The sequence below is a fragment of the Bubalus bubalis genome, chromosome 14 (genome assembly GCF_019923935.1).
Source record: "Bubalus bubalis isolate 160015118507 breed Murrah chromosome 14, NDDB_SH_1, whole genome shotgun sequence".
Classification (NCBI taxonomy): Eukaryota; Metazoa; Chordata; class Mammalia; order Artiodactyla; family Bovidae; genus Bubalus; species Bubalus bubalis.
In genome coordinates this window covers 41,057,458-41,198,074 of record NC_059170.1, presented here as the reverse complement: position 1 = coordinate 41,198,074, position 140,617 = coordinate 41,057,458, and the positions used below count along the sequence as shown (strand labels likewise).

Genomic DNA, 140,617 nt, shown 5'->3' with positions numbered 1-140,617 from the left:
AGCAGGTTCTTTACCACTAGCACCACCTGGGAAGCCCAATTTAGCCATATGGATCCAATATTTAAAAGGATAAAAAAGGCAAAAGACACATCCTCTACCATTGCAATTTCTCTTCTGGGCATTTTCCCCACAGATATACCCACACATGTACACAGAGATAGTCGTTGGGATCCTGTAGCATTAATCACGACAGCAAACTGGTGGAACAAGGGACAGTGCTGATTAAGTGTTGCCTGAACAACCAGATCTCCTGGCTTGGCCTGTGTTGGGTGGCTAAGACAGTGAGTAGTATTTTCTGACCTGAGAAGGAACCATGAGACTGAAAGAGAAAGCAGCAATTTTATAGAGCAATGACGAAGTTTATTGTGGGTAACATACACAGGCATTCGAAACTGCACTCTTTGCTGCCGAATGGGTACAGGGGAACTGAAAGGGACCAAAGCTAAAAATAGAATCTGACTGTGGGGAGAGGAGGGTCTCAGTGACCTTTAACCATCTACACAAAAGGTGCTCTTCCAGTGTTCACAGCAGTTGAAGGCCTGGCAAAACGATGAGAACGTTATCTGGCTGGCGTTCATTCCTTGTGAGCAGGCTAAAGTTCAGTCACCCAGAACAGGGAAGTGGTAGCACTGTGAACCCAAGGTGGAGCTGATCAAACAGAGTCCGTGTTCAGCCACACAACCTGGTAAATGAGGCCAGTGTCCCACCAGATGCTGGCAGTGAGCAAACGCGCCCCCCTGCCCAGGCCTGGCCTTAGTACTTTTGCCCCTACATCCCACCTGTCAGCACCTACTCTCTCCCAACTGCCCATGTCTCACAACAAACTCAGGAAGACCCCGGGATTCAGGAACCACCAAGGTTCTCCCAGGGCCAGGTCTGCAAGGGGCGCACTGACACCCCATTGGCCCGGTGCCGTCTGTCACATGTGCACATCCACAGTAAGAGATGCTGGAAGGCCGGCCGCACTGTGGCCAGGAGAGAAGACTGGCCGAGGGGACACGTGGGCAGCCCTGCCAGCAGGGCCCTGAGGAAACAGGGCTGCGTGAACGACTGCCTTGCCCAGGAGCAGGGAACCCGGGCCGCTTCCAGAAAGAGACAAGAACATGGGGGTCCACTGCCTGGCCTGTTGTGGTGACATTTTCTACTATAAATTACCTTAAGGGAAAAGAGTGACTTTAGATGTCGTGGGGGGGAACCCGAGAAAAATCAAAACTTCCACAGCTGGTCAAGGTTGTGAGACTCCAGGGCTGACTCTGGCCAAGTACCACGCAAGCCTGCTCCGCCGTGCCGCGGAAAAGAGCCAGGAGCTGGAGCCACGCAACCTAGACCCCACCACCCAGGAGTACACCAGACGGACCACGGCGCCTGCGCAATGGGCCGCCCCGCCGCCTCCCCCCCCCACCCCGGGCCTCTACGCTGCGCCTGCGCATTGGGCCGCCCCCGCCCCCGCCTCCACGCTGCGCCTGCGCACTGGGCTGACGCGGGGCACACGTGGGCGGGGCCGAGGCTCCCGGGTCCACCGCCCGCGGACCAGGGGGGTAGAGGCCACGCTGACACCGGTGGGGCAGGACGGAGGGCAAGCGGCCTTGGAGGCCTGCGAGCTCCCCGGGGACCGGCACTCCGCTCCGCGGGTGGGGCGCAGGGCGCTGAAGGGTAAGCGGCGGGTCCCGCTCGCCCCGGGGTGCGGATGCACGTGCGCCCCTCCTCCCCGGGCACTGTGCGCTTCGGCCCCGGGGACGGGGCCGATCGGGGGCCTCCGGGGCGCAGACCCGGCGCCCGGCAACTCCCGTCTCCGGGCGGCAGCTCCTGGAGGTGGCCTCAGGGTCACTGGCACCCCGGGCTCTGCTGATGTCTGGGGGGCGCAGTCTGTGTTCTGGCACGGAGGTGGACAAGACCGCCCGGGTGTCCACCCGGGGGAGCCCGGAGCCTGCCGCCTCATTCATTAAGCCGGCGTCGCAGACCCGCTCCCAGCCCGGGCGCAGAAGACCCGACAGGGGCCTGATCAGCAGGGGAGGAAAGCCCGTTGACACCTACAAGGAGGATTCGTGTTCGGTTATGCGCTTTAATTTTTGGATGGGTTTTCAGTATCTGCGGCAGTCATTTTCACGCACGGTCCTTTGAGGGGACTTTACCCTTGGAGAAACTGGCCTACAGATCTAAATCGGATAAAGCTCGTATTCCTACCTCCCTGTCCCCAGCTCCTAGAAAGCTTGCCCGGGGGATGGGGCGGGACATCACTGCCGCTGCTTCACACCGACACTCTCCTCTCTGACCCAGGACAGGGGGATGCAGCCCCACCCAACTCCCGTAGCCAACTGGGAGCCAGGTTAGCTCAGCCAAACCTCTGTTTACCTTTGTGCAGCTAGATCCTGCCGCACCACCAGCGAGTCCTCATTCCCCACCGCCTTGCCTTAACAGCTGTTGTTCTAGACTCTCCTTTAAAGAGCAAAACTGAACGAAAATTATTTTCTTTGGTGATCCTCTGAGGTGTTGGTAGTGTCACCGAAATGTGACCCGCTCCTCCTGCGGCTGTCTTACCTCTGGACAAGCCCCTACCCCAAGGAATGAAACTGACTTTTAAGCTCAGGCCTCGGGGACATGGCTGTTCCTGGCTCAGGCCCCCTCAGAGTTACGTTCTGTTTGACTGCTGTTTATGCCACCCTGAACTTGGTGTGTAACTTGAATGATTGTGCTCAGTCATGTCTGACCCTTTGTGACCTCATGGCCTGCAACCCACCAGGCTCCTCTGTCCATGGGATTTTTCCAGGCAAGAACATTGGAGTAGGTTACCATTTCCTCCTCCAGAGGATCTTCCCCACCCAGAGATCATCGAACCCGGTCTCGGGGCATTGGCAGGTGGATTCTTTACCAATGAGCCACCTGGGAGGCCCCCTGTAACTTTAATGATTATGTGTATGTAATTTCACGTGTTTTCTGGTTGTCTGAAGTAGTCTTGTATTCACAGGGACAGGGAAGTGATGAATGAAGCACGTTTGATTTGGATTCAGAAGCCTGAAACTCCTCGGCTTTGCCGTGTGCCAACCGAGTGATCCCAGGCAAGTCCGTTTACAGACATCCCTGGGCATTGGTTCTGTTGTGTGGAAGTCAGTCATCATGTGGTATATAGGTGCCTGCACTGTGGGCTCTGGTAACAGGATATATTCATAGCGTGTGTAAAGTGGTGTTTCTTAAATGGGTAGACAAATTAAGAGCAGCCTTTGCCTCAAAATGTAATATTCTACCTGTTAATCTAATTATGTGTATTATGGCTCTCAGACTAACATAGGACATGATGAAATTTGCTCATAAACAGTAAAACAGTAAAATTTGCTCATAAATAATAAAACAGTGAGCTCAGTGAGTTAATTATCCCTAGGACATGCTCTCTACACACAGAGAAAAACAATAATTTCTGGACCTAGCCTGACCGTGTAGGGACAAGACAGCTCCCCTGCCCAACCTGAAGGAGGAACTGATGATGGAAGCATCACATCTACTCAAGAAAGACCAGGAAGTTCTCCGCCTTCCCACTTTTCCTCTGATTAGAAACTGTAGCCCAGTAAGTTCTCAGGGTATGGCATTTCTCGCCCTCCAGCTTATAAGCTTCACAAATTGCATTCTAATAAGTCCCTTCTTATCTTAAAAAAAAAACAAAACTGATTATGTAAAAGGATTCTATAAAACACTTTCAGAGTTGTAAGATGTTAGTTTTGCTTTTGTGTCCTTGCTAACCATCCTTGGAAATAGCTGCTTTAGAGCTTTCTCTATAAGTACTTTTTTTCAGAGATCACTTAGCCATAGGAAACTTTGGGTTACTGTAACCTAAAAACAGGAAGCCTCTGAAAGGGCCTGTTCCTGAGTGGAGCTGGCTGCCCGGGGATGGCTGCTCAAGCACCAACCGCAAACCTGGCATCTCTCACAAGGCTCAGTTCTGTGTCCAACTGAAGTCCTGCCATCATTTCAAACTCCACATGTGGAAAACCTGGTCACTGCCATCTCCTGCCCAAACATTCCCAATCTCAGATGGCCATCACCTGGGTCCTGAAGCATCCTTCATGCCTCCCGGTGAATTGCTGCATCATCAGCTAGCCTTCTTCACCTGCAGGTGTTGGCTGAGCAGCTGCTGGTTTCTGGCCTTGTGTTGTGGTCGGGAAATCAGGATGAGTGGGCTGGTGCCTGTTTGCAGAGAGGCCTCTTCTCACCAGAGGGCAGGGAAGCACAAAGGAACCGCAGCTTGCTCGAGAGTGGGAGGGGAGAGCACCGAGGACCCCGGAACCCAGCTGCAGAAGCTCAGGGAGGGGGTATGCTGTCTCCCCTCCATCCCCAGGCCTCCGGGCAGCTGCCCCCCCCCGACAGGGGCCCCTAAGGGGCCCCTAAGGTTTGGGCCATGCTCCAGGGGCCGCAGCCATCCAGGTGTGGCTGAAGGACTGGATCCCCTACTGTTCTGTCTGTCCTCCCCCAGACAGCCTAGGGGTGTCATGAGTCCACCCAAGACTGCCCCCTGCTGTCCAGGCCTGGCTTCCCCCGCCTCCCTGGCCAGCGCAGTCATGCTGTTCTCCAGCCCTCCTCCCCCACTGTCTTTTGTGTCCTGAGCACCGAGCCCCACCACTTACAAGTGAGACCAGCTCCCCGACCAGGGGCTTGCCCACGGGCACACATCCTGCTTCCCACCCAGCCAGCACTGCTGTCTTCCCTCTCCTGGGGTGTCCACTCCACCTCCAACTGGCAGTGAAGGTGGACAGATGGTGGACATCCCTGAGGACAGGGGCAGCCTAGACAACCAGGCGCCTCCCTTCTCATCCTCTGAGCCTCTGGTTCCCGCCTGGTGCCTCCATTGAGCAAAGGCCTCCATTTTGAGGTATGCTGAACCGAAAATAGTGGGGCCAAAGCAATTTATTTTGTCAGGGGCTTTGAAAGCACATGGGCGTGATTCCCTTCTCAGCAGGAATGTGCGTGTGAATGAAAGGGGGTATCTGCTATGAAACTCCCAGAACGAGCTGTTTCTCTGATCTTGTATGGCTCTGTAGTCCCCAAGGGACCAGAGTTTAAACCTTTGGAAAGTAAATTACCAACGTGGGAGGAAAAGTGAGACTGGGGAGAATGAACTGGATATATGTCTGTTCCCTATATGAAAGGTCCAGGGACACTGTGTACACTTGGCTTCTAAAATAGAACCAAGTCCAGAGCCATCTGCCTGGACCAGCCCCTGGAGGGCACCATGGGGCTGGGGTCTGTGGCCCTGGTCAGCACCAGCAGGACCATCGGTCTTGGACAGGTTATCTAGTCTCTACATATCTCAGTTCCTCTTCTCTTCCATGGGGATTCCACCTTCCAGAATCATTCTGAGAAGCAAATGAAGCTTCTGATTCCACAGGAAAAATGCAGATCTGCGGGATGGTTATTAATATTTATTGATTATTATTTATTTGGCTGCACCAGCTCCTAGTTGCAGCATGTGGGATCTAGTCCCCTGACCAGGGATCGAACCTGGGCCCCCCACATTGGAAGCGCAAAGTCTTAGCCACTGGACCACGAGGGAAGTCCCTGTGGAAAGAATTGTGGTTGAACAGATTTTGTCTCAACACAGGAATGTCCCACTGGCCCTGGAACCTCAGAGCCTAGCGTGTTTTTCCTGCCCTCTCCCTCCCACCAGCTGCTCTTGTACCATCTTCCACACACGAGGAAATGAGAAAAATACCAAACAATGGGAACCTGAGGATGACGAAGGTGGCGTACCCACTGGGGCTGTTCGTGTGCCTGTTCATCTACATTGCCTACATCAAGTGGCACTGGGCCTCCGCCACCCAGGCCTTTCTAGGCATCCCCGAGGCGGCCACGGGGGCCCGGAGAGGCCAGCAGGCCCACAGTCCCCCGGGGCTGGCCGCCCACGGACCTGAGGTCTCCTACGGCATCATGTTTGACGCGGGCAGCACCGGCACCCGTGTGCACGTCTTCCAGTTCAGCCGGCAGCCTGGAGGTACTGAGCAGAAAGCCCCGACCACACCCCCTGCCCTCCACCTCACTGCAGAGCACAGCCCTCGGGGTGGACAGGACCTCCTGCCCGAGACTCCCCGGGGAGCTTGTCGACAGGGCTGGTTCTCAGGAGTCCCCGATGTCCTCACTCACATTGGCGTCTGGTGACCAGCTAAGGGCAGCTGAGATCTCAGAGGGTATGGGGGTGTCCTGTCCTCTCCTGGCGTCTCCGGTGGGTTGGGTGCCTGGGACCATGACTTGGGCCAGAAGTCACATGGGATGAGTTCAAGGCAGCTGGTAGCCCCAGGTTCAGGCCAGTGGGAGCCGCGAGTTCAGGAAAGTCAGGTACATGAGCAATGACATGGAGCTGCTCGCTGGGGCCAGGCAGCGACAGGGTGCCCAATGGCCATGGCTTCAGTGAAAGGGGAACTGGCCATCGCCTGTGGGCCTGCTTCCCAGGTAGGGGCTGGGGAGGGATGAGGGTGGAACTGGGCATCTTCACCCCTTGACTTCTCCCATGGGGAGACCCCCAGTGTTGCCCAGTCCCCCTCTACCGCTTGGGGAGTCAGTTCCCACATCTGGGGGTCCCTCTTCTCTGCTGACCCTTCTGCGTGTTTAGCTGAGCTGAAGGCACTGGGGCACCTTCAGGAGGCCCCTCCAAGGCTCTTGTGGCACATTTTTCCACTTTTCATCTGCTTTATTTTTAAACTTGTTAACAGTAGTTAAATGTTTATATGCTGGACTTTGCCTACCTCCAGAGTTGATTTGAAGCTAAGTTTAAGGCAACACATGTCAGCAGACAACCCTTTAGTAGCCATGTTCCAGTGTAGTTTCTTTTTTTTTTTTTTTTTTTTTTTTTTTAAATTTTATTTTATTTTTAAACTTAACAGTGTAGTTTCTTTGGAGAGATGTCCTTACAAAAAGTTTGTCCCTGACCTTTCCTCATGTCTGTATTTTGACAACATTGCTCTGCCTCAGTGTGCCTAGGAATACTCTCCCCTGGTGTAAGCACATAAGCCAAGACCCTGAATAATTTAAGACACTGAATTTTTTTTAAAAAGAAGAATGAAATATTCTTTAGAACCTGTAATGTGTCCATGCTAGAATCAGAAAATTATTTTACATTTCTCATTTAAAATCATTTGCCCTGCTCCTCTGCTTGTTGAATCAGCAAGAAATAACTGTTAAACTTTAACCACTTTAAATGGATAGGCTTTTTGTATGTAAATTATATGTCAGAAAAATTGATTTGGTGGATTCCCTGGCTGTCCAGTGGTTAAGCATGCATTGGACTCCATGCTTCCAATGCAGGGGACAGGGGTTCAATCCCTGGTTGGGGAACTAAGATCCCACATGCCTCATAGTGTGGCCTAAGTAAATAAATAAGGTTCATTTTTCTTTTAAGAGGAAAAGTTCTAGCCAAAACATTAAGTATGATATTCCTCATTTAGCCAGACTAAAGAGGCAGAGTTTAGACAAGAAACAGTGAATGTCTGTTTTCAGGTGTCTGCCTTAAAAGTGTGGCTCATCATAGTTGTAGAGATTCCTGCATTTGTGTTTATATTCACACTTGTACCTTGTATAAAATATGATTTTCCCTTAGAAACTCCCACCTTGACCCATGAAACCTTCAAAGCACTGAAGCCAGGTCTTTCTGCTTATGCTGATGATGTTGAAAAGGTAACAGTTTTCTCTCATGTCTGTTTGCTCATCACATTTGTCTTCTGTAGCCTTATTAAAGTGATTCCCTCTCGGATGCAGTGTGGTTCTCCCAGGGCAGCATCTCTGCTGTGCTGACCTGGGATGCTCCACAGCGTAGGGGGTCTATGGAGGACACTGGTACCCATGAGAGGCCCCCCCATATATACACCACACATGTGTACACAACCACATACATATCACATACACACACCCCATATACACACACCACACATATATATATACACACACACGACACCACACGTACATCACACCATATATACAGCCATACACACCATATGTATATACACATAACCACACACTACCCCACACGTGTATACACGCGCCACATACACACACCACACATGTATACATACATGCACACAACACCATACATATATACATATACACACAACCACACACCACCCCACACGTGTATATACACAGACACACACACACACACACACAATGGTCCCTGGTCCACTCACGTGCACACACACACACACACGGGCCCTGGTCCAGTGTGTGGCACTCAGCATACCAGCAGGTGCAGGTGAATCTCTGGTGTCGCTCTTCATGGGTTTTAGGGCCCTAAGGGACCCTAGAATTCTCTCATGGTGCCAAGGCCTGGCAGCTCACTTGACACTGCCTGAGGCGGCCAGGCCAGTTGTGTAGAACCCAGTCCACTCCGCTGCCACACGTCCACCCCATGCCCCCGCCAGCACCACTTGAGTCACTGTTTCTGCCAATTTGTAAAATCAGGAAAAAAATACATTTACAGATGTATAAAACCTAAAGGGTGGGGAGCAACAGTGACCACGCTGTGAGTGGACCAACCCTGCTTTAACCACCATGTCCACAGAGTGCCCCGGGGATCCAGGAGCTACTGGACGTGGCCAAACAGGACATCCCCTTTGACTTCTGGAAGGCCACCCCCTTGGTCCTCAAGGCCACAGCTGGTCTGCGCCTGTTGCCAGGAGAAAAGGCTCAGAAGTTGCTGCGGAAGGTGAGCGCGTCCATTTCCCCCGAGGGTTGGCCGATGATAACTGAGACCATGGAGCATCCGTCCACGTCCGAGCAGGCCCCTGGAGAAGGTCTCACAGGAAGGAAACATGTCAGCGTGTTTGCAGCGTCACCTTAGGTGGAGGGCTTGTGGATGAATGATGCTTTCTTCCTCAAGATGTTTAAAGCCATTCATGTTTTCTAGAATGAACCTGTGTTATAAAAAGAACAAATTTGTGTGAAAAATAATATGTTTGAAGGGCTTCCTTCCATCCAAGGACTTGCTGTGTGTCTGAGGCAATGGGACCTGAATTCTTGAAATTTCAGCCCAAGCTGGTCACCCTCGCAGGAAGAACAGGTCCTTCTCTTGATGTGATGCTCAGATGGGACAGCTCAGGAGGCCGTTGGCCTGTGCCCAGGCGCTACACCTCCTGAAGGTGGCCCTGGAAACTGTCTTTGACAGGTGCTTGTAGGAGTCTTAACCATCAGGAATCAGGGAAAGTGTTCTCAGCAAAATGGTCCTGCTCTGAGCTGTTTCTGCACCTGCCAGCTGCTAAATGACGTTGTTGCAGGCCTGTCAAGGTCCCTTTATAGAAACTATCTTCATGCGCTCAAGTCAGATTGTGGAACACAAGTGCAGATGTACTGAGGTCTGTGTATCTATCATGGCTAAAACATGAAGAAGGAGCCAGCTGCTCCCGGCCTCCGCCTCCCTGAGCCAGGCCATCCCCTGGGCATGTGCCCACCAGTCTGCCTGGGGGCCCAGAGCTGGAATCTGCCCCATGGGGCTTCCCACCCTTCCTGTCCTATCTTAACACCAGGGTAGTGACTGGGGACTAGGAGTTTAGATTCTTAAGGTTAAAGACGCGTCTCTCTTTACATTTAGGTGAAAGAAGTGTTTGAGGCGTCGCCATTCCTCGTGGGGGACGACTGTGTTTCCATCATGAACGGGACTGACGAGGGTAATTACCGAAAGTGCCGCGAGGCCATCCCTCAGGGCAGGCTGCATGCAGCGCTGCCGTCAGCATCTTGCTGGAGCTTTCCCTGGCCGGAGGCGCAGACACCCAAGTGACAGCCCTGCGCCACCCACTGCCCACAGTCTGACTGTCTCAGAGCCTCCTTCTTGGGGCCAGTGTTAGATTCTCCTCGTGACTGGCTGCCAGCCTGGCACAGATCACAGTCCTGAAAACAAATGCTCTCTTCTAAGAACATTTAGAGAGAATCCCCAGTTGCTGTGTGAGTACATTGCTGTTGCCTTAATTCCAAGAGCATCGCTTAATAAGGTTCCTTACCAGCCTCGACTCTAAATGTGACCTTAAGAGTTTGTGTGGGTGGAAGGAAAGAACATTTGGTTCTCGTCCCTCCCCTTCTGAAAAGAGGCAGTCGATAAAGAGTGGGAGCGTAGGATGGGACATTTGGCCAAGCATTCCGGCTTTTAGTGTGGTGTCTTCTAGAGCAGTCTGCCAGAAGCCGCTGTTGGCTCTGAGTGACGCCCGTTCCTGTAGCCGATCCAGAGGCTGAGAGTAGTGGGGAAGTGGTCTCCTCGTGCCCCTGAAATCCGAAAGTCGCCATGAGCCCCTGGTGCTGTAATTACAGCCTCTCAGGTGATTCAGATGCCCTTTGTGACCCTGTCCTGCAGGTGTTTCCGCATGGATCACCGTGAACTTCTTAACAGGTGGGTTCCCTTCATCACAGAGCCCACTGTTCACATACCTTGGTCTTGAGAGCAGGAGCCTCATTTCTGCTCTTTAAAATAACCCCCCAGGGTTTTGCAGTGTTCCTGACCCCAGCATGTGGCGGGCCCCGAGTTTGTGGCTGCAGGTACCAGGGGTGGTTGTGGCCTGCAGCAGCACCATCCTCATTCCTAGAGAAGCCCTCAGTCACCGCAGTCAATGTTGAACGTGAGGCAAGTGCTGATTGCCTTATAATTGAAGTCCCGCTGGAGGAAGACCAGGGACCAGGAACATAGGTCCTTGGAATCAGGAGTCATTTTTCTCAGATAACTCTCCGGATGTGGGTTTTTGTCCCTCTGTTGTAATTATGGACAAGCCCAGAATCTCTGACACTGGACAAGAGGGAAGTTGCCTACAGGCTCTGCCACCGGGAGTAGAGAGCCATGCCAGGGGAGAGGTCCGGAGCCCAGGTGAAAGCTCAGATGAAGGCCCCACCAGGCAGCTGCTCTTTGTGCACTCCCCCAAACATGTGGAGATTTTTAAGTGGCTGCAGCCTCTGTTGTCTTGTTCTTCTTTCCATGGAAGGGCCCAGCTTCTGACCTCCCTGCCCCACCCTTTTTTTTTGCTATTCTGTTTAACTGTCATTACCATGTGGATTTTACTTCCGGTGCTGCAGGCAGCCTGAAGACCCCCGGGAGGGGCAGCGTGGGCATGCTGGACCTAGGCGGGGGGTCGACCCAGATCACCTTCCTCCCAAGACTCGAGGTAACCAGCCCCCACCCCCAAGGCCACCTGCCCTGTTGGGGAGCCGCAGCCCCCTGGAGGCCCATGAGCTCAACTTCCCTCCTGAAGGTCATCACACACAGTGAATCCTGCTTAGTTTGATTTTAACTCTGCCTAGAAAACCTAGGAATTTGCTCTTCGCTGGGGTGATAAACTATTAGCAGATACTACCTGGAGCCCTTTGGGCAGAGAGCGTGGGGTGGGTTCCTCCCTGCCCCTCAAGGGCTTCCAGGGAGGGGCCATCAGTCTGACTCACATGGGACAGGGTCACAGTCCTTTTTAGGATGGACACATCTCCAGTTAAGATCGCATCGCATGGTGTTTTTAAAAAGCACTTTCCTCATCCACCACTTTTTAATTTTTTTTTTTTTTTTTAGTTTTAATGGAAGAGCCTTAAGTATACTCAGAACTGTTCTGGTTGGGCCATACTTCTCAGAATGGATAAATATTACTCAAAAAGAGGGGAGACACGGGACTTCCCTAGCGGTCCAGTGGTTAAGACTCCATGCTTCCGCTGCAGGGGACACGGTTCCATCCCTGGTCAGGGAGCTGAGATCCCATGTACCATGCAGTGCACCCCTGCCCCCAACCCCCCCAAAAAAGGAAAAATCCAAGTGCTTCATTGCTTGGTCTAAGCTGTTTCATGGCTTGTGAGTTGATGAAAAGCCAAATGAATACATCTGTGCATATCCCTGTTTCAAATGAATTGAGGGAGGTGGGGGCCGGTTTTCTAAAAAGGCCAGCAGGAAAGGAGCACTAATCCCGTGTTCTTCCCAGGGCACCCTTCAAACCTCGCCGCCCAGCTTCCTCACGTCTCTCCAGGTGTTTAACAGGACCTACAGGCTCTACTCCTACAGGTGCGTCCTCAGGACTAAGGGTGGACAGGGGCTCAGCTTACCACTGCAGGCCTCCCCCGGGAAGTGACCAGAGCGCTGTGCACAGATTCAGTCCCCGGACCCTGCCGTGGACCCCACTGTGGGCTCCCCCTCCCCCTGCCATCCCCCTCCCCCTGCCCTCCCCCTCCCCCTGTGGCTACCCCCTCCCCCCTCCTCGTCCCTTTTCCTCCTTTTAAAATTCTGCTGCAGTATTTCTTCTTTTGTATGTATTCTGTTCTGCTTTGGAAGACGCTTTTGGGGAAGTGGGGAAGAGCCTGTGGATTGTGCAGGGGTTTTCTGGGTCATCTTCTTGCCACTGACACCTTGAGTAGCTTCTTTCCACAAGGCCTGTCTGCACCGTGAAGGTGGAGGCCTGCTTGTCACTCTCCGCAGTGTCCACAGCTCCTGATTGAGCTCCGCCAAGGAAGGGTCTTGGCTTGTTGAGCCGAGGAGCTCCTGGGAGAAGCAGGAGGCCGCTGCCCCGCCTAGCCCCAGCCCCCCCGCCCCCTTGGGTCCAGTGGACACGCCCACTGGACGTGTGCAAGACAGCACCTGGGCCTCCGGGTGGCCTCTCCTCACCAGGGCACTCTCTCCACAGCTACCTGGGGCTTGGCTTGATGTCGGCGAGACTGGCGGTCCTGGGAGGCGAGGAGGGGAAGCCTGGTGAGTAGGGTGCAGTGTCCAGAGCCCTTCTGGCCAACAGGATTTGGGAGCCTCCAAGAGTGTGCCCGTAGACCTTGTTGGGGGCCCCTGAGGACCTCCCCAGTTACTTTTAAAGAAAGATGGCTAGTGAAGTGGTTGCTGAATCACTAAGGGAGAGTGTCTTAGGAACCTAAGAAACACACACTATCAGCATCGGCTTGTTTATAAGGATTTACCATGGGGCGGCTCCTGAGAACATGCCCTGCATTCTCCTGCACTGGAGGGAACTTGGAACGGGCTTGACCTTCCTGCAGGTGTGGCGTTTGGTGACAAAGCCTGTGTCTGTTCCCAGGCCCTCTCCATGTCATCCCATCCTGACGCACTTGGCTCAGACAAGCCAGACATTGCCAGCAGGCACTTGAGCTCCTGGGATATTGAGGGAACCGTGTACCCAAGGCGGGCCAGGGCCCTGCTCTGAGGCCACCTCAGCCTGTCCCCCCAGAGGCCTTGGTCAGACGTGCACAAGCCCACACGTGTTCCCCTGGAATCCTCTTCCACACACGTCCCACTTCAGCTCCTTTATTTCAGATCCTGCCGTTTAAACTTCTAACAGTGTCCCCTTTGTTGCAAACCTAAACTGTGTCCGTGTCTCGCAAACACCTGCAGCCTTGTTCTGGTCTAGAAAACATCCGTTAGTCAGCGGAGGACGGCAGGCACCCGATTGCCCGTCTGCACCAGCCTCAGGGTCCTGTCCCTCCTGCACCCTTCAGAGCAGCAGGGGACCATGTTTCTCCCCAAAGTGTGATGGCAGCTCCTGCCTTGTGAGCTGTCGTCACTCAGCAGACCACACACCGGGCTGAGCACTTGCAGACAGCAGTCTTTTTCATCTCCTGCCTTCACAGGCAGTGGCACCCCTGCTGGGGTCCCTGGGGTCCCATGGGGCCGTTCCGCTGGTGCGGGAGGGCTCAGACCAGAATCAGCCAAGGACGGGGGCGTGCTCAGCGAGAGGCCAGCAGGTGTGTCCCCGAGGGCTGGGGCCCTGGAGGCCAGCCACCACCCTTCCTCTGCCAGTCATGGGCCCAGTGGCACAGGCTCCTGGTGAGCAGGCACCCGCCATGGCTCCTGACCCCACCCCCTGCTCCATCACCTGGAACCTCGGAGCCCCTTCTTGGCGGTGAGCTGGGAGTGGCTCTGCTGGGGTTGTGGCTCTGCCCCGCTGCCGCTGACCTGGGGTGCTCCCAGAGGTTCAGCCTCACGGCAGGAAGGAAGCATGTTCCCTTGACCCTCTGAGGCCCTCGGTGCCATGGGCCGCCCTCCATGGGACTCGTCTTGGCTCCGCCGCAGCCAGTGCTCTTCACCTCCTCTCTTCTTTCAGCTAAGGATGGACAGGAGTTGGTCAGCCCCTGTCTGTCTGCTGGTTTCAGAGGAGAGTGGGAGCATGCTGAAGTGACGTACAGGATTGCAGGACAGGAGGCAGGTATGGCATGGAGGCGGGTGGCTTGGGAGGGTCGATGGCAGCCCCTTACCCCCCAGCACCTGAGAGAAGCAGGGAGCCTGTCAAGCCTCCTTCACAGACTGGCCTGTACTAGCCTGTGAGATAAGACTCAGCTCTGGAGCTCCTGCCTCCCGCGGGCTCCCTGCACGGGCCTCCCTGTCTGCTGCCAGATGCTCCTCCAGAGGCCAGGTTTCCCAGCAGGCCTCCAGTGAGGAAGGGCCTGGACATCCCCCAGCCTCAAGCTGACAGCCAGGCCCGGCTGTGGACCATGCCACCCTGGCCCGTGCTCCAGCAAGGACGGGAGAGGTCAAGGAGCCCCCGGCCTGTCTCACCACAGCGCCCATTGCTTTGTGTTCTGAGTTTCTTCTGAAAGGGTTACTGAGATACTGTGTCCAACCTGGACATGCCACTGATGGGACTGTTTCCACAGACAGCACTTCTGACCTCACCACCCAGCTTTCTGCCACCAGTGGGTATCCTGTGATTCAGCTCAGTTCTAACACTGACTTACAGAGTCAGGGCAGAGACCCTGAGCCCCCCTCCTTGACACCCCTTGCAAGTGCTGGGCCCCCGTTCCTCTGACCGACCTGTTACAAATCAGGGGTTCCCACAACCCCGTTCTCAAATCCAGTAATTTACTGGGAGGGATCACAGAACTCTGGGAAACACGTTCCTGTCTCTGGTTCCTTCTAAAGGACAGCTGGGAAACAGATGGGAGAGAGGCACAAGGCGGGCGTGCGGGGGGGGGGCACCTGGAGCCCCCCAGGGTACTCCCCAACACACACACGTCTCCAACCCAGAAGTTCTCTGAGCCCCTTCCTGAAGGTGTTTTACAAGGCTTCTTGCAGAGGGACTAATCAACTCAGTGGCCGGTGGTGACTGACTCAGTCCCCAGCCCTCTGCCCATGCCCTCCAGGGGGCACTGAACGTCCCAATCCTCTAACCACCAGCCCCCATCCTGAAGCCCTTGAGGGTCCCACTAGGAGTCACCTCATTAGCATAAAATTAGGGCTTATTGAGAATAACAGGACACCTCTCTCACCCTCACCACTCAGGGCCTTACAAGTCTTTACAAGCTGTGTTAAGGACCAAGGACGGAGAGCAAATTCTATTTTTTATTATCCGGCAATAAACAGGAGGGGACTGGGAAGGGGGGTTGTGGTTTAAGGACAAGCAGGGAAGGCCTCATAGCATGAAGAGACGAGACGTGATGAACTGGGCAATGAGCTCCAAGCTGAGGGGGCAGCTCACCAAAGGCCCTGAGCTGGCTGCTGCATTTAAGGAGCAAGGAGGAGGCGGTGTGAGGGTCAGAGCAGGGAGAGGACAGGGGGACAGGAGGAGGAGGTCTCAGGGTCAGAGCAGGGAGAAGGCAGGGAAATGAGATCCAAAGGGCGACGGGGAGGCTTCGGGGGCCACTGGGAAGCTGGACAGAGCTGCCGTCAGATGTGGAGCAGGGCTGGGACAAGATCAGAAACGGGTCTGGGCATGGGCTGTGGGCCATCCACGTCCATTAACTCAGTCTGTGTTTGTCGCACTCCTGAGCAAGTGTCATGACCAGTCTCATGAGCTTGGCAAGCTGCCTCTGAGGCCCAGCCCCCTCCTCTGTGACAGGAGGGGGTGCAGGCCCCACCCAAATGGCTGGTGAGATGGGTGAGATGCTGCACACTCAAGCTGAGCCCAGGGCAGGCAGGGCGAGCGTGGGGTGGACCCACTGGGCTGTGTCAGGGCAGTACCAGGCGCCCAGCCTGAGGCTGCTGGCCTTCAGGATCAGGGCCACCCTCCGGCCACCTTTGTGCTCGCAGTTTCTCCCCTTGACCTGCCCACAGCGCGTGGCCCCTGAAAGGTTGCTGGTGAGCACCCCCAGGTCGTGGCCACCTTGGGCCATGTGGTCAGGCGCCCAGAGTCCCCTGACTGCTGAGTCTGCTTTCCCTTCGCCCCAGCGGGGAGCCTCTACCAGCTGTGCGCTCGCCGAGTGTCCGAGATCCTCCGAAACAAAGTGCACAGGACAGAGGAAGTGAAGGACGTGGAATTCTATGCCTTTTCCTACTATTACGACCTTGCCGCAAATGTGGGCCTCATAGGTAAGGGTGGGGCCGGGTTTGCTATGTGGGGGCCTGGGGTGTGGGACCTCCGGCAGAGGGCCCACCAGTCACATCAGGGTGGTGGGAGGGCAGGGACCTGTCGTGAGTAGAGAGTACTAGGCCCCTTTTATAAATAATTCAGTTCTCTGAGCCGCTTAATGCAGGAAGGCTTCCTGGCTGTTGGTTCATTCTCCTCTCACCTGTTGTAATTCTCAAACCCTCAGCTGCTGGCACCCAGGCTGGCACCCAGTCCTCAGACCACCCTCAGGAGCTTATATGTGTCACCCTGACCCCTTCCTGACCTGCGAGTGCCATCAGGGCAGAAGACAGCATTGGGAGTCTGGGACCGATGCTCATCAGAGCCACTAGAAAGTCTCGAGAGGGTCATGAAGTCATTTCACTGGGTCAGGACTGGAAATGTCTTTTGATAAGATAGATTAAGGGTGTCAGAATGTTGTCCATGGCGAGGATGAAACATTAGTGTGCATAGAAAATCGCCCTGGAGAGACAGAGGCCAGCAGGTTGGCTATGCTGCCGGGTCTTCCGTGGATGACGGCCAGCAGGACAAGGCTGGAATGGGGGAAGGTGACCCCTCACCTGGGCCCAGGTCCCTCTCTCTGGGGCATCCTAGCAGCTGCCCTTCCAGCGGGCTCCCCTCAGCGGAGCCAGGGCACCTCATCCTTATTCTCTGATGCCCAGACATGCAGCCGTCCACCTCTGGACCTCTCCCCTAGAGTGCGTGGGCCCCAGGGCCTCAGTGCCGTCTCTGCTCCGCAGCCCTGGTGCCAACGGGGCACTTGGTCTCATCTACAGATGCGGAGAAGGGAGGCAGCCTTGTCGTTGAAGACTTTGAGATAGCGGCCAAGTATGGTGAGTGGCCTGGAGGCAGGACACCATCCCAGGCTCGAGGCAGGCCCTGGCCTCGGAATTTCTCTTCAGCTCCTGCCTGTCGCCCAGACAAGCCTTCAGGGGTGTGAGCATGTGAGGGGCCACCGAGCCAGCTGGACCCCAGCCCACCACGCCTTGTGTGGCCTGAGCGGTAGGGGCGAGGGTTTTAGTCCTGGGGTGTGAGGCGTGGACTCCCCTGATTTCACTTTTTCTGACTCTGTTTGGCTAGGGTAACCTCAAGCCCCCAATGTGTCCCAGCAGATTCATAGTTGCCAGGGACCCCTGCACAGCAGAGCCCAGAGAGGGGGACCAAGATCCGTCCCCCTGGGGTGTGGCCGGGGGCAGGTTGCCCACCCTTCCCTTCTCACTCCCCACCAGCAGGTGTGCAGGCCGCTTGTAGCAGTTCCGCCCTGAGTCCCTTTCCCAGTTGCAGGTCCAAGGAGTTAACTCTGTATTTCTCCATCGAACGACCTCCTTCCCCTCTCCCTGCCCCCAGAAAGTCTTCTTTTCCATCGTTCTCCTCACTTCTGGGTTTGTCTCCTGGACACCAGCGGGAGAAGGCTCTGAGCAGAGGCTGTGGGTGGTTTGTCTGTCCTCCTCGCGAAGAGGGATGGGTTGCTCTCTCTCATCAGCTTTGAGGGTGTTTCCAGTCCTCAGGAGGCTGGGGTCCACACCCAGGAGAGGTGGCTGGGGTCACCGGGTGGAGACAGAGCTGGGGTGGGTAGTGGACCCTGGGTTGACCTCAAGTCCCTGCTGGTCCTGGGCTCTGACCAGCAGGGAGGCCCTGGGCGGCACAGGGCCTGGGGGGTGGTGCCTGCGTGGGTGGAACTGGGCAGCCTGGGCCCGTGCCCACACCCAGGAGCCGTGTCCCCCGCAGTGTGCCGGACGGCAGAGACCCGGCAGCCACCCAGCCCCTTCCTGTGCCTGGACCTCACCTACGTCAGCTCACTGCTCCAGGAGCTCGGCTTCCCGGGGGACAAAGTGCTGAAGGTAGGGATCCTGGGGTGCCCCCTCCCTGCCCCTCAAGAGCACGTGCCCGCCTTCCCTACACACGTGCTCCTCTCCCCGCTTGTCTCTTCAAGCTGACCCGGAAGATTGACAACGTGGAGACCAGCTGGGCTCTGGGCGCCACTTTTCATTACATCGATTCCCTGAGCCAACACAAGAGCCCCGCCTCGTAGCCACTGAGTTGCCAGCCGTTCCCGCAGAAGCACAGGCTCTGTGAGAACAGGCCCCTTTGGGACCCCCGACTTGCAGTATGAGGGCCACGGTGCCAGCCGGGACCTTCCTCACCATGGCCGCACACACCAGCCCCTGGGTGCGCTGGAACGCAGCCCAGGCTTTGGCTCCAGGTGGACGGTGTCCAGACGGGGCAGGGGGCACAGGCTGAGGCCAGGGCGGCCCCGCTGCCATCCACACTGTCCCGTCTCAGGCCTGGGGTGGCTGTGACATGCATCCTTTGACAGGAGTCTTGTTCTGTGCTGCTCTCCAGCGGGCGTCCCCCCGGGCCAGTGGGCCTGGCGTCCCCGGGGGTGTGGACTGTGACGTCATCCAGAAGCCGCATCCTCAGGGGGCTCAGGCTCAGCTGCCGGGTTGGCACTGAGCATGGGGCGGGGGTGCTGGAGGGGATGCCTCTCCATGGCCCACCTGCCCGGGCTCCTCAAGGGTCCTGAATGTGAGTGTGCGCTGCTGTGAATAGTGTGTGTGTCTGTGTGGTGCCAAGCGCTCACACAGAAGCTGTGTCCTGAGTCGTGTGTGTGTGTGTCTGTGTGGTGCCAAGCGCTCACGCAGAAGCTGTGTCCTGAGCCGTGTGTGTGTGTGTCTGAATGTGAGTGTGCACTGCTGTGAAGAGTGTGTGTGTGTCTTGTGTGTGACATCTGTGTGGTGCCAAGCACTCATGCAGAAGCTGTGTCGTGCGCTGTGTGTGTGTGACATCTGTGTGGTGCCAAGCGCTCGCACAGAATCTGTGTCCTGAGCCGCACGCGTGTGTGTGAGTGACATCTATGTGGTGCCGAGTGCTCACACAGAAGCTCTGTGCTGAGCCCACTGGATGTATCGCTGCCTGAGCCGTTGGCCGCCAAGCAGTGTCCACCCGGCCACAGCCCTGGATCCAGCCTCTGGTGGCCCAGCTCCCACCGGCTCCCCCTGAGCCCGGCACAGGGCTCTGTGGGCCCAGGCCCACAGCTGCTCCTGTGGTGAATGTACAGTTCTCGAAATAAGCCGAACCTCATGTGTTCCACTTGAAATAAAGGGTTTTCCAGGGTTTCAGCTCCTCTGATTCTTCTTGGTGAGCATCAGCTCTGTCCCTCCACCCCCAGCGCCCACATTGGGCACCTGACGTTCCCGTTCACCAAAGGTGAAACAAAAACCTGCCCCCGTGATTGGTGCGTGATGGCAGGATTAAAGTCCTGTCAGTGCCTCTTGGGGAGACAGCAGCAGCAGGACACACAGAGGCCCCGCTGGGCACTCCTGGTGTCCCCTGTCCGGGGTAGGCCTGTGGAGGTCCAGGCTTTTCTGGGGTCCAGCAGAGCAGAGCCCCCTCTGGACTGTGACATCTGTGGGCTCATCACTTCCAGGGCCGAGTGGTCTGGAGCGGGTACTGACCTCCAGCTGCAGTGTGTCTGGTGAGGATCTGGTTTTAATCAAGGACCAGGAGAAGGGCCCGGACAAAGACCAGACCGACCCCTCCTAGGGCTGCAGGGGTCCAGAGTGGCGTGACTGCTGCATAAGCCCACTTGTCAGGCATACAGGGATGGAGCCCTGACCTCTGAGTGGGAAGGACCAGGAGAGAGAGACAGGTGTGAAACCTGAGAAGACCTGAGCCTGCAGGACAGATACGGGGAGTCTGCATCCTCGGTGGGGGGTCAGCACATCCCCAACTCCAGAGGGCTGTGGGCAGGCCATCAGGACACAGACGCTGAAAACCGGAGCCAACTGCCCTCTGCCCAGTGGGTTCACCAAAGTGTCAACTTTGAGGTGGGGGACAGAGGTCTGTGTTCGGACACGGCAGGAAAAGACAGTGGGGAGATGCTATCCCCAGACAAAAAGCCACCTCAGGACTGAAGCCTGAGGATCTGCTTGACAAAGAAATGAAAACCTGCTCCCCCCATCCTGCACCCCCACCTTGGCGGGCCTCCCAGCCCCTTCCTTCCACGATAGCAGCTTAGCTACTGTGCGGATTCCAGAGGCCAGGGATCAAAAATGCACGAAGGCCAAAGTGAAAATTGATTTGGTCCATTTATAGGTCGGTGATCTCACGTCTGAAAAAGTAAACAACTGGCCGTCTCCCAAGAGAGTCCCAAATAAGTCATGGAACGTTTTTGAGCTGAGCAGACTATGCAAGTCATTCACTGTCTTTGTGATAATAAAGCAGGCTCTTGCGTTTTCAAAAATAGCCACACAATGCACATCCCAGCAGGTTGTGGGTGATGCACACAGGTTAGAGGTTCCCACCCACGTGTCCTGCCCCGCGGGTCCCACACCCACTTTCCCGCACTCACTCAGAATAGCCACCCCATCTGCATGACAAGACCCCGTGGCATCCAGCTTGCACTCCTGCACACATGCGTGAACCAGCCTGACACTGCAGACCCAACGGCAGCAACATGTGAATGTGCTTCGTTTTAGGGTGCTTCTCAGAAGCGTATTTTAATAAGGAATTTAAGATAAATTGCTGCTTAAATTGAATGGTGGTGGAGAGGCTTGGATTGACAGAAATTAGGAAAAAAAATGGAATTAAGCTGAATCTTTTTCCCTAACATGAAATGTACCCTCTGAATACTCAGAATCATTCTACTTACTTCTCCTTCATCCTCACAGGGTTAAACATCGAGAAAATAGGAAATATGCCTTGAGCTCTGTGGTCTTAGGTGGCTCACTGAGGGGTTGCCCTCTGGGGTTGGGTTCTGAGAGGCTGTTGTGTGGAGTTGGGAATCTATCTTCTCCACCCTCCTGAAGAGCCGGGACGAGTCTTGAGAGAGAGAAACGGACTGGTTGAAGGGGCAGCCTTGCCAATCCAGAGAACTGCTCGAGTGACAAGCACCCGTGAAGATCAGGGCCCTGTTGGGAGACAAGTCCTTTAAGAAGCTACACTCTCCAGAAGACAGTTCTGAGAACCCCTAGAAGAGCTCTGGGAAGGACTTCACTCAAAATGCTTCCTAGGGCTTGCCTACTGCTCTTTCCCCACCTCACGTAGGAATGGGTTCTCCAGCCAAGACAGTCTTGAGCTGTTCTTTTCCTAATTGAGGTTCAGTTGATGTATAACTGGATTAGCTTCCCTCTACAACATAATGTATATGTTGTGGGATGATCACAGTAAGTCTAGTTAACATACATAGCATACATAAGTCTAGTTAACATGACAGTCACCATACACAGTTACAGAATACTTTTTCTTGTGATACCTACCCTCTTCAGTTCAGTTCAGTCGCTCAGTCGTGTCCCATTCTGTGACCCCATGAATTGCAGCACGCCAGGCCTCCTTGTCCATCACCAACTCCCAGAGTTCACCCAGACTCACGTCCATCGAGTCAGTGATGCCATCCAGCCATCTCATCCTGTGTCGTCCCCTTCTCCTCCTGCCCCAATCCCTCCCAGCATCAGGGTCTTTTCCAATGAGTCAACTCTTTGCATGAGGTGCCCAAAGTACTGGAGTTTCAGCCTCAGCATCAGTCCTTCCAATGAACACCCAGGACTGGTCTCCTTTAGGATGTACTGGTTGGATCTCCTTGCAGTCCAAGGGGCTCTCAAGAGTCTTCTCCAACACCAAGTTTCAAAAGCATCAATTCTTCAGTGCTCAGCTTTCTTCTTAGCAGCTTTCAAACAAGCAATGCGGTATTGTTAACTATGGTCACCGTTCTGTATACTACATCCCCAGGGCTTTTATAACTGGAAATCTACCTTCTGATCTATTTCATGCTCTCCACCACTCCTGACCTCTGGAAACCAGCAGTCTGATGTCTGTTTTGATGACCTCTGTTTTTTAGATTCCACGTGTGTGATACCTCAGTTGGTAAAGAATCTGCCTGTAATGCAGGAGACCCCGGTTCGATTCCTGGGTCAGGAAGATCCCCTGGAGAAGGGATAGGCTACCCACTCCAGTATTCTTGGGCTTCCTTTGGGGCTCAGCTGGTAAAGAATTGGCCTGTAATGCGGGAGACCTGGATTTGATCCCTGCGTTGGGAAGATCCCCTGGAGAAGGGAAAGGCTACCCACTCCAGTATTCTGGCCTGAAGAATTCCAGGGACTGTGTAGTCCATGGGGTCGCAAAGAGTCAGACACAGCTGAGCGACCTTCATTTTGTGTGATTTTACAATACTTGTCTTTCTCTGTCTGACTTATTTCACTTAGCATGATGTTCTTTAGGTTCATCCATGTTGAAAATGGCAAGATTTAATTCTTTCTTATGGCTGAGTCATATTCCATTACATACATAAACCACATCTTTATCCATTCATCTGTTGATGGACATCTAGGTTGCTTTCATATCTTGACTATTGTAAATAATGCTGCTATGAATGTCAGGGTGCATGTATCTTTTCTAATTAATGATTTCATTTCCTTTGGATATAGTCCCCGAAGTGGAATTTCTGCATCATATGGTAGTTCTGTTTTCCTTAAAAGGAAACTCCATATTATTTTCCATGGTGAATGCACCAATTTATATTCCCACCAATAGGGCCCAAAAGTTCCCCTTTTCCACATCCTCGCCAGTACTTAACTCTTGGCTTTCGATGATAGCCTTTCTGACAAGTGTGAGATAATATCTCATTGTAGTTTGGATTTGCATTTTCCTGATGGTGAGTGATATTGAGCATCTTTTTCTGTGTCAGTTGTGTTTCTGTATCTCTTCTTTGGCAAAATGTCTATTCAGATCCTCTGCCCATTTTTAATCAGATTGCTTGGTTTTTTGCTATATGAATGAATTCTTTATATAATTTGGATATTAGCCCCTTATCAGATATATGATTTGTAAATACTTCCTTCCCTTCAGTAGGCCGTTTTGTTTTGTGGATGGTTTGCTTTCCTCTGCAGGGCAAGAACGTTTTAAATTGTGACTATTCTGCCAAATTTCCCTACAACTCCACTGGCAGTCAGGTGCCAGCTTCCTGAGCTCTCACCAACACAGCGCTGGCCAGGCTGTTTGCTCTGCCATTCTAACAGGTAAAAATGATAACTGATGATTTCACTAGGCACCGATCTCATTCATCTTGTATGTGCATGTCTAGGAGTATTTCCTTTTCTGTGAAACATCTGTTCATGTCCCTTGACAATTTGTCTATCAGATTATGGTCATTTTCTTGCTGATTTTTAGGAAGCTTTTATATATCAAGGAAATTAGCTATTGTGACAGAATATGTTGCAAATTTCCCCCATTTTATCAATATTACTACATTTTTACTTTACAGTACTTTTTCAATACACAATTTTACTCTTTTAATGTATTCAGATGAATCCAATTTCTCTCTCTTTTTGTGGCCATACTGCATGGCTTGTAGGGTCTTAGTTCCTTGACCAGGGATTGAACCCAGGCCCTGGCAGTGAAAGCACCAAGTCTTAACCACTGGACCGCCAGGGAATTCCCTAAATTTGTCTAATTTATGACAGTTTTTGTACAATTTATCTTGCTTGTTGAATTCTGGGTTTTGTGTCATCGTTAGAAAGGGTCCCCCACTGAGAGAGTTTTAAAAGTTAACAGTTTTTTTTTTAAGATATAGTTTTCATTTTTATATTACTTTCAGTATCCCTGCACATGCTTTTGAATACTCTCAAGGAAAACAAATCATTGTTTTGGGGTGGATTTGATTTTTAGAACAATTTCATAATCATTGGAAAGCAAATGGATAATACCATTTTGGGGATAAAATCAAGGGTGGCAATAAAGTCATGAGGTGATTCCCTAAAGGAATTTTCAGAAAGTGTCCAGAATCATCACAGGTCAGTAATATAAATACCACATCTCCCAAGGTAAGCGCTGTGAGAAGCCACACTTCGGTGTGCAATTTCTGGTAAAGCTGTTTTTAAATGCCTTGTTTGGAGACCATGAACTGTGAAGAGGGTTCATCCTCATAGAGGAAACTCTGTTTTCTACCCCTCCACTCGCCCCTCGATCTGCTGTCAGCGCCTCATGCTGAAACCAGACGAGTGGGCCTTTTCCCACCGGACAGTTCTCTGAGCCCAGCTGGGTGTCCTGCAATTCAACTCCATCTGACACCATCCGTCCAGAGATGGAGCCGGCGCCAGACCTCGCAGCTAAGAGTTCAGTCCTACATGATCGCCCGCCCTCCAGAGGCCCTTCTCAAGTCCAGGTACTTGGGATTGGACCTGTGCTTCCGATCGACCAGCTCTAAGTCTGAGGTCCCCACAACACCCCACTCAGATTCTGTAATTCGCTAGAGAGGCTCACAGAATTCAGGAGAACAGTTTACTCCTTATTGCCAGTTCATCACACAGGATACAAACCAACAGGCAGATGGAAGGGACAGGAGGGGAGAGCATAGGGGAGGGTGTGGAGCACCCACACTCCCCGGGCACACCACCCTCCTGGCACCTCATCACCCTGGGAGCTCTCCAAACCCTGTACTCTGCAGATTTTTATGGAGGCCTCATTATATAGGTTTGGTTGACTAAGTCACTGATTTCCAGCCCCCATCGCCACCCCAGAGGTTGGGCCTAAAAGAGGCAGACTCCCTGAGCACTCTAATCACTTGGTTGGTTGCCCCAGCAACCAGCCACCACCCCAGTGGTTACCTGGAGGCTTGCCAAAAATCACCTCATTAACCCAAGTTCAAGTATGATTGAAGGGGCTAACAGGACTGAGGATAAGAGACCAAATACAACAAAAGATGCTCCCGCTGCTCTTATGCTTACAAACTCCCCAGAGTTTGGGGACCTATGAGCCAGGAACAGGACGAAGACCAGACATATATTTTGTTCTATAAATCATGACATCACAGTCCTAGAAAGAAGCTTTAGATGGGCAGGGGTCCAAGAGCCCTGTCTTCAATACTGTAAGTGTTGGGACTTCCCTGGTGGTTCAGTGGTTGGGACTCCATGCTTTCATTGCCCAGGGCGCAAGTTCAATCCCTGGGTAGGGAACTAGGAGCCGGCAAGCCAAATGGCACAGTCTAAAAAAAGTAAATAAAACAACTTGAAAGGTTTATCAGAGCCTGGCCCTGCCTTCGTGGCTTCAGAGGCCAGAATTCAGACTCACAGGGAAGCTGGTAATGGGGAAAGATGTCCTGAAAGAAGATGGCTCTTGATTCAAGGGTCAGCATTCAAGGGTACCCGAAAAGGCCTCCCTGCTGTGGGGTGAGAGGTCAGCATTGGTTGCCTCCCTGGCTGTTTCATACTTCCCACTTCCTTGGATTCACCTTGAAAATTATGTTGAGTGTGTGGCCAGATAAGCAAACCACATGCTGCATCCCTCAGTTCTGAGCTACAATAACAACCATGGCCTGTGTTGATGGAGGGCTTACTGGGTGTCAGGCATGAAGTCAACAGTCCATCATGTAGCTCAGAGGCTGGGATGTCTGAGCTGAAGGTCAGTGACAGGAGATGAAGGGGGTCCCTTGCACCCAGGTCCGCAGGTTTCCAAACCCCAAACTGGTGTGCCTCCCGAGTTAAGAGTGTCTCCAGATGAATTTTTCATCACATTGAAAGGTTGTTGTTGAATCACGCGAATACACCAGGATTCTTGGCCCCCGGAGGAGAAGAATTCAATCCGGGGCCAGAGACGAGGCTTGATCGCTCAGAGCTTTTGTGTAATAAAGTTTTATTAAAGTATAAAGGAGATAGAGAAAGCGTCTGACATAGGCATCAGAAGGGGGCAGAAAGAGTACCCCCTTGCTAGTCTTCAGCTGGATGTTATATAGTCACTAGCAGTCTGTTAATGAAAGAAAGGAATGTCTTATAATTCAGAATGGCACCAAATGGTTTATCCTGGGCCATAAAATAATTAACTTGAATCTTAAAGAAGGGCAGACCACCATACAAATAGTTTCATTTACATAGATTAGGGGAACAATATCTGAGTATAACATACTGGTTTGTCAAGAAGGTTTTGGGCCAAGAGGCGGAACCGACTTGGAGACAGAGTTTGGGGTAAAGGCGTAGTACATTAGCATAGCTTAAGACAAACATTTCCATAAGAAAAAGGCATTGGTTATCTCTAGGCTCAAGAATAGCTAACTTCAGGTGAAACCAGGTGTCATTATGGCAACACAGTATTTTAAGAGAAACCTCTCTTTAAATTTGTATAGAGAAGGAAAAAAATATTGCTAGTTTGTTTCCTCCTGCCGCTTAAGACAGATAAAAATGTCTGACACTTGCAGGCTATTTCCTCCATTTGGAGACCCCTGGCCTTCCTGCCTGTTACCCTCTCAACATCAGGCCTTGAATGTAGCTATTTATCAAAAGTGGGTTTCCCTGCTGGAGAATCAATCATTACATATTCATGAGCATGGAATATTTAGAAAAATAATCAAGAGAAAATTTTAAAAATTAGCTCCAGGACTTCCTTGGTGGTCCAATGGTTAAGAATCCACTTGCCAATGCAGGGGACTCGGGTTCAATCCCTGGTCTGGGAAGATTCCACATGCAGTGGAGCAACTAAGCATGTGAGCCACAACTGCTAAGCCCTCACTCTGCAACTACCGAGTCTGAGCCACAACGAGAGGAGCCACGGCAATAAGAGGCCCATACACCACAAGTGGAGATGGGCCCCCATTCCACAGTTAGAGAAAGCCCGCACACAGCAGTGACGACCCAGGTCTGCCAAATAAAAAATATTTCTAAAGAATCACATTTTTAAAAAAAAGAAAAAAACCAGCTCCAGGCTTGACTGCCTCTGTCACTTTGATAGTCCAGATGTCTTGCTTTGCCGCATTATTGACTAGTGGATACAAGCTTCTCTTTAAGAGCCTGAGTGCAGCCTGTAAACCTTAGTGTCTGCCCCGGGTGGATGTGGCTAAGAAGCAGACATCTCCAGTTCGGCACCCTCTCCGGAAGCCTCTCTGAAGATCAGGAGGGCGCCAGAGTGGTGCGTTTGTGGCACAGAACACAGGCAGTGGGATGGCTCCAAACATACCTTCCAGGACGTGAGGTGATCAACATATGTAGCTGATGGTTCTCCAGACCCACTGGAAAGTAGCTCCAGATTGAACGGGTTTGCACAGGAAAATGCTGGAGTTCAGGGCCTGCAGATACTTGATCTAAAGCAACAAGGGGAGAGGGGAATGTAAACCAGGGTTTTCAGCTTTCTCTTCCCTTTAGAGAAGAGATTTCAAAGAATTATTTTAAATGACTCTCCATGCATTTGGAATATTATTTGGCAGTAAAAATGGCATAATCTATAACATGGATGACCCTTGAAAACATGAGGCCGAGTGAAAGAAGCTAGACACAAGAGATCACATATTGCATGATTCTGTTTACACAAAACGTCCAGAATAAGCAAATCCACAGAGACGGCAAGCAGACTGGGGGTTGCCTAGGGCTCTGGGTGGGGGTGGGGAGAACTGGGAGTAGCTCCTAACTGGGGGGTACAGGGTTTTGCGGGGTTGATGAGAAGGTTCTAAATTTAGATTATGGTGATGGTGATGGTTGCATGACTCTATAATATTAAACGCTATTAAACACTACTGAATCAGCCTCTTTAAGGGGGTAACTTATGGAATATAATTATAAAATGGTATTTAATATACCATATATAAAATCTCAATAGTTCAGCGTGTTGAGTGCCCAGTTGCTCAATCATGTACAACTCTTTGTGACCCCATGGACTATAGCCCACCAGGCTCCTCGGTCCATGGAATTTTCCAGGCAAGACCACTGGAGTGAGTTGCCATTTCCTTCTCCAGGGGATCTTCCTGACCCAGGGATAGAATTTTAGTCTCTCACATCTCCTGCATTAGCAGGAGGGTTCTTTACCACTGCGCCAAAATAAAGCAGTTTGAAAAATGAAGACTGGAACTCTGGGAAGGCAGCTACCTAGAACAGCACATTTCCCCTAGAAAGTTCCCTTTGTGCTTAACCACATCTTATCATTTTGTTCCAGTGTGAAAGCACAAGGTCCTTTCTTCCATTTTCAGCTCCTAGGCATTTAAGAAAAAATTGATTTCTCTTAAGTTTACTTACTTTTAATTTAATAGACATATAACACTGTATTAGTTCAGTGTGTACAACATGGGCTTCCCCAGTGGCTCAGATGGTAAAGAATCTGCCTACAATGCAGGACACCTGGGTTTAATCCCTGAGTCAGGAAGACCCCCTGGAGAAGGAAATGGCACTCACTCCAGTATTCTTGCCCGGAGAATCCCATGGACAGAGGAGTCTGACGGACTACAGATCACACAGAGTCGGACACGACTAAGCGACTAAACAGCAGTAAAACAGCAGTACAAGTAATGATTCAATACTTGAATATATTGCAAAATGATCACCACATCTCTAGTTACCAGCCACCACCTCACATAGTTACAAGATTTTACCCTGGGGTTTCCCTGGTGGTCCAGTGGTTAAGAATCTGCCTTTCAATTCAGGGGACACGGGTTCAGTCCCTGGTCCGGGAAGATCCCACATGCCCCAGAGCAACTAAGCTGGTGAGCTGCAGCTACTGAAGCCTGCAAGCCTAGAGCCTGTGTTCAGCAACAAGAGAAGCTACCACACGGAGAAGCCCCCACATGATGACAAAAGAGTAGCCGTGCTCTCTGCAGCTAGAGAAAGCCCTCCACAAAGACAAAGACCCACCACAGCCAAAAGATAATAAATCTTTTTAAAAACTTATCCTTTTTTTCTTGTGATGACAACTTTAAGATCTACTCTCTTGCGTGGGTGCATGCTCAGTTACTCAGTCGTATCCAACTCTTTGCAACCCTGTGGACAGTAGCCCACCAGGCTTCTCTGTCTGTGGGATTCTCCAGGCAAGAATACTAGAGTGGGTTGCCATGCCCTCCTCCAGGGGATCTTTCTAGCAGGGATGGAACCTGAATCTCTGTGTCTCCTGTACTGGCAGGCAGATTCTTTACCACTGAGCTACTTGGGGGAGAAGGGAATGGCAACCCACTCCAGTATTCTTGCCTGGAGAATCCTAAGGACAGAGGAACCTGGTGGGCCACAGTCCATGGGGTCACAGAGAGTTGGACACAACTATAGTGACTTTGCACACATGCATGAACCTGGGAAGAGCCAAGATCTATTCTCTTAGCCACTTTCAAATATGCAATGCAACATTAGTAGCTATAGTCCTACTGTGTGTTACATTCTCAGGACTTTTTTTTTTTTAATTTCTTTCTTTATTTATGGCTGTATCAGGTCTTCATTGCAGCCTGCAGGCTTCTCTCTAGTTTAGACTTGTGGGTTTGGTTGCCTTGCGGCATGTGGGAGCTTGTGCAGCCCCGCAGCATTGGAAGGTGGACTCTTAACCACTGGGGAAGTCCAGAAGTTTGCACCTCTTCACCCATCTCACCCACCCTCAATCCCCTACCTCTGGCAGCCACCAAATCTGTATCTATGAGATTGGGTTTTTTTGTTAGTTTGCTTTGTTGTTTAGATTTCACATGTAAGTGAATTCATGCAGTACTTATCGTTCTCTGTCTGAGTTATTTCACTTAGCATAACATCCTCTAGGTCCTTCCATGTGGTCGCAAGTGGAAAGAAGATATTTTCTTTTTTCTTGCTGAGTAGTATTCCATTGTATACATATACATCTTTATCCATTCATCCATCAGTGGACACTTAGGCTGTTTCCATATCTTGGCTATTGTGAATAATGCTGCAATAAACATAGAGGTGCATATATCTTTGAATTAGTGTTTTTGTCTTTCTGGATAAATACTCAGGAGTGGAATTGCTGGCTCAAACAGTAGCTCTATTTTTATTTTTTAAGGAAACTCCATACTGTTTCCCATAGTGGCTGCACATTCCCAGCAACAATACTCAGGTTTTCCCTTTCTTCACATCCTCACCAACATTTTTCTTTTCACGCACTTGGCCATCCGCATGTCTTCCTTGGGAATCATTTATTCAGATTCTCCGCCCATTTTTTAATCAAGTTGTTTGCTTCATTTTTGTTTCTGTTTTTGCTTTGCTATTGAGTTGTACGAGTTCTTTATATATTTTTAATATTACCAGATATGTGATTTGCAAGTATTTTCTTCCATTCAGTAGGTTGCATTTTGTTGTTGATGGTTTCTTTTGCTGTGCAGAAGCTTTTCAAAATCTTGTACACTGGAAATTGTAAGACATTGATGAAAGAAATTGAAGAAGACACAAGTAAATGGAAAGGTATTTCATGTTTATGGATTGGAAGAATTAATATTGTTAAAATGTCCATACTACCCAAAGCAATCTAAAGATTCACTGCAATCCCTATCAAAATTCCAATGGTATTTTTCACAGAAATAGAAGAGTCCTAAACTTTGTATGGAGACACAAAAGACTCTGAATAGCCAAAGCAATCTTGAGAAAAAAGAACAAAGCTGGAGGTATCCTGAGCTATAATAACAATAACATAATGATCAAAATGTTGTGGAATGGGCATAAAAACAGATACATAGATCAATGGGCCAGAATAACAAGTCCAAAAATAAACACATGCATATGTGGCCAATTAATTTACAACTAAAGAGTCAAGAATATACAATGGAAAATGGACAGTCCTTTCAATAAATGGTGCTGGAAAAACTGGAGAGCCAAAAAAAAAAGAATAAAACTGAACCACAATCTTACACTACACACAAAAATTAACTCAAACTGGATTAAAGACCTGAACTTGAGACCTGAAACCATAAAACTCCTAGAAGAAAACATAGGTAGAAACTCACTGATGTCAGTCTTGGCAATGATTTTTTTTTTTTATCTGACTCCAAAAGCAAAGGTCATAAAAGCGAAAATAAACACTAAACAGGAAAAAGCTTCTGCGCAGCAAAGGGAACTGGCAATTATCTGAAAAGGCAACCCCTAGACTTTTTCAGTCTCCTCGTGGTCTGCCCTCAGGCTGAGAAGATCCCCTCCCAGTTGACGTGAGAGGTCAGGTCAGCTCCTTCCTGGTGAAGCCCTGGGTCCTGCGGGGCTGGACTCATAGGGAAGGGCACTCAGCTGCCCTCCTGAGTCATAAAAGATTGCCTAAAAGAAAGCAGGAGAATTGAAAATCCAGAGAAGAGAGACACTGACTTTACCTCCCCTCCCCACAGATTTCCTTGTGGAACCAAGGATTCTCTTGTTTCCCAGTGAGAGTGCCTGGTAGGACTCCACCCAAAGCAAACAGCAGGGCTAAAGGGTTAGCAAAGCAAATAAGGTTTCAGCAAGAAACCTTCCTTCGCTTCCCTGTTGGGTGGACTCTTCTCACTCAGAACCTCAGCTGGAATTTCTCTTCACTGAATGGATCTCAGGAGAAACTCAGTATCGCTTCCTAGAGGCCTGGATTTTCAAAAGCTGCCTGTTTGACATAGCCTGTTTTTGGTACTTAAGCTTTCTAGCTTTTACTGCTGACCTAGGGAATTTTTTTTTTTTTTTTAAAGAATATCTTTATTGAGGTAGTCTCCTGTAGTAAAATGTACCGGTCTTAAGTATAGAGTTCAAACAATTTTGACAAATACAACCTGTAGCCTACCTTAGTCTGTCACCCCAGAAAGTCCCCAGACAATCCCCCTACACTTGGCCCCTGGGGGACTGTTCTGAATTCCATCCCAACACATTCCTTTTGCCAATTCTGGAACTTTGTGTAAATGAAATGGTGCAGTTTGTGCTCTTTTGTCTGGGCTTCTGTTTGGCATCATGTTTGTAAGACTCACTGGTGTCGATTCATTCCTTTTTACGGTTGAGTTAATATTCCACTATTTCAATATCCTACACATTGTCTCTTCACTTTCCTATTGATAGTCACATAGGCTATTTCCACTTTGGGGTAGTAGTGATAAGGCTCCTGTGAACCTCCTTGCATTTTTTATAGACATACATTTTTTTATTTCTCTTGGATGAATACCTAAAAATGGAATGGTCGGGCCACATGCTAAGTGTCTATTTGACGATTTTATAAGAACCTGCCGGCACCCCACTCCAGTACTCTTGCCTGGAAAATTCCATGGACGGAGGAGCCTGGTAGGCTGCAGTCCATGGGGTCGCGAAGAGTCGGACACGACTGAGCGACTTCACTTCATTTTTCACTTTCACTTGCATGCATTGGAGCAGGAAATGGCAACCTACTCCAGTATTCTTGCCTGGAGAATCCTAGGGACAGAGGAGCCTGGTGGCTGCTGTCTATGGGGTCTCACAGAGTCGGACACGACTGAAGTGACTTAGCAGCAGCAGCCACACCGTTTCCAGTGTGGCTCTAAAGGTTACTCTCCCTTGAGCCGCATGCTTCAGTCTCTCCATGCTGTTGGTAATTTTCATGTTGAGCATTGTAACAGGTGAGTCCTGGGGCCTCCTGGGGTTTTTATGTGTGTCTCCCTGATGTGACCTAGTGAATTTTAAAGAGGCTTCAAGAATCCTGCCCAGGCCAGCCACCTCTCCCACTCAGTGCACCCTTGCCTGCATGCGGCAGATAGCACCACAGGGATTTGCTCTATTTGGAGTATAATCATGGAGCCTAGCATGGGAGGCCATGCTGGGGACATGGGGCGCTCTCAGAGGAGCACATGTTCTAGGCCAGGGGCAGCACCCTCTATAAAGGGCAGATTCAGGGCCCATAGCTGACATCAGTCATGATGCTCAGCTCTGTCATGGGCATGTGAAAGCAGTCTAGACAAAATGCAGAGGAATGAGTGTCACTTTATTTGTAGACAGTGAAGTTTGGATTTCATCTAACTTTCATATGTCATGAAAGTTATCCTTCTTTTGATTCGTTTCAATCATTTAAAAATGTAGAAAGTGTTCCTAACTTGAGGGCCAGACCAAAACAGGTGGTGGGCCAGCCCGGGCCGAGGGTAGGCAGAGGCAGCGCCCTGAGATGCAGCTTGAAGCCGGCCGGCAGCCTTCACAACAAATCTGCCCTGCCAGGAAGAGGCTCCCCAAGGGCGAGGGCTGTGGAGGGCGAGAACCAGACCAGGGAGCCTGCGGATGTCGGCTGTGTGTCCTTCACCGCCTCTCACAGCCCCACAGGCAGCCCCCAAGCTTCACCATTCTGGCACTGCTTCTCTCTCTCCACCCCCAGCTCTCTCACTGACCCTGGCTCTGACGGCTTCCCCTTCGGCCTAGTCACCTTAGAATGCCTGCCCATTAGCTACAGGGGGGCCTGCCCTCACCTGTCACCTCAACTCCCCCAGGTCAGCCTGGACCTGCTAGGGAAGGATTGAGACTGGTTTAGCAAGCTCACCTGGCCAGGGTTGTGGTTTGCAGAAGCTGTGCTGAGCTCAACCTTCTGCTGAGGGACTGGCCAGTCTGCCTTGTGGGGGGGATAGTTCTGGGGAATATCTGGGAGGCAGGAGAGCCCATGAGGGCTACCTAACTACCATGGGAATCCTGGCAAGAGGACCCAAAGGAGTAGCTGAGGATGGATAGATCAGATCAGATCAGATCAGATCAGTCGCTCAGTCGTGTCCGACTCTTTGCGACCCCATGAATTGCAGCACGCCAGGCCTCCCTGTCCATCACCAACTCCCAGAGTTCACCCAGACTCATGTCCATCGAGTCAGTGATGCCATCCAGCCATCTCATCCTCTGTTGTCCCCTTCTCCTCCTGCCCCCAATCCCTCCCAGCATCAGAGTCTTTTCCAATGAGTCAACTCTTCGCATAAGGTGGCCAAAGTACTGGAGTTTCAGCTTAGCATCATTCCTTCCAAAGAAATCCCAGGGCTGATCTCCTTCAGAATGGACTGGTTGGATCTCCTTGCAGTCCAAGGGACTCTCAAGAGTCTTCTCCAACACCACAGTTCAAAAACATCAATTCTTCAGTGCTCAACCTTCTTCACAGTCCAACTCTCACATCCATACATGACCACAGGAAAAACCATAGCCTTGACTAGACGAACCTTTGTTGGCAAAGTAATGTCTCTGCTTTTGAATATGCTATCTAGGTTGGTCATAACTTTCCTTCCAAGGAGTAAGCGTCTTTTAGTTTCATGGCTGCAGTCACCATCTGTAGTGATTTTGGAGCCCAGAAAAATAAAGTCTGACACTGTTTCCACTGTTTCCCCATTTATTTCCCATGAAGTGGTGGGACCAGATGCCATGATCTTCGTTTTCTGAATGTTGAGCTTTAAGCCAACTTTTTCACTCTCCACTTTCACTTTCATCAAGAGGCTTTTGAGTTCCTCTTCACTTTCTGCCATACGGGTGGTGTCATCTGCATATCTGAAGTTATTGATATTTCTCCTGGCAATCTTGATTCCAGCTTGTGTTTCTTCCAGTCCAGCGTTTCTCCTGATGTACTCTGCATAGAAGTTATATAAGCAGGGTGACAATATACAGCCTTGATGTACTCCTTTTCCTATTTGGAACCAGTCTGTTGTTCCATGTCCAGTTCTAACTGTTGCTTCCTGACCTGCATACAGATTTCTCAAGAGGCAGATCAGGTGGTCTGGTATTCCCATCTCTTTCAGAATTTTCCACAGTTTATTGTGATCCACACAGTCAAAGGCTTTGGCATAGTCAATAAAGCAGAAATAGATGTTTTTCTGGAACTCTCTTGCTTTTTCCATGATCCAGCGGATGTTGGCAATTTGATCTCTGGTTCCTCTGCCTTTTCTAAAACCAGCTTGAACATCAGCAAGTTCACGGTTCACATATTGCTGAAGCCTGGCTTGGAGAATTTTGAGCATTACTTTACTAATGTGTGAGATGAGTGCAATTGTGCGGTAGTTTGAGCATTCTTTGGCATTGCCTTTCTTTGGGATTGGAATGAAAACTGACCTTTTCCAGTCCTGTGGCCACTGCTGAGTTTTCCAAATTTGCTGGCATATTGCGTGCAGCACTTTCACAGCATCATCTTTCAGGATTTGGAATAGCTCAACTGGAATTCCATCACTTCCACTAGCTTTGTTCGTAGTGATGCTTTCTAAGGCCCACTTGATTTCACATTCCAGGATGTCTGGCTCTAGGCCAGTGATCACACCATCGTGATTATCTGGGTCGTGAAGATCTTTTTTGTACAGTTCTTCTGTGTATTCTTGCCATCTCTTCTTAATATCTTCTGCTTCTGTTAGGTCCATACCATTTCTGTCCTTTATCGAGCCCATCTTTGCATGAAATGTTCCTTTGGTATCTCTGATTTTCTTGAAGAGATCCCTAGTCTTTCCCATTCTGTTGTTTTCCTCTGTTTCTTTGCATTGATTGCTGAAGAAGGCTTTCTTATCTGTTCTTGCTATTCTTTGGAACTCTGCATTCAGATGTTTATATCTTTCCTTTTCTCCTTTGCTTTTCGCTTCTCTTCTTTTCACAGCTATTTGTAAGGCCTCCCCAGACAGCCATTTTGCTTTTTTGCATTTCTTTTCCATGGGAATGGTCTTGATCCCTGTTTCCTGTACAATGTCACGAACCTCATTCCATAGTTCATCAGGCACTCTATCTATCAGATCTAGTCCCTTAAATCTATTTCTCACTTCCACTGTACAATCATAAGGGATTTGATTTAGGTCATATCTGAATGGTCTAGTGGTTTTCCCTACTTTCTTCAATTTCAGTCTGAATTTGGCAATAAGGAGTTCATGGTCTGAGCCACAGTCAGCTCCTGGTCTTATTTTTGCTGACTGTATAGAGCTTCTCCATCTTTGGCTGCAAAGAATATAATCAACCTGATTTCGGTGTTGACCATCTGGTGATGTCCATGTATAGAGTCTTCTCTTGTGTTGTTGGAAGAGGGTGTTTGTTATGACCAGTGCATTTTCTTGGCAAAACTATCAGTCTTTGCCCTGCTTCATTCCGTATTCCAAGGCCAAGTTTGCCTGTTACTCCAGGTGTTTCTTGATTTCCTACTTTTGCATTCCAGTCCCCTATAATGAAAAGGACATCTTTTTTGGGTGTTAGTTCTAAAAGGTCTTGTAGGTCTTCATAGAACTGTTCAACTTCAGCTTCTTCAGTGTTACTGGTTGGGGCATAGACTTGGATTACTGTGATATTGAATGGTTTGCCTTGGAAATGAACAAAGATCATTCTGTCGTTTTTGAGATTGTATCCAAGTACTGCATTTCGGACTCTTTTGTTGACCATGATGGCTACTGCATTTCTTCTGAGGGATTCCTGCCCGCAGTAGTAGATATAATGGTCATCTGAGTTAAATTCACCCATTCCAGTCCATTTCAGTTCACTGATTCCTAGAATGTCGACATTCACTCTTGCCATCTCTTGTTTGACCACTTCCAATTTGCCATGATTCATGGACCTGACATTCCAGGTTCCTATGCAATATTGCTCTTTACAGCATCGGACCTTGCTTCTATCACCAGTCATATCCAGAGCTGGGTATTGTTTTTGCTTTGGCTCCATCCCTTCATTCTTTCTGGAATTATTTCTCCACTGATCTCCAGTAGCATATTGGGCACCTACTGACCTGGGGAGTTTCTCTTTCAGTATAAAGAGACTAGAAACACTGGGAACAAATGGCTAGAGGCACCAGACTTCCTTTTGGAGGACCAGCTCTAGAGAGAGAGAGTCTTCGAGAGCTCAGGAGAGAAGGTGCGTCCACCAGGCCTGATGTTATGGGGACCTGATTTGGGAACAGGCAGGAAGGAAGGCACTGGCCTAGAGTAGGATCTGGAGCCCTGTTGGATGTGCAGGGAGGGCGAGGAAACAGGATGAGGTGAAGAGAAAGATGGTGGAAGGCCCTGGGCTGCATACGTGACCCCCGCCCTGGCTCTGCCCAGGACTACACCGCTACACCCACACCAGGTGACTCCTATGTGTGCCGTAAGGAGATCGCACACCACGTGCGATAAAGAGCTTTCCAGAGGCCATGGAGACACCCCTCACCCAGCTATGTCTACCCCTAAGGCTCAGCACCAGCCTTAGATCTGCAGGCCTAGAGACTGGCCAGTCCTACACCCTCATGTGAGTGGAGTCCTGAAGTGCTGCCTTCTCTCACGCAGCATTGTTCCTGTATGCTGTTGGATGTGGGCCATCGTTTTCATGGCTCTGGGCTATGCAACCGTGGGAATATGCCACAATTTATTTAGCAGCCCAGCACTGGTGGGCATTTGCGTAGTTTCCAGTTTGGGACTGTTTCGAATATTTGAATGTTACGGGCATTTCTGTACATGCCTTTTGGTCGGTTTAAGCATTCATTTCTGTTAGGTATTTTCTTTGGAGTAATATTGCTGGGTCAGAGGTAGGTGTTTGTTTAGCTTTAGTGAATGCTACCAGTTTTTTCACGTTCCACCTACCTGTCAGGACTCCCGTTGATGCAGAAATCACAGAGGCTAAGATAGGATCGAGGAGGAGCTGCGGGAGCAAGACTGAAGCCAGGGACCGAAAGATGGCCCTGAGGCACAGCAGCAGGTAGTGCTTGCTGGTGAGAGTGAGTGAGGGGGTCCCAACCCAGGACCTGCAGGTAGGAACTAGCTGAGAGGCTTTGGAGAGGGTAAGGAGCAGGAGGAGACGCCGTCTCGGGGGCGTGGACAGGAGAGAGATGCTGGGAGGAATGGGCCGCAAGCCCAGGACCTCACGCTCAGCTTTGCGCGTGGAGAAACTCAACAGTACTCCTTCACTCAGGCGTAGGTACTCCGCCCCTTCTGCGGCCCCGCCCTCCAGCAGGCCCCGCCCCTCCTGCGGCCCGGCCCCTCCAGCAGGCCCCGCCCTGCCCGCGGCCCTGGCGCTGCGCGCAGTCGCGCCCGCGGCCCCTCCCCTCCTTGCAGCCGCGGCGCACTGCGCAGGCGCGGCCTGGCAGCTGGTGAAGCCGCAGCATCCCTAGCGCGGGCGTGTCCCAGCGGCTCGCCTTGTCCTCCTCCTGCTCGTCGTCCTCCTCGTCCTCGTCCTCCCGGGCGGCCGGCGCGATGGCAAAACCACTGACGGACGGCGAGAGGCGGAAGCAGATCAGCGTGCGCGGGCTGGCGGGGCTGGGCGACGTGGCAGAGGTGCGGAAGAGCTTCAACCGGCACCTGCACTTCACGCTTGTCAAGGACCGCAATGTCGCCACGCGCCGCGACTACTACCTGGCGCTGGCGCACACCGTGCGGGACCACCTGGTGGGCCGCTGGATCCGCACGCAGCAGCGCTACTACGAGCGCGACCCCAAGGTGAGGCGCGCCGGGGAAGAGGGCGCCCGGGGGAAGACGGCTGCCCGGTGGCTCGGACAGGGAAGCGTCCGCCTGCAATGCGGGAGATGCGGGCTCGGTCCCCGGGTGGGGAAGACCTTCTGGAGGAGGGCACAGCAGCCCAGTCCAGTGTTCCTGCCTGGAGAATCCCATGGACACACGAGCCTGACGGGCTGGGGTACGCGGGGTCGCAGAGAGTCGGGCATGACTGAGCGAATCTCTGTCTTTATGTCTGTCCCGGGTGGAGAGAGACCTTGGTGAGGAGGGACCTCCGGGGTGGGGAGAGACCCCCAGGTGAGGAGGGAACCCCCCCTGAGATGGGGAGAAACCCCGCACCCCCAGGTGAGGAGAGACCCCTGGGTAAGGAGAGATCCCTGAGATGGTGAGAGACTCACAGGGTGGAGAAGGACCTCTGGTGAGAGGAGACCGCTCCTACCCCAAGTGAGGAGAGACCCCAGTGAGGAGGGATGGACCACCCTTGAGATGGGGGGAGACCGCCCCCACCCCTTGCCCCGGGTAAGAGGGGACCCCTGGGTGAGGAGAGATCCCTGGTGAGAAGAGACTCTGGGTAAGGAGTGACCGCTGGGGTGAAGACACACATACACACACACACACACACACACACACACACCCGGGTGAGGCGGCCCTGCACACACACACACCTGGGTGAGGTGGCCCTGCACACACGCACACCTGGGTGAGGCGGCCCTGCACACACACGCGCACCCGGGTGAGGTGGCCCTGCACACACATGCACACACACACACGGGTGAGGTGGCCCTGCACACACACACACACAGACATGAGTGAGGTGGCCCTGCACACACACATACACGGGTGAGGTGGCCCTGCGCACAGGCGCGCGCACACACACACACACACACCTGCCCTGGGTGAGGCGGCCCTGCACACAGCTTCATCTACACCTGCACACCACACGCTGAGCGCCTGAAGCCGAGCGGGGGGCCTGCTATCCGGTGGTGGAGCTGGAGTCACTGGGAAGCCTCTGAGACTGAGGCCCTCAGGGATGGGCCCTGCCTTCCAGGAGCGCACACCTGCTCTGGAGAACTTCTCTTAGCTGAAGGTTGGCAGACAGTAAGGAACTGTTGATTCTTTTTACATTTTATACAAGCATAGGTTTATGGTAGATGAGTACAAGGTGCACAAGAGAGAACTTGTTCATCACGTCCATTACTAACTGTGTTAAGAATCCAGGTGTATTTGAGTGTACAGTTTTGTGGCTCTTCTGTTTCATTCATCAACATTTGTAACACTTGTAGTTTTTCAACAACTTTCCAAGTAAATATGATTCTTCAGTATCATTGATAGTTTTCAGTCTGATGCATGTGTCATAGGCTTGGCCAGGCCCCTGCTGCCAGTTTTGTTTGGTTTTTTGGTTTTGTTTCTTGCTTCTCGATCATGGAGCATTGTACCCTTTGTTTTATACTAATGTAGAGTGAAAACTGATGAGGGAAAGACACACCTGTAGACCTAACACCAGTTTGCAAAGTTTGATTTGCAGTAGACACCTGGGCACTGGGGCAGTTGCTTCGTTGATAGTGTTTTTGTAGGGTGTTAAGAAATGTTTAATAATTGCTAAGTCTGAGATCGGTTGCTTTTCCAAGCTTTTTCTGGGGCACTCCTTTTTCTAAAAGAGTAGTGGTAAAAAAGACAGATTTGTTAGAATACTAACCAGCCTCTTGATGTTTAGTATGCAAGACAGTGAAGTCACACCAAATGGCTAAAACAGGTTATTTCAACAAGGGCTTGGGTCGACTTTGCCAGGGAAGCTGGCCAAGAGGCAGGGCTCCCCCAGAATTCCCTGCTGGTGGCAGAGCTCCACTTTGCAATATCATTGTTATTCATACAGCAGGTGACAAGCTACATTTCTGCCTGCACACTCAAGGGCATTTCCCTGCAGCTGAACCAGAATGTACCACAGCACCCAAGGGACCCCTTAGAGTCTTTATTCTATGTTTAGATCCGAAAAAGACTGGTGATGGGCTCAGGGATTGCGGAAATAACCTTTCCTGAATAGGATTAAATTCCTCTAACAAAACAGGTTTGCTGATCCTCACTGATGGCTAGGGTGCTATAGGCATAAACATTCCTCTTTTAAGGAAACCACACAGCCTGTAAATGGAAGGTTGTTTGCCTCTCCTGGATAGGAAGGTCCTTTGAAAGTGGAAACTTTGAATTTAACTGCTTCGGTCTGTCTGATCCATGTTGAAAATAGGCTCATCATTTCCTTTTCCTGCAAAAGTTACATGCTTGCTTATCAAGCAGGGGTCACCAACCTCTTAGGGACCAGAGTCTGGTTTCATGGAAGACAGTTTCTCCATGGCCCCTGGTGGGGTGGGAGGGGATGGTTTCTGGATGATTCAAGCACGTTACATTTATTCTGCACTTTGTTTCTATTATTATTACATTAGCTCCACCTCAGACCATCAGGCACTAGATCTCGGAGGTTAGGGAACCCTGTTGGAGAGGACAAGAAACCCTGTTTTGTTAGAGGAATTTAATCCTGTTCAGGAAAGGTTATTTCTGCAGTCCCTGAGCCCACCACCAGTCTTTTACGGATCTAAACATAGAATAAAGACTCTTAACGGGTCCCTACGGTGCTGTGGTACATTCTGGTTCAGCTGCAGGGAAATGCCTTGAGTGTGCAGGCAGAGATGTAGCTTGTCACTGCTACACCTCTGATCCCGGGAGGATCAGAGCATGAGGGAAGGTGTGAGGGCTCCCAGAAATAATCCTGCAGAGCCACACCCCCACCCTAAGCACGGCCTCAAGGATCTGTACCATTACTTCAGACTTTGGCAGCCTGACGATCTAATCAATAATCAGACTGCTTTTATTTAATATTTTTATTTACTTAAAAACAGTTATCCAGTTCCTTGTGATTATTGGAGACAAAAATTTGAAAACACAGATAAGCCAAAAGGATACATTAACTGTAATCTCACCACCTAGTGATAACAATGTAAATGCTACAGATGTCTTGTGTTCCGCATCTCTTTTTCTGGGCAGGTAGAGACACTTGTTTTTATTACACAAAATAGTGCAGTGCCATGCTGCACCTATTGTTTCGTAACTCTTTCAAGCATTCTATTTTTGGTAATAGTAGAAACAATTGAAGCTCAGTGCTTAGAGGAAGAGTTTTCAAGTAAGCTGCCTGGCACAGCAGCAAGTCAAAATATCTGGCTAAAATTAAGAGGTCTGCACTTGGCAGGACTCAGCGCTTAATATTAAAGCGGCTCCAGGAGACTGAGGAGATGGGGAGGTCAGGACTCCACTCCAGACTCGAGAACGGAGAGGAGCTGGGTGGTAAGGGATGGCTCACACAGATCCAAGCCCCTCAAGGCCTGGCTTTACCACTCAGATTGTTCCACCTTGGGCTGGGGTAGATTTCTTTCTTGGTCTCAGTTTTTTTCATCTTTAAAATGAGGAAGGTCAAGTTAGGTAATCCATTTCTGAGTCCCTTTCCTTTCTAAAACATCATAGTTTTGTGTTTGCTGGTAAAATGTTTCCATTTTACATTGACATTCAGTCCAAAAAGAATTTGAGAATGCTTGAGGAAGACATGACACAGGGGCTTCCCTGGCAGTCCAGTGGTTAAGAATTTGCCTGCCAGTGCAAGGGACACAGATTTGATCCTTGGTCTAGGAAGATTTCACATGCCTCTGAGCAGCTAAGCCCATGTACCACAGCTGCTGAGCTCGTGTGCAGCAACTGCTGAAGCCCAAGGCCCCTAAAGCCTGTGCTCTACAAGAGAAGCAATGAGAAGCTCTGCAATGTGCAGAGCAATGTGCTCTGCAATGAGAAGCCCGAGCACCACAACAAAAAAGACCCAGCACAGCCAAGAATAACAAATAATTTTTTTTTAAAAGATACAATACAAAAGGTTCAACTTCATAGAAAACCTCAAAAAGAAAGTTGGGGCAAAAGACAGTAAGGGTAGGAAAGTGGATTAAGTTCAGGTGTAAAGTTAGGACACAAAATGCCAACCTAAGTTCCGGTAACAGAGCACATGGCAGGTCATGTGCAGTTATGGGAGTCCTCAGTCTCTACTAGAGATTCTAAAATGGGCAGGTGGGAGATTTCTTCCATGGATCTCTAGAGCAGATGTTGTATAAGGTGGACAGCTGGCCCGATGGGCACCCCTGCAGTGGATGGACTGGTCAGTTTACCATGGCTCTTCTCCATGAGCTCTTGGCAGAACCATCATGGTAGACTAAGAAAAGAAGCTCTACCACTGGGCCCAAGCTCCTGTCTTAAATGTTTCTAGTAAGATAATCATAAATAATACAGTCAGTCTTATGGTTTTACTGGATTTGGGAATTGAAGGAAGATAATCTGGAGCAGTGTTTTATACCCTTGGCTGCCCACAACCCCCACTTCTGAACTTCTGTTCTAATAAGGCAGGAGTGGGACCAGCACTGGGATCTTTTTGACCCAGGCAGCGGTCCTGATGTGTTTGCTGTGTTTGCACTCTGTGGTTCTGCTTGTGGCTGTGGTGTTCTGATGTGTTTGCACTCATCTGTGTGAACTTGATCTTGTATCCCGTGGACAAGCCTCCCTGATAGCAGAGAGCTCAGAATTACTTTCTGTGGCCAGAAGCTGGGGAGGGGCAGATGGTTCGTGTTGCTGATTACCCTGACAGCTTGCCGAGTGGAAGGTTGGGTGAAGCCACTGTCTATGAGATGGGGAAACTCTGCATGTGCGCCACAGTTTCTCATAGAAGACAGCCTAACCTCTGCTCCTTTAGGCTGTGATGGTTCATTTTCTGTGTCAGCTTGGCTGGGCTATGGAGCCCAGATATTTGGTCCGATATTAATGTGGATGTTTGTTTGAAGGTGTTTTCTGACTAAACGTGAGAGTAACGTTTAGTCAGTGGATTTTGAGGAAAGTAGTATCTTCTGTAACGTAGGTGGGCCTCTATTCAGTTGAAGGCCTGAACAGAGCAAAGACTGACACCCCATTTGGAGTCCAGATGCCACTCCTCCATGCCTTGCCTCACCAGATTTTGGTCTTGAACCTCTGTGATTACGTGACCCAGCTCCTTAAATAAATCTGTGTGTATGTCCTGGAGATTCTGTTTCTCTGAGGAGCCCTGACTTATCCAAGCTGCTGTGGATGGCAGGCCCTTTGTATCTTTATGAAATTTTGTAACCCATCTCACTTCTGTATCCCAGCCCTTTGTAGATGATTTTTTTTAATTTATTTTTTGTCTGCATCACATAACATATGGGATGTTAGACCCCCCACCAGGGATCGAACATTTGTGCCCTACATTGGGAAGGCAGAGTCTTCATCACTGGACAGCCAGAGAAATCCTTGATGATTTTTTAAATGTTTATTTTGCATGATTTCAGACTTTCAAAAGTTGCAAGAATGATGTAAGAATCCCCATATGTTCTTTATCCGAATTCCCCATTTTTAACTTGTTTGTTATATCCTTCTCTCTTTATAAATACAATTTTTTTTTCTGTGAACCATTTGAAAGTAAGTTTTAGACTTGATAACCAACACTTTCCATCTACAAACTCAAATATGTGATTGGAAAAAAATCAGGGAGATTCCCTTATACTAGCAGAGCACTTAGAAAAGACTTGGGGTGCTCACACCATCACAGTGTTGTCACCTGCAGATCTTACTCGGCTTTGTTGGTTGTCCCACGGATAAGAAATACAAGTAAGAAGACTGAGAGGACTTTATACATCTTTTCAGATATACCTCCTTCCCCACCCTACCCCCACCCCCTCATTAAGCAGAGCAGGCTCTAGCCCGTATGGAATCCCATACATTTTAAGACACGAAGCAGATAAACAGCAGGCAATAGATGGTTAGCTTTTTCTACCTTGTAGAGAAGGGGGTTCTTAGAATATGGCGAAAGGGCAGGAAAAATGAATACAGAAATTTAGAAAGGTGATTGGATGACAGAAAGGTTTCGCTAGATCTTCTGGAATGGGAATTACATATAATTTCAGTTTTAGCTGAGTGTCTTTTCTCAGCCTTGAAACATTACTTCAAGGTGAAAGTAGCTGTTTACCGGGCTTCCCAGGTGTCGCTAGTGGTATAGAACCTGCCTGCCAATGCGGGAGACATAAGAGACATGGGTTTGATTCCTGGGTCAGGAAGATTCCCTGGAGGAGGGCATTTCAACCCACTCCAGTATTCATGCCTGGAGAATCCTATGGACAGAGGAGCCATAGGGTTGCAAAGAGTTGGACACGACTGAAGTGACTTAGCAGGCACGCACAGCTCTATTCACAACACTGAGTCATAACACTGAGTCACAGGTGGAGCTTGACGTGGTCCAGATCACTTAATATAAATTGATCAGGCTCTGGCTATCAGTCAGTGACAAGGAGGCCTCCATGACTGTCTGGCTCTGGGATGGGTCAAGTAGACACTTCATAGGTAGGGCTTAGCAGCATGTGAGTTAAACAGCCCAGGACTATAAAATTGACGTCATGGAGCGCAAAGTCAATCTGTTCCCTGCAAAACTAAATGATCTCTAAGATCCCTGCAGGTTCTCAAATCCTGTAATTTTATCCTATTTTACGTTTCCCAGATTTACTTTGAACAAACATACCTGCATTCTAATCCTAGGTAATAGTACCTAAAGTAAAAAAAAAAAAACAAAGAAGTTTGTGGTCTTCATTGAGATACAGCCTGCCAGTTAGGGGAAACCAAGATTCCTTGGGATTTCACTCCAAAGGAACATGCTGAGTGTGACTTTGTAGGTTAGGCCCTAAGACGTGTGGTAGATACCACCCTTCCTCTTCATGTGAGCAGAGTTGTGGTTTTATATAGAAAGCCATTTCCTCCAAAAAGCCCCTTGGACGCAGTGGCATGGACGTGGAGATGTGCTCAGGACAGGAGTGAGCCTCAGCTCTCTGGCCAGTGGGGGCCATCCCCCCTCCACAGCAGTTCTCATCTTGCAGTGGGATAACAGACACGAGGGGGCCTCCATGGCTTTGGAGAGGCTGGGGGGGCCCACTGGAGCTGACCTCTGTTTTGGGTCAGTGATCAGTGTCCATGTGTCATGTCAGGGCCAGTTCTGTCTGGCAGGAGCCTCTCTGTGCTGGGAGGGCAGCTGGTGAGTTAAGATGACAGGAGACTGTGTGGCTGCATGTTCCTGGCACAGGTAGAATCCGGTTCTTGGTGGCGGGGAAGTGGATTGCCCCAGTCTGCACCGAGCTTCATTGCCCTGAGTGTTGAGAAAGTTCTTTGTTTCCTCTTCCTGCAGAGCGTTCAGACTTTGCTGTTAAACAAGGGCTCTAAACACACTTTTAGGAGAGGGAGAGTAAATGGAGATCTCAGAAAGCCCAGTTCTGTTATTATTAATCTCAGTTCTACAGAGAGATTGACAAATGAGGCTGTATCTATTTATATTAAACTCCATGTTCATAGAGTTCATTAACTCCTGAGACTCTTTGTGAAGTCGCTCCGTCGTGTCTGACTCTTTGCAACCCCATGGACTGTAGCCTATCAGGCTACTCCATCCATGGAATTTTCCAAGCAAGAGTACTGGAGTGGATTGCCATTTCCTTCTCCAGGGGCTCTTCCCAACCCAGGGATCGAACCTAGGTTTCCCGCATTGCAGGCAGATGCTTTACCATCTGAGCCACCAGGGAAGCCCTCTAAGACTCTTTAGGAGATTAATATGCTGTATAATATTTTCATTGATCATGTTTTCATCTGTTTTTGTCAAAGAGCTTTGTTGATGCTTTACTGTGATGTTACCTCTTGGGGTGGGCTCTGCATGTAATAAACAAACTCAATTGATAAAAAAAAATCAAGGCTGCCTCTAGGCCATATAACACTTGTTACAGCCATATTGCAAAGAAGGAACCCAGCCAAAAGGTTCAGTGACCTAGTTCAGCCCTGGAGATGGCCCCCTAGAGGTGTGTGGCAAGGTTAAGGGGGCCCTGCTGTTCTCAGGCTCCAGGAGATGAGTGTCTGGTCCTCAGTCAGAACCCCTGAGCCGGGAGGCCCTGTCCAGAGTTACAAAGATGGTGCCGGGACACAGGGCTGGGCCTGGCGGGCTGTGGGCCCACAGCAGCAGAGTTTGGGGCCAGCAAGTATTGGCCCTTTGCAGGTGAGCCCCCAGGCTTTTTCTTGGACCATGCCTGTGCCCTCAGCTGTTTTTGTTTGTTTTTTCCAGAATTACCACCCTGTTCTACAGGTTCCACACCCCTCCCCAAAAATCTGGCCTGGTGGGGGGCCCAGCATTGCTGAGTCCAGGGTGGACATGGTGCTCTCGGGGACATAGGTCACCCCATCTGCTGGGAAGGAGCCAGGATGGGACCCAGTCTGTATGGTTCAAAGGTCATCGGCCAGCTTCTCAAGAACTTTCAGTTTTGCTGGCTTCACACCAAATTATCTTAAGGAAACTGGGGAAAGCAAAATCAACATGTATGGTGAAGTTATAAAAGTACTCCCCACACAGGCAAAAACAGCAGCAGAAAACAAGGCACAGACCCTGAGACCAGAGCTCCGGCCAGGCAGGGCCTACAGAGGTGCCTGGCACAGGGCTGACCCTGCTCGGTCCCTTCTGAGTGGGGACAGTGCTTGGGGGTCCCCAGTGCCATGGCTGTCCCTGCTGTCCTCTTGTGCATGGAGCCATAGGAGACTCTCCCGGGCCTCTGTGCAGAACTAAGTACACTGCTGAACCCTGGACACCCGTGTTCAACTTGGGAGGAAAGTGAAAGAGATTCAAAGATTTTAAGGCCGATTGCAACATTTTATGCCTCAGCACCCATCTCTTAGGAAAAGAGATAATCAAGCTATTTTCCTAGTGCCGCTCAGTCGTGTCCAACTCTTTGCGACCCCATGGACTGTAGCCCACCAGGCTCCTCTGTCCATGGGATTCTTCAGGCAAGAATACTGGAGTGGGTTGCCGTTTCCTTCTCCAGGGGATCTTCCCGACCCAGGGATCAAACCCAGGTCTCATGCATTGCAGGCAGACGCTTTACCCTCTGAGCCACCAGGGGAAGCCCAAGTTAAAAGTTGGAAACATCAAACTACAGCTTTTAAAATACATATTTGTATGAATAGTTGCAGGCAAAAAGAAAACATCTCAACCATATCCCTGACCTGCCAACTTATAAAACCTCTCGGGAGAACCCCAGAAGGAGGCCGGTGGGGGAAAATGCCCCTTGTGTGTGCCTGGGAGAAGGGAATGTTCACAAGATGTTCACTCACTCAGACAGCTAGGCACTGTCATCTCGGTGTGTTTGCCCGTTGGTTACCAAGCCCCGTGGGAACCCCATATACTAATAAATCAGCTCAAGTGTAGGGTAAATACCATCCAGGACGATGAAAGGTCAGGAAGAGGCAATGGGCCGTGAGCAGCAGTGACAGCCGTGGTGGGTAGAGAGAAGTTAGTAACACTGTGATGAGTCTGTGACTTAAAGGACACTGGAACAGGGATGGGAATTTTGAAGCCAGGCATTCATATGATAAAAAAATGTGGAAGAAAGGCTATCTGAGACTGAAATCTGTACTTTTTTTTTGTATGCATACATGTTCTTTCGATTTGTAGATTTGATATGTATGGAAAGTTTTCTTAAATTATATTTTTTAAAAATACATTTCTTTATTTGGCTCCACTGGGTCTTAGTTGTGGCATTCAGGATCTTTAGTTGTGGCCTGTTAGGTCTGGTTCCCTAACCAGGGATCAAACCCAGGCCCCCTGCATTGGGAGCCTTAACCACTGGACCACCAGGGAAGTCCCCCCAAGGCCTTACTCTGGATGGCTGGAAGCAGCATGGAGGTCCCGTGTAGGAGCAGGACTCTGGGGGCCGGATCTCGACTCTGCTGCTGCCTTCCATGGCACATTGGGTGGTCGCAGGGGGCAGACGGCCCCAGGTGTGGGAAGCGTTGGAATCCTGCATGATCCCCAACAAGTCTCTTCTTTTATACAGAAGTTTATCTCTCAGTCCCCCAAAGCCAGCAAATAGGCAGCAGATGGAAACAGACAGACGTGTCCATCGATCTGTCCCATTGTGTTGACCGTGCCGTTGGCACTGAGTGCCCAGTGCATGTGTCAGGAGCTGTTCACCCTGCAGGGCTGGCTCACCCCCGCCAGGCGCAGACAGGGCTCCGTCTGTCCTCGGGGTCGGTTCCCCACCACTGCCCTGCCCCACCTCCCTGCCCTCAGGGGAGGTTCCTTTTTGTCCCCTTGGGGACTCCAGAAGGGCAGTGCACAGAATCTGCTTTTGAAGGACCCTCCCTGGGGGGCAGCCCCTGGAAAGGTGAGGTTGGCCGAGGCTGAAGGGAGGGAGCCCAATTTAGGGGTACGGGTAAGCGCAGTGTTGGCTGAGTGCATCCTCTCAGAAGGTCCGCTCTGCACTGGGATCTGCACGTACATGGGGCAGAACCAGCTGTTTCAGATGCCTCCTTTTGCTCCCTCAGCGCATTTACTATCTGTCCCTGGAATTCTACATGGGCCGCACCCTACAGAACACGATGGTGAACCTGGGCCTCCAGAATGCCTGCGATGAAGCCATCTATCAGGTGTGGTTCTTGGGGCCGGGCTGCTGGGGTGGTCTCCTGTGGGCACCGAGCCTTAATTTAGCCCTGCGGAGGCGAGTGCTGCTGTCTGGGACTGACCGCTCGGGCGTGGGGGGGATGGGTGGTGGGTGACGCGCCTTCTCAAGGAGAGAAAGTGAGGACTGGATGGGAGCTAATGCCTGGATGGCAGGGATGGGGGCAGGTTGTGATGCTGAAGCTCGAAGCTTCTCGACCATTGCGCGTCACATGCCCACCCCACGTGGCAGAAATGCCTGACATCGTTCCATTTCTCTTTACTTTATTGAACTGGTGGCCCACCTCCAGCTCCCCTCTCCCACCCTAAAGACACTTGTCCTGCACCTGCTTGTAAAATTGCCCTTCTCTCCTACTCGGAATTGTTGTCATTCAGTCGCTAAGTTGTTAACGACTCTTTGCGACTCCATGGGCTGCAGCACGCCAGGCTTCCGTGTCCATCACCAACTCCCGGAGCTCACTCAAACTCATGTTCATCGAGTCGGTGATGGCATCCAATCATCTCATCCCCTGTCGTCCCCTTTTCCTCCTGCCCTCAATCTTTCCCAGCATCAGGGTCTTTTCCAATGAGTTGACTCTTTGCATCAGGTGGCCAAAGTATTAGAGCTTCTGTGGACAGAGGGGCCTGGTGGGCTACAATCTATGGAGTTGCAAAGAATGAGACGTAACTGAATGACTAATACAAGCAATAGCAAATACAGAGAGGCATGTATATTGTTAACATTGTACATTTTTTCCCCCTAAAATTCTGTTTCCCACTTGCTATTTAGCTTTTAGTTAAGCTTGTGTTGGGAAGGTTTCCGTGATGACAGAACTTGAGAATCTCAGGCACATGTTGGCAGTGCCTGCCTTTCAGGCAGGACGTGGGTACCAGAGGCTGTGAGCTGGACTGTCGATGGTGCAGGGCTGGATGGCCTCCTCCCCAGGCTCCCCAGTTAAAATGCAGTGTGAAAATAAAACACGCAAGACTTCCCTGGTGGTCCACAGGTTAACGCTTGACCTTCCAAAACAGGAGGTACCGGGAGCTAAGAGCCCACATGCCTCATGGCCAAAAAACCATAAAACAGAAGCAATATTGTAACATGTTCAATAAAGACTTTTAAAAAAAATGTTTAAAAAAAGAAAAAAACATACCACTGCTGCATCACCCCAGGCTCCAGTTCCAGAGCGGGTTCCGCTAAAAACTAGAAATTCATAAGAAGCCACTCTCTCCTGAGTGTGCCATCAAGGACACACTTAAAATTACAGGAAAGTTAAAATATACATGGAAATTGTCTGCTGTGATGAACGTCTTCACACACCATCATCACCTGGCTTCTTTAGTCCTCAAGCCCAAGTCATGGCTGGTCTTATTTCCTGTATAGCCCCACCACTCCCAAGTTATTTAAGAGCCAATATCAAATGTCTTAATAGTTCACATGTAAATATTTCACTAGATATTTCTTTTCTTTTTCTTCGGCCAAGCTGCACAGCTTGCCAGACTCCTCTATCCTTCACTATCTCCCAGAGTTTGCGCAAACTCATGTCCATTGAGTTGGTGATGCCATCCAACCATCTCATCCTCTGTCGTCCCCTTTCTCCTCCTGCCTTCAGGCTTTCCCAGCATCAGGGTCTTTTCCAGTGAGTCAGCTCTTTGTCTCAAGTGGCCAGAGTTCCTATTTTATAAATAAGTTTATTTGCACTGTTTTTTGGTTTCCACATATAAGTAATATCACATAGTAATTATCTTTGTCTGGCTTATTTTGTTTGCTATGATAATCTCTAGTTGCATCTGTGTTGCTGCAAATGGCACTATTTCGTACTTTTTTATGGGTGAGTAATATTCCACATCTTCTTTATCATTCATCTTTCCATGGACATTTAGGTTGTTGTTTCCACGTCTTGGCTGTTGTGAAGGTGCTGCAACAAACATCGGGGTGCACATGTCTTTTCCAGTTAGAGTTTTCTTCTGACTGATATATGCCTAGGAGTAGGATTGCAAGATCATATGGTAGTTCTCTTTTTAATTTTTTGAGAAACCTCCATACTACTCTCCCAGTGGCTGTACCAATTTACATTCCCACCAGCAGGATAGGAGCATTCCGTTCTCCCCACATCCTAACACCAAATTTTAATGTTGGGTTCTCAAGTCTAAAAGAAAGCAGCCTCTATCCTCTGATTGCTACAAGCTCACAGGATTTAAATATCTTTCCACCTATTACTTGAGAGAAAATATGAAGTGCTATTAAAATGTTACCTCTGTTTCTGTTCACAGTTGGGGCTGGACTTGGAAGAACTGGAGGAAATAGAAGAGGACGCTGGCCTGGGGAACGGAGGCTTGGGGAGGCTGGCAGGTAACCCCGGCCCCGTCCAGGACAGGCCTTTCCTGACACAGCGCTTGGTCAGTGTGCTCACTTGCACATGGAGAGGCCAAGGTCAGCTGTGCTCCCGGCACTGGCCTGTCAGGGCAGATTTGTCTCTCAGAGTGGATGGGACAGTGTATCCTCCAGGTCGAAATCTTTGCTACCGGTAGGAAGAAAAAAATCAACTTATACTATTCTCTTTCATACAAGGGGCACTTCATAATTATGGAGACCAGATTTGCCAGTCCTGGGACCTGGTGCAGAGAGAGGTTTCCGACATACATACCTACCACCTTCCTGATTGGGAGGAGAACAGGGATAGAATCACACACACATTTATGAACATAGCCCAACTTAAAGCACCTGCTCCTGCCTTACTGCAGTGAGCTGACTGCCCCGAAGAGGCAGAGCTGTTCCTCTCGGAGCTGTCGCTCCCTTCTCACCCGATTGGAGAGCAGCCTCAGTTTGGTGTTTTTTAGTTTGGGGTATTTTTTCCCCTTCCTGTTTTAATTATTTTTGCCGGCCTTTATGGGGCGAAGGAGCTGGGTTAAGAACTCAGAAGCGGAAGCAGCAGTCCCAGTGAGACTGGATCAGGCTGTGTCCTGCTGGGCTCTTGGGCCCGGAGCTTCTGGAGCAGAGAGGATCGATTCTGTGCCTCCCTGGAGTGTGTGGGGCCTCAGAGTTTATAGTACCATGCGATGGCCCCACCTGCCCCTTCTGAGAGGCGTCCTCCTGTGAAGGGAGCAAATGCCCTAACATTGATCTGTGTGCGTGTGTGTGTGTTTATGCTTTCAGAATTCAAGTTAAATTCTGCAGACATTGTAAGTGCAGCATGTTTCTGGCAGATGAAACATCCCACAGATCTTCACCCTGGGCTGGGTCTGCCCCACATCCGGGGAAAGGCCCTGTGCACCCCACTTGAGGGCAGGGACGGTGTGTGGAGATGGGCCGAGTTTGGCCGTGTCCTTTGTGTTCGTCCCCCTTCCCACGCCCCCAGGTAGTCCCCATGTTGATGTTGTCTTAGCCGTAGGCTCTTAGGTGAAAGAGCCTCAGTGGTGGCCCAGCAGCCTCAGCCTTACCTTTTCATGAGACCTGAGGCCAACAGGTCCCCACGGAGCCACTGCCTGCCACCCTGGGAGCTGCCCCCCGACACGGGGTGTCTGCTTGCCTCAGTGTCCAGGCCTGGGCTCAGAGGCCTTGGATCTGCTGACTGTCCCTGTGTTTGGACTTCCAGCCTGCTTCCTTGACTCGATGGCCACCCTGGGCCTGGCGGCGTACGGCTACGGGATCCGCTATGAGTTTGGGATTTTCAACCAGAAGATTGTCAATGGCTGGCAGGTGGGTGTGGTTTTCTTCCTTCACTCACTTGCGGCCCTTGGGCACACAAGAAAGTCACCAGGCGTTGTCAGGTCTACTTCTGGACTTTCTGCTCCTCCAGGGAGGCTGCATTCCAGCCCTTGGCAGAGCGGAGGGGACGGGGGTGGGCGGTGCTGAGGGCCCCAGGTGCTCCGTGATCTGTGTGCCATCCCCTCACCCAGCAGGGCCTGTCGCCCATGTGTTCTCATTGCACATGGCTTCTGTGTGGCAACAGGACGTCTGGCGGGCTCAGGCCAGAGCCCAGCTGGGCCTCTTGTATTTGGGAAGATGCTGCTTCTGCAGACAGCTCGTGGTCCTGCTCCGCAGAGGGGACCAGGCTCTGACGTTGGAATCTCACTGACATACAGGGAAGGAACACCTTCCTGCCACCAGGAAGTCAAAGGCAGGACCAGTTCTGTGAGGAGTGTCTGCCTGCCCCAGGCAGAAGGGGCTCGTCTTCTGTAGAGTCCTGAGAGAGGGACTCGGGAAGCAATAACCTCAGCCACACCACTGTCCCCAAACGACTGCCCAAATGCTCCTTCTTGGGACTTGCCTCCTTTCTGTCTCTGTGACTTGGTTGTCCTGGACGTGTGGTGTAGCCAGAGCCGTCTTTCTTTCGTGCCCTGATTGTCCCGGTCACGTCATGTAGATGGAGTGGTGTGTGGACTCCAAGTGACATCTTGAGGTTTGTCAGTGCGCCTCAGGACTTCTCCCTTTTACTGCTGAATTCAAAGCATTCTTAATGTCTTTTTATTTTGATCAGTTTTTCTGCATTTTATATGAATTTTTTTAGTAGTCCAAAAGTGAAAGTGAACATTGCTTAGTCATGTCCGACTCTTTGCAACCCCATGGACTATACAGTCCATAGAATTCTCCAGGCCGGAATAGTGGAGTGGGTAGCCTTTCCCTTCTCCAGGGGATCTTCCCAACCCAGGGATCAAACCCAGGTCTCCCGCATTGCGGGCAGATTCTTTACCAGCTAAGCCACAAGGGAAGCCCAAAAATACTGGAGTGGGTAGCCTATCTCTTCTCCAGTGGATCTTCCCGACCCAGGGATTGAACCAAGGTCTCCTGCATTGCAGGCTGATTCTTTACCAGCTGAGCTACAGGGAAGCCCTAATAGTTCAAAGTGTTCACTTTTAAATCGAGAACCTTGACCAGAATTGGGAATCTTTACCTTGTAAATCAACTGCAGTTGTGTTTCCATGCTGGGGCTCATCATCTGGGTGGCGTGGTGGTGTGGGTGGGGGGCGGGGCCCATTGATGCCCAGGACCGCCACCCCTCTCACCTGCCACTCCCCCCACATGCCCCCCTCTCCTGCCACCCTCCCCTCACCTGCCGCCCCCCCCACCGCCCCCACTCTCACCTGCCGCCCCCCTGCCCTCACCTGCCACCCCCCTACCCTCACCTGCCCTCACCTGCCATCCCCCCTCACCTTCTGCCCTCCCTTCACCTGCCACCCCCCTCACCTGCCGCCCCCCTCACTACCCCCACCCTCACCTGCCACCCCTCTGCCCTCACCTGCTGCCCCCCCAACCTCACCTGCCACCTGCCCTCACCTGCCATGCCCCCCTCACCTGCTGCCCCCCTCATCTGCCGCCCTCCCTTTACCTGCCGCCCCCCACCTGCTGCCACCCCTCACCTGCCGCCCCCCTCACCTGCCCCCCTCACCTGCCATCCCCCTCACCTGCTGTCCCCCTCACCTGCTGCACCCCCTCACCTGCTGCCTCCCACCCTCACTTGCCTCCCCCCTTACCTGCTGCCCCCTCACCTGCTGCCCCCTCACCTGCCCCCCTCATCTGCCGCCCCCCCCTCACCTGCCCCCCTCACCTGCCCCCCTCACCTGCTGCCCCCCTCACCTGCCACCCCCCCTAACATGCCACCCCCCCTCACCTGCTGCCCCCCTCACCTGCTGTCCCCCCTCACCTGCCGCCCCCTCACCTGCCGCCCCTTCAGGTGGAGGAGGCCGATGACTGGCTGCGCTATGGGAACCCCTGGGAGAAGGCACGGCCGGAGTACATGCTGCCCGTGCACTTCTATGGGCGCGTGGAGCACAGCCCCGAAGGCGTGCGCTGGCTGGACACACAGGTACCACAGGCGCTTCCTGGGGTGGGGGGCTGAGCACAGGGACCCTCAACTTGCCTCATGTCAGGGGCTTCCCTTGGGGCTTCCCTGTGGGAGCTGCCTCCCCACACACTTGGTCGGGATGGTTCAGACCCCAACCATGAAGCTACCCCTGTAGTTTAACAGGAGCTGTGTCTCAGGGTGTTTTGTGGTGAGCAGGTTGGTGCCTGGAGGGGCAGGGTACGGGGGGGGCTGGTGAGAACAGCTCTGCATCCCGGGGCCCAGCGCTCACTCGCCGTGTGGCCCCGGCTCTCGGTAGGGTCTCCCGGCGCGGCTCACCGATTATCTGGAGCCATCAGTACCCTGGGCAGGGAGCCCTGGGCGGATGTCGCAGAATGGAGCGTCCCCACCCAGCTGGGCCCTGGTAGGGGGACCAGAGCAGGAATACCAGGTGCTGGAGGAGCATGGTGCTGGCCCCGACGGGCACACACGCAGAGTCCCCCCAGCTCAGAGATGGCGGGAGGGTCAGAGGAGGGCTTTGTAGGGGACGGCGAGGGGGGGATAGTTTGCAGTGAGTAAGAAAGAGTCCGCTGTCCAGTGATCTGGGCAGATGAGGAAAAATAGGGCAAGCCCGTGAGCCACAGCTGTTCTTGTGGGCTGTCCAGATTCAAGTCTGAACTGGGACTCAGGCCAGGCAGGCCGGCAGCCCAAGATGCCAGAATAAGTTGTATTTAATTTTAAAAAGTGGGGAAGGGGTCTGGTCTTCTAGGTGTGTGCGAGTGAATGAAGGCCTGGAGACCCCAGTGGGATGCAATGAGGGCCTTCCCATGGGGCTGGGTCGTGGAGAGGGCCAGAGCGGTTTGCAGATGCTTTGCAGGGCTGGTTGAGGCCAGGGTCAGGGACAGGGTTGTGGGGAGATGGAAAGGAAGGATGAGACTGGGGTATAGCCCCACACCCAGTCCTTTGTGGCTCTGGGAGCTGCCTTCACACCCTGAAGCCACCCTCGGAAGTGGACCTGAATGTGAGCAGCCCCACAGGAAGGCCCGAGGGCAGCGAGGACCCGAGGCGGGGGTGCCTCTGTCGGCTAGAGCACACTGATGCTTCCGGGTACACGGGGATGGGGAGCAGGGAGCACGCAGACCGCTTTGGTTTGCTGAAGTTCGAGGTCAAGGCCAAAGGAGGAGCCTCCACAGACATGGGGCATGGTCAGAAATAGCAGCTGTGTGCGGGGTGAGGCTAAGCGAGTCTCAAAATCAAAGTCGCCCACGCAGAGTTGAGGGACGAGAGGGCAGGTGTGGAGGGCGGAGGCCAAGGACGCGGGAGGAGGGGCTGCCCAGGGCCAGGTGACCATGGACACTGGTATGGAAGGTAGGAGCTGAAGGAGGCCTACCTTCTTCAGGTAGGCCTGAAGAAGTGAGAGCGGTCGGTGTTGTTCGAGGCGGGAGGAGAGAAGCCAGAGGAGGGCGGGTGGCAGCCACCAGCAGGAGGCTGCTTCTGTGAGGGAGCCACCCCAGCCTCGGGGGGCACGGCCCAGGTTGGGGACCACGCTTTCCCTTGGCAGGTGGTGCTGGCCATGCCGTACGACACCCCGGTGCCAGGCTACAAGAACGACACCGTCAACACCATGAGGCTGTGGTCCGCCAAGGCGCCCAACGACTTCAAGCTCCACGACTGTACGTCCCCTCCTGTCCCCACCTGGGGCCTGATCCCAGACTGACCCCAACTGTGCTCACAGCCCACAGGGCTCCCCAGCACGGGAGGGCTGAGGGCGGGTTCCCCGTGAGCCTTAGGCTTCCCAGGGATCCTACGTCCTCCAGAAAGAGTCAGGGCCTGGGGCTGGGAGGGGCTGGGCAGCAGAGCAACCGTGGGGCGCCTTCTGCTCAGGAGTGCTTGTCCTCAGACCCATCAGGGCGCTTGCGAGCCTGACAGGCTTGAGGGTCCTGACCCCGCTCTCTGCCCTCAGTCAACGTGGGCGGCTACATCGAGGCGGTCCTGGACCGGAACCTGGCTGAGAACATCTCCAGGGTCCTGTATCCCAATGACAACGTGAGCAGCTGCTGCAATACCAGGGGGAAAGGGGACTCTCATCTGTGCTGCCTCCTAGTGCAGGAAGCTGGGCTCCATCAGGGCCCCCCTGCACCTCACACTGGTCTCAGCTGACCTCCTGAGAGTGAGGACGGACATGGCATCCCCGACAGGGCCCAGGAGCCCCCGGCCTCACACCTCCAGTCCTCCCCGTAAAGACAGGGCCACAGAGCCCTCACCTCACCTGCCGCTGGAGTCTGCTCTTCGGCACCTGCTGTGGCTCCCTAAGAATCGGGGGGTGCACTTGTCGGGTGGGCCCGGCAGTGCCTATCCTGCAGTGACGCCTTGAGACCCACCCGGTTGTGGTTTGAAAAGCTTTGTAGGCGTTTCCCCACATGCGAGATGGGGGTCTCAGCCACATGCTCCACAGCCCCCAGATTCTTAGCAGACGAGCCCTTAGGTTCAGCTCGGTGGGTGTGGTTTCTGTTTTACCAGTGAAATAAATATGTGCACACAGCAGCACAAGACCCTGGGCTGAAGGGCTCACAGGAAAATGCCCCCCGTTCCCCATCCTACCCCACAAGATTGCAAGCAGAATCTCCCGCTTCAGGCGTGAGGCCTCCGGACGCCTGCACCCCAGAGGTTGTGTTCCTGGCCTTGACCCGTCGCAGGGCGCTGTGTGACCCCCTCCTGGCTGCACTCCTTCCCTGTCTGAGGGTCACCTGACCTTGGCCCCAGATCTGGGCTGGACCCCAGCCTGGCCCCTCCCTGGGTTGGGGGCCCCAGGGCCCAAGGCCAAGGCTGAGCCCAGACTTGCCCTCTGGGCGTGTCTGCAGTTCTTCGAGGGGAAGGAGCTGCGGCTGAAGCAGGAGTACTTCGTGGTGGCCGCCACCCTGCAGGACATCATACGGCGCTTCAAGTCATCCAAGTTCGGCTGCCGTGACCCCGTCAGAACCTCCTTCGAGACGTTCCCAGACAAGGTGCGCTTGCAGAGGGGCCGAGCAGGGAGCCGAAGCCGGCCGTTTCCGGGCGAGGCCTCCTCCTTCCGGCCATGGCGGGCTGGGCCGGGCCGGGCGGGCAGCGGCTCTGCAGCCTGGGTCTCCATGTCCTCCGAGGACCGGGCCTGCGATGCTCTGAAGGGCCCTGTCGGGCAGAGCAGCCAGGTTGCAGGCTCAGTGGAGAGGCCAGCCACCCACGTCTGCCAGGCGGGAGCAGCGTTCTGAGGTGACCTGCTCCTTGCTCTTCGGCCCGTGCTCCACACTGGGACCCAGAGCCCGTGCTGCGCCGTCCACTGCCCGCGGCCGGCCCCATGACCAGGCTCCGCGGGCAGGCAGCTGAGGACCCCAGTTCTGCACGACCGGTCGAGAGGACTGAAGGGGTCGCCCCGTGTCAACGCAGGTGGCCATCCAGCTGAACGACACCCACCCAGCGCTCGCCATTCCCGAGCTCATGCGGATCCTGGTGGACGTGGAGAAGGTGGACTGGGACAAGGTGAGCTCTGCGCCCCGCCCTGCTGCAGGGCCGAGCACTGGGCTGGTCCTGGGACACGGAGCGGGGCCTCCCTGGGGGCCTACGGGAAGAGAGGGACGCTGTCCCTGGGAAGACAGGGCCGGGGGAAGGAGGACGTACAGGAGCGGCTCTGGAGTTTCTCCCGAGGGCAGAGTGCTGAGTACAGGCAGCAGGGCGAAGGCCAGAGAAGAGCGGTTTTCTGGACAAGAAAAGGATTCTGACACCTGTTGGAGCTTTTCATGTATGTTTTGTCATCTTGGAACTGTGGCCAAAGACCCAGAGGTGTTCAGCTTACAGAAATACATCGTTTGTTTATAGGCTTGTTCTCCTCACCTCACTTATTTTGGTCCTGGACTCTTTAGAGGGGTTTTCTTGATATCACTAAATTAAATCAACATATAAAGCCATTTTGCCCCCTTTTTTAGTGCCAGAGCCCCTTTCTGATTTGGGGTGCACCTGTGGGTGGGGCTGAGCCGGTGCAGTTCACCTCTGGCCAGCAGAGGGCGGGGCCGCGCTCTCCTCCCCCTGTCCCTGGACCACGGGTGTGAAGTCAGTTTGGTGGAAATAAAGCTGCTTGGAGCTCTGTCGGGTTTGCAGAGGAAACGGGGGCGATTCCCAGGTAGCGAAGAGGTGCTTGGTTCCGTGTATGTCCCGGGTCACGACAGGAGAGTGAATCGGTTTGGTGTATGTGCTGGGTCACATCAGGAGAGTGAGGGGCGAAGCACTCACCACGGGTCTGGGAAGCTCCAGGCCCCAGAGCAGAGACACGCAGCTGGCAGGGCCCTTCCTGGTGGCATCTGAGCACCTGCCTCTGACCCTACACGTGCCCCTCAGCTTGGTGTCTGGCAGCTGGTCTTCTCTGTTCACTGTGGGGTTTCTGGAGTGTTGTGAGCTGGTCTCTGAACACTGTGGGGTTTCTGGAGTGTTGGGAGTTGGTCTTCTCTGAACACTGTGGAGTGTTCTGGAGTGTTGCTAGCTGGTCTCCTCTGTTCATTGTGGGGTGTTCTGGAGTGTTGCGAGCTGGTCTCTGAACACTGTGGGGTTTCTGGAGTGTTGGGAGCTGGTCTTCTCTGAACACTGTGGGGTTTCTGGAGTGTTGTGAGCTGGTCTTCTCTGTTCATTGTGGGGTTTCTGGAGTGTTGTGAACTGGTCTTCTCTGTTCATTGTGGGCTGTCTGGAGTGTTGCGAGCTGGTCTTCTCTGAACACTGTAGGGTTTCTGGAGTGTTGCGAGCTGGTCTACTCTGTTCATTGTGGGGTGTTATGGAGTGTTGCAAACTGGTCTTCTCTGAACACTGTGGGGTTTCTGGATTTTCACAGGCCTGGGAAATCACAAAGAAGACTTGTGCATACACCAACCACACGGTGCTGCCTGAGGCCTTGGAGCGCTGGCCAGTGTCCATGTTTGAGAAATTGCTGCCGCGGCACCTGGACATCATCTATGCCATCAATCAGAGGCACCTGGACGTGAGCATGGCGGGGCAGCGGGGGTGCACCTGCAGGGCCCACCCATCCTGTCGTGATGGGGGGAGGAGGGCCGCGCCTGCTCCCCTGAGCCCTCTTCTCCACTCCATATCGGACTGTCAGGCCTGAAACAGGTGCTTCTTGAACAGAATAGCCTCTGCTCACAGAGGACTTGGGGCCTGGGGGCTGGCCCTTGGCAGAGATGGTGGCTGTTCCCCACACTGGGAGCCCTGCTTTCGGGGTTAGGGGGAGCCCTTTTTCCCATATCTGAGGAGGTTCAGATGTAAGTGTCTGTTCCTGGCATGCCAGAGGCCTTTGTCCTGAGACGTCATTGCAGCATTTGGGTGATGGGGATAAAGTCACCCCTGAGACGTCACTGCAGCATTTGGGTGATGGGGAAAAGTCACCTGTGTCTTTTCTCTGTCATGCATAGAGAGGATGCTGGTACAGGAATGGGGGTACTTAGGGTTCAGGTGTGATGATTTTCCTCCTTTTGATCTTTTGGTGAAAGAGTGGTTGTTCTCACTGCTAGACTGTGGTTACATCCTGCCTGGGCCACCAGGCGCAGCATCTTCATCTCTTCCTGTGGGTCACACGGCACCTGCTCAGCTCCGCCAAGTCCACAGGCTAGGCCCGTGGCTCCCTGGGCCCAGGCAGCCCTGTGCTCAGGGCTAGCCAGCCTGGGTTCTAGCCGGCCTGGGGGAGCAGCCCCCGCCCTCCCGCTCACTGCTCTGTCCTTGTAGCACGTGGCCGCCCTGTTCCCTGGGGACGTGGACTGCCTGAGGAGGATGTCGGTGATCGAGGAAGGGGACTGCAAGCGGATCAACATGGCGCACCTGTGTGTCATTGGGTCCCACGCCGTGAACGGCGTGGCAAGGATCCACTCGGAGATCGTGAGGCAGTCAGTGTGAGTGGGGGGCGCCCTTCGGCTCCCACCCCATCCCTGCCACCTGCAGCGCAGTGGCTGAGGCTGGTAACCGCCCAGAGCTCAGTGGTGGGAGGGTGAGCCTCTGGCTCGATGGACGATGCTGGGGATGAGCCCTCTTGTCACTAGGAGCCCCTCCGGCTGTCAGTGTTCTCCATCTCTCCAGGCGGAAGATCTGCTCCTGGAGCACCTGCCTGGGGATGAGGGGCCCCGGGGCAGACAGGGGGAGGTCAGGGCTGAGGTCAGGGCAGAGGTCAGGGCTGGGGCTCATCCCCGAGAGGAACGAGGGATTCCGAGGGCAGGTTCCCTGCTCCAGCCCCTCTCCATGGGACAGGATCACAGAATTCCGTCTTTCAGTCCTCATCCCAGTCCTCAAGTGGAACACCTGCCATGAGTGCCCAGCGGCCTGCGTCCTCAGGGCTGGCCTGAGGCTTTGTGCGATGTACCGTTTTATCCCCACTGTCTGTCCATGGCCCGCTGTCAGGACCACTGGGAGGAGGCCAGGCTCCAGCCACCTGCCGGGGTGGTTGGGCTCCTGGGGAGACAGACAGCAAGGCTGGGTCCGGGGCCCTCCAGAGGGCCCTGTGCCCTTTGCCCACCTTGTTCCAACCAGCGTTTGCCGAGTCGCCTGTGGTCTGTGTGTTTAGCTTTAAGGACTTTTATGAGCTGGAGCCAGAGAAGTTCCAGAATAAGACGAACGGCATCACGCCCCGCCGCTGGCTGCTCCTGTGTAACCCGGGGCTGGCAGAGACCATTGCGGAGGTGAGGCTGGTGCCCCTGGGCCCGCCTGGGGCTGTGTGGGTGCGACCCACCCCCTTGTGTATGGAGAGTGGGGGCTCCTGGATCAGTGGGGGGTGGGCACTGCCGCCTACCTGTGTGACCAGCCTGGCGGTTGGTCGGCAGCCCTGGCGGTCCGTGCAGGAGTTCAGAGGGGGTCCTGGGCTTCAGGTCCAGCTTGTGAGTCCTGACGAGATGTGTGAGCTGGAAATGGGGTCATTGTTGTTCCCGTGTTCTTGAGCGGCCCCGGTGTACAAGATCTCCTGGGAGGGGGTGCGGTGGAGATGAGCGGCCAAAGGGGACGCAGAGCGCAGAAGCTGTGTATCCCTCACGGTTCTGCAGAGAATCGGGGAGGGTTTCCTGACAGACCTGAGCCAACTGAAGAAGCTGCTGCCACTGGTCGGGGACGAGGCACTCATCAGGGACGTGGCCCAGGTCAAGCAGGTAGGCCTGGCATGGGGCCAGGAGCCCAGCCCCCACTCGGCCTGTGGAGGGGCCCTGGGTCCTCTGGGAGAGCTTGTCTGCGGGGGAAGCACGTGGGAATAGACGCAGGCCCCGCATCTCCACTCGAGGTACTGTCTGCGCCCCCAGGCCCCCCACAGCCGCCTCATGGCCAGGCAGGCTGGCTCTCTGGGCGGCCTCTGAAGACCGAGACTGACCTCTGCTACGCCACCGGCCTGGCCCTGGGGGCCCAGAAATAGTGTTCACTTCAGGGTCTCCGTCCCTGTCTTCTCGTCTCCTTTTTCTGCTTTTCTCACCCTCGCTTCTCTCCCAGGGTTTGCTTGTTGGTCTGGTTTCTCGCTTAGCTCTGAGCTCTCGTGCAGATCCACTCTCGGGGTCACGTTTCCCCGCTTCTGCCCACGTGGACCCCCGTCCCTCCATGTCCTCCCTGGGGCGGCCCCTCCCTACTGCGTCTCAGATGGGCTCACAGGCTCAGCCCTGTGGACACCGCACTGTCCTCACCTCTGTTCTCCCAGGAAAACAAGGTCAAGTTCTCCGCCTTCCTGGAGAAGCAGTATGGGGTCAAGGTCAACCCCTCGTCCATGTTTGACGTGCACGTGAAGAGGATCCATGAGTACAAGCGGCAGCTGCTCAACTGCCTGCACGTGGTCACCTTGTACAACCGTGAGTGCCCTGCCTGCACCCCCAGCCGTGGACCAGGCCTTTTTCTCACGCGCTTGATCTGACGTGACACGTTCGCTTTAAGCGGCGACTTCTGGTTTCCTGTGTTCACAGCAGAGCAGCTACAAGGAGTGAGATGTGAGCTCAGAGGTTGGGGAGCTTGAGGACCAGGGGACGCCCTGCCTCTGGGGTGGGGCCTTGGGGTCCCTGGAGGCTGTGTCGTAGGTTCTCGGTGTAGCCTTTCTTTCACATTTAGTTATTATTGTTATTGGACTTGTTTAAAGTTACCTGGAGACACTTTACTCAGCAAGGGAGACATTTAAAGTGCACTCTTGGAAGATGAAATAGTATGTTACGTCTGTACGCCTTAAACTAGTAACGTTTAAGTGGCATTTAATTTTGAAGCAAATGTAAATCAAAGAGCTCCCTAACCACAAAGTTGCTATGAACATTTTCTAGTTCTATAAATGAGGTAATAAAGCCTCAAGGAAACCCACAAGGTTTTTAAAATTTTGTAACATAGTAACATAGCAGCAGCAGTAGTAACATAGTAATATTAATAGTAAAATAGTAAAGTGAATCCTAATTTTGAAAACAAAGGAACCGCAAATACAGCTCTTCTGGAGAATGTCAGCTCCCCAGTTCCCACGAGGGAGACTTGGTCCCCAGAGCCCCACCCGGTCACTCATGAGATAGTTCAGATGCTGGTTTCGGTTTAGCGGCTCTGACCCAGTGCTCAGAAAAGGCCCAGGGGAGCGCCCTCCCATGTGTGTGGCCCAGGCGTCTCCTGGGTCGGAGACGGCAGTTCCCGGAGACTGTGTTTTGTGCCAGGGTTTGCTTTCACAGTTGTGATTTCCTGCATTTCCTTTGTCATTGCCCCAGCAGTGCCCCCGAGTCCCCTGCTCCTGAGCAGCGGGGTGGGTCTCCCGGAGGCCTGCCCTCCCTCCCTGCCCCCTCTGGTGGCCAGGGCCACCTACTGCCCCCCGCACTGCCTCTGTTCGGGGCCTTGGCAGCATTCTGACGGGACTGACAGGGCGTGCGCCCCCCACCCACTCATCTGCCAGTGTGTGTGTGCACGGGGGTGTGCTTGTGGTCTCCCCTGGGCAGCCCCCCTCACCGTGCCCTGACTTGGGTCCCAGTCTGCTGTGAGGGCCATCTGGTCACCCCTCTGCTTGGTTCCTGCAACCCGGGGCCTTCTGTGTCCGCGGCGTCGGTGGCCTTTCCCAGGAAGGGTGGCTGGGCTGAGGCGATGTCCTCGGCCTCGCTCTCTTCTCAGGTAGCGCGGTCAGGAGGGTGGTCCTCGGGGGCAGCTCTCTTGGCCGGCGCTCGTCCAGCTCAGCTGTCGCTGGCCATCCGGTCAGTTCTCTCCATGCTCAAGGCCCTCTGAGCGTGTTGGTTGGTGTCTTCTCTCCCGTCTAAGGAGTGCCTTGAAATACGTGGAAACCCAGACCCAGCTTTCTCCTCCCGGGGCTCTGGTGCGGTGTGGGGTTGGGGTTTTCTCCCACCGTCGTTCCGCCCGTGGTGGGCTCGCTCCCCCCTTTTCTGCCCCATGCTGTCTGCTGGTCCTGTCTCCGTGCTCTTTGTCTGCTGTTCTCTGCCTGTTTCTCCTCCCCGTGCTTTCTGTGATTGGGTTGCACCTCATGGGGCTGTTCTGCCTTGTGGCCTGTGTTTTCCCCCACCTTGGTGTTGCATTTTGGGCTGTGGTCTTCCGTCTGTGTTGACCATCCTCATAGGCTGGAGACTTACGGGGGGCGGCTTCTACTTTCCTCATCTGTGGCGAAGCTGTGTGTTGGGGTTGGAGGAGCTGCATCAAGGCCCTGGCTGCAGCCTCGTAAGCTCAGGGCACTGCAGGCCTCCCAGCTCCAGATGCCTCTCTGAGGCCGTGTGCCTCTCTGTGGCAGTGTCCCCTCTCTGAGGCTGTGTCCCTCTCTGAGGTTGTGAACCTCTCTGAGGCCGTGTTCCCTCTCCAAGGCCGTGTCCCCTCTCCAAAGCCATGTCCTCTCTCTGTGGCAGTGTCCCTCTCTGAGGCCGTGTCCCCTCTCTGAGGCCGTGTCCCCTCTCCGTGGCCATGTCCCTCTCTGAGGTCGTGAACCTCTCCGAGGTTGTGTCCCTCTCCGAGGCCGTGTTCCCTCTCTGAGGCCGTGTCCCCTCTCTCTGACCGTGTCCCTCTCCGAGGCCGTGTTCCCTCTCCGAGGCCGTGTTCCCTCTCCGAGGCCGTGTCCCCTCTATGTGACCGTGTCCCTCTCCGAGGCCGTGTTCCCTCTCCGAGGCCGTGTTCCCTCTCCGAGGCCGTGTCTCCTCTCTGTGACCATGTCCCTCTCCGAGGCCATGTCCTCTGTCTGTGGCAGTGTCCGTCTCCGAGGCTGTGTCCCCTCTCCGAGGCCGTGTCCCCTCTCCGAGGCCATGTCCCCTCTCTGAGGCCGTGTCCCCTCTCTGTGACCGTGTCCCCTCTCCGAGGCCGTGTTCCCTCTCCGAGGCCGTGTCCCCTCTCTGTGACCGTGTCCCTCTCCAAGGCCATGTCTTCTGTCTGTGGCAGTGTCCCTCTCCGAGGCCGTGTCCCCTCTCCGAGGCCATGTCCGCTCTCTGTGGCAGTGTCCCTCTCCGAGGCTGTGTCCCCTCTCCGAGGCCATGTCCCCTTGCTGAGGCCGTGTCCCTCTCTGAGGCCATGAACCTCTCTGAGGCCGTGTCCCCTCTCTGTGACCGTGTCCCCTCTCTGAGGCTGTGTCCCCTCTCTGTGGCCGTGTCCCCCGCTCTGTGGCTCCAATTCCAGGCTGGCTCAGGAGGTATCGTGGCCTGTGGGCCTCTGCCCACCAGGTTGTCCAGGCCCCTCTCTGAGGTTTCCCTGTGGGAGAGGGGCTGACATAGTCCACCCGCCCAGCCCTCAGGGGCTCTTTGCCTGCCTCGTCCCCTCCCTCCCCAGGAGGCCGGGATTCCTGAGACCCTACGCTCACAGCCCCATCTCCCACCCATCTCGTGACCCGGCAGGACTTGCTCAGTGACCTGGAGTTTGCATATTTTTCTTCTTTACAATGTAGCTTGTAGATTTGGGTTTTTTTTTTTTTTTTCCTTGTTCTCTAGGTCACTTTGTCCACTATCTGGAAGCAGGAAGGTTCAAAACTCAGGGACTACAGGAACCTGAGGTCAGACGTTAAAGATCAGCCACGCCCATTAGCAGTTCCTGTAAATCTCCTGGGTGATTCCCGACCCTGGTGAATACTGTTCAGGGCAGCCCTGCACCTCTGTAGACACTACCACCCCGATGAAATCTGAAAACCCAGTGGCCTGGCAAGGACACCTCATTCTGCTGGGGCTGGAGGCGAGCTGTCTGTTCCTGTGCAGGAAAGCTCTGGGGGGCTTCTCACCCTCTGTCCCAGCAGGGAGGGGGCTCGGGGGTCTCACTGACACCCTGTGCAGGTTAATCACTGTCCCAAGGTCAACCCATTTTCGAGTGCCCATCACACACAAGGGCCTTCAGTCCTGGTCACCAGACCCAAAGGAGCTCCTGTCTCGGGCTGTTCTGGACACAAAGGCGCAGCTTTTCCACTGAACCTTCTGGAAGAATCTGCTTCTGGTTAGCCTTTGGCACCAACCTGGACGCAGTGCAGAGTTCTGTAAACAGAAGCTCCTGCGGTGCCGCTTGCATTGGGCTGGTCTCTGAGGATGCTCGTCTCTGTGGCAAGCACAAGGCTCAGGCGTGTCTGGCTCCAGTTGTCTCACTTGGCTGTCTTCTGTTTGTCTTGCAGGAATAAAGAAGGACCCGACCCAGGCCTTTGTGCCCAGGACTGTCATGATTGGGGGCAAGGTGAGGTGACGGCCTCTATGCTCTTGCTTGGCGTTGGGCAGGAACATACAGACCACCATGTTTTTCCGCAGTGTCCCTGTATCTGGGCTGGATGCTGAGGGTGGCTGGGCGCCGACCTACACACAAAGCCCGGAGGTCCCGGCCCCAGCTGTGCCTCTGGGCCAGGACGTTCAGGTGTCTCGTCAGCTTGGCCACAGGAAGGGAGCTGGATGGGGCCCCTGCCTGCCCAGGGCAGTAGGGTCCCCAGGGCCAGCCTCCAGTGGGGAAGCACCATTGCTCGGTGTGACTGCCAGAGTTCCACACGTCCCCTGCACTTTTGTGCTGAGTGGACACCAGTCACTGACTGCTTCATCAGCAAGATGTGGGCCTGCTCTCAGCCTGGCCTCACGCGTTTTATTTACTGTGGCACGTGCTTTAGGACACGTGATCATGGAGTCCCAGTGTGTCGCCAGGGGGTGTCGGCGGGTCCCACCACAGGTCTCTAGACTCTAGGCCCCATGTCCCCACCCTCTGCCACCTTTCCCAGGAGACTGGGCACAGCTGCTTCATGGGGGCTGCAAGCGGGCACAGGCTTGTTCTCTCTTCCGACTTGAGCAGCTGCACAGGTGGAGGCACCCCGTGGGCTCCCCCAGCTCAGGCAGCAGCTCACACCCGCTGTGTTCTGTCTCAGCCATCCCCCACCCCTGACTCCTGCTGTTCCTGAAACAGATTCTGCACAGCATCTGTTTCATTTGTCAGTATTTCCATATGCATTTCTCAGAGATGGGGACTGTCAAAAAGTTTTAAAATGTGTTTTAGAAACGAAAATCTAGAGGAAAAAAGAATCAAAGAACATCCACAAACCTGTTGCCTGACTTCTGCTGAAGTTTCTCAAAGTAGATTACAAACACTGTAACATTTCACCCCTAAGAACTTCATTAGTTGTCTTCCCAGTGATGTTTTCCTGCAAAACCACACAACGCCACCATCACATCTACAACACTTGACAAGATTCCTCCACATCATTAAATATCCAGCCAGGGCCACGTGCCTGGCTGTCTTATTAGAAATCTTGAGTTTGTTTGAATCAGGACCCAGTGAGATTCTCACATGGCCCCAGGCAGCTATGTCTCGTCCATAGGTTTTCGTCCACATCCCCCTTTTTTTCCCCTGCAGTTTTTTTACAGAAATCAGGTTGTGTGTCTCCCCTAGACCATGTCCCTCTGGAATCTCCCAGAACCCTCGTGGGTTCCCCGTGTTTCCTGGAGGTTGGTAGTCAGTCCTCAGGGATCCTTGTTCCCTCTCTCCATTTCTGAAAAACAAACTAGAATCAGGAACCCCAGTTTGAGACTGACAGATCTGTGCATGTGGGTAAGGGGCTGTCACGAGAGGTGCTTGGTCGGCACCAAGGGAGCGGCTGGGTGCCGCGCCTTGTGGGCCCGTCTGTCGGGTTGAAGGACACACAGATGCCATGACCTCAGCCCCCGTGGGGCCCCCTCCCAGCAGCCGAGCCGCTCAGCTGGGCGCATCGAAACCAGGCCGCAGTGACCCTGCCCCGAGCACAGGGTGTGTGCTGTGTGCCCCTTTCCCCGTTGCAGGCAGCGCCGGGCTACCACATGGCTAAGAAGATCATCAAGCTGGTCACGTCCATTGGCGACATCGTCAACCATGACCCGATTGTGGGCGACAGGCTCAAAGTGATCTTCCTGGAAAACTACCGGGTGTCCTTGGCTGAGAAAGGTGAGCCTGCCCTGCCCGATGCCACGGGCGGCCCTTGCTGGTCAGGGTCTGTCTTGCCTCCAGGCAGATTAATGGCTCTGACACCACGTTCCCCAGCCAGAGGCGCCCCGGTCTGGTAGCCAAGGCCCTGCCCTCCCCTCCTCGCGCCCCTGCCCCTGAGCTTGGTCTTCCTGCCCCTGGGCTCGCTCTTGGTGGCCCGTGCCCCCTGCTCTCCCCCTGCCCCAAGGATGCTTCTGCTTGTCCCCACCTGTTTATTTTGGCCTGCATCTGCTCTGGGGGTGTCTAGCTGGGGCCCCTCCACCGTAGGAGTCCTGGGTATGTGTTGCCACCCAGAGAACGGCCTGTGGCCACACGTGCCTCAGAGCAGGGCTCTCCTGAGCTGGACTGGCCTTTCTAAGGCAGCCGCTTCTGGAGACCTGGCAGGAAGTGCTAGGAAACCTGAGCCTGGAATCGTGGCCCGAGTCGCAGCCCCTCTGGTCCAGGGACTGTACACTGCCCTTCAGGCATCCAGTGGAGGGCAGGCTCTCACACTCCCTCCCCCTCCAGTACAGCCAGGTCATCAGCACCATCCCTGGCATCCCGCCACTGCCCTGTACCATCTGTGGCTCCGGGGTTGGATTGTGGTTCGTGCTTCACTGAGCTTCTCACACGTCTCAGGCCCTTTGCCGCCTGGAACTCCCAGGCTAGCTCTTGCACTTCCTAGAACTGGCCTCGGGGACAGGCCCCATGCTCTCCAGCTCTTGGACTTGCTGTGGTCATGTGTCCACCATCCCTTCTGCTCATGTCCTTCTGCCCGAGGGACCAGGGGTGCCTGTGTCTCCATCCTGGCACCTGGGCCTGACCATGAAGACAAGGCCGGACTCTGGACTTGGCTGACTCTGAGTGCCCATTGGTTGGGTCGGGGAAGCAGCATCCATCAGCCCTGAGGACCGGCTGAGGATGCGGGAGTAGGGACACCGAGGCAGGCAGGATGGAAGCCGCGCTCCTGCCGCCATGGCAAGACACTCACAGGAACCCGCGTGTGGGAGAAGCCACCCAGCTGCTGGGGGGTTGTGACTTAGCTGCCACGCCCAGTCTGTACAGAGGGGCTCCTGGGCATGAGGCCACGGGAAGACTGTCCCCGGTCCTCTGCTTCTGTGAGAGTCAATTCCTTTCGAAGTCATTTAAGGAGCCTATGGGCTGATGGACTAAGACAGCAGTGATGTCAGGATACAAGGGAAAGAATACCCCACCTAGTTTTGGTACGGCCCTGGTTTGCAGGTTCTAGAACAGAGGGCCTCTGCCACTGCAGGGCTTCTCGGCATCTCCACGTGGACCTGCTGCCTCGGGCTGCGGGTGGGGAAGGGGAGCTGTGTGGGATGGGGGCAGCACACGGTGTCCCCTTGCCGTTGCTGTTGCTCGTGTGCCTCCTGACTGACGGGTCTTGCCCGTGCCCCGCTCCCTGCAGTCATTCCCGCCGCCGACCTGTCACAGCAAATCTCCACCGCGGGCACCGAGGCCTCGGGCACAGGCAACATGAAGTTCATGCTCAACGGGGCCCTCACCATCGGCACCATGGACGGGGCCAACGTGGAGATGGCCGAGGAGGCCGGGGCTGAGAACCTCTTCATCTTTGGTCTGCGGGTGGAGGACGTGGAGGCCCTAGACCGGAAAGGGTGGGTCCCTCTCGAGGCCTCCGTCTCCTCTAAGTGTCCCCACACCCATGGATACCTTGAGGGGGTTCCGGCTTGGCCTAGTTGCCTGAAATCCCTCAGGGGACCCAGGGAGGCCACAGGCACCAGGTGCTGAACCCAAATGGTGGAACCTTTTCAGCCTGCGAGCACTACCCGCTTTGGGCCCTATCCCGTGTCTGCTGCACGCCTCCCTCTCCCCAGATTCCCTGATGGCTCTCAAGTCCGACTTAATGTGTTATTTTCTTCTGTAAGGTCCTGGCACAGACTGGGGGTGGGGGCTCTGCGGGAACCTTTGAGCAGCCCCTCCTGGAGGACCATCTCAGCCACCACGTGTCTGTACCAGGAGGAGGAGTTGGGGGTGATGTGCCCTCGGTGGCCAGCCCGACCTGGCTGGCCCCAGCCCCACCTGCTCACGAGTCCGCTGTCTCCTGCAGGTACAACGCCCACGAGTACTACAACCGCCTGCCCGAGCTGCGGCAGGCCGTGGACCAGATCAACGGCGGCTTCTTCTCCCCCAGAGAGCCCGACTGCTTTAAGGACGTCGTCAACATGCTGCTGAACCATGACAGGTGGGATAGGACCCACGTCCCTCCCCACCACTGGGTCAGACAGAGGGTGCCCAAGACTACACATCATTTGGGGCAAAGCCTGGGCTTCGGTGAGGCTCACCCCCACCTCAGCCCAAGGCCAGAGGCTCGGCCACATCCAGGCACTCGGGCCTGTGGGACCTCTGACCATGCTTGGCAAGCCTCGGAGCCTGGTGATGGGATTGCACGACAAGCAGGAGGTGATGTCACCTCTGTGGGTGGATGGAGGTGACATGCCTGGGCTACAGGGAGCCTGGGTGTTAACTACTGCTGGGAGTCCAGGAGTGGTTCAGGTAGAATGAACTTGTGAGGCTACAAGTCTCCACGTGGTTGGTGTTTTATGACAAGTACTAACATGGGGTGATGCTTCTCTGGGCACAGCCTTGCTCACTTGTGACAGGTCGACAGTGCCATCTACCTTGACCGTAGGCCTCTGCTCCACCCTGGTAAAAGGCAGGTCTGCTGAAGGTCGAGAATCGACCTTTATTCATTCCACTTTCAGTTCCTGTGGGTTAGTCTGTCATATTCCAATGAATATCGTCTGCTGGCTTCTGTCAGACCCGATCGTAACTCCACACATGCCTGGGGCTGGGCGCTCAGCCCTGCTGATTCTGGGATCCAGGAGGGACTTTACAGGGTTCAATGAATTGTGATCCCAATTCAGTTGTAAACAAAACATGTTTATGTGGCATAAATCCTGCATCACCAGTTGTCTACTTGTGAGACCTGAGAACAGGTGGTGGTGGAGCCTGCATCCCCTGGGCCCCCCCTGGAGGTGGAGGGGGACCTTAATCTGTGTTCCTGGAATCCACGGGCAGTTTCTTTCAACAGCATGGGGCTATAATAAGGTTTTTCTAGAGTAGTGTCTGCAGGACAGCAGTGTTGCTCAGAGCGCAGCCACTGTGGCCACCCCTTCCCGTGGAGCACAAAGAAGCAGCCAGCCAAACCTGGGGGCCCTTTTCCTGACCTCCCCTTCACCACCTGCCCAGCCCAGCTTCCTGTCTCCCATTTCAGATTCAAGGTGTTTGCGGATTATGAAGCGTACGTGGCATGCCAGGCCCGGGTGGACCAGCTGTACCGGGTGAGGTTCTTGGGCCCTGGCAGGGAAGTTGCAGGGTGGAACCATGTCCTGCTGTCTCAGGCCACTCCCGGGAGCTTGCGGCTGACCTAGTGGCCCAGAGCAGGTTGGGCTTCTTCCTCTCTTGCTCAGGGACCGCCTCAGCTGGGCATCTGCCTGGGCTACCTAGGACCCTTGGGGCCAGGCTGCTGTCCACACTAGCACGCATGCCCCTGCAGCCTGGGCACTGCCACGGAGCCGGTGGACGGGGTAGAGGTGATGCCTTCCAAAGGTGCTGCCACGCCCCGGCCCACGGTCTGATTGCCTACGTGCGGTGAGGAAGGCAGGGATGATGCAGGGCATGAGGCCCAAGGCAGGAGACGTGGCTTGTGGGCAGCGAAGACCTTTGTGCTTAAAGGGAGGTGAACGGTTTCTAGGGCAGTGGACACGTTGCCAGCTGCAGAGTGACCTGCAGCTCTAGAGTGGAGCTGGCTCTCCTGGCCCCGGGTCCCGCCTCTGTGTGACCTGCAGGAAGCGGGCACAGCCAGGGGGGCCTCTCGGGAAGACTCAGCTCCTGAGCTCGGGGAGGTGATGGGATGTCATAGTCCGTGCACCTGGCCAGGGATGGCCGCAGGAGGGGACGTTGGCGATGGGGGCGTGGCTGGGTAGTCACTGCCCAGATCTGTTAAAGCAGATTCTTGGACACGGCCCGAGGGGCTTGTATCTAACCATCCCCCTCAACTCAGGAAACAGCTCTTGAAGTCTCCTCCTGAGACAGGACAGGAGAGGGCCTGGGAGGCCAGGTGACCCTAGGCTCAAGGAGGTACCCTAGCTTCCCTTCCAGGAGTGCCCTCCTGGCGCTGGATGCAGTCTGGGGGTGAATCCCCTCCTGGCAGGGTGTCTGTGCATCGTGTGCACTCTGCCCTGGCGGGACCCCTCAGGCTCCAGACCCTGTCTGCTCACCTGGAAGCTTCCTGGTGGGTTGGCCCCCTTCCCAGTGAGCTCTGAGCTTTGAGGGCCTGCCTTCCGTCAGGCTGCCCAGGGCTAAGCGCATCTGGGAACAGACCAAGGTCACTAAGCGCCTGCCTCCCTCTGCAGAACCCCAAGGAGTGGACCAAGAAGGTCATCAGGAACATCGCCTGCTCGGGCAAGTTCTCCAGTGACCGGACCATCACGGAGTACGCCCGCGACATCTGGGGTGCGGAGCCCCCTGCCCTGCAGACCCCACCGCCCAGCCTCCCCACGGACTAGGCCCCAGTCTCAGGACCAGCTTTCATCCCCTTGCTGACTGACTCTGCCCGTTGTTTCCAAGCATTTTCCTAGTTCTCTGCTTCTTTCAGTGCCGCTTCCAGGAGGGCTAGGGGAATCGTGGTGGTGGCTTTGAGGGGCTGGGGTGTGGAGATGCCCCCTCATTGCCTGCCGGAGAGCAGGTCCCAAGCACTGACAGGGCTCGCCTCCCCCCCCCCCCACCCTCCAAGATGCCCACTCAGCTTCCCCACGGCCTCGTACAAACCTGTGTGAGCTCATATTCAGTTTTGACCCTTTGCATTCTGGGGTCCAATCAGGTAGCCGTGACAAAGCTTGGGCAAGTGTATTTCTGCAGCATGCGGGCTGGCCATCCAGTCTCTCCCAGCCCAGCTCTGCCTCCTGGCCATGCTGGCAGGGTCCAGTGTGCCAGGCCGAGTCCTTATAACTGCCATGTGGGCACCCGACCTGGGGTTTCCAGATTGAGCAGATAGCAGGGCCCCAGGGGAACCGAGGGTGATACTGGGGAGGACGCCTGTGTCCAGCACCAAGGGCTTCGGTTAGGACAGGCTGGCTGGTGCAGAATTGGTTTGATTTTTGCTTTTTCGAAGATTTTTCACAAAGAAATGAAACTAGCTGAGGTCTTTCCTTGTTTTAGCAACGGAAAATAGCACTTCTGAAGTTTATGCCAGGGGAGGCAGTGCTGGAGTTTCACTTGGGGTCCCCACCTAGCTGGGTGAGGCTGAATGCCCAGCCCTCTGCGAGGCCTGCACCCTCCCTGTGCCTTTCAGGCAGGAGGCAGCAGGAAAACCTGGTCTGGAAAAGGACTGGTGGGCCCAGAGGGGAGCCTACCCTCCATTCTACCCAGACAGCAGGCTGGCACCAGGGATGGCGGCTGAGTGGTGGGAAGGACGAAGCCAGGGAGCAGGTGGGAGCTCGGGGCGGAAGCTTCCGGAGGCTCTACAGCCTCACATGCCGGACCTGGGTGGCTCGGGGCTCTGCTCTCACCCCACCAGAGCTGGGGGGCCTGCAGTCGCGCCCCAAGCACCCATTGCTGCCCGCCCTTTAGGCCAAGCATGACCGTCACCGTGCCCTTCGCTGTCACTGCCTTGTGTGAGAAAGCGATTAAATCTGCTTGTGCTCAGATGCTCTGGCCTCTGCCTGTCTCTGCACCCAGGGCGCTGTGTGTCCCAGCCGGGATACACTATGGCCCACCACTCCGGGACTGGGGACAGGACGTTCTCTCACCCAGCTGCTGTGGGACTCAGAGCCCTGGGAGCCTGAGTCATCAAACCCAGCACTGGGAAAACATCAGCTGGGTGTTGGCGTTTTGGGTGTGAATTGTACTGTTCTTTTGCACCTGTCTTTTGCCACCCACTCCTGGTCCTGGGAAGTGGAACTCCTGGGGACCAAATCATTCCCCTCCCCAAACTGTACGGCTGCAAGTTAAATCAAAAACTCAGCGAGATGTGAACTCAGGGCTCAGTGTTACCCAGAGAACCCAAGTGTTGGGGGAGGGGCACCTGGTCTCAGGTCTGGGGCACCTCCCAGGACACTCGCTTCCATAGGCTGTGACCACAGATCAACGGTGGGCATCTCGAGCCGTTCCTGACCAGACTGACTTTGTGACTCAACAAAAGGTCAGTCCCACTCCACAGTTTCAGCTGAGCTTCTTGGACTGAGGTAATAAGCGGAGACACCCCCAAGCAGAGACATGTAGACCTAATTACCTGAAAGGTGTCAAGGGCGGGAGCTACTTGCTCAGCAACCTTGTTATGCTTTATCTTCAGGCTGTCAGACACCTGTAAAAATACTAACAGCTTGTATTTTTACTTTATATTCTACTTTATCCTCCCCACCTACCCCCCACTGTAAAATCTGAGGCAACTTACACAGACAAAAGATAAAGAAAAACAGGATGAAGACTTGAGCGCAGGCAGAGCGGGTGAAGTGTAGATGGTCTCAGACAGCCTCACTGGTCAGGACGAGCAGGGGACGTGGCTCTGGGCTGCGGGGCTGCCAGGAGCCCCATTGACAAAGCCCAAGAAACCCCAGGGGGCTGGCCACACGGGCTTTGTGCTTTAGTTACATGAAGGCAGTTATCAGGTCAGGATGGGTGTCCCAGAAAGCCAAGGGGATGTGAAGCTGAGGCCCAGGTGGCTGAGAATTGCCATGGGCAGCTCTAAGGTGTTTCGAAGAGGGTGTAGTCTCCTGTTTCTGGGCCTCCAGTCAGTTCACAGCTGCTCACAGGCCAAGGGCAGTGAGTAAGAGAAGGCAAATAAGCTCCTCCCCACCCCGGGAAATTTCGGCACTGACTCCAAAGTGTCAGAGCCTAAGGATCTAGGGGAGGAAGTCCTGCCTTTAGAAGGTGAAAGTTACTCAGTCATGTCCGAGTCTTTGCAACCCCTTGGGCTATACAGTCCATGGAATTCTCCAGGCCAGAATACTGGAGTGGGTAGCCTTTCCCTTCTCCAGGGGATCTTCCCAACCAGGATCAAAACCAGGTCTCCCGCATTGCAGGCAGATTCTCTACCAGCTGAGCCACAAGGGAAACCCAAGAATACTGGAGTGGGTAGCCTATCCCTTCTCCAGTGGATCTTCCCAACTCAGGAATTGAACCAGGGTCTCCTGCATTTCAGGCAGATTGTTTACCAACTGAGCTACCAGGGAAGCCCAAGGAGAGAGTTGGGTAAACAAAAGTCCTCCGCCTGAGACCAGCCCTGTACTGTATGGCGTGCAGCCCCCTTAGAAAGCCACACACCATCTCTCTCTGGGGGTGAGAGGGGGGCGGTGAGTGGGCACTGGCGTTGTGCGTGGGAGGTGGGCTTGGCCGAATGCCATGACCAGTGAGTGAACGAGCTGACACTCCCAGGGCAGAATGGGAGTCCCTGGACTCCAGCAGCCTGAGTCCTTCCACGAGTGATCAGGGGCTCATCCCAGGTCTCTGAGTGAAACCCCACCACCCATCCATCGACACAGCAACATTCAATGAGCCTGTTAACCGTAAGGTTGAAAGGCTCACTCACAAAGACCTGGTTTTAGGAAAATGCCATCTGCCTCACCAGAGAAGACAACCTCCCCATGAACACGCCACGCCTCCTTCGACACAACACCCCTCCCCGCGGGACCTCGGTGTCTGCAGGAGCAGGAAGAAAGCCCGCAATCCTTGGCCTTACAGAGCCACCTCCTCCTCACATACGGTCGGGTTCTGAGAGTGGCCTGGGGCTGTGGGCACAGCCTGGACACCACTGGAGGCAGCACTGAGAAAACAGACAGACCACCACCACGATTTTATTCTTAAATAAATGCTCAGTCTAAGGTCTGGTTAGGCAGACAAGTGGGTGGACATCAGAGGAAGGCAGATCACCGGCCCCTCCCCGGTGGGGAGCAGCGGGGCAGCCCAGGGAGGCAGGGACACCGAGGAAGGCAAGCAGGGTGGGCAGGGCAGGAGGGGCTGGTGGAGCCATGAGCGTCCATCTGGGGGGAACAGAAAGAACCCACGTTCGCCCACATTCTCAAGGGTGGTGCCAGAAAGCTCAGCGTGGTCCCAAGACCCCTCACCTCCTGTCCCAGGCTCCCCATGCCTGGCTCAGGAGGTATGGGATTGACTAGCCGATAGCCAGAAAGTTCTGTCACTGTCTTCCCAACAAGCCCTCGGGTTGAGGGGCAGCACGAGGTGGAGAGGGCCACATGCCGCCTCCGTGTGGTCCACAGAGACCCCCTGCTCCCCGCCACCCAGGGCGGTGCCACAGGTCTGCCAGGGCCTCCCCTGGAATCCGTGTTCCCTCTCCAGGCGCATCTCCGGGGGGCCGGGCTGGCAGGAGGAAAGGGGGACGAGGGCAGAGGCCTTCATGCTCCCGGGCGGCGAGCAACTCAGTGCTGGCGTCCCGGTTCCGACTTCCCCAGGAACTCCCTGGAGCAGAGGAGAACACCTGTCAGCCAAACCCCTCCAGGCCAGATCGGAGACCCCACCTCCCACGGTCCACCCGCAGCCCACCCGGGAGGCCGTAATGGAGCCCTGAGGACCACACTCTGCCTCGAACACGCTGCGAGGCAAATGGGCAGGGCGCCAAGGGCAGTGCCAAGTCCCGACACGGAGTGAGGGCAGGCCACTGCACCCTGGCGCTGGAGGGTTCTCAGATCACATGTTCTGTGATGTGTGCCTTTTACAGGGAAAACCACGGTCCCAGAGCAATACCATGCTCCTACCATCCCCTTAGCAACACACATTCCATGCGCCAAGAAACGTCAAAAACACAGAGCTCTGCCTCTGGGACTTCGAGGGCCTCACATACCAAGTGGAGTTCCCCAGCACACATTTCTCCTAGGGCTGATTCCAGCAGCTGGGGCTCAGCAGAGGCCCTGCAGTTGGGACGTAGTGGCGGCCTGCACCCCCGAGTGGGAGGCAGGGAGTGTCTGGTCCATCCAAACCCTTCCCTCTGCCACCTGGTCACCCTCGTTCCCAGGCTTGGAACAGGTGGCTGGGCTGCAGCCCACGTGCTGGCCCAGGAGTCTGGCCAGCGCAGTGCAGCCAGGGGCATGGCCTCCCTCCCTGAGACAGCTGGGGACCAACAGGCTTTGGGGGAGCTGGCCCAGACCTGCATCACCCCTACCACATACACCCTGTGCAGGGGCAGTGACCTGACGGGCCTGTGGGAGGGGACGGGGACCTGAGGACAGCAGCTGTGGCGTCCTCACTGCTCGACCACACAAAGGGGACCACAGCCCGGTAGGCCACATGTGCTGACACCGGACCCCCCTGACCAGCCCGACACGGCTATCCCAGCTGCGGCCGCAGGGGCTCGCCCAGCTCCCGCATGCCATCCTGCATGGCAGGTGACGGTAGCGCCTCACCTCAGGATCCGCGGGAGCTCGGGGCTCTTGTAGATGTACTTGTGTCTGTAGCCGAGGTCCGAGTGGAAGGGGATGAACTGAACCTTAAAGTCCCGGAAGCTGCGTGACGGCGCGGCGATGTTGTAGAGCTGGGGGAGGGAGAGGAGGGTCGGCGTCCGGGGCCTGGGGTGACCTGCCTCAGCCACAGGACCCTCGGGCCACCCCTCGAGACCCTCTCTGTCCTCACCCCGTCTCGAGACCAGCCTTCCTCAGGGGCCCTCAGCACCCTCAGGCCACCTGCCCCGGGATGCCACGGTGGCCTGAGTGCCCAGGGCAGCCTGTCGGCTCTGTCCCAGGGCTGGGTGGGCCGTATGCCTAGGTCAAGGCCCATCTACAAGCTGGCTCGGGGTCTGTGGCACCCCAGCCCCCTCCTTCCAGCCCAGGATGGCCAGGTCCTAGGCCCAGACCTGTTTGGAGGCAGCCTGGGCCCCCTGCCCTTTAGCCTGTCCCTGCCCCTCACCACCGCCACAGTCAGAGGGTGCTCCCTCCCACCGTACTCCCACCTACAGATCTGGCAGCAAAGGCAGATGCAGCAAAAGCAGATGCAGAGGCCCCACAGTGAGAGGATGTGCTCAGACATCAGCCCAGAGGCAAGAGAACGCGTGAGAGCGGTGAACCACCAACCTCCCCTGCCTTCTCCCTCACAAGGGGCCCGGCCCGCAGCGGGACCCTCTTCCACACCTGTCTGGCCTGAACACGAGTCTGCCCGACGCCCACCTTTCTGCCGAGCTGGAAGGGCACGACCGGGTCGTCCTCGGCATGCAGGATGAGCAGGGAGCAGGAGATGTGCTTCACACTGCGGGAGGCGGAGGGAGAAAGGCACTGGATGGCCAGGACGGGCTGGGCCTCCCGGGCTCCTGGACTGCCGGCAGTAGGGGCCAGTGAGGGAGCCCTGCACCGCAGCGTGGAGCGGCTCAAACTGCCAGGCACTTTTAATACAGAGCCAGCAGCTGATTTCTTAGATGTTTCCATCAGTATCTGTTTTAGGTGACAAGTGTCAATCAAATCTAGAGCTCAATTCATTCACCAAATCGGGTCCCTAAATATTTCCTGGAAATTTAAAAACAAAACAAAAAAACTTTGCCAGTACACTATTCTTAAAAAATTACAAAATGATATTTACAAACTGAGTAATAGGTGGGCCAGGAAACTTACTGCAAATGAACATTACTGGACATCAGCTGGCAAAAGAGCCACCCTCTAATTTCTCTTTTGTGTATATGACATTTAATTCCTGAATGTTTCAAATAAATGAACATTCTCAAGATGGTCACTGAATCCAAACCCCTCAGCAAACTGCCTACCGAAGGACAGGCTGCAGGACTGATGGGCCCTGGACGCTCCTAGCTGCCCCTCCCTGAGGCCGCACGGGGAGCTGGTGGACGCAGCACACGCCTGCTCCTGGCGATCTCAAGCTGGACTGAGGCTTCGCGTGGGCAGCCCCAGCGCAAGCCTGGCCCTGGCGGGACCAGGCCTGGGCGTGCGCCCAGCCGTCTGGCAGGCTGCCCTGCTGCCAGCGGCACACAGACCACCCGCTCGCCACATTCTACTCCCAGGGCCAAGTGCGTGCTGGTGTGCAGCGCAGTCTGACATTCGACATCTTTGCATAACTTCCACCCACCAGGCTGGTCCTTCACTTCTCCAACTCTTGAGGCCTGGCTCACATGCTGGCACCTTGGCAAGTATTTGGGAACAGACCTTCCCACCAGGTAGGGGCTCCTGACTTCCAGGGGGTGAGGGACGGTCAGCCCCCCAACACTTCACACTGGCTCAGCTGGGGGCCAGCCAAAGGGTGACTTTCTCACTGTCGTCATTTTTAGAGAAAATCCAGTTTATTCAGGTAATTCTTCTTTTAAAAATGTAGATTTTTAAATGCTAACTGAATATTCAGATAAAATTTTATTTTAGAATAAATTAAAGTCCATGAAATAAAGATATCACAAAGATAATGTTAACTGAACTAGAACGTTGTTCAAAGAAAAAGTCCTGAAATAGAATATGTAACTTCTGGTTCACCTAATAGAAATACTTTTAACATTAACCTTCAGAACATCTTTCCATAACCAAACACAAATCAAATGGCTAAGGCAAAGTCATTTTTTGAACAACAGTTACTATTGCTGCTTTAACACCTGTTCAAGAGTTCTGGTTTTGACAAATAATTTTCAAGTAAAACAGTTCTATGGACCAAAAGATATGGTGTTTCCCTATTTCTTTAACTCTACAGTCTTTCCACCTTCCTTCTTCCCTTCCTCTACCTTTATAGAGATGTGTTGCTTAGAAAAGACCCCTACATGTCCAGAATCCCACCCTCCTTGGTTAACATGACTCAAGATGCTTATTCTGAGGGTTCTTGGGGTTCTTCTAAATTCTCTCCCACAGTACTCACTTTTCATCATTTGCAAACTGAATTCCACTGCTTGTGATGGGATCAAGGAAGAACCAGTCAAACCCAGGGAAATATCGATAGATCTGGAGGTAACATGTAGACAACAAGGAGAGAATCAATCACTACACCCCCATGGTGGGGGGTCACCCCTGCTTCCAATCAGGTGGCCCCAGAGCTGGGCGGGGATGGGTAGTAATATACCCCCATAGGGGCCGGGGTCACCTCTGCTTCCAATCAAGCTGACTGGTGGCCCCAGAGCTGGGGGGATGGGCAGAACTATACCCCTGTGGGGCCAGGGTCAGGCCTGCTTCCAATCAGGCTGACTGGTGGCCCCAGAGCTGGGGAGGGATGGGCAGTAATATACCCCCATAGGGGCCAGGGCCAGCCCTGCTTCCAATCAGGCTGACTGGTGGGCCCAGAGCTGGTGGGCAGGGTTGGGCGGGTGGTGGGCAGCTGTCCTGCTATCCCTCCCACCACCCTCAGACTCCCTTTTCAAGAGGCCCCAGACTGGCTGCGGGGGATTGCCCACAAACAGGACTCCCACACCCAAGACTCAGAGACCAGGCTTCCCACACAGAACAGGCCACAACCCCCAAGAAAACGGAGGACCATGTGATTCGGGAGAAGAGCAATATCAAAGAACACCCAACAAAGGATTCTTCTGTCTGTAGCAGGCAGCATGAGGTCAGGCAGGCCGACACGGCGCCACTGGACACACAGAAGCAGTGGGAGGAGGAGGAGGGAGCAACAGGACACAGAGGGGCCCCTCTGGGCCCAGCCTGCAAACAGAGGGTCTCAGGCCTTGAGGCCAGCCAGTGAGGACCCAACAGCAAGGGGTTCCCACCAAGGGTTCCCTGGGGTGCCCACCAGCTCCACTCCCAGCCCGCACTGGGCCCCAGGGGCAGCAATGCCAGGTGGGCAACCTGTGCCATGAGGCAAGGCCTCCTATGGGTCTAGCCGCCCTCAAACAACCTGACTGTGACCACACCCTTCTACCTGGCACGAAGCTATAAATATCCTGAGTGGCTCTGCAGTCAGGCCAGTGCCCAGAATTAAATGAGAATTAACTTTCATAACATCTGTATTTATTAGAATACTTAAATAATTTTTATGACAATTTACTTATATGCATATTTACTCATAGTCATTTTCATATGTTATAGCTATTATTTCCATTATATACATAAGTCCATCTTTAATAAGCTCTGTACTTGCCACTGAGAACGGATGGCTCTTGGCTTCTTCACGGATATTAGTGAATGGAGATTCCAAGATGAGGGCATCTGGAGGAGTCTCTAGATAAATAAGACCAACAGGGAGCTGGGAGGTGAGCAAAAAGCCCCAGTGGGACACTCCTCACGCCACCACCCCCTCGACAGGACCATGGACCCCAAGTGCCCACCTGGCTGGCCCTGCCCCTCAGGTCCTCCCCTGGGGTCACGTGAGGGAAGTAGTCTCAAGGGGACCCTGAGAACCATGTCTGCCGAGGCTGCCTGTTTGGAGCCCAGCCCCTGTCAGGGTGCCGCCAGTTGCCAGAGAATCTGGGGAACAGGGTTGGGCCCTCGGGGGTTTGCTCAGGCCCCCATTTCAACGCCCAGTTCTTGTCTCACCACCCCGCTCATCCACCACCACCCACTTCACAAGAAGCTGGCAGGGCCTGGAGCACAGCCGGTGCCCAAAGAGCCCTCCTGCATGGGAGCCGGGCCACACCTGTGGCAAAGGACCCCACGCAAATGCCTACCTCGCTCACAGAGGCGCCGCACCAGGTTTGTGGCCACTCTGGAAAGAGGGAAAAGTTCAGTTGGATCATGACAAAAACTGTTGCAGACGAGACTGTTCCTGGGGAAGCTAGGACTGTCACGGTGACGGGCGGGGTTTTGGGTGGGGGTGCGCAGGGGCCCGGCAGCCAGCCCCTCCAACAGGGACTCTGTGATGGGACCTCCACGATCCCAAGGCACATGCTGCGCCTCACCTGGAAGGGCCCTTGTGGGCTGCACAGCAACGCCCCAGCTCACACCCGGTCCTACAGACACAGATGGGAGGGGCCCCTGAAGGGGGCAGCACCTGGACTCTGCCCGGCCTAGGCCTCCTGCCTTGCTAGAACCAAGCTGGGCAGGTCCAGGCAGACACCCAGGGTGGGAAGGCCTGCTCCCCTCTGTCCAGGGCTCACTCTCACCCAGGAGGGCCAGTCCCAGACACTGCCCAGCCTGTAGGCAATGTGTCCCAAGGAAAGGCAGCAGGAAAATGGAGGTGCTCAAGATGTGGGGTGCCTTTACACCGGCCACATGGAACATCAGAGTGCTTCCTCTTTCAGCAGATGGAACAAGGGAACCCCAACTGCTGCCTCCCCAAGTTTTTAAGTAATGACACCACGTGTGGGCCAAAAGGCCCGTGCTCCTGGATGCGCTGCATAGCACAGCCACGCTCAGCGAGGCCTGGGGAGCCGAAGTGCCCTGCACTGTGGGGCTCCATCCCCGGCCCCCACCAGGACAGTAATGGAGGCTCTAGGACGCTGGGGGCCCCTCAGGCAGCCTGGGCTGGAGAGTCACCCGTGAAGACCTGCTCCTATAAACGCCATGCTGGGAACTCTCACCCGGTGCCGAGAGAATGGCCCCAAATATACACGGGGTTGTCTCCACTTCGCACTTTGATCCAGTCAAAAACATGGAGTGCATCATACGTCATGCCCCGCTCCGACGGCGTTCCTACTGAGTCACCCCAACCTGAGAAAGCAGCATCAAAGAGGACATCACAGGACTGCAATCTCAGTCCCCCCCCTGCCCCCATCTCAGCAGAAGGCCCAGGCCATCTGGGGCCTCAAGTCTCAGCCAGGCCAGCTCGTTTCTCCCAACTCCTCAGCCATCGCAATCTCTGAACCCAATCACCACCCTCACCTGAGTCTCAAAGAGCAGAAGCAGACAGGATGGTCGGACCCGCAGACCCCTGGCACTGGCACCTGGGGCTTGGCCAGGCTCAGCCATTGATAGTCCGGCCCGCCCCAGCCTTGAGCCCAGCCCCGGCTCCGTGGCCCAGCTGTGAAGAGGCTTCAGGATGAGCAGATTCCAGGCTCAAGGCAACGCTGACCCACAAAGGAAGGGGCTCCTAGCATCCTGTTTGCATTACAGAGGAAAGCCAACTAAACTCTGACCTCCCACGGGTCCTTCCCTCCAGATTCTAGAAAAGTCAAAAGTGACTGTCATTTCCAGCAGCTCAGCAGTGAGTCATCATCAAATGATCTGAAAATACCACAAGGCTCATAGAGAGCAAGTCCTGCAACATAAGCAAAACCTAGAGGCAGGGGCACCACAGGCCACCTCCCCCAGGGCATCCCAGACCCGGATTAGCGGAAGAAGCCAGTGCCAGGAACAAGGCCAGAGGGCGGGCTCAGGGCACCAGCGGGGGCAGGGACAGAGACAGGGAGAAACACAAGAGAGATGGAGACAGGGGGAGACAAATGAGAGAACAAGACGGGGACAAGGAGCCACAGGCAGAACTTTGGTCTCTTGTACAGCTTAGAAAGGAAGAGACTCAACAGGAACTGAAAAGAGGAAGTGTTAGATGGGATTTTATTTCTGTTAGAAGCACAGGAAGGTGAATAAGGGAGAGGGCTGCCTCCTCACTGCCCTGAGGTTCCAGTAGCAGGGGCAGGAGGGAAAGATGAGCCTCCTTTCGGAGTTTCTTCAACCCAGCACCTTCCTCCTAACAGAACACTCTTTCACAAAAGAACCAACCTGCACCCTAGGCTGGTGGAATAATGGCACTCAAAGACGTGCACGTCCACACCTGGAAACCCGTGCCTCTGGAACCTCACACAGCAAGAGCAGTGAAGGGTGCAGAAGGAAAGAGGCTGCCAAGCAGGGGACCCCGGACAGGACAGTGTCCTGGTCAGCATGAGCCCCAGGCAATCCCAGGTCTTTATGAGCAGAAGGGACAGAGTCAGGGCCAGAGTAATGCAGACGCAAGGGGCCATAGGCAAGGAACCAGTGTGGCCAGGAGAAGCTGCAAGAGGCCAGGAACCTGACTCTCCTGGAGCCTCCATCGTGTCCACACCTTGACTCATCCCAGTGACTAAAGACTTGGAACCTTGACCACCAGTGCTTCAAGATAGTTCATCCGTGCTGTTTTGGGATATTACATTTGTGGCAGCCATGGCAGCATCAAGAGGAGACTCTCCCAACGTGCACACCCAGGCGATGCCAACAGCTGCTGGTTCTGTGGGTGTGAAGCCCCGCCTCCCCCCAGCCAGGGTGAGCTGGACAAGAGGCCTCAGCCCTACGTCCTGTCCAGGCGAGGGCTGTCTGAGGCACACATCGCCACCACTCTGCTCCCCGGTGACACAAAGCATCTTCCTCACGCAGCAAACTGCGGGAGGCAAGGAGAAACAGAGGGACGAGAAGAAGAGTCCCTCTTTCCTGTCTCCGTAACTTCAACAAGACAAGCTCTGCTGAGCATGAAACAAGTCCAATACCCAGCTGTGGGGAAAGTCTGAGTCCCACAAAGAGGAGACAGCGCCTTTGACATGTGAAAGGGGCTGGCAGCGGGTGTGTGCTGGGGTTCCAAGCGGCCATGCCTACTATCTAGGGGAGGATGCATGCAGGACGCACAGCCAACGACCCGGACCCTCCACTACCTCCACACGCTGACAATCTCACAAGGACCACAGGTCACGGCAGAGCCACCAGCCTTTCAGAGTGACACGTGGCCACCCCACACCAACCTCAAACAGGCGGGGGGAGCAAGGAACCCTCACCTCTGTAGTCAAAGGTGACCACGTGGTAGCCGAGGGAACTCAGCACCTGGAAGTGAAAAGCAAAAACTGAACAATGCGGCTCTGACTAACCCACCTGACCTCACTCGAGGGAACTCAGTGAAGGCCATCACCTCACCGCCCCATCCTGCCACTGTGGGACACTCAGGAAGGTGGAGGCTGGCCTGAGCAGCACCCGTGCCCTCTGAGGGGCTTGTAGGCTGATGGCTGTCCAGGGGTTGCCAGGGGTTCTGACCACCCAGAGACCCAGGAGGAAGGACCCTGCAGTGTGGACTCCACACCTGGTGACCCTTAATGCAACCCAGCACTGTTCAGATTTAAGCTTCCACTGAATTTTTCTCACTTAGAAGAAAAAAGTCTCTCAGGAGTAGGTGACTGCTTGCATGAAGTCACTATTCACTGTCCCACCCAAGCCCTGGCTGGGCGTGCTCAGAGCCACGAGGAAGCTGCCACAGACACCAGTGTCACCAACCTGAGGTGCGCTCCCGTCCCCGAGAAGAGCGCTCGGCCAGGGACTCCCAGCCCCCACAGGACCTGCACCCTCCGGAGCCACAGCTGTTCAGTCACCCACCCCACCCCTGCCTGGATCCAAGTCGCTGCAGGGAACCAGCCCTCCAACAGCCCAGAGCTGTCCACGGGGTGCTGGACAGACAGCAGTGCCCACATGTCTGACTTGTTCCTCCGGCCCTGTTCCCAAACACAGATCCACCCAAGAGGAGGGCGACAGGCGTGGTGGCCCCAGACGCTGCATCAGCAGCACGTGTCAGCTCGAAGACCCACACACCCTCTGATGACAGCCACATGGCGGGGAGGGTTTGTGTCCCCCCTGGGGTCCCGCACCCAGACACCTGCTTCCACCACGTTGGCTGGGAACCTGCGTCAATGGTGCCCTGCGCTTGGTGGATACAAGAAATCCCAGTGCTGGCAGAACTCCTGAGCCACAGCCCAGAGGACAGTGTAGCTCTCGGGCCCCTCAGTGTCCTCCCGTCATTCCCTATGTGAATAAGTAACTTTACAAACAATTGCAGATCACTTCACGTTAACTTGTTAATTTCTGGCATACGAGCCACAAAGTCCATTCATCCTGATCTTGGAAACTATCCCCAGAGGCAGCAAAATGGGAAACACTCCATGAGGAGATGTCCGTAAAAGGCAAGATGAAAAAGACCGACAACGATTAAGTCAGATTATTAGGGGGAACTCCGTTCTGTTCATGACTCCTGGAAAGAACAGCCAGAGGCAGTAGGCGAGCAACGCTCTCTGTCCACACAGTGAGGGTGGGCACTGCCCCGTCCATCTGTCCACTGCATGGGCTCTGCTGTGTGCCATAGCTAAGGGCACTGCTCTCCATCAGACGCCCTGAGCCGACCTCACCTACCTTGTAAAGCTCCACCCGGTGGTCGCCGCCTCTAGATCGTCAGGGAAAGGAAACAAGAACAGCTGTTAGTGCATCTTCTCAGAAAGGAGGCCTGGGATGAACACTGCAGCATCCGGGCACTTAGAGCCTGGTCCCCAAATCCATGCGGGAGGGTGACGGACAGGTCACCTCCTCCTCTGGGCACCTATGTGGCTCCCCGCTAGCCTCCACAGTGTGGTGCCAAGCAAGGGACCACCTGAGCACCGTGGGGATGTTTCTTAATTATTACCTCATCTCTGGTTTGACTAAGGTGGCAGAACCTAGGAAACACAAAGGCCCCTCGACTCCCCAGTGTCCAGGACCACAGGTGAACAGAAGGGACGCCCGTCCTCGCTGGCACGTATACCACGGGGAAGAGGCCACAGGCACCTCCTGCCTCAACCTCCTCACCCACAGAGCCACCGCCAACCTTCAGGGTGCTCCTCCTTGGCTGTTCACACCCCACCACCTGGTCATCTGGCTCTTCCCCACCTGCTCCTGAAAGTCTGCTGCTGTGCCTCCCACCACGCCATCCTTCCACACACGTGTGCCCGTGGGCAGATGCTGGGTCAGAGCCGCCATCGTGATCCAACAGCTGCAGAGAATCTCCCAGGCCCTCACCGGCCGCCTCATGCCCACCCCTCTTCGGGTGAGGCCTGTCTGCCTCTGCCTCCCACTTCCTGCCCAGATGCTGTCCGGCTATTCCCTGCAGACACCCTGAGGGGGACAGGGCTGCCTGCTGAGTGGGAAGCGCATCAGTGGGCAGGCTCTCCCTCGACAGACTTCTCCACTCTCTCCCTTCCTCATAATGAGCATTTGGGCCATTTCGGGTGTGTGTGTGTCCAGAAAGTGTCCTCAGGGGAGGAGAGAAAAAGATGGAAGAAGAAAGCCAAAATAACCCAGAAATAAATATCAAAGGGCTGAGTTTCAAGACTGGAGAGAAATAATGCAAAATGTTTTCAGTTATCTTTGCAAGACTTTGTCATGGTTCTTTTGTAAGATCTCCAGTACCCTACCCTGAGCAGGAAGAGGGGTTCAGAGCATAACGGGGTCTTGGGGCATCCTTGGGGTCCAGGCCTCAGGGAGACACGGCTCCTGCCGTCCTGCCTAGACGGGGTGGCCATCAAAAACTGCACGCTATGCTGTCCTTGGGGACGTGGGGGCAGGGGGCAGCAAACCTTCAGTCACAAGACGCCTTCCATCCTGAATCTACAGGCAGACTTTGTCTTCTTTACCACGTGACTGGCACTGCTCACAAAGAACGCCCAACTTCCCTCATTTATAGAAAGAGGCTACAGGAGCTGTTTGTAGTCATTTGCTCTTTGTAAAGCGGAAGAGAAACCCGCCACATCTTGTCCCAGACAACGGGGAAGCGGGCTGCCAAGGGCGTGCTGAGTCAGCAGCTCAGCACTCCGCTCTCTGGGCTCAGGGTGTCCTGGGGGCCATGTCCCGGACATCCTGCTGACCCTCTGTGCAGCCCATCTGCCCAGACCCTGCCTGTGGCCTGCTCTGTCCCCTTGCCAGCTCTGCCTGTGAACGGACAGGCCCCAGCCTGGCCCCACGGAGCCTGCCGGCTCTCGTGCAGATTCCTCTCCTCTCAACAAGGCTGCCATGAAGGCTGGAAGGAGCCCTCTTTAAACAATGGGATCCAAACCTGCAAGTCTGAAAGACGTCCACTGAACCTGCCCTTGAAAAGCTCCCGGGATGACTGTGGGTAAGGACGGCTACACGGGGACACGCTTCCTCAGTGGCCCAGTGGGATGTGCTGGCACTGCCGCCTCAGGGCTGGAGGTACCTGGCCTGACAGCGTGGCAGGGCAGCCCCCCGGACAAACTCGTTCCTGACTGCTTGGCTGCGGTCTCTTCGTGTGCCCCCAGGAAATGTGCCTCCTGTTCCAGAGGGCATGCCTGACGGTGAAAAAGTGTCCTCACCCCAGGATGGCAGATGATAGACGCACAGGGGCAACTTCCCGGGCACACCGTGGCCTTGGAGGGTCTCAAAGCCTCCGCCAAGGGGCCGTGCTTCCTGTCCGCTGAGGAGCCTGGGTCCCTAACCCAGGAAGAGCAACACCCCCTGGCTGAGGCTCTTGGTTGCTCAGGCAGACACAGCTACCTCCATTCTCACCCCAGGCACGAGCTTCTGACCAGGGCTTTCTGGACATAGCTGCCAACTTCCATTCAGCCGGCGGTTCCCAAACAAGCAGGCCCGGCCCACCTGGCACGCAGCCCTGTCCTGCTCTGGGCCTGTGGGAACAAGGGTTTACAACCACCTCTCCCAAAGCCCAGATGAGCCCTGGCTTTCCCCGAGCTCTTGGGTTGCCCATGCCCAGGTGTGCCCTCTCTCCCTGCAGCGGGCCCCTGCTCACCTGGTGCCCGCGTTCCCATGCAGGTACAGGATGATCGGGTGGCTGGAAGACAGGGCATCCTCGTACCACATCTGGTCCTTCCCCTGGGCATTCTTCCACCAGACAGTGGGGACCGTGTGCCTGGAAGCAGCAGCAGAGGGGAGCAGCAGGTGACACGCCCGCAAGCAGGATGCCCATGGCTCGGGACAACTGAGCAGAGAGCAGGAGGCTGGGGGGGGCAGACCCCACACTGTGAGGGCAGCATCTGGCAGCTGAGAACATTTTCTGACTCGCAGAAGGGCCCCTCTTGGCCCCAGTAGCTTGCCCTGGCAGCAGTGACTCCATCCATAGAAAGGGGAAGCTGTGTGAGAGAAGAACCCTTCTGGCTGGGTCAGAGCACGGAATGGGCACTGAGGCTGTCCCACATCCCCTCACACTCGCCCATGTTTATAAGCTACATGAAACTGCACCCATGAGTACACAGGACAGTACCATCTGTCATACGTGCTAATTCAGTTAACACTGGTCTATACAGGCTGACTGGAAGCCTGGCTGTCCTTAAAGCACCATTTCTAACACAGAGCCTGGCCACAGCCATCATGGCATTAGACTAACCTCTGCAGGAAGCATCACAGGCCCCTGTAGGCAGCCCGGATTCTTGCACACCTGGCCAGGCATGCAGACACTTGGTCTATGTAGCCAAACCCTCCTTCCGAGAGGTGCTCTGGTTACCCTTAACTCAGGACACATCAAAGTCACTGTTCATGACTTTGAACAGTGACTTAAAAACAGTGCATGGCTGATTTCTTCTTCTCCAGGTCTAAGTGCCAGCATCTCATTTCTGATGTGTGTCTCTGACCATTTCACAGGATCGCATTTTGGGTAGTTCTGACCACTGCAATTACCATTCTCCCATAGTTACAAACCTGTGAGACAGAAAGGTGCACTTGGCAGATGCTGGGAGCTGATATGCCTCCAGGAGCCAGCCTACCCGAAACTCGGAGCTCTGAAAAAGGCCCTGGCAGCTCTCCATCCCTGGCCTCCACCCCTGCCAGGCAGAGAAGGAGCTGTTTCCCCAACTCCTTGGCCGTGGGAAGACCTGGCGAGGCACCAGGGAGGGCAGTTGGTGAGCGGAGCGGCTGCCGCCCCAGGGCCCACGCTGCCGTCGGAATGGCACTGGGTGTAGACGTGGGTGGGCAGAGGTGCTCACCTGCACACAGTGGTGGTTGTTCCCGGAGACCCACATGGTCATCACCAACACGACCTTCACGGGTAACTGCCCAGATACCCATCCTGTCACATGACTGCTCTGCTTGAGAAAGAAGCCTGGCTGAACCCACGTCTTCAAAGCACAGATCCTAGTAACTGTCAGGAGAGCTGCCAAGTCCCCCAGACAGCTCTGCACAGGACACGCAAGCTTGACTGAAGATGGACACACAGAGCAGCCCACATGCACACACTGGCCCTGAATGCTCCACTGAATCACACCAGAAATGACCACAGACAATCCCTGCTTCAGCCACTCAGAATCAGAGCCTCCTTCTCATTTTTGGGTCTTCACCCAGGACGCCCTGGCCTTGCACAGGGGAGCAGTTCAGAGCATTTCCCTCAGAAGCTCCTCCCGGGCACAACAGTTCTCCTGAGTCCAAGGAGAGACTCAAAGCCACTCCTGAGACAAAGAGACGCCACAATAGGAAAGTCAGAGTCTGTTCTGGTTCCATTGATCAGAAGCACCCACTTGTCCATGGGTGTACTAAATCGTACTATGAAGAAAGGCCAAAAAGTCACAGAGCTTAGATCCAAACCTAAATTTATGGCTAAAAAAAGTAAATACTAAGAGAAGAGCAAACGGCACCACCACTTTCAGGGCCTGAAAGAGCTGTGTATGAAAGAGATGCAACCATTTTCAACCCCTGGATGGGCCCTTCTGAAAGGTTGTTGCTGAACCACGAAAAGAAGCCGGGATTCTTGGCCTCCGGAGGAGAAGAATTCAATCCGGGGCCAGAGACGAGGCTTGATCGCTCAGAGCTTTTGTGCAATAGAGTTTTATTAAAGTATAAAAAGGATAGAGAAAGCTTCTGACATAGACATCAGAAGAGGGAAGAAAGAGTACCCCCTTGCTAGTGTTAACAATGGAGTTATATACTCTCCAATTAGTTATTACAAAGAATCAAAAGAATGTCTGGAGGTTGTAAAGACCTCACTAGACCTACTCTTATAATTCACATTTTAAGATAACAGGCTTAGCCAGAAGGCTTTTTCCAGAGACTGTCCTCAAGCAGGATACATTATTGTTATATAATCCTAAGGAATGTAGAGGAAAAAAAGTTTGTCCTTTCTTTCTCCTTGAGAATTCCAGACCCCTCTCTCCTTGGGGACCCCTGGACTTCTTATCAACCTGCCTAGGAAATGACTCTCTCACTTCTCTGAAAGACAGGTGTGGCTCAAGCCTGTGCTCATGATTCCATGATACACAGTCTTTTTTCTGGCTTTCTTTCCCCCTGGAAATATGGCTTTCTGCAAAAACTGCTAGGGGAAGCACGCTGACTGAAACCGCCCACCCTGTCCAGGCGCCATAGTAACCATTCGCATGAGTTATTTTACGACAGGAGGTCCTGGTAAAAAAACACGGAACTAATAAGCCGCCACTAACCAGAAGAGTTCGGGAAAGGTCTAAACCACGTGTCCAACCACCACCCAGAACCCTTCACGCTGGCATCCATCTTGGCTAAGCAATGAGTGGGCCCCCAGGAAGGACTCTCAGTCAGAATGATTGGTCAGAGACAACCCAGAAACTAACCCCATCACCATAAAACCCAGACTGTGAGCCACGTGGCAAAGCAGTCCTCCCGGGTTCCCTTTCAATCAAGTCTCTTGCTTTGTCAGCTCATGAGTCTCCACAATTCATTTCCGAGAGTTAGACAAGAGCCCACTCTTGGGCCCTGGAAGGGGTCCCCTTCCTGCAATAAAAGCAATCTGGTTTACAAACCCTTTGCTGTTTGAAAACCTGAGAACAGAGTTGGTGCTAGTGCTCCATTATCATGGAATCTAGAGGAGATTTTTCCTTTGGAAACAGATAAAGATAAAAATGGACAAGCAACAACAGTTTCGGAGCCCACTGTCAGGACAATACTGGCCACGCCTCACAGGCCCTGCTGCCTCGAGGCCACACTGCCAACGCCTGGCCCTGTAGTCCTGGGGCCAACACTCACCAGACTCCAATGGTTACGTCTTCCTCTGGCTGGAGGTAGTAATTACAGGTGTGATTCAAACCTTGATCCTGTGGTCTTTTCAAATCAATGAAATAGGGAACCCGCACTGTAGGGGACAAAGAGATGGAAACAGGATTAGGGGGGCTGTTACTTTGCCAACAAAGGTCTGTATAGTCAAAGCTATGGCTTTTCCAGTAGTCATGTATGAATGTGAGAATTGGACTACAAAGAAAGTTGAGTGCAGAAGAATTGATGCTTTTGAACTGTGGCATTTGAGAAGACTCTTGAGAGTCCCTTGGACTGCAAGGAGATCCAACCAGTCCATCCTAAAGGAAATTAGTCCTGAATATTCATTGCAAGGACCGATGCTGAAGCTGAAATTCCAATACTTGGGCCACCTGATGCGAAGAACTGACTCATTGGAAAAGACCCTCATGCGGGGAAAGATTGAAGGCAGGAGGAGAAGGGGATGACAGAGGATGAGATGGTTGGATGGCATCACTGACTCAGTGGACATGAGTTTGCGTAAACTCCGGGAGTTGGTGATGGACAGGAAGGTCTGGTATGCTGCAGTCCATAGGGTCACAAAGAGTCTGACGTGACTGAGCGACTGAACTGAACTGAACTGAACAGACCACCCTGTACACAGCAGAGCTGATGCTCTCAAATACTTTCTCGAACCCTAATGCCTGGGGCACTGGGCCCTGCAGCCTCAGGAGCTGGTGTGGGCAGGTATATCTACAGATCCTTTGGCAAGGGTGAGGTCCAAGCAGAGACCCATTCAAGGTTGTTCAAGGTGTGAGAGGATACAAAGGATGGAAGGAAAGATCCTTGGGGGCCCTGAGGATTGGCCTGGCCATGAGAGAGACTGGAGAAAAGAAGGCTGAGAACTGAAGGCTGGGGCCAGGGTGCTGGGGGAGGGACTCAAGCCTGGAAAGGTGCTGGAAAGGTGACAGAGGGATGTTTTTTGGACCTGCGGACATGGGCTTGATGACCACCAGAATGTGGGTGTGGCCAGGCGAGGGGGACGCTGAGGTTTCTAGTGCTGCCACTGACTGAGTGAGGCCCAAGATGAAGCGTGGGTGCAGGACATGGAGGAATCCACAGGACCCAGAGCCCAGGGAGAGTGAAGGGAAGTTATGGGGACGAGTCGGCAGCTGCTCATTCAGCCCTGAATTTACAGGGGACCTGCCAATAGGGCAATGGCTGACGGACTGCGGTGTACACACCGATGAGAAGCCCTGGGCCTTCACACAGGGGCAACCGATACCCACAGATCTGGAGGAACCTCTGTGAGTTACAAGTAGGTGAGAAGAGCAGGGAAGGAGGGTAAGATCACTGTGATGCTGCTACGTGATCCCAGGTCATCAGTGAACGAACAGGCCACACCAGCGTCAACACCGAGTGCGGCCTGGAAAACACAGAGACACACGACAGGCCGTGAGTGGGAGTTTAAAGGTGTGCGTGGGGTGCATACCCTTCTTGTATGAAAAAGTGAAAGTGAAAGTCACTCAGTCCTGCCCGACTCTTTGTGATCCCATGGACTATACAGTCCATGGAATTCTCCAGGCCAGTATATCAGAGTGGGTAGCCTTTCCCTTCTCCAGGGGATGTTCCCAACCCGGGGATTGAACCCAGGTCTCCCGCATTGCGGGCAGAATCTTTACCAGCTGGGCCACCAGGGAAGCCCAAGAATCCCTTGTATACCACTGCACTTTTAGTCCTTGAGGTGAACACTATCTTTCAAGTTCTATTTAGTTGAAAAACAAAAACAAAACAACTCAAACCTTGAGATGGGATTTACTCACATAAAATGGCAATTCTCAGAAGGGGTAGGGACAGTGGACAGTGTGGCCATGACTTCCAGCCAGTCTCACCTTCAGTAAGGAAGTCACGCAACTCTGGTTTTCTCTGGTGAAGGCAGTAGTGTCCTTGTGTAACCTACATGGCCACGTGGCACCAGAGCCCAGCATGCCCGCCTGCCACGCTGTTGCCTCCTGAGCCCAACTCCCGCCCCAGGGCCTCTTCATTGGCTGCCCTGAATGCTCTGTCCCCACATACCTGCATTCTAACTCTCAATTCCTCACATGTCCCCATGGCTCAGAAAACGTTCACTGAAGAAATGAAACAGCCAACTGGTGAGGCCATGGGAACACCTACGCTCTCCTTCCCCTGGGGCTGCTTTTGAACCTCCAGCTTCTTTACCCATCTCTTTCCCAAGAAGCAGGCTACATTTTAAAAACTTGAAAACTGACACTCAAAGGAGGTGGCATCTTACTTGCTGGCGCATGTTCCCTATACTCTGAACACCGTCCCCGAAACAGGAGGGTACAACCATGACCACAGCACTTGCTCAAGCATGACTCACATGGGGCAACTCTGGGATCCGCACCCAGGCGACCAGACTCTACACTCTTGACTACTTGATAGGAAGTGCGGACAGTAAACCAGTTCTGATCCTGGTGGACCCTGAATGCTCTCCAATTGGGTCCCCTCAAAGGACAGAAAAGTCCTAACCCCAGCACATCAGAAGGGGACCTCAGCTGGAAATAGGGCCTTCACAGAGATAAATAAACTTAAGTAAGGTCATTTGGTGGACTCGATCTAACACGACTGGTGTCCTTATCAAAAGGGGGAATCTGGACACAGGGACAAAGGGAAGACAACATGAAGTCCCGGGGAGAAAGCAGTCCTGCGATGGAGGCAGGGGCGGCAGTGATGCAGCTACAAGCCAAGGAACACCAGCCACCACCAGAGGCTGGCAAGAGGGAGCCCGGAATTTCGAAGCTCCAGAACTGGGAGAGAATACATTTCTGTGGTTTTAAGCTCCCCCCATCTGTGGTGTTCGTTATGCTGTGAAGGGACCAGTAGGCCTGGAACGGTCTCCCTGGATGCATCTCTTCCAGATGCAGGCGCCCGCTCCTGCCACACCCTGACTGCTCCCGCTGGGCAAGCCAAGGCTGCAGCATCGTGTACGACTGAGGGGAAATGACTGATCAATAAAACTCTGAATATGCCCAATGAGCCCAGATTCAATCAACTCTACCCCCGAGGCTGGAGATTCCATGCCACGGAGGAGACGGTGCTGCCGAGGGCACCGCTGTCGGGTCTGGCGAGTTCTGTCCCAGAAAAGGTGGCCACGTGGTTTAGTGCCACCCCAAAGCTCCAAGGGCTCCCCACCAGTGAAGAGTGTCTTCCAGGGATCGGCAGTTAATCCTGAAAGCTTCCACGGCTGAGAAATCTAGAACCAAGATACTCGATTCTGCTCTAGGACAGGCTCATTCCACAAGGCTCATCCTCCAGTTCACTTCCATTTCTATTTTAGAAATAAGTATGGAGAGGCTTCCCTGGGAGCTCAGTGATGAAGACTCTGCCTGACAATGGAGGAGAGGCGGGTTCCATCCCTGATCGGGGAAGATCCCACATGCCATGGAGCAACTAAGCCCGTGCACCACAACTATTGAGCCTGTGCTCTTTAGACCGTGAGCCACAACTACTGAAGTCCATGTACCTAGAGCCTGTGCTCTGCAGCAAGAGAAGCCAGCACAATGAGAAGCCCGTGCACCACAACCAGAGAGTAGACCCCACTCGCCACAACTGGAGAAAAAGCCTGAGTAGCAACAAAGACCCAGCACAGCCAAAAATAAATAAATAAAGTTAAAAAAAAAAAACAAAAAAAAACAAAAAAAAAAAGGGAAAAGGGTGCAGATTAGTGCAGAGGTGTCCCTGTATGCCTCCCAGCTGGCTAACAAGAGGTATCTGGTCAGTGCTGGGGTGAGACAGCCCAGACAGTGGTGGCCAGGCCAGAGGAACCACCTGGCGACTACTGGTAAAAGCCAGTACAACTGCTGCAAGGGAAGGAAATGGGGTCAAGGGGTACAGGGCCCCAGGCTGGCCTGAGGAGGGTCTGGGATCTACCTGGGCTGGAATTTGGCTTGATCCTGTGAGCTTCCATGTGGCCTGAGCCCTCAGCTTGTGACTCTAGGATGCTGGCTGGATCCCACGCTCCCAGCCTCTGCGTCCACAAAGGACAGAGCATTGAGCACGCCAGCAGCCCAAGGTGGCAGGGCAGGAGCTGGCAGGGTGACCCAGCTCCACATCACTGTCAGTTACAAGTGCTGCTGCACAGGGAGGTTGGTGCACAGCCAGTGACCCGGCACATAGGCCCAGGCAGCTTCCAGAGCGAGGCCCTCTGCGGTCCCCTGCTTTCCCAGCTGTCTTATCCACTGAGCATGCTGTCATTTATCAGCAACCACAAATGTCACGGGGGTGATTAAGGAAGGCCTCTGCATAGCCATGCTCGGTAAACAGTGAGAAAATACATGAACGAACAGAAAACAACTGAGTTGGCCATCCTTTAGATGCTGGTAGGGTGGGAGGCCGGAACTCCTGGGCTGCAGGGGACATATCCAACCACCTGAGAACTATAAACACCGTGGCTACACCCTGTCCCAGGCACTGAGTAAAGAGCAAGAGCGAAGAGGTGGGGTGCCAACAAGGGAAGGGCCCTCCCAGCTGGGTTTTATCAAACTCCAGCTGCCTCCATGGACTCTGGGCTCCCAAAGAAGGAAGAGATAAGGAAAGGGATCAGGGGTCACCAGAATGGCTAAGAGGAAGGAAAGAGAGGAGGATGAAGGATGGCCATCCCTTGAAAGCTGTAGTGGACAGGCTGTTGCATTAACAACAAAGTAATTCAGATATTAACTCTAATCTCAAAAAAAAGGCCCAGAGCAGTGTGCAGAGAAGAGCATTTCTACACCAGCCTCTGAATTGAAACACTCCTTCCCGCCAGAAGACAGTTCTGGATTCCAGGGCAAAGACTGCGAGAACCGGCTGGTATCACCCTGACACTGCTGGGGGCTGTGGGTATTGAAAAGCATGTATATTTACGTTTACGTGTACAGACACACACACAAAAGGCCAACAGGAAACAGGCCACAATGTGACAGCAATTTTCTCTCAGCAAGAAAAGTTTCCTTTTCTTCTTCATGCCATTCAGAGCTTTTCAGTTAATCTTTGGTTTTTAAGAAAGTCATCTATTTTTTTGTTTATGAAAAATATATTTAAAGGAGAATAATGCCTTAAATCATAGATGCTATGCTTTGTCTAATGCTTATTTATCTAATTTATAGATTTAGTTTCAGATAGATTTGTTACGAACTTAATACTTTAATCATGTTTCGGAGCTCAAAAGATGGTTCCACTTCCTTCAACGTCCAGATAGAAACCCACAGCTCACGATTCACACCCTGAGAAGAAGGAAGGTGCTCCAGAACACACAGGCCCTCCAGCAGCGTGAAGTGAAACTACCACGTTACTGCCCATGCGACCCCACCTCCACAGGGGAGGGCAGGGGCCCTGACGGCTACGCCCCCACACAGCAGGCAGAGGGAAACAAGCAGGTGGGGACAGGCGCCTCTCTGCGGGGGTGCAGGGCAGCCCTGCCAACCCCTTCTCTTCTGTGCCCCGAGCCTGAACAGGAGATCCAGGAACATCCTGCCATTTCATTAGGAAATCAACAGTGTAAAATGCATGAGGTACATCTAAAGGGACCCCAGTGACGGAGCTGAAGAAAATCAGCTCAACTCAGAGAGCTGCTGGGACCCACAGTGGAGCAGCCCAGAGGGCAGCAGGCCACTGGCTGCCAAGACACCTGCCCAAGGTGCCTGGAGGTGCCCAGAGGCCTGCCCTGTGGGAGAGCTGGGCAGGGCTGACTCCAAGATCTGCTATCAGGAAACGCAGCCTGTGGCCTCATGTTTGCATGTAACCCAGACTCTCTTCCACGAAAGGCTGACTGGATACCTAAGGGACATTATAGTCAGAAAAACAGAACTTTTTTGATTTTAGTATGTTGTGAGCTCTTTCCAAGTTCGGGCTTCTCACAAGCAATGAAAACTCAGAGATGTTTCTGTTAGAAAAATGAAACCTTTCTTAGTGCACTGACATGCGTTTTACACTTACTTTCAGACACCCAAATAAAAACCTCTTTTATATTCATTGCATTTTATTATCCACTTTACTATCTCTGTTCCTAGTCCTCCTCTGGCTCCTCTTGATTTCTTGGCTGCCCCAGGCCGCGCGTGGGATCTTAGTTCCTGGACCAGGGATGGAACCCAGGCCCCTACATTGGAAGTGCAGAGTCTTAACCACCAGGCAGCCAGGGAAGTCCCATCCTGCTCCTCTCTAGAGCACAAATTCCTTTTCAGCAGTGACATCCGCTTTTCTGTGATCAAGTCTACTGCAGACTTAACACCCTAAACTCATATGTCCCAGTGCCCTGCAGAGCCTGCAACACTGGTGTTACTTAAGGGGAGGGGCCGCCCACCCCGCCCCGCTGCCCCAGGCCAGTCATCACACAGGACACCTCAATACCTCCAGTCTGTCCTCTCCTCTCCCCTCCTTCACCAGCTCCCGTGCCACCTCAGAGCACCAGCATGGTTTCCCAAGCCTCTGGTTCCCACACACACAAGTCCAAACCCACTCTTCGCAAACTGGCACAGCTGCAAGAACACAGAGACCGCTTCACCTGCCCCAAATACTCCCTACACCCAACAGCAAGGCCATCACTCACGGGGCACTGCTGTGTGCCAAGCACCAGGTTCTATCTGCCGACCCCCAACTCTGCAGGAGCGGTCTCTTCCCTCCTGGCCTCATCTTGTGGGTGCAAAAAGATGTTGCTTATAATGATTATTCCCGGCAACTATACACTTTCCACTTCATAAACCAGATACTTCCACCCTTTTTCCTCCCACTTGTCCAAAAGTAAACATATAGCATAAAAAACAAAAACAAAAAAACAACTTTGGAACACACCAGGTCCAAGTTAACTGAAGGGGATTGTAATCTAACCTCTAAACCTCACCTCTAAAGCCAGCATACAATTCCATAGAAACCAAAGCAGCATGCTAGGGTTTTTTAAGGGGAGAAAATAAGATGTAGGGGTGTGTGTGTGTTTTAAAGAAAAAAGACCAGATTTGTGTCTGTGTGCTTTAAAGAAAAAAGACCAGATTATTTTTTCAGTCACTACAATTTCAGTGATCACCTTTTCCAAGGACAGCTAACCTCCTAGACTGCATTACAGACAGATTACCCCCAATATGACAGCTTCAGAAGACTCTACATGTCATCAACACTGGGTATACCACGTGGGTATATCAACGTGGGTAGACCATGTTGGTGAAGGAAGACCCCCAGCCATGCAGCCGTCATCTATGCACACAAATGCCAGCCCTGAGAGAAATGCCCTCGTTACAAACACCCCTTAACTGGGACGGGGCACAGGGAACCTTCTGGACAGTAGAAAGGCTCTGCTTCCTGAAAGTGAATGTTGCTCAGTCGTGTCCAACTCTTTGTGACCCCATGGACTATACAGTCCACGGAATTCCCTAGGCCAGAATACTGGAGTGGGTAGCCTTTCCCTTCTCCAGGGGATCTTCCCAATCCAGGGATCGAACCCAAGTCTCTTGCATTGCGGGTGGATTCTTTACCATCTGAGCCACCAAGGAAGCCCAAGGATACTGGAGTGAGTAGCCTATCCCTTCTCCAGTGGATCTTCCCGACTCAGGAATTGAACCGGTGTCTCCTGCATTGCAGGTAGATTCTTTACCAAGTGAGCCACCAGGGAAACCCTACTTCCTGAGCTGAGTGGTAAAGATATAAATACATAAATCACTATGAACATGAATTCTTACTAAAATTGAAAATGGACACACAGCACTTACCAAAATTCAAGAAAATCAGTTTAGCCTGTATCCCAGGACATAGTTTGATGAGAAACGGAATGGCCACATACAATCCCAGGACAAAGAAGAGTATCTTCCTCAGTCGGAAGCACAGGCCCTTTCGCCTGAAAGAGAAAAGCAGTGCACAGGAATGAGTCCACTACAGTTGAGTAACAGTATCATCAAAAATCACTCACCAAGACCCAAACCTGCTGTGCCCAACAAGATTATCACCGAGGACGAGAGCAGCCTCCCACCTGCATGTGCCTTGTCATTTGCTCAGAACTCTACCAGAAGGGTAAAATTTGTTTCCTGAAAGCCAAAGAAACAGTCCTGCTGATTTCCTATGGGAGCCCTGGGATCCTTCAGATCTTCAGAAAGTGCCCAACCTCATGTCAGACTAAGGCTGCAATCTCCCCTCGGGCGAGAGGCTGCCTCTGGGCCTCTGATTCCCCTCCTGCAAGCGGGCATGGGCTCCCCAGCAGAGGAAGCACCTACGCACAGAACCTGTCAAACCAGATCCCAGGAGGGGGCAGGGGGCCGAGGACAGGACAGTGGCCATGACTCCATGTTCTCATATTTCTGCCTGCATACCTTCCAGAGGCCCCTGCTCTGGAAGCCTCAGGCCAGGTCATCAGGCCAGGTCTCAAAACCCTCTCTAGCCCAGAGATCCTCAAACTTGGACCATGGGCCTCTCGACAACTGAAAAACTGAGGGCCCAAAAGACCTTCATATGATTTGTGTTTATCACTATTTGTTTTATGAGACATTAAAGAAAAATTTAAATATTATATTAAGTCATTCAATAATAATAAACAACCCATGACAAGTTAATATAATTAACATCTCTTATTTAAAAAGATTAAATTTTCCAAAAGGAAAAATTTTAGTGAGGAGATTTTTACAAATTTCAAGACCAACAGCTTAGCATAAGACAGATGGGTTGCAGTACATGCTTCTGCGTTCACTCTGCTGCAATATGACACATCACATAGCACCTGAAAAGCTCCCGGAACCCCATGAGAGATCGAAAGGGAAAAAGGCAAACAGTGCTACCACGAAATCTCTCTGACATCAAGGTTCAACTTCAATGGGGCTACTTATATCTGCGCTATTTCAAAAAAGTATTCAAGGTGGTTTAAAAAATATACCTAGAACTCATCAGTTCTAGGTATGTGAACTCATCACATGCAACAATACAGAAGGCTATAAAAGCATCCGGCTAAATTAAATAAGAGAGACACAAAAGACTACACACTCTATAATCCCATTTGTCAAAAATTCCAGAAAAGGCAAAATTACAGAAGACAGGGAAGCCTGGCATACTGAGGCTTAAACGGTCACAGAAAGTTGGATGTGACTAAGTGACTCAACAACAACAATACGCAAAACAGCAGAATAGTAATATCCAGGGCTGGGATAGAGGGAAGAAGAGATTACAAGCGGTATGAGGCAACTCTTGCAGTAAATCAACACTCAGCAAAGTGGACTGATGTAAGTAATACTTCAGTACAGCTGATGACAAATACATGTATTTGACAATGTAATCCTTTCACTCAATCACCTGGCTCATCCTCCAGTTGTTACTGAGCACCAGGTGCTCCTTGGGCAATGGACAATAAGGGCAGAAAAGGATGCATCTGCCTCTGTGCTGTGCTCTCAGCTCAGCAGGGCAGACGAAAGCCTGTGCCAGCACACCTGCACAGGGTGACCTGACCTAGTCCGGGCTGCCAGGGCAGGGCCACTGGTGGAAACACTAAGTCGGGAATATAGGAGTTAGCCAGATGACGCAGGAGAAGTTTAAAAGGGCATCTTGGGACTTCCCCAGTGGTCCAGTGGTTAAGAATTCGCCTTGCAAGAGGGACTGTGGGTTCCATCCCTGGTTGGGGAACTAAAATGCTGTGGAGCAACTAAACCCACGCATGCCAAAACTAGAGTGCCCATATGTTGGCTGCAGCAACTGAGCCCGTGAGCTCTGGAGCACCCACACCACAGCTACTGAGCCTGCACGCCACAAGAAAAGATCCTGCATGATGCAACTAAGACCTGACACAGCCAAAGAAATAAATACATATTAAAAGGACACTTAGAAGTCCATGCGCAGTCTACACTTTCACTAACAAAAGGCATACGATGTGGTGGTTAAACGGAAGGCTGTGGAGTTAAGGTGATCTGGGCCAATATCCAGTCTGCCACTCACTAGCTGTCATACCCCTCTTGAACAAGAAATACGTATATAAATAGAAATTTCAAAAAACTATGTATCTGCAGCAGTAAGGCTATTCTACATTCAAGTCATTTTCTTCTGGATTGAGTTATGATTATTACCATACACATGAATCAAAATGACAAACGTTTCATTTTTGGTAAGTCATTATTAAGCATGGAAAGTAAACTTTTACTGAAAACGCATCTCTAAATGAAATGGATTCCACTACTTTCCCAAATGCATCATGTCTCTCTATATATTACTTATTGATGTAGAAAAGGGAAGGGTTAACATTAATTAAGGCAAGAGGAAAAGGGGATGACAGAGGATGAGATAGTTGGATAATATCACCGACTCAATGGGCATGAGTCTGAGTAAACTCTGGGAGTTGGTGATGGACAGGGAGGCCTGGTGTGCTGTAGTCCATGGGGTCTCAAAGAGTTGGACATGACTGAGCGACTGAACTGAACTGAACTGAATATTAATTCTAGTTCTGTTTTTTTGGTTTTTGAAAAATATAAATATTGAGAACTTATTCACATCAGTAAAAGGGAATGGAAGTTTACTAGCATTACCAATTTTTCAGGGTTATATGCCAAAAATCACACAGTGAAAAATACTCAAGCCCTTTTTCATTTTTGTTGACAGCTAAGAATTCGACACCACTGGACTTGTACCATTTTATGCAGTCATTAGATATTCACTTAGTTTCTCAGCTTTTACCAAGAACTGAGCCCTCTCTTCCTCTGTGCCTTGACTTTGACCTGCTTTAGTAAGAATTCTGTTAAGTCATCCCCCATCTTGGTATCTCATCCACTGACCTGCCTTTGCAAGAGCCCTCCTACCCTTGATATCTCAACTGTTTCCATCCACTGACCTGCTAACTCTACCTTCTGTCTGGAAATCCCAAGCTGTCTCCTCAGAAGGCACTCCAGACAGGACTGCACGCGAGACTGACCTTTCTACTGACTTCTCTGTCCATCCTGCCAGGCCTTTCCCCACCTTCCTACAGGCACTAGAGTTTTAGGACTCTGCCTCCCTGGGGGGGCTGTTAAGGGACTCAGGGACCTCACACAGCCTCTATCTGAGGATGAAAAGGAAAAAATGACACATGGGAAACAAGCTGGGTACTTTACCCCCTCAGCTGAGCTATGGAAACACCCAGACTGCTGCTTGGTATTTTTAAGAAGTCCCTCACCAGAAACTTAGACCATTGCCTCCACAGATTACACATTATGGGAAATGAAAATCTTAAAAGTTAAATATTGTACAAAAGCACTAGCCCTCATCTTGGGCAGGTAATCTTAAATTGTTCCATTTGGCCCAAACTAAATCCAGATAAAAAGACAATTAAAGCAGGGCAAAGACGAGAACCAACTCTTATGTTACCTAAGCTGGTGAGCTTGGTTTGACTACGGTTATGCTGACTGGTGGCTCAGCTGTTAGGACAAGTGCAGTAACGTGTGTGTGTGTGTGTGTGTGTAACCTACAGTTGATCCTTGAAAAGTGAAGAGCATGGGGTGCCAACCCTCCATGCAATTGAAAATGTGAGTGTAACTCAGAGCTGGTCCTCCATTTTTGCTATTCCACATCTACAGATTCAACTAACTGTGGATCACGTGCTACTGTGGCGCATCTTTGGTGAAAAAAACCAGTCCATGTGCAAGGGGACCCACACTATTCAGACCCTTGTTGTTCAAGGGGCCACAGTATTTGTGATGTTTTCCTAGCCCTGGGTGGTATTACCAAATTAATTTACAAAATCCCTTAAAGGAGCTCTGCTCCAAATGACTTCAAGAGAAATAAGTGCTAAATTAAATATTCCTAAAACTCCCAGACATATAAGAACCCAAATATTTTTCAAGTTCATGTACAAATAAAATCAGTTTAGTAGTGTCACTTTAATAAAAGCAGTTGTCCTCTTGAAATGGAGGGAAGGGGGCAGGGCACAACCTTTAAAAGAATGACAAGGCCATAGGACATGACAAAACTGGTTAGAACCAAGTAGATCCAAGATAGTAGGAGATTCAACTTTCAGTAGACCTTGAGCCTCATTATAGGCTCATTGTAATGCATTAGCCAAATGACACACCAACCAGCACCAGGATACTTCTGTGGCTGACCAACAAGGGCAAAAGTGGGTGGTGGCCCAATTCACGGAAATCCGCACCCCTTCCCTGAAATAACTGGAATAATCCTCCCCTTCACTGTTGTTGTTCAGTTGCTCTGAGTCAGTCCTGTGACTCTGCAACCCCATGGACTGCAGCACACCAGGCCTCCCTGTCCTACACCATCTCCCAGAGTTTGCTCAAAATCGTGTCCATTGAGCCAGTGATGCCATCCAACTATCTCATCCTCTGTCACTCCCTTCTCCTCCTGCCCTCAATCTTTCCCAATATCAGGGTCTTTTCCAATGAGTCAGCTCTTTGCAACAGGTGGCCAAAGTACTGGAGCTTCAGTTTTGTTAGCTTCCCCTCCATTAGCCTATGAGTTTACCCGGCCCACAAAAACCAAATTATATTTTGGGGCCTCTTGATGGCCCACACTCTGAGAAGTGTGTTTCTCTCTAAGTTAAATCACTTCTTACCTATCACTTTGTCTCTCACTGAATTCTTTCTGCAAAGAGACATAAAGAACCAGGGCTTCATTAAGTCCTGACACCAAGTGTGTGATCTCAGGGAAAAGAGAGTGGCTCTTGACTGAGTCTGATTCCCTCACTGGAGTTCAAGTCCCATCTGCAGTGCACATCTTCACCCTGAGTTATTAGCATTAAGTATAACATGAGCACACATTATTTGACAAATAAACCCAGGCAGAATAACAACCTAATATAATCTACTATTAACAGATCTTTAAAATTATAAATTCAACCTAAAAGTACAAGTAGATCTGCAGTGAAATTGCTTGAAATCCATTATTTCATTTATATCAAGCAAAGCAATAAAACAATTAAAAAATGAATTTAACTTCCTAAGGTTTTTTACTTTCTAATTTTTTTGATATCTGCCTAACACATGTGTTATAAAAACAATAAATAGGGAAATAACCTGACAACAGCTCAGTTCAGTCCCTCAGTCATGTCTGACTCTTTGCGACCCCATGAATCGAAGCACGCCAGGCCTCCCTGTCCATCACCAACTCCCGTAGTTCACTCAAACTCAACGTCCATCAAGTCAGTGATGCCATCCAGCCATCTCATCTTCTGTCGTCCCCTTCTCCTCCTGCCTACCCCCAACCCCTCTCAGCATCAGAGTCTTTTCCAGTAAGTCAACTCTTCGCATAAGGTGGCCAAAGTTCTGGAGTTTCAGCTTTAGCATCATTCCTTCCAAAGAAAACCCAGCTGATCTCCTTCAGAATGGACTGGTTGGATCTCCTTGCAGTCCAAGGGACTCTCAAGAGTCTTCCCAAACACCACAGTTCAAAAGAATCAATTCTTCAGCACTCAGCTTTCTTCACAGTCCAACTCTCACATCAATACATGACCACTGGAAAAACCATAGCCTTGACTAGACGGACAAAGTAATGTCTCTGCTTTTCAATACGCTATCTAGGTTGGTCACAACTTTTCTTCCAAGGAGTAAGCGTCTTTTAATTTCATGGCTGCAGTCACCATTTGCAGTGATTTTGGAGCCCCCAAAAATAAAAGTCTGACACTGTTTCCACTGTTTCCCCATCTATTTGCCATGAAGTGATGGGACCAGATGCCATGATCTTTGTTTTCTGAATGTTGAGTTTTGACAATGGTTAGCTTATGGCAATTTCATGAACAATCCAAGTATAACTGTTACAAACCAATGTGTTAGGTTGATATAAGTGAAATAGAAATTGTAGGAATGGATTTTTCAACAATAGTTGAAACTCACAGGACCTTAGAGGGCCCTCCGGGACACAAAAGCCTTTCTGCATCTTCCGTTCCTAGGAAAAAGGCTTCACTCAGCCTCTTTGCTGCTGCTAAGTCGCTTCAGTCGTGTCCGACTCTGTGCGACCCCATAGACGGCAGCCCACCAGGCTCCCCCGTCCCTGGGATTCTCCAGGCAAGAATACTGGAGTGGGTTGCCATTTCCTTTTCTAATGCATGAAAGTGAAAAGTGAAAGCGAAGTCGCTCAGTCGTGTCCAACTCTTAGCGACCCCATGGACTGCAGCCCACCAGGCTCCTCAGTCCATGGGATTTTCCAGGCAAGAGTACTGGAGTGGGTTGCCATTGCCTTCTCCGTGGCTTTCTCTGATTTCCAAAGGGCAGATTCAGACAGTTCCTAATCAGGGAATGGAGCCAAAGCAGAAACAAAGGAGGGGCAGTTAAGAATAGTGCAGCCTTGGGGCAGGGTCCTGGTTCCGCCTCAAGGGATATCTTTTAGTTCAGAATCTGTATGCACTATGACTTCCCTGGTGGCTCAGATGGTAAAGCATTTGCCCACCATGCAGGAGACCCAGGTTCAATCCCTGGGTAGGGAAGATACTCTGGAGAAGGAAATGGCAACCCACTCCAGTACTCTTGCCTGGAAAATCCCATGGATGGAGAAGCCTGGTAGGCTATAGTCAATGGGGTCACAGAGTTGGACACGACTGAGCGACTTCACTTTCACTTTTCTGTATGTACTGCAGAGACAAAGTTCTGTATGGTCAAAACTATGGCTTTTCCAGTAGCCCTGTATGGATGTGAGATCTGGACCATAAAGAAGGCTGAGCATTGAAGAATTGATGCTTTTGAACTGCGGTGTTGCAGAAGACTCTTGAGAGTCCCTCGGACTGCAAGGAGATCAAACTAGTTGATTCTAAAGGAAATCAACGCTGAATATTCACTGGAAGGACTGAGGCTGAAGCTGAAGCTCCAATACTTTGGCCACCTGATGCGGAGGACTGACTCACTGGAAAAGACCTGATGCTGGGAAAGATTGAAGGCAGGAGGAGAAGGGGATGACAGAGGATGAGACGGTTGGATGGCATCACCGACTCGATGGACATGAGTCTGAGCAAGCTGTGGGAGTTGGTGATGGACAGGGAAGCCTGGCGTGCTGCAGTCCATGGGGTCGCAGAGTCGGACATGACTGAGTGACTGAACTGATACTGATCTTGGCTTGGCTTTCTAGCTTCAAAAGACTTAAAAGTCTAATCTGAGATTCCTTATGAAATGTTCTAGCAGAGGAAACTTTTAAGAAGCTTATGTGGTCAGCTGGTACTCTTGATGCACCTGTGTAAATGATTAGGCCAACTTAAAAAAAAGTCTGAATCTGAGTACCTTTGATCAAAGACATGACTGTACAAAGAAATTTAATGTTTCAACAGAAAACTAACACCCTAGTGGGTTATTCGGATTCTAGTCCTGTTCATTATCTTTGACCTTTTATGATCTGTCTGTAAACTGGCCTAGATCCTGCCCTCTTGCACATTTTATCAGTCTTTACCAAACTCTCAATTCTTTGGTTTTCCTTCAAAGTCTGGTTACAACCATCCTAACATTTCTAATTTTCTACCTGATGCAGGAAAGAGCCAATTCTGACTCCATGATGGATCTTTTTCTTTGACTTTAATCTTTGCTTTCTGCTGTTTTTGGTATTATAACCAAATATATAATGGCTTGCCTCAGGGAACTCTACCTCTCTGCCTTACAATTAAACAAAAAATGCCTTTGTTTAACTTACAGAGAGATAATCTGACCCTGCCCACATGTGAATGGCTGTAAGAATGAAGAGATTAACACATCCCCACCCCCTGCTGCTCCAAGAGGTGCTCCTAGAAATTAAGAACACAACCTTCCCTCTGACATCCTGGGATTGACCAATCTTTGAAAGTGAAAGTGTTAGCTTCTCAGTCCTGACTCTTTGCGAACCCACGGACTGTAGCCTACCAGCCTTCTCTGTCCATGGAATTCTCCAGGCAAGAATACTGGGGTGGGTAGCCATTCCCTTCTCCAGGGGATCTTCCAGACCCAGGGATCAAAGCCTGGCCTCCTGCATTGGCAGCCAGGTTCTTCGCTGTCTGAGCCACCAGGAAAGCCCAGGGAACACCTGACCAATTTTTCAGTTCAGTTCAGTCACTCAGTCATGTCTGACTCTTTGCCACCCCATGGACTGCAGCATGCCACGCTTCCCTGTCCATCACCAACTCCCGGAGTTTACGCAAACTCATGTCCATCGAGTTGGTGATGCCATTCAACCATCTCATCCTCTTTCGTCCCGTTCTCCACCTGCCCTCAATCTTTCCCAGCATCAGGGTCTTTTCAAATGAGTCAGCTCTTTGCATCAGGTGGTCAAAGTATTGGAGTTTCAGTTTCAACATCAGTCCTTCCAATGAACACTTAGGACTGATCTCCTTTAGGATGGACTGGTTGGACCTCCTTGTAGTCCAAGGGACTCTCAAGAGTCTTCTCCAACACCACAGTTCAAAAGCATCAATTCTTTGGTGCTCAGCTCTCTTTATAGTCCAACTATATCTTCCCCAGGCAGATGCTCCAACCACCTGCCCGATCCCTCTGCCAGCAGAGGGAACAGAGTTCTGGGTGAAGACTCAGAGCAAGGCCCCCTCCAGTAAAACACCCCCTCAGGCCACAGGAGACCCCGGAAGTCTAAGTTGCCACACTCCCAAACCTGGGCTCCGAGTGGAAGTGGGACAGAGCTGGCCTGTCCCTCCTCACATTCCAGACGCCAGGGCCAATCCACCCTCTGAGTCTCGGTCTCTTCAACTCTAACGGAATCTACCTGAGAGGCCTGCTGTGCAGAGCAGACCCACAAGCTTGGCACGGTCACGGTCTCTGTCTCGAATTTGGGGAACACTGAGCTGAACCGAAAGAGTCTCTGTCACATTAGTGCTTAAGAGCAGTAGTTTGACACTTCAGAAATGACCCTGAACTCTGTGTGCAGCGTCAGAAGGGAAGCAAAGCAGAACTCAGGCACCGGGCAGTGGCGGGGCGGCCAGCCTGCCCAGCGTGGACCCCACCCGGGCCTGGCAGCTCAGAGTCGGACCCACCTCACCCTAAGGCGCTCGGGCCCCAGCCCATGCGCACTCTCCTAGCAGAGTCACAGGACCTACCTGTTCAGCTTAAGTGTTCCACTCCAGGCCCCCAAGGACACGTCCCACGGAAGGGAGGTGGGTCACGGTGCTCTGAGCTCAGTGTTACCCAGGCCCGGTGCTCCTCGGCTGTCACCTGCTCAGAAAGGCCTGTCAGCTCATGCCCAGAACTATGAGGCAGTCATCAGACGTGAGCACCGTTATCTCCGGCTCTGGGCCTTCCTAGGCCACGACTTACACTTGTAGTTAGGGGCGGCCGAGTGACTTGCTTTGGCTCAGGAAACATGAGTGGAGAGACTACGTCCTTTCTGGGTGGATGCTTCAGGAGCAGCAACAGCCCACAAGGCAGAGCAAGAGAGTGTGTAGCTGAAGGCCTGGCCAGCCCGGCTCCTCGGCAACCCCGGAGAGCAGAGTCCACGCCGGACCCCCAGCGGGTAAGAACCACCAGTGAGCTGAGGGTTCTGCTCCATGACCTGGTCTGCCCTGACAGCACTCAGGTCAGATCAACAACATGCAAGTCTGAAAGGACTGAGCTCCCAATCTGTGTGTCTTGTGTGTCTCCAGGTGGAGTTTCCCAGGCAAACCAAACTAACATGTCCAGAGCTAAACGAACACTTGGGCTTCTGCCCTCTCCTCCGGCTCTGCTTCCCCTCCAGTTTTCCATCTTAGCAGATACCTGTGCCCATGGCAAACCCTTAGTAGTCATTCCTGACCCTTCTTCTTGCCCTACCTCCACTTCCAACGCCACTTCCAAAACATTTCAAATCTGTCCACCTCCAGTTCCCTTGCCTGCTGCCTCTCTGCTCCAGGCCAGCCACGTATCTTGCCTAGACCAGCAGCCCTAAACTTTTTTGATTACACATTCAATCAGTAACATTTCTGAAGCATGCCCTCAATATATACATATTAAATGATGCACACATATAACTGGGTGGTTAATATATGAATATGAACATAATAAGAAGTCCCAATATTTCCTTCCCATATCTTAATGACTGTCTCATCCACCTCCTGGGTGAACCCACCCCATTCTGGAGATCAATACCTTGGCCTTTGGAAGAGACTTCTTAAACAGAACCACCCCCAACCTCCACCTGCGTGCTATATAGCCAGAGAGAGCCTTTGAGTCTCCTCAAAAGGAGACTTGGTCATAGCACTGCCCCCCTTAGATAATCAGATCCAAGAGCATCTGAAACAGGTCCCAGGAACACTGTGCACCTCTGACCTTCCAGCCCTCAGTCTCCAGCACAGGCCTAGTGTTTCCCCACTTCCTCTGACCTTCCAGCTCTGTCTTGGGCATGGGTTTAGTTGCTTCCCCACTTCTGAGACCTGTCCACATCCCCAGCCCTGTGTTCCCTCCAGCTTTCAGCTTCAAGGCTGTTTGCTCCAAGGTCTCCTTGGCTGTTTATTCTAATTCCTCTTACAATCATTATATATTAAGGCTATTACCCCTCTGTCTGACATTATATATATTAAAATATTTTCCTCTACCATTTGTCTTTTTAACTGGGAATATTTATAAGAGATCTTCTAATGGTTTTTTTTGTCCTTATTGAAATACATGCAACTTTAGAAAAGGATACTGAAAATCTCAGACTTCTTCCTCAGCTCCCTGAGAGGTGGTGAGCTCAAGGGCAGCCTCCCCGCTCTGACTACCCTCTGCTTACCACCTAGTCCCTGGTCCCTGGTCCCTGGCTTGCTGTTTGCAACTGTGGATGATCTGTGTCCCTAGGACCTACTCATGACCGTGCACTCTGCCTTCCCTAAAGGGAAACTGAGGCAGACTGATCCCAAACAGAACTGCATTAAATCTATTTGGGAAAGAAACACCATCTTTGGACTTCCCTGGTGGTCCAGTGGTCAAGAATCTGCCTGGCAATGCCGGGGACATGGGTTGGATCCCTGGTCCAGGAAGATTCCACGTGCTGCAAAGCAACTAAGCTCCTGCACCACAACTACTGAGCCCATGCACCTAGAGCCCACGCTGTGCAACAAGAGAAGCCATGGCAGTGAGAAGCTGTGGACTGCAACACAGTAGCCCTTGCTCACCACTAGAGAAAGCCAGATCTGGGGTAGAGGTGGCTAACACATCACCAGAAGTTTGTACTTGCCCTTTCTTAGGGCAGAGCTATTTTCCTCTTGCAGATTTTGTATATATCTTTCTTATAGGTATTTTTTGTTACTGGCATTTTTGGTCTTCTCTTCCACTACATCTCACAACCAACTCTTGTTGCTTTTATCAATGAAAGCTATGGTCCCAGCACCTTAACCTTCTGCCTCCCACACAGGGGACCATGCACCCACACACCAGGGTGGCATGCAATGATGGGGGTAGAAACTGTTCATGTCAGGGGAGATGGGGGTAGAGAATTTACCACTTATGCTTCAGTATTTTTAAAATTTTTAAATATATTTCTTGTATATAATAAAAGAGTTCAAAACTGGAGGGACTGTATTAGCATGAACAGGCTACATCTCATGGCAGTAACGACCACCCCCAAATCCAGCAGCATGAACAACAGCTCACACTTCTTGCTCTGGCTGCATGTGCAGCACAGGTCAGCAGGGGCTTCTGGTAGTCCTCGTTGCTCCGGAAGCACCGTCGCTTCATGACATCATCAACTCCACAGACGGTGTTAGGAAAGATGGCACGGAGAACCAAGAACTGGCTGTGAAACACTTCTACCTAGAATCACATGTCACTTTCTACAGACCACAGGACCACATCTCTGCTTCAAATGGGCGAGGCCTGGAACTGTAAATTCAGGGAGCGGCAGGGACGCGCCCACAGGGTGGAAAAGCTATGAGAGCACAGCACTCACAAATGGATAAAGTGAGCTACTTCACAATTTCACATTGGAAAAACTTGCTTCTTAAAGGAGCTCTAAGTAAATATTTTAACAAAGGGCTATTTTTAGATGCAAGTGAACCTGCCTTCTCATTTTTGTTTTCCTATCTGAGAAGCCTTGCGCTCTGGACTCTTTACTCTATTAGAAGAGTACACACAGGCATCGCAAAAACCCCTACTTAACCTCATTACAGCTGCCTGGGACATGTTCCACCTCCAACAGCCAAGGTGCCCAGTACTGATGATGTGGGAGTCCCAGATAACACTGGCTCATCAGAAAGCCACAGGGGCCAATGAGGCTGGCTCCGGGGACATCGCCCCCAGGCTCCTGGCTTCCCCTGGCACCGCCAAGGATGTGAGGCCTCGCCAGCCACTCCAAAGCTTCCACAAGGAGTGGGTGCCAGACCAACCAGGAGGTCCCAGAGGGTGACACCCACTGGAGAGATGGCTCTGCACCAGGCCTGTGAGCTTAGAAGCCCACTCCTTAGCACCTCACTGCGTCAATAATGTGGTCAGAAAAGGAAAGCAACATCCTGGCTAACTCATTAGTTTCCCTCAACTGACATCTGCCCAATATTTTCAACCCATGCCATTTCCTTGTTCTAACAGTCAGGCTGTGTTGCAGCCCTAATAGAGGCAGGAGCACACTGGCTCTGCCTCCAGTGGCTGTGTCACTCTGGACAAGCTATAATGCGTAACTACCTGTGACTTGATTTCCTCATCTGTGAAACGGGGATTACAGTACCTTTCGAGATAGCTATAAGCATTTAAGTCAATACAAGGGATTCCCTGGCAGTCCAGTGGTTACGGCTGAGTTTAATCCCTAGTTGGGGAACTAAGATTCTGCAAACCACATGGTACAATAAAAAAATAAATAATTATTATAACCCCCTTTTTACTCAAGAAGCAGTATTTGTCCAACACTAGAACTGTCGATAAGAGACAGTACAAGTCTCTAAACAAGGCAGTACCCACCCTACCAACTATTAATAGAAACTACCTGCTCTCCAGTGCCAGTTTCATAGCAAAAAAGTATTTGAGAAAGTTCTGAAACCTGTAGCAACAGAAAGCAAAAAAACAAGGACTTAACAATACAGGTGGGACTTTCCTGATGGTCCTGTGGTTAAGAATCTGCCTTCTAACACCGCGGGACTCAGGTTCGATCACTGGTCAGGGAATTAAGATCCCATATGCCACAGGGCAACTAACCCCTTGCACCACAATGACATGGCCCGTGTGCTGCAATGAAGACCCAGAGCAGCCAAAAATAAATAAAAACACAACCAAAAATACAGGTAATTCAATTATCTCCCCCAAAAAGCATAAAAACTAGGGAAACAGATTAACATGTAAAGTAGGTGTCTCTTGTGAACTTCTTTTAAACACAAAAAGTAGACGGAGTGAGTGGACAGGAAAAAAGCACTACACCCCTCACTCTATAATGATATATAATGCTGCTATAACCTTGCTGAAATCTTAGTACAACTCCATGAAGCAGGTAGAATAGGTAACACTCCTCTTTTAGAGATATGGAAACCAGGCTCACAGTATGGATTCATTTACTCAAGATAAGGCCTCATCGTGACTTCATGTCCTGGGACTCTCAGTCTGCGTCCCCTCTTTCCATTCCACCAAATTTTCATTCGGAATGAATTAAATTGCATTTTCAGAAATCCAAAAAAAATTGAGAATGAAACTTGATCCTCAGCTTCCCTGGGTCTCTCCCTTACACGTTCCTCTGTCCATGGGATTCTCTAGACAAGAATACTGGAGTGGGTTGCCATGCCTTCCTGCCAAAGACAGGACAAAGACCAAGACAAATTACAATTAAAACAGCAAAATTAAAGATAAAGAATCTTAAAAGTAGCAAGAAAAAAAGCAATTAGTTATGTGCAAGGAAACTCCCTAAGCTGACTTTCCAGCAGAAATTTCACAGATCAAAATGAAGTGACATGATATACTCAGTGATGAAAGGGAAAAGAAATCTATGCCTGTAACCAAAAATATTTTACTTTACATATAAGCAATAGCTAAAAGAATTTCACACCATGACACTGGCATTGCAAGAAATGTTCAATGGCCTTCTCTAAGCAGGATTTTAAAAAATTGGAAAAAAAAACCCTCACAACTAGAAATATGAAAATTATGAAAGGAAAAACCTCATTGGTAAATGCAAACACACAGTAAAAGCAGTGCACAACCACTTATAAAGCTAGTAGGAACAGTATAAGACAAAAGCAGCTAAATCATCTATATCCACAATAAGTAGTTAAGGCAGATACAAAACAAAAAGTCATAAAATATGCTATCAAAAACACTACATAATGTGGGGGAATAACGCACGGTTGTTAAGAGTACATTTCAACTTAAAAGATCATCAACTTAAAATAACATGTTATTACTAATATATATTATATATATTTATGTGTGTGTGTGTAATTGTTATATATGAACATCATGAAAAGTGAAAGTTGCTCAGTCATATCTGATTCTTTGCAACCCCATGGACTATATAGTCTATGGAATTCTCCAGGCCAGAATACTGAAGTGGGTAGCCTTTCCCTTCTCCAGGGGATCTTCCCAACCCAGGGATCGAACCCAGGTCTCCTGCACTACAGGTGGATTCTTTACCAGCTGAGCCACAAGGGAAGCCCAAGAATAATACTGGAATGGGGAGCCTATCCCTTCTCCAGCATATCCTCCAGACCCAGGAATCGAACCAGGGTCTCCTGCATTGCAGGCAGATTCTTTACTAACTGAGCTATCAGGGAAGCCCATGAACATCATGGTTATGAATATCATGGTAACCACAAATCAAAAGAAAACCCTACAACACACACACAGACACACACACACACTCACCCAAAGAGAAAGCAATCCAAATATATCATCAAATCAGATGGGGGGAAAGAGCAAAAGAAAGAACAAATAAGAACTATAAAAACAATCAGACAAGAATTAACAAAATGGCAATAAGTATATACCTATCAGTAATTACTTTAAAAATAAATTGATTAAATGCTGTATTCCATAGACACAGAACAGCTGAACAGATAAATAAAAAAACACAACCTATCTATACGCTGACTACAAGAGACTCATTTCAGATCTGAAAACACAGAAACTAAGGTAATGGAAAATGGTATTCCATGCAAATGGAGACAAAAAGAGAGCTAGGGCAGCAATATGTATACCAGACAAAACAGATTTTCAAACAGACTATAACAAGAGACAAAGAAGGATATTATATAATGACCAAGGAATCAATCCAATAAGATATAACAATTGTAAACAAATACACATCCAACATAGGAGCAACTAACTACATAAAGCAAATATTATCACATTTCTGACTGGAGGATTTTTGCAGAAACTATTGCCAGTAGCCGGCGATTTGTTATGTAAGTGAATACTGAAATGTCTCTGGTCAATAATGTTCACGTAACAAAAGATATATTAATACATTTCTGGTCAATAATGTGTTAACAAACATAAAGGGAAAAACTAACAACAACACAATAATAAGAAAGGACTTTAACACCCCACTTATATCAATGGACACATCATTCAGTGAAAAAAATCAATAAAGAAACATTAGCCTTAAATGACCCACTAGACCAGACGAACTTAACAGATATATCAAGTCTCAACAAAGTTAAGGTGGAAAGCATACCAAGGATCTTTTCAAACCAAAAACCAAAAGTAGGGAAAACCACTAGAGCATTCAGGTATGACTTAAATCAAATCCCTTACAATTTTCCCAGGGTCACATGCTAATAAGTGAAGGGTTACCTGGAGTTGCTAAGAGCTGTACACAACTTAGTGACTGAACAACAACAATCCAGTAGCTCACAATATGATTGTATTTGGAAACAGAGCCTTTAAAGAAGTGAAAATTTTATCTGGTGTCCTTATAAGAAACGTGGACAGAAATGCAGAGGAAGGACCATGTAAGACACAGGGAGAAGACGGCCTAGGAGAGAGGCCCGAGAAGAAACTATCGCTGCCAACACAGTGATCTCAGACTTCCAGGGTCCATGTATAAAGTACACAAATAAAATTTACTGTTTTAGTGATTCAGTCTGTAATACTTTGTTATGGCTGCCCAAGCAAACAATTACATCTGATAATCCTTGATTTGGAGTATTACTTTGCTAGCGTGTGAGATGAGTGCAATTGTGCGGTAGTTTGAGCATTCTTTGGCATTGCCTTTCTTTGGGATTGGAATGAAAACTGACCTTTTCCAGTCCTGTGGCCACAGCTGAGTTTTCCAAATTTGCTGGCATATTGCACGCAGCACTTTCACAGCATCATTTTTTAGGATTTGAAATAGCTCAACTGGAATTCTATCACCTCCAATAGCTTTGTTTGTAGTGATGCTTCCTAAAGCCCACTTGACTTCACATTCCAGGATGTCTGGCTCTAGGTGAGTGATCACACCATCGTGATTACCTGGGTTGTAAAAATCTTTTTTGTATAGTTCTTCTGTGTATTCTTGACACCTCTTCTTAATATCTTCTGCTTCTGTTAGGTCCATGTCATTTCTGTCCTTTATCGAGCCCATCTTTGCATGAAATGTTCCCTTGGTATCTCTAATTATCTTGAAGAGATCTCTAGTCTTTCCCATTCTGTTGTTTTCCTCTATTTCTTTGCACTGATCACTGAGGAAGGCTTTCTTATCTCTCCTTGTTATTCTTTGGAACTCTGCATTCAAATGGGTATATCTTTCCTTCTCTCCTTTGGTTTTCCCTTCTCTTCTTTTCGCAGCTATTTGTAAGGTCTCCTCAGACAGCCATTTTGATTTTTTGTATTTCTTTTTCTTGGGGATGGGCTTGATCCCTGTCTCCTGTACAATGTCACAAACCTCTGTCCATAGTTCATTAAGCACTCTATCAGATTAGTCCCTTAAATCTATTTCTCACTTCCACTGTATAATCATAAAGGATTTGATTTAGGTCATATCTGAATGGTCTAGTGGTTTTCCCTACTTTCTTCAATTTAAGTGTGAATGAATTTGGCAATAAGGACTTCATGATCTGAGCCACAGTCAGCTCCCCGTCTTGTTTTTGCTGATTGTATAGAGCTTCTCCATCTTTGGCTGCAAAGAATATAATCAATCTGATTTTAGCATTTGCCATCTGGTGATGTCCACGTGTATTCTCTTGTGTTGTTGGAAGAGGGTGTTTGCTATGACCAGTGCGTTCTCTTGGCAAAACTCTATTAGACTTTGCCCTGCTTCGTTCTGTACTCCAAGGTCAAATTTGCCTGTTACTCCAGTGTTGTTTGACTTTGTTTGGTGTTTCTTGACTTCTTACTTTTGCATTCCAGTCCCCTACAATGAAAAGGACATCTTTTTTGGGTGTTAGTTCTGAAAGGTCTTGTAGGTCTTCATAGATCCGTTCAACTTCAGCTTCTTCAGAGTTACTGGTCGAGGTATAGACTTGGACTATTGTGATATTGAATGGTTTGCCTTGGAAACGAACAGAGATCATTCTGTCGTTTTTGAGATTGCATCCAAGTACTGCATTTCGGACTCTTTTGTTGACCATGATGGCTACTCCATTTCTTCTAAGGGATTTCTGCCCGCAGTAGTAGATGTAATGGTCATGAGTTAAATTCACCCATTCCAGTCCATTTTAGTTCGCTGATACCTAGAATATCGACATTCACTCTTGCCATCTCCTGTCTGACCACTTCCAGTTTGCCTTGATTCATGGACCTGACATTCCAGGTTCCTATGCAATATTGCTCTTTACAGCATCGGACCTTGCTTCTATCACCAGTCACATCCACAGCTGGGTGCTGATTTTGCTTTGGCTCTGTCCCTTCATTCTTTCTGGAGTTATTTCTCCACTGATCTCCAGTTGCACATTGGGCACCTATCAACCTGGAGATGAGCACCCAATTGCACTCATCTCACATGCTAGTAAAGTAATGCTCAAAATTCTCCAAGCCAGGCTTCAGCAATACATGAACTGTGAACTTCCAGATGCTCAAGCGTTTTAGAAAAGGCAGAGCAACCAGAGATCAATTTGCCAACATCTGTTGCATCATCGGAAAAGCAAGAGAGTTCCAGAAAAAACATCTATTTCTGCTTTATTGACTATGCCAAAGCCTTTGACTGTGTGGATCACAATAAACTGTGGAGAATCCTGAAAGAGATGGGAATACCAGACCACCTGACCTGCCTCTTGAGAAATCTGTATGCAGGTCAGGAAGCAACAGTTAGAACTGGACGTGGAACAACAGACTGGTTCCAAATTGGGGAAGGAGTACATCAAGGCTGTATATTGTCACCCTGCTTATTTAACTTCTATGCAGAACACTTCATGAGAAACGCTGGGCTAAATGTAGCACAAGCTGGAATCAAGATTGCTGGAGAAATATCAATAACCTCAGATATGCAAATGACACCACCCTTATGGCAGAAAGTGAAAAACTAAAGAGCCTCTTGATGAAAGTGAAAGAGGAGAGTGAAAAAGTTGGCTTAAAGCTCAACATTCAGAAAACGAAGATCATGGCATCTGGTCCCATCCCTTCATGGGAAATAGATGGGGAAACAGTGGAAACAGTGTCAGACTTTATTTTTGGGGGCTCCAAAATCACTGCAGATGATGACTGCAGCCATGAAATTAAGACGCTTGCTCCTTGGAAGAAAAGTTATGACCAACCTAGACAGCATATTAAAAAGCAGAGACATTACTTTGCCAACAAAGGTCCTTCTAGTCAACGCTATGGTTTTTCCAGTAGTCAGGTATGGATGTGAGTGGACTATAAAGAAAGCTGAGCCCTGAAGAACTGATGCTTTTGAACTGTGCTGTTGGAGAAGACTCTTGAGAGTCCCTTGGACTGCAAAGAGGTCCAACCAGTCCATCCTAAAGGAGATCATTCCTGAGTGTTCATTGGAAGGAGTGATATTGAAGCTGAAACTCCAATACTTTGGTCACCTGATGCAAAAAGCTGACTCATTTGAAAAGACCCTAATGCTGGGAAAGATTGAGGGCAGGTGGAGAAGGGGATGACAGAAGATGAGATGGTTGAATGGCATCACCAACTTGATGGACATGATTTTGGGTAAATTTCAGGAGTTGGTGATGGACAGGGAGACCTGGCGTGCTGTGGTTCACAAAGAGTCGGACACGACTGAGTGACTGAACTGAACTGAATCCTTGATTAAATATATCAGACATTGTGAATTTCACTTTGTTGTGTACTCGCTATTTTTATATGCCTATAAATATTACTGAACATTGTTTCAGGATGTAGTGAAGTTACTTGGACACAGTTTGATTCTTCCAGGGTTCGTTTTTATGATTCGTGCTGAGTGCACACATGGGCGGAGCAGCACTCTGCTGAATACAGAATACAACTCTGGATGGCTCTCCAGAGTTCTCTCTGTGCCACTGTCTCCCCCTGGTCCTCTGTCCTGTAAACTGTAGGCATGCCGGTGTGCCTAGGCTCTCAGCACCTCACCCACGGCTCAGGGAGTCAACCAGGCTCTCCACATCGCTTTCCCCTTCCCTGAGCTGCAGTGGAGAAAGTCACATATGCAGTGGGAAGCTGGAGCTGTTGCAGGACTCCTTTGTTTGTCACCCCTCACGGACCACTGTCTCTCACTGCCAGTGCCCAGTGTTTTGAAAGCTCATTTCATGCATTTTGTCTGGGCTTATTTGTTGTTGTAGTTATTTCAGGGTAAATTTAGCCCCTGTTACTCTATCTTGGCCAGATATGAAAGAATCAAATTTCTATTAAAAAGTGTCTATATTTAGTTTTCATCAGTTCCTCCATGACTGCAACAATCAAAATTATTAAGAAAGAATTTTTGGCCTTATTCCACTATATTAATAGGTATATCCCCAAACACATTTTCTATTATAATAAATATTCCATCATATATGAGTTTATACATATATATATATATATATTCCATTATATTTTCTCACATTCTCTCAGAAGGAACAAAAAAGTAAATCCAAAATTCACATCTGAAGACTAATAGTTGGACTAAATTCTACCTAGTTTATAGGTGGAAACCTGAAGAACAATCTTCAAACTCTTACTCAAACATAGTACTGGGAGTAATTTCACTGAACACATCTGAAAGCTTCAAGACCTTAATACACAAGAGCAATCCATAAATGTTCCCAGAGAAGAAAACAAAAAGTCATGAGGAAATTGGCAGAGCTTAACAGCTGGTTGTCCTACTGTGAAAAGGCCTTATTCTCCTGACCGTAACAAGGATGTTCTATCACTATAACATAGCTTGTTTTCAAGCGCTTTATACATAATTGTATTACTTAGTGTTGAAAAACAAAATTCACCTGAGCAAATCCTAAAAGATCTTATTGGCTTTATTTAACAATTCATCAATTGGGCAGCATCTCACATAGTAAATAACAAAGCAGCTCCAAAGAGCTACACAAAATGAAAGACTTTCCTAGGCAGAAGGGAGCAGAACAAGGAAGTTTTACAAGACAAAAAAACTGGGTTGTTTATTCCAAGGTCACTTTCCTTTAGGAGATGACAGGTTCCGATAGGCAGATGACCTCATCAGTGCTGACTAGGTGATTTCCAATTGACTGGTTTAAGAATTTGAGCCGAGACTGTAATAAAATTTCTGTTTGGTGATGTGGGGCTTATTTAGCATAAGCAATTCCATTCTGGGTACGTTGTCTGCTTTTTAAAACTACCTTGCTCTGTTTTTCTTCATAGCACTTTACCACCTCCTTGAAATTTACTATATATTTACATCTACCTTTTTTTGCTATCTTTCTCCCTCAAGAGGAGAATGAGTTCCACAAGGACTGGGAACTGTCTTGACTGTAACATTCTATTCACAGCCTCCAGCACACAGTAAGTCTTCAACAAATACTCACTGGATGAATAAAAGAAAAATCATACTAGCAATCTTCTCTACAGCTGCCACACTGCTAACAGTATTATCCACAGGACAATTTTACTTTCTCGATTATATTCTATTTTAAATCTGTATTAGGAAATCCTTTTCATTTCTGCAATCAGAAGAAAAAAAAAAATGAGAGAAGAGCAGAGGGAAACAGACAGGATCCCTCTGGGGCTACCTTTCATCACGGCGACTGCCATCTCTCACAGCGGCCTCACACAGGATCCCTCCTCAGTCCCTGCAGAACCTCCCTGGTGCTTCCTCAGGAAGCCCTGGGCTGTACCAGCAGGTTCCCAGCTGGCCGACACCGTCCTTTCCTTCTGGAGCCCAAAGCTGGCATCCAATGTCCTAGGATGGCAGTCTTATTTTCCTTCCTGTAGGTTCTGCCACGACATGCCTTGTCAAACTGTGCTCTGTCCCTAAACTGTGAACATTTATTTTATCTATAGATAGCTTGATATGCCAGGGATGCATTGAAAAATGAGTTACATCCCGTCAGAGAAGTGGAAGCCTAAAAGATGAGATATTCTGAAGATAAATGAGTACAAAACAATGTCAAGAGTAACAAAGGACGATTGAGAGATCAGACTAACCGTCTCCAGCCATCCTTGCATTGTCTCTACCACAGACATCATGAAAATGTCACACATAAAAACTGACTGACAACAAACTCCCTGAGGATAGGCACTGCCTTCTTTCATTTTTCCCAGTGCCTAGCATGATTTCAAACAAACAACAGAAGCAAGTTAACTGTTGGTTGAATAAAATAAACCTATGAGCATGGAACAACAGACTGGTTCCAAATAGGAAAAGGAGTACGTCAAGGCTGTATATTGTCACCCTGCTTATTTAACTTATATGCAGAGTACATCATGAAAAACTGATGGGAGTACATCATGAGAAACAGCTGGGCTGGAAGAAACACAAGCTGGAATCAAGATTGCCAGGAGAAATATCAATAACCTCAGATACGCAGATGACACCACCCTTATGGCAGAAAGCGAAGAGGAATTAAAAAGCCTCTTGATGAAAGTGAAAGTGAAAGTGGAAAGTGAAAAAGTTGGCTTAAAGCTCAACATTCAGAAAACGAAGATCATGGCATCTGGTCCCACCACTTCATGGGAAATAGATGGGGAAATAGTGGAAACAGTGTCAGACTTTATTTTTGGGGGCTCCAAAATCACTGCAGATGGTGACCGCAGCCATGAAATTAAAAGACGCTTACTCCTTAGAAGAGTTATGACCAACCTAGATAGCATATTGGAAAGCAGAGACATTACTTTGCCAACTAAGGTCCATCTAGTCAAGGCTATGGTTTTTCCAGTGGTCATGTATGGATGTGAGAGTTGGACTGTGAAGAAGGCTGAGCACCAAAGAATTGATGCTTTTGAGCTGTGGTGTTGGAGAAGACTCTTGAGAGTCCCTTGGACTGCAAGGAGATCCAACCAGTCCATTCTGAAGGAGATCAGCCCTGGGATTTCTTTGGAAGGAATGATGCTAAAGCTGAAACTCCAGTATTTTGGCCACCTCATGCGAAGAGCTGACTCATTGGAAAAGACTCTGATGCTGGGAGGGATTGGGGGTAGGAGGAAAGGGGATGACAGAGGATGAGATGGCTGGATGGCATCACTGACTTGATAGACGTGACTTTGAGTGAACTCCAGGAGTTGGTGATGGACAGGGAGGCCTGGCGTGCTGCAATTCATGGGGTCGCAAAGAGTCAGACACGACTGAGCGACTGATTTGAACTGAACTGATGAGCATGCAACACTGACAACGCCACTTTCAGGTAGGAACAAAATGATGTTCCAGGCCCAGGAATGGCATAAGTCAAGCATGAAACAGTAAAGAGTCTATGCTGTACACATTATTAGGAGAAAGAACCAGCTGAAAGTTAAAAGCCATACATGTATTTTAAGACCCTGAACTATAGCATCCAAATGACCTGCTTCCACTCTGAACATTTTCCCCTTCCCATTATAAATAATTCAGTCAATTCATCTAAATCTTGCATGGAGATCCAAGTTTGCTAAGACCTGAAAAGAGTTTCAACTTTCTTTTCTTTACCCTAAACCTCAAACCAGTCAATCCTAAAGGAAATCAACCCTGAATATTCATTGGAAGGACGGATGCTGAAGCTCCAATACTTTGGCCATCTGATGCAAAGAGCTGACTCACTGGAAAAGACCCTGATGCTGGGAAAGACTGAAGGTGTGAGGAGAAGGGGATGGCAGAGGATGAGATGGTTGGATGGCAAAATCAACTCAATGAACATGAGTCTGAGCAAGCTCCAGGAGATGATGAAGGACAGGGAAGCCTGGCATGCTGCAGTCCATCAGGTAGCAAAGAGTCAGACACCACTGAGCGACTGAACAACAACAAAGCTCAGGACAACTTTCAAGTTTCAAGAAGAAACCCTAAATTCCAGCATTCCTGAGTTGTGCTTGTATTTCTTCATTGACACTCCTTCTCTGTCTTCATCTTTGCAAAATGACACTCCTCACACTGACACTCAACTACCCCCTCCTCTTTTTACCTTCTCAGGGCATTTCCTGGTAAACCAGGGCATACTTGGAAAACAGAATACACATAATTAAAACAAAGCCTACAAGCACCATCTCAAGACAAATTCTGCTAGAAACCTCTATTTGTGTATTAGCAAAACCTGAGCGGCAAGAATTCTGCTTATGAACCATATGATCACTGACGTTGCCCTCTGTTCATGTTGATCTTTTCTCCACCTCAAACCCAGCCTAACACCCTCCTCACTGGCCTGTGTGCGGAGTCCTCAGGTGGGGGGTGCAAGGGGAGCTGCCCTCAGACCTCCCAGGACCAGGTCGCACTCAGCTGTACAGAACACACACAGCAAGGCACAGCTGCAACGACTGCCCGTGAAAACCATTTCTGTCCTTCAGTGTTGCAACACCACATGTTAGAAAAGTGAGTCTCTGCCAAGGAGATTGTCTGTCTTGTTAATGAGACATTAGCAAACATGGTAGGAAACATCCGATTAGGCCAAAGATAGAGAGCTAAGACTGGGTCCAGGTGGAGAGCTGAAAGAGAAACACTCGTGGTAGCTCCTCTCCCCTGGGCAGAGGGCTTTGTTCTTATTTCAGAGAAAACAGAAGCACCCAGAGAACTTCCAATGCTGTCCCACACAGCAACTTCACAGCACCCTTGGGGATCCCTAACCTATTTGTGGATCCCAGAGACATCATGCCACCAGCAGCTCTTTCATACTGGAGCCTCACCCTGCTTCTATAAGGGAGATTTTTATCCCCACATCATGAGGAAGAAATAAGCTCAGAAAGTTAAGCAATTCTCCCCAAGACATGAACCTGAGAACACTCATTTGAGACTACGCAAACTTTCCTCCAAAATATCAAATGATACTAAGATGGGCACCAAGCCTAAATAACAGGTCTTTCTACTAACCGGACATCTCGGGCAGATTTCTGGGCATCACAGTTCCTTGTGTCAGCAGCCTGACACTCCAGACACTGGCCCTCAGTTCAGGAAGAAACAAATCACCTGTCCACTCCCCATGTGGACACTCAAGTTCTATGGCATCATGTCAAGCATTTGACTTAATCTGTCAGTTTTCAAGATTGTATTACAATTAAATTTTCCCTATAAACTGCATTTTGGAAGGAAAAGTGCTCTAGTGGGAGGAGCAGGAGGAAGACCTTGAGTCTGGAAAGGTGTCCCCTTTCCACTGCTGTCAGCAGAACCCTGAGGCGATGATCCATCTAAGCCTCTCTCCAAGACTACCTCTATGCTAAGTGTCTTCTGGAGCTCTTAATCTACCTAAAAAGTAACTCCTGCGTTTAAGAAGTCCATGCCCAACACTACTGTAGAAGACAGGCACTCCCTTGAGAAGGGAGAGTACATACTGGCTGAAAGGAACTGGGAAGTAAGCAGAGATACAGGACTCAAGTTCCAGGGTCCTGAGTTCCAGGGCTGGAATGTGTCCCTGCTAAGATAAACCACAACTGGGAAGAGAGGGACTCAGTTGGGAGCCCCACTTGAAGCACCATAATGTAGCCTCCCTGGCTGCTTGTCTTGGTCCATGAACAAACTCTACTCTGGGGAGGGAGAAGAGAAGAGGGTGGAGACAAGTAGACTTTAAGTTCAAAAGCTAGCTCTGAGAGCACTCTCTTATCTCCATATGTAAAGAAAGAGATACCAGGCAGAGAAGCTTGTCTGGTGAGCTCCCTATTCACCCTCAGGAAGATGAACCACCCAGCTTTCTGGGTTTTGGTAAAGCCTTCTGCAACCCTGCATGAAGTTCCTTCTTTTGGGTCGAGGAGGAACCAAGGGTGATGCCTGCATTCTTCAGTATTTACACACAAAGGTCACCAGATATGAAACCTCCCAGGCAGTCCACTGACCTTGATTATCTGGCAGATTTGGCCTCTGAGTTGGCAGTGGGAGGACAGTCTAGTTCACTTAAACACAGACCTATATGTCTTACCGGGCTTCCCAGCTGGCACTAGTGGTAAAGAACCCACCTGCCAATCCAGGAGACATAAGAGCCGCAGGTTTGATCCCTGGGTCGGGAAGATTCCCCCGGAGGAGGAAATGGCAACCCACTCCAGTACTCTTACCTGGAGAATCCCATGGACAAAAGAGCCTGGCGGGCTACAGACCATGGAATCACAAACAGTCAGACACAACTGAGCACTCCCTTTACTGAATACTGCCAAGAACTCCAGGATTACAGAAGAGAAGATCAAAGGCACACAGAATCCCTCATTTGCCTCCTCATACCAGACATGTGCAAAGCCAAAGCAGTATCCAGTACCTCCTTTCATAGACTGTAGGGCTAACCTGTAAGCCGGATGCCTTCCAAAATGACCCTTTAGTCCAACTTAGTCCAAAACAAACCCAAAGGGAGCTACACTCAGTATTTTGTAATAACCTAGAAGGGAAAAGAATCTGAAAAAGAATATATATATATATAACTAACACATTGCAAACCAACTATACATCAATTAAAAAAAAAAACACCTGGTTTTACCTCTGAGGTGGTTGTCTTTATCTAAATTAGTCTAAAAAGTTAAGGGGTCACAGACACACACCCAGCTACTCTTTAGGAAAGACTGGAAGATCTGGATGCCCTGGAGCCACATTCCTGCCGGGCAGTCAAAGGAAAGAAAGCAGCTCTTGCTGCCCTCTTCAGAGAGAGAACGTTCTCTCCACTTCTCCACAGCCTCAGCACCACCCTGGGCTCCCAGAAAAATACACACAAAATATTTTTTTATTCAGGAGAAAATCCAAAATTTTTCTGTGTGTGCACACATGCGCTAGAGCAAGAAAAAAGAGGGGAGGGCGTGTAAATACCTAAAATAGCAAACAAGACTGGAGAAGAGCCCCAAGTCTAGAGGAAAAGCTAGATGTAACAGATGATTTTCTACAGACATATAAATCACCAAAACTGAGCCCAGAAAGAGACTGCAAATCTAAGAAACTATGACAGTTATAAAAATGCTGTATTCTAAAAAAGCACCATGCTCAGAAAGTTTTACAGGTGAATTCTACCAAAATTTAAAGAAAGAGATCATTTCAAAAGTACAATATTTAAACTGGCTAATGAAGAGAAAAAGATAACTTTTAATAAAGCTATTAAAAACACTAAAACCACTTGGTAAAGATGGCATTAAAAAAAGAAAATTACAAACTAGTCATACAAATAATGGTACAAAACTCCCTAGTAAAATATTAATAAATAGAATCTGTCTACATAACAAGAGTTATTATTGATGATTCAATAATATAAAATGATGACTCAATAATATGAAATCTATTACTACAACTCAGCATATTAACAGGTTAAGAGACAAAATTCATATGATCATTTCACAGATGCTAAAACAGCATTTAATATAATTCAACAACCATTTTTGATCTTGAAAAAAAAGACAAAACAGCAGCAACACACCCCTTAGTAAAATAACTAACTTGGCATAAACACTAAAAGAATTCTCCTTAAAGTCAGGAATAAGATAAGGATACTCAGTATCACCCCTATTATTCAACCTTGTTCTGGAAATACAATGTAATCAAAAAAGAGAAACAAAAGACATAAAAAGTAGAAAACAAAATGATTATTAATATTTGCAGCTGATATGATAGCATACCTGGAAAATTCAGGAACTGCAAAAACTACTTGAAACTAAGATTATATAAGTTGCTAGATACAGAATTAATAAATACAACTAGTAATGTATAATATAAGAAAATAACAACAAGAGATTAACTAGGAATACACTTAAGAAATGTACAGGATTTTAAAACTGACTTAAAAAAACATTTCTAAGACAAGGAAATGTATATGTAGACTCATGCTCAGTTGCTCAGTTGTGTCTGCCTCTTTGCAACCCCATGGACTGTAGCTTGCCAGGCTCCTTTTGTCCATGGAATTTTCTATGCAGGAATACTGGAGCGGGTTGCCATTTCCAACTCCAGGGGATCTTCCCCACCCACATCTCTTTGTTTCCTTCATTGGCAGGCAGATTCTTTACTACTGCACCACCTGGGAAGCTCAGATAGGATACTAAATAATATTAAATTAATTACAAATAATAAATTGCTAGTTTTGATACAATTTAATAATAGTATTGGGGTTGTATATATTTCAAATTCCTTATTTGTTCAAGATACGCTGTGAAAATATTTATGGACGAAATCAGTTGTTTTAGAACAGTCTAGTCTCCCCACCATATCAAAAATGGAGGAGAGGAGGAACAGATGATTCAAGACTGGCAAAACATGGAAAACCATTGAAATGAAGGGACGGGCTCATGGAGGTTCATTATGCTGACTCCTCTACTTCTATTGAAAATGTGCACAACAGAAAGTTAAAAGAAATGTGCAAGGGTACCCAAACAAAGATGGTTCAAGATGGAAATAATCCCAAAGATGTATAATAGGCTTACAAAAACATACAAAAACTGCCACCTAACCACTAAGAAAGGCAAATTAAAGTTACAAATCAGATGTCAATTTTCAGCAACCAAGTAGAAAAAGATAAAAATATCTGGTAATATTCAATATTTGGGTGAGGAGACTGACATTAGTGGAGGGAGTACCAGTCGTACAAGTTCTTGGGAGGGCACTTTCAGTCATCAGCATACACCCCTTGGCTCAGCAATTCCACTTCTAGGAATCTATTCTGGATATTCATTCAACAAAATATTTTCTCCCACCTAAGACGTGCCTCTGAAGACAGAAGCCCCAAGAACAATGTCCCTGCTCTCACAGGGCTTCCATTCTCCGGTGGGAGACTATGCACAAAGCCAGTCAAGTGTGCAGGCAATTAAGAGGGATAAAGAAACAACTAAACAGAAAGGGGCCAGTGGGGGCCAATGGCTATTTTGGATGTGCTAGTTTGAGAAAGCCTTTCTGAAGAGGTGACAGCTGAGCAGAGACCAGGCTGAAGGAGAAAACTCAGGAGGAGAAGGTCCAGGAGAACATTTCAGGCAACAGGGAAGGAACCATGGGGTAACTCACAAATTTGCCCTTCCTGCCCTCTGCTTTTCTTTTTATTCCCGTAACAGCCTTTTCTTTATTCAAAGGAAGTGGCACCACTAGAACGTCTCTCTTTGTCCTCAACTCAAAAATAAAAATAATCAGACTCTTTTAATACAGTAGATCTTTCAAGGGCGATTGCTTCCCCAAACATTACTATGCATCACAATTTGTCTTCTTCAAAGGAAGAGCTTACAACCTAAGTGTTATGTCAAATCTGTTAATAAAAGTGCATTAAAGCCAACTGTGCGTTTTTAATGCAGATAAACCTTTCCACAAAACAGATTATCTTCACAAGAGATGCTGATCAGTTGCTAGATAATTTTACACAAAAACAAAAATTCTGTCGATCCTTGGACTTCCAGTAGGAAGGGGAACCACTGACTGAGGTGAGATGTGTATATAGTTTAACTTCGTGATCTAAGTTAACATTTTTTAGGGGCTCTTTGGATACATATTTTACACTGCAGAGGCCTGTGTCAATTAAGGGCATTCCAGGGGATCCCAAAAGCAGTGACTCTTGCTACAACATCTGAGAACATTACATACTAACTTTTTCAGTCACCAAGAAGCATCAAGACTTCAAAACTGTCATGAGTGATAAGTTTCACGAACAGCCAGATAACAGACACCAGCCTAGGGGAGGGTCCAGCCGGCGTGAAAAACACTCCTCTCTCAACTGAGAGATGAATTCAACGTCAACGCGTTCATCTCCCCAAAGGGAGGCCGAAGACATCTTCCGGACCGGACAGCGCTTCCCAAGGGGTCGACTCGGGTGGACGCGTTCCACACACCAGAGGCCAATGGCTCGCGATCGCCGGGTATCCACCTGCCCTCTGCATTCGAGGGCACAGCGCCCCACGACCCCGCACCCCGCCGAGCCCTCAGCCTCCCCGAGAAGGCGGCGCACCCCGGCGACTGCACACTGCGGACCCTCCACTGTCCCCAGGGGCCCCGCTTGCGCCGGTGAGCTGCCCACCCCGCGGGAGGGATGCTGGGTCAACGCCGCGCGCGCGCTCCCCGCCCCCCCCCCCCCCGCCGCCACCGGGCATCCAGGGGCCCCCCCAACCTCGTAGGGAGGCGCTCCCCAGCCGGGCGCCGGGGGGTGGCCCGCAGGCCCGCTCGGGGAGGCACCCAGGGATGGGACGGCTCGAAGAGGCCGGCGGGGCGCGGGGCGGGCAGCTCCGAAGGGGCGCGGGCCCCAGCCGCCCCCGCCGCCCCTCACCTGCCCAGCGCCCGCTTCATGCCCGCGTCCGCGGCGCAGCGCGGCTCGGCCGGCCCAGGGCCCGCCAGGCACAGGTTCTGCTTCAGGCGGCAGTCGGCGTCCAGCGCCGCGGCGGCCGGGCCGGCGGAGGGCGAGCCCGAGGCGGTACGGCGTTCATGCTCCAGGGCGACGGGCTCGGTCCGCTTCCTCATTCCGTGGCCAGCACGGCCAGTCTCGCCCGCGCCGCCCGTCGCCACCGAGGGGAGCCACCGCCGAGGGGAGCCGCCGCCGCAGCAGCCGCCGCGAGCCCGCCGCCCTGACGTCCCTGCCGGTCGGCGGGCCCGCCCAGAGCCGGTCAAAGTTGGCCAATGAGCGTCGGGAGGCGGCCAACCCGCCGCGCCCTCCCAGGCCCGCCCCCTCCAGGGGCCCGCAGCCATCTTAGAGACGGGCAGACGACGCCGTGGCGGGCGTCACTGTCCGGGCGTGACGTCGCGGCGGGGCGGTGGAGCTGCGCTGCGTAGCGGTGGAGCTAGGTCCGAGCCGGGGTTCCCGGCTTCCCGCCCAGTTTAGCTGCCCGAAACTGACCCTCCGCTCCCGTCCCAGGCTCTCTGACTTCCCTCAAGAGTGGAAACCCCCGAAAGGGTCTTTTAAGGGTTTACACAACGAAAAGAGAAAGGTGACATCACAAGTCTGTCCTAATAATGATTTACAACTATTAAATTTTCCCACAAGGCCTTTAAAAAATATGCGATCAGGTAGGTTTGTTTTTAATTTGAAATACACATATATATATATTTTTCTTTGGGGCCAAATATGAAAACCGATCTGCTAAAAACCAGTTTTAGATTTTTTTATAAGGCAATTAGAACTAGTCGATGAGGGAAGAATCCATTCACAAATTCCCAGCTGTGAAACACAAAGTAACAATTCAACGGATCCTAAAAACACAAAAGAAAGTTTCATCTATTAGTTTTACACCTTTGGCTCTCTTTAATATGGCATTATTTTTGTACAAATGAGCTACAACCAAGAGATTTGCTTATTTGTAATTTCAAAATTTGTGCTAGTGAAAACTGGCAACTGATGATTTAAAATTAATTAGAAATGTCTTTAGAAATTCAATAGCTCCTTATATTGGCTTCCTAATGACACTTAGAAACTGCAAAAGAATTTCACTGACCATATTACTAAATATCACAACCAGCATTCATATTTGTCCAAACATACTTCTGGTGAATTCTTTAAAATAATGTAGAAGCATATTCTGATAGATTGGGAATCCAGAAACTAAAGTGTAAAACAATTTTTATTCCATCACTCACTAAATTATTTTCAATCAATCAGATCAGATCAGTCGCTCAGTCGTGTCCGACTCTTTGTGACCCCATGAATCACAGCACGCCAGGCCTCCCTGTCCATCACCAACTCCCGGAGACTCACGTCCATTGAGTCGGTGATGCCATCCAGCCATCTCATCCTCTGTTGTCCCCTTTTCCTCTTGCCCCCAATCCCTCCCAGCATCAGTCTTTTCCAATGAGTCAACTCTTCGCATGAGGTGGCCAAAGTACTGGAGTTTCAGCTTCAGCATCATTCCTTCCAAAGAAATCCCAGGGCTGATCTCCTTCAGAATGGACTGACAAAAAAGCTAGGTAGGGAGGACTAGAAAAATAAAAAAACAGAAGAGAAGAAGGAAGAAAAAAAAGAAAAACAGAGTAAGGGTTACTGAGTCTTTCTTGATGGTATCAGGCCTAGCCCATCTAGTCCTCAACTCTTGGTTCACACTCCAAGCATAAGTAATCTTTTCCAGGCTCTGATCTTATCCAGTGTCACCCCACAATAGTGACACCTACGCTAGTATTTCTAGTCCACACCTCTTCCTTGAACCCCATGCTCCTTGTCTCACTCATTCACTCTGATATCCTATAGGCACTTAAAATTATGTTCAAAGCGGAGCTCTCAGCTCTTCTCCCACCCCAACTCCGTCCATAACCTTTCCCACCTCCAGGATGCTAAGTCCCTGATGCTTGCAGTTTCTCAGGCCAAAATCTTGGGATTCTACTTGATTCCTCCCTGCTCATGACATAGTAGGTCTATCACCAAGCCTGGTCAGCTCTCCTTTCAAAATCTATCCAGGATAGATCATTTCTCACTACCTCTACCATGGGCCAAATTGGCATTATACCTCACTTGGATTATTTATTTTTTCATTTTTTGCTGGGCTACATGCATGCAGCATCCTAGTTCTCTGACCAGGGATCAAACCTATGTCCCCTGCAGTGGAAGCATGGAATCTTAACCACTGAACCGCTAGGAAATTCCCTACTTTTGGAGGGGGTTGGATTATTTTAATAGCCTAAGTGGGTCTCTTGCCTCACTTCTGTCTACTTAATTCAGTGGCCACAAATCTCTTTTAAAAACTCTAGATTCAGTTCTGTCAAAATACTTCAATGGCTCCCTACCTCAATGAAAATAAAACTGAAAAGCATGAAATGGGTCAAGGGCCCTACCTGACTTGGCCTCAGCCCCCCACTCACCCAGATCCAGCATCACTGCCTCCATGCTGCTACAGGAGCCCCCCAGGATATGGGTGACATGTACATGAGTTGTCAAATCCACATGGCGAACTCCCATTTACTTAAGGTCTGTGCCTTCTCTCAATGCTAACTTGAAACCTTCAGGCCCTTTCACTGTCACTTTTCAACTTTCCTGACTTATACACTCTTCTTAGCACTTTTCACAAATGTATTTGTCATCAGTATATCTGTATTTGCTGTTACCCGCATTACATCTTAGGCTCTGACAGCAAGGACTCTGCTGCTTTATCTTCAGTGTCTAGAACAGTGCTGAATAGGCACTTCATAAATACTTGCTGAAGGAATAATGAACCATCACAACCCCTCAGAGGCGGGTACTATTACCCCTTCCCCTCCCCAAACACAAAGATAAAGAAGTCAGTCTCAGGCCTGGGGTCTGAAATTGAAAAGGTTTATGGCAAAGCTCCAATACTTTGGCCACCTGATGAGAACAGTCAACTCATTGGAAAAGACACTGATTCTGGGAAAGACTGAAGGTAAAAGGAAAAGAGGGCAACAGAGAATGAGATGGTTGGACGGCATCACCAACTGAATGGCCATGAACTTGGGCAAACTCTGAGAAATGGTGAGGGACAGAGACCTGGCATGCTGCAGTCCATGGGATCACAAAGAGTCGGACATGACTGAGTGAAGGAACAACAATAGGGCAAAGAAAAGATGTAGATAATGGTGTTCTTTAGATTACAGTCCTGGGGCACCCAGAGTCAGAGCCTTCAGGTTTGAAGTGGTGACTGTTCTCAGCTGTTGCTTTGGGTCTGAGCTCCAGGTGCCAGTATGAACCGGACTGCAGAGACAGGTATGGCTTCATGCCCTTCATGGACGCTGTTCAGTGTGGCCACATGGACGTGGCCAGACTGCTCCTCGAAAAGCACAAGATAGAGAAACAGTTTGGTTCTGTCCCTTCGGTTATTCCTATAAGTTTTAGCCCAGGGGATAAACAGAAAGCATGGTGATTCAGATGGTGGATTCAGATCTCAACTCTGCCACCTTCCCCGCTGTAGGCCTGCTTTACCTTTTTAAGCATCAGTGTTTCCATGTGTAAAAGAGACAAGTTTCACTTTTTCACAGGGTTACTGTAAGGATAAAACAATGTAATGTACAGAAAGCAGTTAGCAAAATGTCTTTGGCACCCACAGGCAACCAGTCCCTCACTCCAGGGCTGCAGAGGGAAGCCACTGAGCTCAGGGACACAGACTTTCCCCTAATGGCAAGGGAGTGAGACCCAGGATCTTCTGGCTCCCAGGAAGCATACTGTGTCAGTTTCCAACCAGAATGGAAGCTGTGTCAGCAGTTTTTCTTTCGTTAATCTTTCTGATGCATCATGATATTTTCTACTTACACAGAGAATTCACAAAATTTTGAAAATGTCTTCTGTATCATTTAAAGTCTGTTTCTCATTTACTGACTTCTATGTTTTAGACAAGTCTCTCAAATCCTCCCCAATTGATTCTATTTTTAAAACCATTTTTGACCAAATCAGGTTAAAGAAAAATGTTCAGATCCAGAATAGACAGTCATAGGAATGAATACAAAACTATGAAATCTGTGCAGCTGAAGGAACCAGAGTTTCTATCAGGGGCACCCGGCTCCCCTGTCTGTACTGCTGTGGGTGATGCCCTGAGCTGGGTCCTGTCTCCACCCAGCCCTGCACCTGGCCTGCCAATTCAGGTGATGTCCTTCAGCCCTCCTCTTCCTGATGCTTTCAGTTCAATGAGCGATCACTCCCGCCTTCTGGAAGCTGGTTTCCTGTCACCTCCAATGTGCTTCTGGGCTTTGCTCTCTCCATTTCCTTTCCTGTCTCCGTCAGGCCCTGACCTGTATGAGCTTCTGTCCCTGCTCTGTCCTGCACAGCCACGTCTCACCCACTCTCATCCCACTACCCCTGACCAACAAGTCCCTCCAGGGTCAGTCCCTCCTGACCCTCTGCTGCTGGCTGTACATTTTTGCATGGACGTCCTAATCCGGCCCCACATCCAGCTCACTTAAAACCTATCCTCCCCCTAATATCAAAAATTTAGATTTGGGCCCCAGATCGCACCTTCATCCTCCCAAGCCCAGACTCCAGGGACACTGAATGGCTCACCAGCTTTTTGCTCTGTTCCACCATGACTTGCTGCCCCTGGCTATTCTTGCACGAGATGGGCACATGGTCGATCATCAGCTTCTCGTCGGCCGAGGTGAAGAAGGCCTCCAGAGTGTTACACACGGGCGTGGCCCTAATGAAGCCACCCTTCCCTTCAGCAAGGAGACAGTTGACCATGAAGGGGGTTGACTTGAAGAGATTCAGCTTCTTTCTCAACTGGTATCTGGAAGGCACGTCCTGAGGGCACAGGGTGGGCCTTCCTGGCCACGTGGGACTTGTGTCCCCCAGGCCCTGCCCCCGTCTCTCTGATGACACCACCAGGTCCCTGGCAATGGCTCATCCAGGTGAGGAAAAAGGCTTAAAGGGCTGAGTGCTTCCAGGCCACGTGGGACTGGAAAGAGCTCCATTCGGCTTTCCAAAATCCACATCTAATAACCCAGGAGACAAAGTGGCTCACAACAGACACCACTCTTCCATAGTGTAGACAGGACTCCAGTAGGCCCCAGGGGGACCTCAAAGCTCCCTGAAACCTTCTTATCCCAGGGGGACCTTGAAGCTCCCTGAAGCCTTCCTATCCCAGGGAACACAACTCAGAGGCCTCAGGAGCCTGGGTCTGGTGCCTCTTAGCCTTGTCCTTTCCCCTCCTGCTTCCAAGGAGAGTCTGATCTGAACGGGTCAACCAGGCCATTGGTGCCCGGGACTGCAGACACGTCGTCTGACCCGTGCCTAAACTCCAGACACACAAGCCTGCCTCCCTGGGTGACAATGTATCTCTCTGGGGTAAAAGTATAAATCACTAAATCTTTTGTTATATTCCCTGCCTATAAAGGGAGATTAGGCACTAAGTTCTCTCCTGTGAAAAGCAGTGACCGGATGTGACGGTGACAGCGGCACCAGGAGCTCGACATGATTGCAGGCCACGGAGTGGAATGTCTTGCAGATGACGTGGCTTGGGGAGGTGAGCTCCGGCTACCTGGTGATGTTCTTGTTGAAGGTCACGTGTGGAAATCTGCTCTGAGACCACTTCTCGGCATAAGTGACCAGGGTGGAGGTCTTCCCAGTGCCTGGGGATGCCAAGAGGAAGGGGGTCACCTCTGACCAGGAAGACACACTCCCACGGTGCCCTAATCAGGATCTTCCCACGCTCATCTCGCTGCAGCCAGGCACCTGACAGCGGCACGCTCTTAGTACCGATGAGAACTAAATGCCAGGTGGTGAAGGGAGCAGCAGAGTGCAGGCAGAGCCACCTGGGTTGGGGTTGAGGCCCTGGCAGCTCCAGCCAGGTGCCCCTTGACCTCCCTGGGCTTCAGTCTGCTCCTCAGCTGTGTGCCTGTAACACACAGGGAGGGAAAGCCGTATGAGCAAAGATCAGACAAAAAGTGACCAAGCACTTTAGGAGCCAGGCAACACAACTAAGTAACCCTGGCAGAACACTAGACATTCATCTGGGTATGCATGTGAAGGTGGGAGGCCCTTCTAAGCTTCACCGTACAGAAACCCAGGAGCTCCTGACACTGAACAAGAAAGTCACATGACCAGCCACCCCACAGCCATCCATGTCTGAGCAGATGTGTTGATAGGTAACAGGCCAGATCAACCCCCACCAGATAGGCCATCTGTCCATCCAGGGTGGATGCCCCCTGGAGTAGGAAGAAAAAGCAATTATTCCTTAACAACTGCTTTTTGGATGATTTAATTGTAGCAGTTCAATAACAGATTAAGGTAAAGACACTCTGGCAGGTGGTGGGAAGGGGGACGCAGTGACAAGAAATCTTCCAGGAATGGCAGCCCCTTACCTGCAAACATCATTATTTTCACCACCTGGAGAGGCCCCACTTTGTGTCTTAGGATCAGCTGTTTGTTCATGTGTCAGTTGGATGGTAGTTTTCTTGCTGTAATCATTACAGATTACAGATTACATAAAAAGCATTTCACCCAATTTCCCCTTCTGTTGAGCAGTCCCAACAGAGGATGGTCATCTAGCTTTTGAACACTGATCAGTAAGGACAGCTTTACAAGGCAGCCCGCTGTATTGGTAACAGCTTGGGTTATTTGGAAGGACGAGAGAAATGAAGGGCTTCATGCTGACACGCAGTGAGTTAAGGAGAGGCTGGAAATAGTCCTCTGTGTTCTGCCCCCGTCTTCTCTTACAGAAGAGAAATTAGGGAAAGAGCACGAAATTGAAAAGATCAGGTGATAAACTACCAAAATGAGGCTGGGGTTGCTCCTGGCTTCCAAGACAACATTTAAGAACCCCTGATGATGGATTCTACACGACGGGGGCAGAACACAGAGGACTATTTCCAGCTTCTCCTTAACTCACTGCATGTCAGCATGAAGCCCTTCATTTCTCTGGTCCTTCCAAATAACCCAAGCTGTTACCAATACAGCGGGCTGCCTTGTAAAGCTGTCCTTACTGATCAGTGTTCAAAAGCTAGATGACCATCCTCTGTTGGGACTGCTCAACAGAAGGGGAAATTGGGTGAAATGCTTTTTAAAATTCCTTCCAAATTAAATAATCTGTGGCCTTTTATTTCTCTAAGGGACCAATGACAATGATTAAAGCTTCAAAGCAGAGATTGAAGGAAGATTTTGAAAATAAATCTAAAATAACTTTTAGCCAAACTTGACCACCAAGACACAGTCTTCCAAAGAGAAAAGGTGACACCTCCCCAGCCCTCCCCACAGACTCTTCACGTACAGCAGGGGCAGTGTAGAGGTCAGGGAGGTGTTGGCACACGCAGGCTTCTGCCTCGGCGAGGAGAGGGTGCTCCATCAGACTCCACAACGCCCACCCAGGGTCCACACTCAGGGAGCACTTAGTTGTGGCTGTGTAGCTGTAAGACATTCACAGCAGCGTCCGTGGTAAAGATGATCCATTAAATGCTTGTATCTCAGAAAGGACTTCAGAAACCAACTTCCTCCTAGCAGACAGTGACTTATCAGATGAGGTTCAGCACATACAGGTCCGACTCCTCCTCTATGCCATAGCTCAGCAGGATGCCGTGCACCCTGCTGATGGCTTGCTCTTCATTCATCAGTTATTGGAGACACAACTTTTTCCAAGGAATGAACTAGATAGTTTAAGAAATCCAAAAGAGCATGGAGGCAATGGCTATTAGAGCACAGATCAAGCTGCAAACATACAGACAGTTGTTTAAAAAACAACTAGAGCCCACAACTCAAAAGCTGAAGAAAAGGGCAGAAATATTACACAAATTTTAGTTGGAAACTAGGAAAGGGGAGGGTTCATTTTTGGTTTCAACACCAACTTGTTACAGAATCTATGAAGAGCTAGTGCTTCAATTTTCCTATCTGAAACAGTGTCCAGTTCCTGTTGGGACACTAATGACTCAGAGTTTCAAAGAGGATTAAACAACATGAGAGCTATGGCTATAATCAGATCAGTCGCTCAGTCGTGTCCGACTCTTTGCGACCCCATGAACTGCAACACACCAGGCCTCCCTGTCCATCACCAACTCCTGGAGTTCACTGAGACTCACGTCCATTGAGTCAGTGATGCCATCCAGCCATCTCATCCTCTGTCTTCCCCTTCTCCTCCTGCCCCCAATCCCTCCCAGCATCAGAGTCTTTTCCAATGAGTCAACTCTTCGCATGAGGTGGCCAAAGTACTGGAGTTTCAGCTTTAGCATCATTCCTTCCAAAGAAATCCCAGGGCCAATCTCCTTCAGAATGGACTGGTTGGATCTCCTTGCAGTCCAAGGGACTCTCAAGAGTCTTCTCCAACACCAGAGTTCAAAAGCATCAATTCTTCAGTGCTCAGCCTTCTTCACAGTCCAACTCTCACATCCATACATGACCACAGGAAAAACCATAGCTTTGACTAGACGAACCTTTGTTGGCAAATTAATGTCTCTGCTTTTGAATATGCTATCTAGGTTGGTCATAACTTTCCTTCCAAGGAGCAAGCGTCTTTTAATTTCATGGCTGCAGTCACCATCTGTAGTGATTTTGGAGCCCAGAAAAATAAAGTCTGACACTGTTTCCACTGTTTCCCCATCTATTTCCCATGAAGTGATGGGACCAGATGCCATGATCTTCGTTTTCTGAATGTTGAGCTTTAAGCCAACTTTTTCACTCTCCACTTTCACTTTCATCAAGAGGCTTTTGAGTTCCTCTTCACTTTCTGCCATAAGGGTGGTGTCATCTGCATATCTGAGGTTATTGATATTTCTCCTGGCAATCTTGATTCCAGCTTGTGTTTCTTCCAGTCCAGTGTTTCTCATGATGTACTCTGCATAGAAGTTAAATAAACAGGGTGACAATATACAGCCTTGACGAACTCCTTTTCCTATTTGGAACCAGTCTGTTGTTCCACGTCCAGTTCTAACTGTTGCTTCCTGACCTGCATACAGATTTCTCAAGAGGCAAGTCAGGTGGTCTGGTATTCCCATCTCTTTCAGAATTTTCCACAGTTTATTGTGATCCACACAGTCAAAGGCTTTGGCATAGTCAATAAAGCAGAAATAGACAGCATTAAACAAAACACACTTTAAGTCAAAAATTTTAGAAGAGACAAAGAAGAAGATTATAAAATGATATAAGGATCAATTCACCAAGAAGATCTACCAATTATAAATATGCAAATACCAAATAGCAGAGCTCCTAAATCTAGGAAGCAAACAATGACAGAACTGAAGAGAGAAACAGACAACAGGATAACAGGAGACTTCAATACTCCACTTTCAAGAATGGATAGAACAACAGTAGATCAATTGGACCTAACAGACATATAATGAACACTCCACCCAACAATATATAATCTTTGCAAGTACACACAGAACATTCTCCAGGACAGATCACATGCGAGGCCACAAAAGAAGTCTTAACACATTTTAAAACACTGAAATTATAGAAAGTAAGTTTTTCAAACACTAACAATGAAACAAGAAATCAGTAGTGGAAAGAAAACTGGAAAACTCACAAATATGTGAAAATTAAAAACAAAAACATTTTTAAAGCAACCAATGAGTCAAAAGGAAATCACAAAGAAATTAGAAAATACCTTGAGATAAATAAAAACACAGATACCAAAATGTATGGGATGAAATGCAAGCAATGCTAACAGTTAATAGCTATAAACACTTACATTAAAAAATAAGAAAGATCACAGGGACTTCCCTGGTGGTCCAGTGGCTAAGACTCCAAGCTTCAATGAAGGGGGCCAAGGTTCAATCTCTGGTCAGGGAACTAGATCCCATGTGCTGCAACTAAGACCCTGTGCAGCCAAATCATAAATAAATAAACTTATTTTTAAAAAATAAGAAAGATCACACATCAGCAAGCTAACTTTACACCTAAAAGAACTAGAAAAAGAACAAACTAAACCCAAAGCTAGCAGAAGGGAGGAAATAATAAAGACTATCGAGCAGAAATAAATGAAATAGAGAATTTAAAAATATGGGGGAAAATTAATAAAACTAAGAGTTTTCTTTTTTTAAAACAAAGTTGACAACTCTTAGATATATCATGGAAAAAGGGAAGATCTGAATAACCAAAATCAGAAATGAAAAGGAAACGTTACAACTGATGTCACAGAAATAAGAAGGGTTGTAAGAATACTTCAAATAACTGCAGGTCAATCAAATGGATAACCTAGAAGAAATGAATAAATCCTTAGGAACACACAACCTACCAAGACTGAATCATGGAGATACAGAAAATCTGAACAGACCAATAATGAGTAAGGAGATTGAATCAGTCATTAAAAGCCTACCAAAAAGGAACAGTCCAGAAACATATTGCTTCACTGAAAAAGTCTACTGAACATTTAAAGAATATCAATCTCCCTCAAACTCTTCAAAAAAAAAAAAAAAAAAAAACAAAAAAAAACTGAAGAGGAGGGAACACTTCCAGACTTATTCTGAGGCCAGCATAACATTATACTGAAGCCAGACAAAGACACCACAAGAAATAAAATGAGAGCTGTGACAAGGTCACTGAAAGTAACTCCATCATGTCATTGCTAGCGATGATAAAAAGAGTACTGTTCTAACATTTCAGGAGCTAAAGATAAGCTGAGATATGTTCCCAAAATCTACTCAAGCAGAGTGGAGGGAACCCTCACACATCCCCGTTCCCATCAGAGATCTCAATTAAGTGGGTAGATTTACTGACCCAAAACAAAGTTCACAACTAAAAACAGAACAATATTTCTCTGAAGGTAGGAGACAAGACCCCAAGCAAAGAATGGAGCAAGCGCAATGTGAAATTTTCTCCAAAATGTGTTGGTTTTGGAAGAGAAATGTACTGAGCCTTGACATACCCATCTTGCCCTCAATCTCTAAGGTTTTAAACTTCAATACATTTGAAGAATGGGTTAAATTCTCCACCTCTGGCTTATTACCAATGGCTGGTCTAAGGGACATACAAGTTAAGCAGAACATTCTCACAACCTTCAGGTTCCTGGAGACCTGAGCCTGGTAAGTATAATGACAAAGGGAAAAACAGGCTGTGGGCTAATGGTACTGGGAAATACTTTCTGAGAGCACGGGGCTGCCCCCTGTGTCATCCTCAGAAGGTACTCCTGAGACTACACACAACATTCATTCAGTAATCACCTCCTATTAATATATGTAAAATACTGGGCCTCCCAGGTGGTCTGCCTGCCAGTGCAGGAGACAGAAGAGATGCGGGTTTGATCCCTGGGTGGGGAAGACCCCTGGTGGAGGGCATGGTAACCCACTCCAGTATTCTTGCCTGGAGAATCCCATGAATAGAGGAGCCTGGCAAGCTATAGTCATTATAGGGTCGCAAAGAGTCAGACAGGACTGAAGCAACTTAACAACAAAATATCGTGAGATCCAATGGAGAATGCACAAACAGGACAACCAGCCCTCCAGCCATGCTCTAATAGCTCAAATGAAGGAGGAAGGCTCTCTAAGATCACACCTGAATGTGACAGGCTTGAAAGTCAAAGTCGTTCAGTCGTGTCGCCTCTTTGAGATCCCATGGACTACACAGTCCGTGGAATTCTCCA

At 50.9% G+C, this 140,617-nt stretch overlaps 3 protein-coding genes, 3 long non-coding RNA genes and 1 other non-coding gene across 15 annotated transcripts; 3 read left to right on the top strand and 4 right to left on the bottom strand.

Annotated features, from left to right (window-relative positions):
* Positions 1-354: 354 nt before the first annotated feature.
* LOC123329217 lies at positions 355-1,367 on the bottom strand. The gene is made up of 2 exons (XR_006544563.2): positions 1,156-1,367; positions 355-682 (listed from the first exon to the last, which is right to left on the bottom strand). It is a non-coding gene; the product is annotated as an uncharacterized LOC123329217 (long non-coding RNA).
* Positions 1,368-1,473: 106 nt separating this feature from the next.
* Positions 1,474-19,373, top strand: ENTPD6 (ectonucleoside triphosphate diphosphohydrolase 6). Of its 6 annotated transcripts, XR_006639983.1 has the most exons (16): positions 1,474-1,653; positions 2,966-3,056; positions 5,654-5,977; positions 7,577-7,653; positions 8,534-8,677; positions 9,560-9,635; positions 10,313-10,348; positions 11,023-11,111; positions 11,907-11,986; positions 12,603-12,667; positions 14,022-14,123; positions 16,082-16,222; positions 17,036-17,092; positions 17,988-18,100; positions 18,193-18,861; positions 18,917-19,373. XR_006639983.1 is itself a non-coding variant. In XM_006041711.4 (15 exons), exons 3-15 carry the CDS (start codon positions 5,686-5,688, stop codon positions 18,289-18,291), a joined length of 1,371 nt encoding a protein of 456 aa, XP_006041773.3. In that variant the 5' UTR covers positions 1,474-1,653; positions 2,966-3,056; positions 5,654-5,685; the 3' UTR covers positions 18,292-19,373. The 6 variants fall into 6 exon arrangements, 5 of the variants coding, with proteins under 5 accessions (XP_006041773.3, XP_025119904.3, XP_006041778.3 ...); XM_006041711.4 differs by having other exon boundaries at positions 18,193-19,373; XM_025264119.3 differs by having other exon boundaries at positions 5,588-5,977; positions 18,193-19,373.
* Positions 19,374-37,886: 18,513 nt separating this feature from the next.
* Positions 37,887-73,664, top strand: PYGB (glycogen phosphorylase B). 2 transcript variants are annotated; one of them, XM_006041717.4, is made up of 20 exons: positions 37,888-38,277; positions 48,721-48,822; positions 51,107-51,185; positions 52,429-52,532; positions 54,508-54,639; positions 56,177-56,288; positions 56,579-56,661; positions 57,477-57,620; positions 58,039-58,131; positions 59,468-59,614; positions 60,355-60,518; positions 61,184-61,298; positions 61,656-61,757; positions 62,291-62,438; positions 66,179-66,237; positions 67,815-67,956; positions 69,404-69,611; positions 70,064-70,198; positions 71,231-71,297; positions 72,372-73,664. In XM_006041717.4, the coding sequence occupies exons 1-20, from the start codon at positions 38,035-38,037 to the stop codon at positions 72,522-72,524; spliced, it is 2,532 nt and encodes an 843-aa protein (XP_006041779.2). In that variant the 5' UTR covers positions 37,888-38,034; the 3' UTR covers positions 72,525-73,664. The 2 variants fall into 2 exon arrangements, with proteins under 2 accessions (XP_044783895.1, XP_006041779.2); XM_044927960.2 differs by lacking the exon at positions 48,721-48,822 and having other exon boundaries at positions 37,887-38,277.
* Positions 73,665-75,793: 2,129 nt separating this feature from the next.
* Positions 75,794-129,284, bottom strand: ABHD12 (abhydrolase domain containing 12, lysophospholipase). 2 transcript variants are annotated; one of them, XM_025264117.3, is made up of 13 exons: positions 128,962-129,284; positions 99,242-99,366; positions 91,521-91,626; positions 88,330-88,449; positions 85,947-85,977; positions 84,551-84,596; positions 82,394-82,523; positions 81,542-81,579; positions 81,016-81,095; positions 79,801-79,883; positions 78,093-78,207; positions 77,373-77,500; positions 75,794-76,431 (listed from the first exon to the last, which is right to left on the bottom strand). In XM_025264117.3, exons 1-13 carry the CDS (start codon positions 129,150-129,152, stop codon positions 76,392-76,394), a joined length of 1,233 nt encoding a protein of 410 aa, XP_025119902.1. In that variant the 5' UTR covers positions 129,153-129,284; the 3' UTR covers positions 75,794-76,391. The 2 variants fall into 2 exon arrangements, with proteins under 2 accessions (XP_025119902.1, XP_025119903.1); XM_025264118.3 differs by having other exon boundaries at positions 78,129-78,207; positions 128,962-129,282.
* TRNAG-ACC lies at positions 105,832-105,903 on the top strand. Its single transcript has one exon. It is a non-coding gene; the product is annotated as a tRNA-Gly (tRNA).
* Positions 129,285-129,776: 492 nt separating the features above from the next.
* On the bottom strand, positions 129,777-130,436 carry LOC123329216. The gene is made up of 2 exons (XR_006544562.2): positions 130,381-130,436; positions 129,777-129,878 (listed from the first exon to the last, which is right to left on the bottom strand). It is a non-coding gene; the product is annotated as an uncharacterized LOC123329216 (long non-coding RNA).
* A 14-nt stretch (positions 130,437-130,450) lies between these two features.
* LOC112578798 lies at positions 130,451-137,141 on the bottom strand. 2 transcript variants are annotated; one of them, XR_006544561.2, is made up of 4 exons: positions 136,319-137,141; positions 135,414-135,509; positions 133,618-134,947; positions 130,451-130,599 (listed from the first exon to the last, which is right to left on the bottom strand). It is a non-coding gene; the product is annotated as an uncharacterized LOC112578798 (long non-coding RNA). The 2 variants fall into 2 exon arrangements; XR_003103161.3 differs by having other exon boundaries at positions 133,618-135,509.
* Between the last annotated feature and the right edge of the window lie 3,476 nt (positions 137,142-140,617).

What these genes read in the sequence shown, in the direction of transcription:
- ABHD12 (XM_025264117.3), bottom strand. Translation starts at nt 129,152, where the DNA reads ATGAGGAAGCGGACCGAGCCCGTCGCCCTGGAGCATGAACGCCGTACC. An exon ending in GACGTAACCATTGGAGTCTG is followed by an intron (nt 88,450 to 91,520) that starts GTGAGTGTTGGC and finishes TGCTGCTTCCAG; the next exon opens with GCACACGGTCCCCACTGTCT. An exon ending in CAGTTTGCAAATGATGAAAA is followed by an intron (nt 78,208 to 79,800) that starts GTGAGTACTGTG and finishes CGCCTCCCGCAG; the next exon opens with TGTGAAGCACATCTCCTGCT.
- ENTPD6 (XM_006041711.4), top strand. Translation starts at nt 5,686, where the DNA reads ATGAGAAAAATACCAAACAATGGGAACCTGAGGATGACGAAGGTGGCG. An exon ending in GTTCAGCCGGCAGCCTGGAG is followed by an intron (nt 5,978 to 7,576) that starts GTACTGAGCAGA and finishes ATTTTCCCTTAG; the next exon opens with AAACTCCCACCTTGACCCAT. An exon ending in CACCGTGAACTTCTTAACAG is followed by an intron (nt 10,349 to 11,022) that starts GTGGGTTCCCTT and finishes CCGGTGCTGCAG; the next exon opens with GCAGCCTGAAGACCCCCGGG.
- PYGB (XM_006041717.4), top strand. Translation starts at nt 38,035, where the DNA reads ATGGCAAAACCACTGACGGACGGCGAGAGGCGGAAGCAGATCAGCGTG. An exon ending in CGACTTCAAGCTCCACGACT is followed by an intron (nt 56,289 to 56,578) that starts GTACGTCCCCTC and finishes CTCTGCCCTCAG; the next exon opens with TCAACGTGGGCGGCTACATC. An exon ending in ATGCTGCTGAACCATGACAG is followed by an intron (nt 70,199 to 71,230) that starts GTGGGATAGGAC and finishes CTCCCATTTCAG; the next exon opens with ATTCAAGGTGTTTGCGGATT.